Source organism: Poecilia mexicana, unplaced genomic scaffold, assembly GCF_051168715.1.
Source record: "Poecilia mexicana isolate PSO_F unplaced genomic scaffold, ASM5116871v1 scaffold_16, whole genome shotgun sequence".
Classification (NCBI taxonomy): Eukaryota; Metazoa; Chordata; class Actinopteri; order Cyprinodontiformes; family Poeciliidae; genus Poecilia; species Poecilia mexicana.
Genome location: NW_028263385.1, coordinates 22,588,913 through 22,733,091, shown reverse-complemented (window position 1 = coordinate 22,733,091; position 144,179 = coordinate 22,588,913). Strand labels below are relative to the sequence as shown.

Genomic DNA, 144,179 nt, shown 5'->3' with positions numbered 1-144,179 from the left:
GAGAACTTCACATCCATCTTTATTCATTAGCACCCCCAGTTACTCCATTGGACATTTTCTTTGATGGCATTGGGAAATTATCTGCCTACTGAATAAATGATCTATTGGGTAAATGAAGCTGCAGCATCGCACTTTTGTAAATCTGAAGCTATACGCAGCATCATCACCAGGCTGCCACACGTATAAAAAGAAAGAAGAGATCCTGTACATTCTGCACATATATTAAACAAGTGTCACTCAAATCCTGCTGCATTAATTCAATAATGACACAGCCGCATCTCAAGCTACACTATGCAGACACTCTGTCAGCACTGATGAAGATTTGCTGACATCAACAAGCTGAATAATTCAGACGGTTTCACAACTTAGGGGGGAAACCCCTGGACTTTAGACGGAGTATTTAACTTTCATTTGTAGAAATAAATTAAATGCTGGAATTATGGCTAAGGTAATGTACCATGACACAATACGCCAACTATTACACCGTTCATCCAAAGTATAGGAAACAATAAACTTTGTCATATAATAACTAGTTTCATTCATAAGTCGTGCACTGTTCTGCTAACCTTTAGAAGCAACCAATTTCCTGATGCACTCTGATACTGTAAAACGCATGAAATGAGTAAAATGGGAGTGTGATGCATTCACCTATTACGAATGCCTGCAGTATGTCACTCGGGCTTAATTCCCATTTAATCACTGGCGAGAGATGCCAACGTGTGCTTGATGTCCAGCTGGCATACATAAACTGAATTTTTCACCGAGACTCAGAAGGGCTCTTCCAGAGCTCTACATTTTTGTAGATGTGTTTAAACCCACCAGTCTCCAAGCTGCAGTTCAAAACATGCAGTTCAAGACTCCCGGATCACTAATTTGATGAAAATGTTTAGTTTGCTTTATTTTAACGTGGTTTTGCCTGATATTTACCTCTAATCTGCTACGTGGTTTTTTATTGTTATTAAGTAATTAACAGAACATAATGAACCTTGTACTAGAGCCGTTTTCTTTCTGTAATGAGGCTTACGTAATGAGGTGTGCAACAGACAGAAGTTTGTTGCTTTGCCTTCTAATGATTGCCTCACGTGCATTCCTTCCACCTACCTGTCGAGGCTTTCGGTCTTGTACAGGAATCTGCTGTACTCATCCAGCAGAGAGGCATGTGTTTGTAGAATAATAATGTTGTAGATCACCACTGCGGTCAACATTATAATCATCTTCAGCTCATAGTTTATCCTCAGAAACACCGAGCAAGAGATCAGGCCCAGGATGCAGCTGTAAATTAAATACTGAGCAGCACAGAGGGTTTGACAGACGGAGATGGAGATTAATTCCAGCATAATGAAAATAATGAAAGCAAGAAATAGAGAAACAATGACCATTATTCTCATAAAAATTGATTTGCACACACTTACGGGGAGGTAATAATTGTTTTTGCCCGAGAAGTTTATAAGCTGCCCAGTAGGGTAAAGCAGCGTTTCGTTAGAGGAGTTGTAAAGCAGAACCGGAGGGGATATGTCGTCTTCCAAAAAGAACTAGATGAAAATCAAACATTAAAACGTATTATTGCTTCCTTACAAAAGTAAAGAAAACAAAACAAAAAAACAGACAATAAAACAGTTCATCTGTGTGCTTTTCTCATCGGTATATGTGTATAAAGAACAAGCCAGAATTAAGACTCGCAGGACAAAAATACAATCTTGTTAGAGGCCAATTGTGACAACCATTCAATAATGTCCATTAATGGGAACCTGCAGGATAAAACAAGGATTGCTGTCCCACTGAGCACAGGGTAGATAATTTGGTTCACCCGCCCTGAGCGTCTGACCCGTGTCGGACGCAAAACATGATTATAATCTCTGGAATCGATTTGTGTGAAGGTCTAACCCAGGGGTCCTGACACCGTGTTTTATCACACACCCAGCCCCGTCTCACGCCTCAGGCTACTGCTCCCCCCCCTTCGTTGGAGCCTTTATGTATTCGTCTTTAGTCTCCAAAAAAGTAAAACTCAATCAGACACACCTATAAATTGATGAGTAATGAGCAATAAACATGCTATATATTGTCTTCTTATCAGTGTTGGGAAATAAGGTCGACATGGATGTGAGCAGTGAAGATATAGTACTCATGAATATACGTATATACCATTTTTTTTAAAGGGAAATGTGCTTATTTTTCTTTAAAAGCCATAACAACAAAATCTGTTTATTTAAATCACGCATAAAACATTAACTCCATTCCGCTCTAATATTACTTGAGTCGCACAAAAACTAGGGCGACGTTTTTAAGACTGATACTTCATAGGGTGTGAAGTCGACAAGGTGTAACTTCTTTCTTAGAGCAGTACCTGCACATAAAAGCTTACCATGTTGATGACAGCCATTATGAGTATTAGAGCAGTGGTTGTCATGGTGAGAGTGATGCGGGGCCAAGGCTTGTTGGCAATAATAACTGATGACCTCAGCAGCCACATCCAAGAAGTAGATGCACTTTTATTGCAGTGCTGTAGACACAAACACAAGACGGGATCAAGCTTGGCACGCCACAGGATTTTACAGCCACAGAACAGAAAGACCCCACAGATCAAACACAACTTGTAGTTTTAAAAGTTAAATAGTGCAAGTTATATATGTGGATGAGGAAAACCAACACACTACTATTTACTGGTTCAAGGGTGAAATATATTACACTGAATCTGATTTAAATGCTTCAGCAGCACCGATCCAAACATTTTAAGAGACCCACAGCTTCAGATGGCTTTTCAAGTAATTCTACCCTGCATCGTTTTTCAAGACGAGTGGAAACCGTGGCACAAAATTAGCACATGCGATTACACTTTGAAACAAAATCAAAATCAGCAAATAGTTATTCGAATATCAACAGAATTCCCTCCTCTTTTTTTTTTTTCTTTTTTTTTTTTTTTTTTTTTGACCGGACTGTTTGTATGTAAGAATGTTTTTGTGGGAGAAATTTCAACACTTCTTACTGCTTCATAGCTTTCACTGAACAGGGTTTTATTGTGTCTATATAATGTTTATTGCTAAGCCTTTTACCCATGGAATGAAACCACGTGTCAATCAATTGATTTACTTTCTTTTTTCTTTTCTTTTTTTTTACAACACTGTGAACTGCAGCTTAGTGTGATTTATTGTGGAACAGTGAGTAAGTTTGAGTAGCTCATGGATGTACATCACGTTCCAACATGCTAATAATTCCACAATGCATTATGTACCAGACTAGTAATAACTTAAAATGTAGACCAGGTAGATGGCTTTTTGATTTCAGTGCTAAATAACACAAAATGCATCAACTACACACCAAGGAGCCATGACATTAAACCCATGTCCACAACAGTGTGTTGGTCCCTCTTTTGCTGCTGAAATAGCCCTGAAGTGTTGAGGCCTTAGTCCTCTAGATCAAATGTTTCCTGTGGTTTCTGGTACAGGGCCGTCAGCACAAGATCCCTTATGTCCTGTAAATTACAAGCTGGAGCCTCGATGGGCTGAACTTGTTTACCCAAATCATCCCAGACAATGTTGACTGAACTATGTTCTGAACATTTTGGAGGCGAAGTCAACACTTCCACAGCTTGTTGATGTGCTCTTCAAACCGTTTCTGAACAGCCACAACCATCAGAGAATACAGCTCCAAATAAAAGAAAGGCCTAAAGAAGAGTGATCAAGAAGTATATCAAAATAACATACACATTAAATAAGAAAAGCCAAGGTTTCCCAGCAGAACATTGTCCAAAGAATCACACCATCCACAAGGATGGAAAAAAATCCAGATTTATCCAGCAAAATAACTGAATCGTAGCGTCTACCAGCTGAACTTTCTGCCAGTCACACCATGTGAAAGAAATACGACTCACTTTCTCCCATTGCTCTTTGATCCAGTTCTGATGCCCAGTCGTGCATGACCCCCCTTCCACCCTCCCCAAACCCCCACTGCAGGTTTAAATGCAACAACCTGAAATGCACTGTATATTCTGGCACCTTTCTACCAGCATTAAACCTTTTCACAACTTTATCTTTTTTGAACCACCTTTGATTGCCGCTGATGACTACAAATAAAATAATAGAATAACCCCATGGAGATATTCCAACCCCACAATCTGCTAATCACAGTTTGGGCCTGTCAAACTTTCTCAGTTCTTCGGCTCGTACAATTTTAACTACTTAGAGACAAACAATGCACTTCACCTTACCTTTCATTAATAACAGTACTGTGGCTGCTCACTTTAAGAATTGCAGCTTTTCCTTTTAATGGTCAACCTATGACTGTGTTCAATAAAGAAGAAAACCAGCAGGCGAGCACCCTGTCAGTGTAAATTAGCTGCACTTAAAAAGATATGAAAACCAGAATTCTGAACTTAAAAAAGCATTTACACCAACCATTCTGCAGATCTGGTACAAAGCACAATACACTTGTAAACTAAAATATGATTTATTTTTTTTAAATATGCAAATACATGCAATGTTGGATTAATAGAATTAGCCTATTCAAAAGTTTACGACTGAACTTAACACATTTTATATGTGAAAGAAAACGTATCCTGAAACGTGCCCACTATTAAGCGACGCATTGCTAACCACATGCAGTGAAGGGCAGCTTCTATTTGGCATCTCTTGAGAAACGGGTGCTAAAAACCTAAACATACAATCCTACAAAGACCTTAAATAACCTTTCAAAAGCATATGGGTGTTCCACAAAAACAGATATCCCAGAGGGAAACTTTGCAAAGTAAAACATAACTGAAAAATAATAATAAAAAAACAAACAAATGTTGCAAGGTTTAACTTTTGATACTGAGAGCTGCTGTGTTAGTTTTCAGGGAACATTCAGAGAGACCAGAGTTCAGAGCTAAAGAACAAAACATTCAGAAAACAGGGGGAACAACAACATGTGTAAGTCTGGAGTTGTTTAAATTTTACATTACCTTTTCATTTTTTAAAACCTTTTTTTTTTTTTTCTTTTTTGTCCCTGCATTTGCATCCTGGTCTTTCAGAAGTTTTTGCAGTATCAGTAAAAAAATGTCGAGCGGATTTCTATCGTACTAAATTGTCTCCTCGGCTTGTTCAATCTCATCTTCTTGTACCTTTGCCCTGCCCTGACAAAAAAATAAAAAGAATATTTGATTCTGCTGCATCATCTTAGACACAGCATGCAGACGTGCCACATCTTACAAAATATTTTTGCTTGGCCTATTAATTCAACCCTCTGGAAATACCCTCACTGCCACCACCGTCAAAGAATGCGTCATGATTTTTCATAATGCTGCAATACTTTTAACAGACTGACATTATTCATTTTATTATTTATGCATCTCCCACGAGAGAACTTTTGCCTAATTCTCCAAACTAAGATTTATTCAGCTGCTGGGGATCATAAGCAAAAGTGCTGACTGTTCATAGTCAATGCGCATAACCCTACTGCAATGGCTAAAACTTGTTTCCTATCATTATTTTGATGATACTAGGAGGAGAAAAAAAATCCAAGGACAGTCATGCAAGAACAATGGCTCATACAAATCCACAAAATGCATCAACACTGGTTTTGAACCTGAGCAACAACTCACTGTTTTCTCCAGCTCAACTAAGTAAAGACAACAATGTTTGGCTACAAGATTGTTAGTACTGCTACTGATGTCCAAAAACCATTTACACCTCAAAGACCGAAACGGCCAGTAACTGAACCGGATAATAAAGAATGATGACTGGAAACCATTCAAGAATAGTCACTTCCTGGCACTAATAAAAACCAGGGAGTAGCACATTTTTATTGACTATTTCAAGAGTGATTAAAGATCAACTCTATTAGTGGATATGACTCTTCTTCTAACAAGCAGCTCTTTTTCCTCTACAGCACTTTGTAGGCTTGTCAAAGCATACATGTTTGTTTTAACTGAACACAGGAAAAATGACGTCACTCACCAATAGGTGTCCAACGAAACATATGAAGATTATCAAGGAGAGGGTGAGGAAGGCCATCCCAAATGATATTCCCAAAACGGCCGTTCTGAAAAAAAAAAACAAATGCAGAAATTAGCTCTGCAACGACATGGACTAATAAACGTTATACATAACGAATTAAAGGTCACTCACTTTGGCAGGACCAAGACCTGCACGACAAAAATGCAGAAAAAGATCAAACAAGCGCAGGTGACGTAGTATTTAAAGGCAGGCAAGGTTGTTGCTCTGTACTAAAAAGGACAAAAGAAAACAAAAAGAAAAACTCATTATGTCAACAATTGTTTATCTTTTTAAGCAGCTTTGCAACTGTACTCAGACAGCATTTTTACGATGACATCTTAGACTGAATGCAGGCAAATGTAGCGAAAAGGGACCATTTTTGATGCATTATGTAATTGATTTCACCCAGATAGCGGCTGATCCCCGTTTACCTCTTTCTCCAAGGATCTGTTGTGAAAAAACAGCGATATTCTTTGAATGTCCTCAGACTTGAGCCACTGTCTAGGAAAAAAAAGTCACACAAAATACAGTCAAGCATAAAAAAAAATAAATAAATAACTGGACAAAATAGAAAAGACCCTAAAAGTAAATGGTCATATAACTGATACTTAAAATAATTACTGCATATGTTAAAACATTTGCCTTGAAAGTATGCAGGATCCATTATCTGTACAAGTACACCTAATAAAATTTTAGTATGTAAAAAATGTTCAATATTTTTTGTCTCTCATTTCAGAATCAGGGAGAAATGAAGCACAGCACCACTACTTTGGCAGAGCAGTCAGGTGCCAAGTCCTTTCTTTGGCACTACAGTGGTCTCTGTACACCTGCTCTGCCACTGAGCCACCTGGTGCCACAGGGCAGCCGCTAAGTCCTGCTGGAAAATAAAATCAGTGTCTCTATAAAGGCTGTCTGGAGAAGAAAGTTTCCTGGTAGATGACTGCATTGACTGTGAACTTCAGGGAAAACAGAGAATATAAGCGAGAGTGGATGACATAGCCAAATGTCAAACTAAAGCTCAGATATGGGAAATCAAAAGCAGAGGATGTCACTTAAAAACAATACACGTGACTAAAAAGGATACTTAGCAAGACCTATAATATGATATAATCAAAGTTCAGACTTTTCTGGAAGGTGTAGAAACCCTGGATATAACACGGACAAGAACGTTTTATGATTATAATGCGTTCGATGAAAATAGGGTTTTCAAAAACACTTACTTTTGCGAATTTATTCCATCAAACGTCCTTATCATCCGTTCATTGAATTCCTCTTCAAACCGTTTCTTCTGAGACTTTGTCCTTTACAGGGAAAGAAAAAGTTCCAGGGAGAAAACATGTTCTGTGACAACGAGGCCTTTAGTGAAAATGTAGTCAACGGGCAACTTAGCATAAATATTTATCTGATAAAAGCAGAGCTTATACCGTTCCGATCTCCTCTGGAAATGATACTGTCCCTTCGGCACGTCCTTAAAACAAAGCAAGAGAGGGAGAGGATAGGTTGGCATCAACAAATGTACCGCTGATCATAATAGCATTGGTTTAGAATGGAAAAACATAAAAATAAAAAATACACACAGAGGTGCTAATTTTGCCATTCTCGTTTGTCATGCTGTCTCTGTGGTGCAGGTTAGCAAAGGGCTTGGCTGCTCCCCACGACTCCAGGTAGCGGGTCATCCTGACTGAGGCTCTCATTTTAGCTCCATCCAGAGTGTGTCGGGGCCGATAATAATGCTGCGGGCTCCGACGCTCCACCTGAATGGAAGTAATGGGACTTTAAAGCATTTTCTCAACCGCCTCGCATTACGTTCGTTCAGTGGAAGTCCTGTACCTTTGGGTTGATAACAAGATAAGTGACGACACCATGTTCCTTTAGGTAAGGGTCTCTCTCCTGTCCATCTCCATCCTCAACCTTATAAGCACCATTAAGGTGCTCCAGCGTCACTGATGTGATGTGAACGCGCCTAGCAATGAATTGACGAGTCATTTATTGATTGGTAATATTTAATAATAGTAGGAATATTGCAACCGAGAGAATTTGACCTAGTAGATGAATCAAACTGTAAAGCCATCAGTTTATGGAACATTTACGACAGCAAGGTTTCTTTTTTTTTTTACTCACCCTGGTACACCTCCTGCCTCCATATGATTGGCCAGTGTAACGTCATGTGACCAAACATCATACTGCCATTTTTGAAGTCCAATAACGCCACACAGGACATTTCCTGAATGCACGCCCACACGCATGTTGATGTCGACACCTGTAGCATCTCGTACTTTTCTGTAATGCATCAGAAGTTTGTATTTAATTAGGTAAATCAGAATCGATGCCTTCTTTCGCTGTTCAAAAATATTTTCCTCATAAACACATTTCTTTAACAAAAGTGTAGAAAACACAACTTCCCACGCACATGTGCACACAAAAGGAGAAATCTACATGCAAGTAGTAAAAACCAAATTTATACAGACTCAATAAAATGCACTGAGTTTTCCGAATAGTTTATATTTTTGCTAAAATTGAGAGAATTCAATATAACTTATTGTGTCTATAAAAGTTAAACTCTTATAGTTCATTTTGTTACCGGGTGTGTAATAACATGAACTAAAACAAAAACAGAAAATTCTTTAAAATACTCCTTTATAATACAGTTATTACAAAAGGCCATTTTCATATCAGTTGCCTCGCAAGTTCCCATCGCTGGGAAACAAAACTGCTACTGCTGGACGTTTAAAACTCCTGAAATACGGGCTGTGCTGTGGTGGCGCAGGGGTTAAGCACAGCCCACATATGGAGGCCTCAGTCCTCGACATGGCCGTCGCAGGTTCGATTCCCGGCCTGGCAACCTTTGCCACATGTCTTCCCTCTCTCTCATGACCCACCTTCCTGTCAACTAACTATCAAATAAAGGCCACTAGAGCTGATAAAACCTTTAAAAAGAAAAAAAACTTCTGACGAGCCTTTACAACCATTCCACCATCAGCTGAAAAGGCAAAAAAAGACAAAAAAATAGTGCCCTCTATGAGGAAGATGAACAGGAAAAGGCCAAGCATACCAATAACCCCTGATGCTAACTGTGGTAGCGCTATAACCTTGCTGAAACCTAAAAAAACTTTGAAAGATGCAAAGGTAGACAAACATTACAGTAAAAGAGAGAATAAACAAGGTGGTAAATGTTACTGTTGTATATCTGCCACTTACTTGATGGCTTCACACATGTCCAGACCCATTTTCACACAGTTTTTAGCGTGGTTTGGCAAAGACTCCGGGAGCCCAGAGACACAGTAGTAACAGTCGCCAAGAATTTTGATTCGCATACATTCATTTTCCTGCACAGAGAAACCCACAGAAAAGTTACTGAAAGACCTTCCAAGTGGCCTTTTAAATGTAATCTGACCAAATCACTTTTTAAAGACCTTTCTGAGCTCATCACATTTTCTTCACCGTTAAGTACACGATAGGTGAAAATAAAATTTAGTCATGTTAACCACAGCAAATTGAATCACTAGGTGTAACTCTATATGAAATAATAGCCAGGGTAACGGTAAAAGACATTTGGATATGTGAGAGCAGCTGCCCAATCAGCGATGGTTAAGACCAATAAAAATATTGACCAGGATCTAAGAAAGGCTTTTTACCTTTGCAATTTGATCAAATTTGCCAAACAGCTCATTCAGCATGTGCACCAGTTCTCCCGGTGAGCAGTCACTGGCCAGGCGTGTGAATCCAACTATATCTGCATAAAGGATGCTAAAACGGCAAAAGAAATAATTCATTTTAGTCCATTTATGTTTCCCAGGAGGCAACATTGTTTTTTGTCATGAGCTAATTCAGATCCCCATTTGGCCAAACACTGTCACAACAACTATTTAATCTACTACAGATTTCTTCTGTTTTTTCCTTATTGAGACAATTAAATGTTTCTGATTAAGCTAGTGCCAATAATAGGCTTAATAATATCTAAGTAAATACAAAAAAAAAAAAAAAAACAGCTGTTAAATATTTCATTTATTGAAAGAAGAACCTATATTTAGTCAGGTTATCGTTGTATGATAAAACTTGCTTGATCATTTGAAACATACTGTCAAAGAAAAACAAAAAAAGCACTTTTTTTTTGACAGCACCATGCAAATAGTAAGAACATCTACATGCCTGACGTTGGTGTGCCTCTGGACGTAGAGGTTGTGAAAGTTGTTTGTGTTCTCAATCTGGCCAAAGTTCGGTCCCTTCAGCCTCTGAATGATCTCAGCTTTCATTACACGAGCAATGTGAGCTGGCAGTAGAGACAAAAGAAGACGTTCCTGAAGAGAGTAACACAAAGAAATGCACAGAATGCACGAGTGTCATTATAAAGTCAAAACAAAAACTAATGGAAACATACTATTACAACCACTGGCATGCCAAACACCTACTTCAGCATTACAAATTTCTTTCTCTGTTTTGACTGAACCTACAAGAACTTCAGAAAACTCCAGCTTTTCGCCGGCTCCTTTCAAAGACTCTTCTGGACATAGAAGATTTGTAAAGCAAAGCTAAAAGGCATCAAAGCTAATACAACCCAGCTGACTGATGCTAATCTTTCCTCTGCACTATTTATAAGGCTCTGGTGGTTGTACTGGCAAACGTTGCAGAGGGTTTCGGGTTTATGAGGAATTCACACAGCGTCGCCTGAAATTTTCAGACAAAATGCATGCACTTACTATACTGCAATGCACTTTGGTTAAAAGCCTCCTGTAAGCGGAATATATTATGAGTGCAGCAAGCGCTTTAAAAAAAAAAAAAAAAAAACTGCCTCTACACAAATACTACCATCTGTCATAAACAAAGCTGCGGCCAGCACTCCAGGGCCACTGCAAAACGCTTTAGCTATGGCCGTCGTGCCCAAAGTCGGTCCTCGAAGGGCTGGTGTCCCGCATATTTTAGTACTTTTCCTGGTTCAGCACAGCTAAATGATGGGACAACAACAGGCCTCTGCAGAACTCTGACATGCTGATTCCTCGCTAATCAAGGAGCATTAATTACCTGTTGTCTCTTTTCAAACTCCAGTTTAATGGGGGACTTGATGCAGTTGCAGGTGTCTTGGTAGGTCTGCTTCAGCGCCAACTCCATCAGATGCTTGTGGTACGCCCCAGCCATGTTCCCACAAATAAAAATAATAACATTGGCTAAAATCTGAGGAGATATGCAGACAGAAAGACAAAGCTAAATCTCAAGTTCTCAAAACCATGCTTAATTCAACAAGTCTAAAAAAGTCTGGTGTTGCAAAATTTTGGAAAACTGAAAGTTTTGGATTTGTTGAAGAAGTTATAGTTCATTTTTAAAGATGGATAAATTCACTGATAAGGACAAACAATAAGGTTCAACATGGTAGCTGATATAATATAAAACAGAGTTGAATAACTTGGATGTTCTTCGGCGGTGAGGGGACGAAGAAAAGAAATTGGGCCTGGGCATGTCCAGAATTATAATCACTGGACACAAATAAGCTGGAGGTAGTGCTGGAGATCAGGCGAAACCAACAAAACCAAGATGGAGTCATTGCTGAGGGTGAAAAGGGAACAAGTGGATGTGGAGATTAACAATCCACAGTCTGACAGCTTCAGAGTTAAGAGTTCTCTGCTGGGGAAAAACAAGAAAAAAAATGAATAAAAAAGGAACAAAAAAAAAAAGAAAATCACACTTCATTATGAAATAGGTGTACCACTTCTTGTACACCAATTACAAGAAGAAGTACAATTCTATGGCTACGTTGCACGCGATAGATTGCAAATAAATGATATTTTCATCTCGGTTGGTATTAAATAATGCTCTCATAAAACCAGCTTAAAAACACCTGTAATAATCTCTTCCAGAAGAGAATTTGGATGGAATAAAGTTTTAATGCAATCTTTTATTACACCTTGTATTAAAATCAAACAAATAAAAGCAAAACAACAATGCTGAAGAGAATGTGGTCACATTAATGTCCATCACATTAATGTCCTTTGGTCACGTGATAAATGACCCAATCGTGACTGACAAGCTGTTAATTATGAACAAAAACTAAGAAGAAAAACGAACAAATAAAAACGGCAAATGTTGGCATTTTATTTTACAGAAGCTCGACTCTGGGAAGAAGGGCAACTTCTCAATTCCTGAAGATAGTTAATGTCATTAGAGAAAGTGATTAGGACGCCTCTCTTTGAAGGTCTGCTGGCCATATTTGATTGGAAAGAGACTCCGAATCACTAAAGGGACTACATTAAAAGCATTTGCCTTACTAAATTCTTCCGATTTACCTTTTCTTCCAGATCTAAATATTTCAAATCATTACACAAACTAGCATTAGAATGATGCATTGAGTAAAAACAGAGGAGAATGGGGGATTTTTTTATTTTACATTTTAAATGATTTTCCTAATAAAGGGGGGAAAAATAACTATGCAAACTAATCTGGCTCTATGGTTTGGGATGACATCTTTTGAAACATGAAATGCACCGTTTTGGAAGGTGCTCAGCCTGTTACATCCTGTGTAAAGCTAACACAATATTGGAAAAAAAAAACAAAACAAAAAAACCTAAATTGAAATGTGATGAAGGTACGCTGATGGTTTTGTGGTCGCTTTACTGATTCAGAACCTTGGCACCTTGCTATAAATAAGGAGACAATGAATTCTGCTCTCTAGCAGACAAAAAAAGAAGAGCAGAGCAACCAGTTATTAGGTATGGATTGTGGATTATTCATTTTGTCACATATGGCCTGGTTGGTTCAGTGAGTGTTTTTCCCTTAACATATGAAATCCTAATTTAAAACTATTTTTTTGTATGTGCTCTGGCTAGCTTAGTCTAATATTAAAATTTGTTTGATGGTAAACTAGACCTTTCCTTTTCGATACCAACTTTTTTTTTTTTTTTTTTGCAGCTGATTATGTAAAAAATCCAAAAGAAATCTATCCTGGTTGTACTTACAAAATGTGAAACAAAGAATGAACAATTTAAGAAATAAAATCCAATACATGTGAAATCAGATTACTTAATCTTTAGTTCTGTAGTTAGAAAAAAAATAAAGAAAAGTATGTGAGCGTAACACCAATAATTAAAACATGTTCAGTTTCCACAAGATCACAGTAGAAGATGTGCATTCCAATTACCGCCCAATCTCCCACCTCCCTTTTCTGTCAAAAGTGCTGGAAAAGGCTGTTACCGCTCAGCTGCAGCTCCATCTACAACAACAATCTCTGTACGAGAAATTTCAGTCTGGGTTCCGTTCTGCTCACAGTACTGAGACCGCTTTGCTGAGAGTTACTAATGATGTCCTCATGGCAGCTGATACTGATTCTACTTCTCTCCTTGTCCTCCTTGACCTTAGTGCAGCCTTTGACACTGTGGACCATAATATCCTCCTACACCGTCTTCATGTGGAGGTCGGTCTCTGTGACACTGTTCTGGACTGGTTTAAATCTTTCCTCTCCAATCGGCTGGAATGCGTTAGCCTTGGCAAGGCCAAGTCCCAGGCTGTCTCTGTCTCCTGTGGGGTCCCACAAGGGTCAGTCCTAGGGCCCCTGCTATTTTCCCTTTACATTCTGCCCTTGGGTCAAATCATTAATCGACACAACATCTCCTTTCATTGCTATGCTGACGATATACAACTTTACAGTAGAACTGGAGCATCATCACCACCATTTTCACTCACTGCTTCACCACTTGCCTGGAAGAGATAAGGACGTGGATGAATCTGAATTTTCTTCAGTTAAACTGCTCCAAAACTGAGGCCATATTGATTGGCACACCTCACCAGGTTCAATCTTCAACTTTGACGACTATTTTCTTCTCTGGACAAGACACCCCCCTTTCCACCACTGTTACAAATCTTGGAGTTAGAATGGATTCTCATCTTACATTTGAAAATCACATTAAGCATCTGTTTAAAATCTGTTTCTTTCATCTTCGTAATATCTCCAAAATTCGTCCATCTCTCTCTTTCTCTGATGCCGAGTCTCTCGTCCATGGCTTTGTCTCCTCCAGCCTCGACTACTGCAACTCTCTGTTTGTTGGAATCCATAAAAAACATCTTCAATACATTCAAAACAGCGCAGCCAGGATTCTATTGAGAGCCCGTAAATCTGACCATATTACACTTATTCTGCATGACCTTCATTGGCTTCCTGTCGCCAACAGAATTCAGTACAAAATCGCTCTCATTACCCATCAATGTTTAAATGGAACCTCACTGGATTATCTGAAGGACCATTCATCCAAAAACCAGATTTCTACGATCACAAGACTGCAACTTCCACCACATTCCTCGATCCAGATTAAGGACCATGGGTGATCGGGCATTCGCTGTGGCTGCCCCCCGTCTCTTCACGGGGGGCAGCCACAGCGAATGCCTGATATTATGCCCGATATTATTATTTATTATTATCTTGGAAAGAGTTTAATGTAAACTTTCAGTACATTATTATGAATAATGATGGAGGTTTAGTCATACTGTTAAGTATTATGTTATTGTAATGCAAGTTGTGCAATAGATTTATCTTTGTTAGCACTTAGTGCCTTAGGAAGCTGGTGCAATTTCAGTTTTGAAAAGATGGGCCATTTAACGTTGTACATCCTCAATCAAATAGTAAATGTAAGAGTACTTAAATTTACTGGAGGAACACTGGGCCATTAACAGTGGCACACTATCATATCTTCAGATCTGCTGTTGGTTGACATTAGGGAAAAGGGATCAGTATAATAGTGTTTCAACCTTAATGGCTCCTGGTCAGTAGAGAATTGTGCTGGATCATGAAAAGTAGCTGCTCATGATACACAGACAGGATTCTTATTGTACTTAATTTATTTCTTCCCTAAAACCTCAACATTTAGGGATCAATCAATCCATCCATCCATCCACTGCAGATTGAGTTAATCTCTCAGCAGTACAATGACCGCATCAAAAGGTTAGCCTCTGGAAAAATCTGTAGGAACAGAACATCTCTGGCTTAAATTATTGATGTACCATTCTGTCTCTGTATAGCAATATTTGAATGAACTGTACGCCACTATTTTCCACCAAGTCAAGAGACCCGGCATCCGTAATGACCCGGCAACCTCACAAACATCCTATTGCAACATCACCCAACACCAAGCAAGAGAGATCCTCCCAGAGCTGCAGCACACTGGGTAAGTACCTGCTTGCCGCAGTCGCAGGAACTCAGAAGGATCAAAGAAACAAGGGCACATCACCATCCCGCCTGGTGAGCACCCACCAGGCAGTTAGGAACGCCATGTACTGGATGACTGAGAATCATCACTCTATAGGTTACCATTAAAACAAACTTCAAACACATTTTATCAGCTGCTTGCTTCTGAAGCACAGCATATGAGAGGAGAACAAGCTGGGCATGCATCCCAGGCTTCTACAATCAGAACTTTGCACACACCGCTCTGAAATGGGATTCATCTACGACAAAACGCACAGAAAGATTTTAAAACTCTCAGATTTGAAATGGATTCAGCACAACACACGAGGGAGTTGGTGCATCACGTTGCTCATGGATCTCTGTGTTCTGCATTCACTTTAAAGACCCGATCTGAAAGACACTCATTAAAGCAATGGTTTAATATGGAAATCATTGCAAGTAAAACTAATTTTTATTCACACATGCTCTGTAACAGGTAAAACATAAAATATTCAATAGCCTTTACCACTAAAGTGTCTGTCAGATACAGTTTAAACGGTAAACGTTGTAATGAATTATTGATGGTTTTGCCACTCAGTGTTTAGCACAATATGCAAATGAAACATTTTTTTTGTTCAACAACAGGAGTTTATGACATTAAAAGGAAAATTAAATGAACTTTAATACCAGCAGCAACCATACTAGAAATTTTAGGAAGTCTTTTACACCATGTTGTTTTAATCAGTTTGAATAAAATTCTGATTTTGTTATGTTATCATATACAGTACACTCTGTCTGTGTCTATATATTTGCCTCAGCCATCTCTTCTGAACGGTGATGTTTTAAATTAGTCTGGGTCAGAATTCAATTCAGCAGTCAAAATGATCAAAACTCTGGTCTTGCATAAGGTCTTCCAAAGTTGTTCTACGAGCTTTTCCTGTTTTGTCATCAATTACGAGCAATGGCCATGCCTGGCCGTAAGAGCGTATCATACAGTGAACCCTTAAAAATGAGGAAAGTGAACAAGAGCAGAACACAAGCATAAGTGTGTGGCCATTCTAAAAAAAAAAAAAAAAAAACATTTATTAGATGATTTCCTGAAAGTCATGTCCATAAGCAACCGGATAAAATAAAATCCACAAAGACCCGAGAGACCTTCAGCTCTACAAGTAAATGTTAACCAGGCTTCTGGTAAACAAATACAAAACATTCTACTCAAAATTGATTCTTTCTTAAGCTGTCTGTTGTGAATAAACAACATTCATGTGCAGAATGTATCAAGAGTTTTTTTTTTGTTCCCCCTCCTTCATCTAGGCACAAGCAGCACAATAATAGAATGACTACTGAAGTGATTATTTTCTTTATGATCATATTTGGGATCAAATCTATATTTTTAAAAGGGGATCACATGAACATAATTAAAGAAAAACTAAATGAATAAACAGTGCTTCACATCATAAATGAATTAGTTGTACATTTAAGTTTCAGGCACAAGGACTTAACTGAGAGACATTCACCTCTGTATTAAATCCCCTGGTTCATCAAGTCTCCAATTAGTTTGAGTGTAAAGTTTAATGGAGCTGACAAAGAGGAAATGTCAGCATGATTTTTTTTTTTTTTTTTTTTTACCTAATGGGTCTTTGGAAGTTTATTTGCAGACTACTACAACATTTAAAATGTGGACATTTAATTAAAAACTTCTAGTGTATCAATTTTGAAATTTTACAAAATTTATTTTATTTTATCCCAGAGACTCACAAAAAAAAAAACAACCCAACACATCAGACAGTTAAATTATCTGCACCTCTAAACTATCCACAAAGCAGTAGCAAAATAAAAAAGATGTGCAATTAAAAGATCCCTAGTCATTCACTCATTTCAGTTCCCACAAATTTCAGTGTACACTAAAAAAAACCAACAAAAAAAAAAAACAAAAAAACCCACATGTTCCTGCTTCCATCGCTTTAGTTATCTACTTATCTGGAAATCTGGATTTACACTATTTCTTTGACTCAAATCCTTGATTTATACACACACCTTCTTGCAGTTTCTGTGTTTCATAGAAATGTTGTAATTCACAGAAAATTATAACGTCTTTGTTCTGCATTAGCAAGCTTAAATTACTTGAGATGTGGTATGCACTGCCCTGGCAAATCCTTTCCTTGTCTGATCATTTTCCACTATCCACCAGTACATCCATAAGCTTCCCGAATATCGAACACATGAAGCAATACTGCGTGGAAGAAGTTGACCTTTAAATTGAGCTAAAAAAGTAGATTTTTTTTTTCTGTTATCTACAATACTAAATTTAGCTTAAAGGTCTCATACCCTTGTTAAAATATAAGCTAGAAATGTGGAACAAATTGTAAAATAGAAATACAAATTTTGAGACCTGGATCAAGAGTCTAAAACTCATATTTTAATCTATGTGCAATTGTAATGAGTTAGGTGATGGTTTGTATGATGCCCAGTTAGAGGTGTATAGGTTCCTGTATTTCTGCAGAAAATATCCAGTGTTATGCAAAAGTTTCAAATAAATATCACACCATTTTATACCTCAACATATTTGACCAAGTACCCAGAATACCACTTTATTTTCTCAGATTATATATCAAGTACAGATCTTTAGCAATTCACAAAGTAGACCAAGAACAGTTTCTAGCATCTTGCCAAAATACTATTACATTTTGCTAAATTAAAAGAAGTCCTATAAAATTATTATCCTAATCGCCACATTAAGCTGCATAGTTGCAAATGCAGGCGTTTACACTGTCAGGCAATGATTATTTATTTCAACCCATGTCATCATGTTTGTTTTAATTCAGCTATTCAATACATTAATCCAAAAATGTATACATTTTGTTGTTACTTCTACTATTAAACCAGTTATATTAGCTTATTAAATGGAAACTTCTACGTTCTTTTAATCAATACCTGGTGGTGAGCAGCTCACCTGCCAAACTACTGCCTCCATGTGATCAACTGTTGTGGACAAGCAGACGCTCAGCACAATGGTGTGAGAGGCGGAGGTCAGGATGCTGGCGATGATGGCTTCCCGCATGGAGAACGGCAGCATGGTGTAAACCACAAACACAATGAACAGGAAGAAGGATACCTGCAGAGAGAAAGGAAAAGAAACTTGCTTATATCACCTTAGAGCAGTGGAAATAAAATAGAAAAGAGGAAAATGAGAGACTGCTAAGGAGTACCATAATGATTCAGGGATATGAATATATAAATATGTAAAACGGAGGCATTCTGCACCTGTAACGTAACACTTTCTACTGCAGAGTTAAAGTTGCGGTGCTGCATGACAAGAAAGAGGCCAGTGTTCTCACAGGCTGCAGCTTGTCATCTCTTAACCTTTCATGGCTTATTTGCCAGGCCAGTGGAAAAGCAGCAATGCAAAGTGGGGGTCAGCGACATGCAGAGTTCAGCAAAAGAAGAAAAGCACTGAGGAGAGAGGTTGAGAAAGCACCTAAAGGGGACTAACATGGTCTCTTAAATTTGATACAGCAAAAACTGGAAATAAGGATGATTGCATAATTAACCAAAATACATATTTAAGTATGCTTACAGCTTTGAAGGGCGTAATATATTCTCAGAAAGTGCATGCAGTCATAGCCTGCTGCTGTTGATTATTTGTTTAAATAGGTGCTACTGCCAACTTCTAAGGTGGACAGACAAAGACCATTACTATAATGAGAGGAGCAGTAATGCATTTCCCTCTTTGAAAGTCAACTTTCTTTTTGTTAAATAACTGCACAAAACTGTTTTACTAGCACATCTTTCTGGACAATAATCAATCACACAATTACAAAAATAGGGGGAGCAATTTTAAGATCAACACAACAAATGTGAACTGCTTTCATGTTAGCCAGATGACTAACAGTAAATGCACAATGACTCTGGTCAAACATAGACAATGTTTCTACCTAAAGCAAGTTAGGTTTTTCAAAAGCTAACAAACAGGCACATAATGCCTGTATATATGCTATATATATATATATATATATATATATATATATATATATATATATAGCATATATATTTGTTTTACCTATATTCTGATAAATAAAACATGTAGAGAACACAACGGCAGAGAAACAAGCCAAGTGATTAAAAACAGCTGGGAAAACACATTTTTATGCTGGTCTGCTTGTGCATATGTGTAAAATACACAAATAAAAACACATTTCAAGTTTACGGAGCCTGGAAAATAAACAATACGGCAGCTTTGTTTCTCAGTTATTCTCTACAAAATTGTGCAAATACTGAAGCCAGCAGAAGCCATTATCTCGTATTTTACCATTCACTGTTTTTACAGATGCAGTAGGAAAAAAAAGCTAATTTAAATATGTTGTAAATTGGTGGATGAGTCGGGGCGCAATTACATTCTCCATGAGAAAAAACGTTCTTCTTAAACCACCACTTAAGATTGTTGTGCATTTTTGGAACAGAGAGGATTATATGAGCAATTTGATGTTTCAAATGTTGAATCTTGATAACTTTATATGAAAGCTACAATGTGCAATTTCTATGGTTTTCTATGAGGAAGAGGTTAAAAAAAATAAATAAAAAATCCATCCACACTAGATAACAAATGTTGGTGCATAAATTTTGACACAACCAATTCGCTTAGCTCTTATAGCCACATGAAGTTCATTAAACAGATTTTTAGTCAAATAAAGGTGTAATAATTTAAATCCCAAAAACAGAGGGGAAACTATCAACTCACTCAGGAACACAATTTGCTTTGAGTCCAAAAACGCCTTTTGCTGAATGTTGTTAAAACCAATGCTGCTAACTCAATCATGAAAAGTGTACCAAGAATAATTGAGAGGTAATGACGTCAAATATTCAGTTATGCAGACTTGCTACATAATGTCTTATTTAAACCATAACAGCTGCAGGACGGCTAGGAGACCCAGAGCACATAGTGACCTTCTCCTGGGATAATTACGTGAATAAGAAATCTTGTGGTCTATCATAGTACAGTCAACTCTGGGCTTACCCCGTGAATCATTTCCTTCCTAATGACACTGAAGACAGTCAATAAAACTAATTATGGAGACAGAGTGTCTTACATCTGGCTTTTAGTCTACACCGCAGCTGTGATTAGTTTACAAGTGAGATTATAAATCTAACCTGTAACCTCTGAGTGTGTGAGCCTGTGAGATCAGGTGCTGACTCCTTGCCTGCTGTTTAATACCAAAGCAGACAGATGCTCATTTCATCGCCAACCACTCTCACATAGCCAGGGTAAAAAGACAGATCTGCTGATTTACACTGAAGATGTGGAAATAAATGGAGTGGATGAAAAACAATCTGCCAGATTGGCTGGTTTGTAATTTCCGCCATCAGTCTTTGCATGGTAATCACCAAAATAAATTAGGCATAGAAACAAAATTAGTCTCCATCTTTTACGTTAAATCGCATATTTACACTGCGTCTCAGTTGCTCTCGTTTGATTCGTCCCCAAGCCCCCTTGCCTCCTCAGCTGTCTTTCCCATCACCGGGTCGTCTCCTTCTGTTGCCTGCCCACTTCTTTGCTGCTCAAATCTGACAGGGACTTTCCAAGACCAAAACCTCTGTCTGTTAAATCTTAATGAGACTGGCTGTATACCAAGTGTGTGTGTGTGTGTGTGTGTGTGTGGGGGTGTGTGTGTGTGTGTGCGTGTGTGTGTGTGTGTGTGTGTGTGTGTGTATCTGGCACATGTATCAAAGAGAGACAGAGGAGAAAAGGCAAGTGATGAGGCAGGATCTAGACATGTCTCAGAGAGGGGTAGAGGCTGGACCACACAGATAAGCTCTTCTCTCCTCACCATTAGGGGATAGAAAAGCTTTGTAGAGCGAGAAGAAGTAACCGATTGATTTCAGGTTCGAAGACGGAAAGTGGCCTACACAAAGTAACTTTTGGAGGGGAAGCATGAGCAGAACACCACTAAGGACATATCTGGTTGTCCACTCCTGTAGTATCTGTTCTTCTTTAGTGGCCACTGGCCTCAATGATTCTCCAATTCTCATGCTAACATCTGGTTGTTTTTACATGACAATAAGCTGAGCTAAGCCACTGATGCTTCTATTTATATGTATGAACATCTAATAAGTGCTGGATGTTTCCTAAGGTGAAAACATCCTGGTGTCATGGTTATTTTGGGGGCAATACTACAATGAGGATCCTTGCACTATAAAACGAAGTCACTAATATTTTGTTGTAAAAAACATTTAACTTTGATTAAGGCAAGCAAATGATTTTGGTATTGCTTTGATAAGCTTCACATTTATTTGTGTGCATAATTACAATAATGACCTTTATGTCCTTAGTGAAGGACATAAAGGCAGATCAAATAGACAGTAAACAACAAACATTGGCAACAGCACATTTCTTCTACAAAACGATGGTTCTCCACATCTTTTAACAATGCGTTGGATAGTTTATTCTGAAACGCTCAGCATTTTCCTTATTTGTTTTCTTTGCTTGATACATGCCAATAATGTAACTTGTCTTTTTGACAACTACAGGATGAGTCTTCCCTTGTGGTTATCTAAAAAATGAGAAGCTACTCACCAAATCAGTTAGATAACTTATTGCCAGCTGAAATACAATTATGCTTACAGCAGTTAAGCAATGAGAGATTTCTAGCCTTTGGTTTTGATAAATCCATATGGTGACTTTATGTTACATTTCATATTGAAAACTACTACTAGTACTCCTACTACTGTGTTGAATTTATTGCTAAATTTATAGTCTCCTTTCCTGTGTGGTCAAACCACATAACAGAGTAAGGATTATTCTGAATACTTGTCAACTAACATATTTTTCACCACCTGTTAGCATTAGGGGTTAGAAGTGCAATGTTTTTTCCCATATTCAAACAGTTTTTCACTCCTCAATGGAGTCTCAGCTGAGCAGATGTGACAGTGACAATCTGTTTGATTTTTTTTAAATAAAGATAGAAATCTAAATAAAAAAGGGAAAACTGCAGAGATGAAAAGGCCTTAAAATAAGACCTCAAAGATGGCCCAGTCCTTTCACTTCTACATAGATACATGACAAATGATTTGTTTTATTATACTGACTAGGACACCTTAAGGGGAGGCCTGGAGCTCCTCTTCAGCTATTGGCAAAGTGCATGTATGTATTATTTAAATCTTTTTCATTACAGGCCGAATGAACAGATGTGACGCACATTATTTTCAACGATACATGAATAAGGTCTTCTGGTCTCATCTGTGGATAATTGCAATAATGAATACTGCGTACTGAGATGGACTGGCATGAAAAGGCTAATGAGTCATTTCCCTTAACCTATGCAGTTTCAACAACTGAGTAAAAGAAGAAGAAGAAAAAAAAGACTGCAGTCCCTACAAAAACATTCTGTCTATTGAGAAAGTGGTAATTAACACTTAAAGAAGCTGCAGAGGAGAGCAGAAGAAGCATAATGGCTTAACATCTGAGGTGAGCACAAGGAAGTAATGAATGGAGAGGTGTGTGAATCAGAGCATCTTTAGCTGCCTCTTTGTGATCAATGAGTCCACATCAGACATCTGTCTTGCTAAGTACTGCTAAGCGAGTACAGCTTTCACATGACGAAGACCTAATGTGTAGTGTTTTTTTTTTGTTTTTTGTTTTTTCCATTGACCTCTGAATGAGTGTGGTTGCAGGGTCTGATGAACCTGGTATATTGCCATATTTAATTCCTAATAGCCTCCAAATTCAATGGAAAGAATAGTGCACATTGCACTTAGGTACAGTATATACACTGTCTATGCCGTACAAAACTCAAGGAAATTGCAACTAAATTACTATATTAAGAGGAAGAAAAGATGCTCTGCAACATTTCTTTGGTTAAAAACGAGCATTTACTCTGCACACAGACATATTTGTGTGCCACACTGTTGATTTTGTATGTTTAGTGTAAAATTCCTTCTACAAAATAAACGGTGCACACTGAGGACATATACACACTAATAAACTTAATTTCCATATAAACAGATCTTGTGGAATTTCATGATACCAAGAGGCCATTGTGCAACATCGCCTAGACACTTCAACAAAGAACTTATCAAAGGGTTAAAGTGTGTAATTTTATTGCATGTGTTCATTCTGATTTAACTGTTTTAATCTGTGCACTTTTCATTTGAAATATGTTTGTAAGTTCTTTGTTTTTCTACACCCTGAGTAAATCACCATGAATTACCAACACATGGCCTCCTAATTGGCCAATGACAGCCAGTTAGAATACAGCCGGTTAACAAAAGACCAATGGGCAGATGGCAAGGCACAGACTCAAGCATGCCAGCTTCAGCAGGCCAGCAACAGCAGAGGACAAGAAACTCCCAGTGCCAGAGCAGAGAGTGCAGCTGCTGCAGCAGCAGGAAGAAAGGTATTTAGCTACAGCAGGAGGAAAATTATCAACTTTTGAAAGAGCTGCACACAGCCTGCAATGCAAACATTTACTTAAATTTGCCAGAAGAGTTACTGGTTGAGCTCTCCCTCCACCAGTGCGCCATGTTGCATATAATGCCAAAGCTGTGACAGGGTGGTCAAAGGTCATGAGGAGTTTTGTAAAAATGTATGTTTGTTTCTATGAGCATTTGGTTTTAACTCCTTTTGGATCAACGTGCTGTAGCAATAAGCCTGAGTTCTGGAAGTCGAGGTTTGACGGCAGCCCTTTTGGTTATCTACGGATTCTGGTGTCTGTACTCTTCTTGTTGACAATACTCCATAAATTCTCTCTGGGGTCAAAGGTCAGGTCCATTGGCTGGCCTATGAAGCATAGTACTTCTATGGTCATTGGTACCAGCTTTTGGTATCATTGGCACTGTGGGCTGGTACCAGGTCCTGCTGGAAAATGAAATCAACATCTTCATAAAACATCTTTGCAGAAGGAAAGTGCCCTAAAATGTCTTGACAGATGGATGCAGTGACTGTGGCCTTCATAAAACACAGTGGACCAACAGATAACATGGCCCCCCAGATTATCACAGACTGTGGAAAATTCACTCTGGACTTCCAGAAACATTTATTCTGTGCCTCTCTGTTCTTCCTCCAGGCTCTAGAACCTTTACTTCCAAATGTCTATGTCTATGTCTGTCTATGCTCCTGTTGCACTCAGGTATTTGCTGACTTTAAATATTGACGGACAAAAGACAGAAAGTGGGGCTGGAAGATGTTACTTGAAACTTGACTGTCAGTATATGTCTATCGATCTATGGAATAATGCCTAATATGAATTTTTAAAAACACTTAATTTGAAATAAAACACAGCCGAAGCACTAGCTCACATAAGCCCAACCCTTCCCCAAGACAACGCCACTCCCTCAGCAGCCTCCTGTCCATGAGCCAAGAATTCACTTATAAGTGTACTGAATATGTCAGTGATGCTGAATCAACTGTTAAGGCGATGAAAACATTTGGTGATGCAGCTGGTTAAAGAAAGATAACGATCCAAAATTAATTTTCTCTCGTGCCCTTGTCATGGGTTTCCTAAGGAACGTCTGTCCATTTCTGGTTTCACCACAAAATGCTTTGCTAACACAACAAACATCAACAATTCAGTTTCTCTTAAAGGCTATAGTTCCTTCATAAACTTACCACTTTTTGCAAGTGGTCCACTCTTTATTAATAACCACGTTAACAAAACAATTCACGAACAACCATTTCTTACCTGATCCCATGGACATACGATTCCACCAGAAAACATGAAAAGGTAGCCCATTGCAACCAAGCAAGCCCAGATGACCAAGGAAAAAACACGCAAAAGCTTCTTGAAGACGGACTCAATGCAGACGAGCACAAACACCGTCAGGAATATAGCGAGTGCTGTGGGCACGGTGATTACAAAGGCCACATGGTCTGCGATGCTCTGAAAAGGAAAGTGTGAAGATAAAAATCAGAAACGGGATCGTAAATGTTTGAACATAAGATTTAGAAGAAGTATATATAATTACTGAATAACTTCAGAAATCCATTCGTGAACGAGCGCTACAAAAAAGTACATTTGGAACAAGTGTACTGCAGTTTGTAGCCAGAAATACAATGTTCACATTTATAAAAGTAGACATATTTTATTTGGAATCTGAAAATAAAATGGGGATGGGAATATAAAATATGTCATTCAAAATAGATTCATATGAGGATTCAGGAAAATTTCTAGCATAATGCAAAGTCAAATAGTACATATTTTCTGTTTTGCTCTCTAAAACAATTGTTAATCACACATGTATGTATGGAACTGTATTTTAAAAAAAGTAAAAAAAAAATGCTTAGCTGAAAGTATAAAAGATAAAAAAAAATAGCCATTCAAAAGAAACAATCCAGTGAAATATAAAGAGAGAAAACCATGCCTGGGTAATATCTTGCATGTTCAGGCTACATTCATAATTTACTGCTGCTGCCTGCCTGCAACACACTTGGATATGGAAAATGTGATAAAAATTTTAGGAATTCCATCCAGTTAAACCTGCAGGAACGGCACGGTGAGATGGGATGCTTGTGCCATGTTTCTGCTATATTTCATCAGTCCTTCACCATTCCTGTCACGGGGGATGGAAAAAGGGTCACGATAAGGTCAAAACACTGGAGTGTCGAGCCTTTTAGGCTATCTCACTTAAACATATGTTGACATTTATTTTAGAAATGCAATTTTCAACGTGTGACTTGAATTTTGAAGAGCTTCAATTTTTTGTTTTGTCAGTTTTTACTTTTGCCCCTGAAGGCTATCGAGACATTTTAAGGCTATTTTAATTTACTTGACTCACTGACACATTTAATTGTTCATTTTTACATTAGAAATGTCCAGTCTGACCATTATCAACAATCCACAATCCTCCTGCTCACATTTCTCTGACCCAGTCTCCACTCCAAGCCATGCTATTTCTTTTACTCATGTACAGTCAAAGCACTGGGACATGAGAGGACGGCTGTGGTTAAAAAGAGAGCCACACAGAGTTTGTCTTGCCCAAAGCGAGCCTTTAAAACAGCAAAGGATTTAGGTCAGCCACCCAGAACGATGGAGGGATGAAGGGATAAAAATGAATGCCACAAAAAGAAATAAGGAGGTGAGAGATGGCATGGGAATCAAAAATAAAAGAGGATAAGAGGGGGAAAAAACATACCAGAGCAGCCATGCTTTTTGCATAGTGATGTACAAACACATAATTTACCCTGAGTTAATAAATCGTATTTGTTTGTGCAAGAATCATGCTTTTAAGAGAAGATCGACGTGTTAACTAGAACAGCAGTTTCTCATCATGTAACAAACCTACAGCTGTTATCAAAAACAAAGTCAGCTTTAATGTGAAAACACACACAAATGATTGACCCTATTAAGGTTGTGCCTAAGGTCAAAAGAACAAGCTATGATTATTATTTAGCCACTGAAATATTAACAGTGAGCAAATCAATTCAAACAATGATTTTCAGTGTTAATCTTTTCAGAATGGAGTAGCAGTTTTAATTAGCAAGTTACTTCTTGTCACTGTGTACCACTGAGTTATAAAGTTAAAAATGGCAAAAGACTGGCTTGTACTGAACGACATTTTATGTTGCCAGAAGTGGAATACAATCTTTCTGCTTCAGCTCATATGGGGTTAGAGATGCAGGTATTTTGAGATGTAATCAATAACATAATTTTTTGTTGTTTGTTTTCTTCGCCACACCACAGGAAGTGTCCTATTGGTGCAGTTTCTTCAGAGTTAAGTCAAAGCTTTCATTTCAGAGGTAGATTAATAATAATAATAATAATAATAATAATAATAATAATAATAATAATAATAATAATAATAACAACAATTATTATTATTATTATTATAAAAGACTCCTGTTAAATTGATTAAATTTTGCATGGTTAGCCAGAATATTCAGTAGTTCCCATACAAATTATTGTGCTTCAGTAGATTTAGCACCATACAATCCAAGAGTCGGTTCCCTCTTTGTTTACCTCGGTATTTAACAATACATCAAATCCTTTCTTAACAGTAAAATCAATCAAAAATGGGGTGGTTTTAAAAAGCAAGTGCTGAAATCCACAAACAAAGTTCACAGGAAAGGAAATTTAATCAGTTCAAAAGAAAAAAATATATATAATGATTTTGCTACCGTAATCCGACACATTATGTAGATGTCTTGGCTGCCACTGCCTTGAATTTTAAAGTGCTTTTGACTGAGGGAGGAAAAAGGGGGACAGAGCAAAACGGATCACTTTGTAGTTGAGTCAACCATAGGCTTATACAATGACTAAGCCCCTTATCCTCTCCTTTCACTTCACATTAGTGCTGCGATGAAGAGAACATGCTGTGAGAGTCTGATTGCGGATGGGTACAGGTACTGAACCAGCATGTGCACATTTGTAGGCTCCAGCTTTGGCTGTCTGATTCCAGTCAACTTTGAATTGTACCATTTGGGTTTTTCGGGACATTTGTGCACTTATTGTTTTTAAAGAACTGTTAGTATTGTTTGCATCATCACATCCTGCTAAAATGTCTTACCGAGACCAAAATCTCAGAGAACTATCCGTTCACATTCGACAAAGATGAATCTAATAACATTTAACATCAAACTAAAAAGAAAAATGCCACATAAGCTGCGAAACCTGTGTGTGGTCCCAGGTTGTTGCTCATTTCTAAGTGTTTCACTTGCATAATATATGTGCATGTGTATATCAATGTGTGTGTTTTGTGAGCGAGCAGCTTACCAGCCCTGAAGCAAAAAACACAGTCAGCAGAGCCAGGCAGGCTCCCATCACTATGAGAAGTAAAAACACAATGAGAGGATGCTGCTGGCTCATACAGTAGTAGGATTCATATAACCAGTCCGGGGACCTGTTCCTCTTCTCCTCACTGCCTCCTCCTTTATCCACTTCACCAGACACCCCTGCGCGGTCCAGCAAATACTGTTTCCTCTTCATCGCCTCCTGCCACATAGATCTCGGAGCCGAGAGAGTTGAAAAAGAGGCAGGGAAACCCGAGGAAGAGGAGGTGGTCACTGCTGAGGTGTTAGTAGTGTCCACCACAGAGGAGGAGCAGTTTCTGTTCCGCTCTTGTCTCATGCCGTTTTCTCGGTCCGGGAACCTGTAGTGAGAACTCCTGAGCTCCAGTTTGTTGCTCGCTTCTCTCTCCACCTCCTCTCTCAAGTCCTTTAGTCGGAGACAGGTGAAAGATGAGGGTGAGTCTGAGTCAGAGGCAGTGTGTGCTGGCCGGAAAGGTGGCAAGAATGCACCAAGGGTAAAGCGCAGCATCTTCCTCCTTCTCCCCTTTCCAACATGTTGGGGTGGAAAATGAAGTGAAGCGCAGCCAGAGAGTGCTCTTTAGATAGAGAGAGAGAGAGAGGGGAAAGAGAAAAGTGGGAGGGGAGGGAGAGAAGACTAAGGGGGAAGGGAGGGAAAAAATAAGATACATCATTATAGAGAAGTCAGCCAGTGAAAGTGATGAAAGGAAACAAAGCATCCAAACAATAAAACTTCAAAACAGCACACCATGTAGCATTATTTTTTGTTCGTGTCTGAAGGGAAAAAAAAACAAAAAAAAAAAAAAAAAAACAAATCTAAGCTTTGTGCTAAATCCCAAATGACAGTTTGCACTCAAAGTTAGAAACCAAACAGAATGTTTGGGAGAGAAAAAAAATAACCTGCAATGTTTCATCCTGTGTTTTTCAGTGAAACCAATCCCCCTCTGAGTTAGGCTTGACTATATGCCAAGTATGTCAAAAACATCTCTCGTGAGTGAAACTGGGGTTGACAGCAGACAAACAAAAACACAATCTCAACATCCTTTTGTGGTTTAGTATCTATGGAGATAAGCAGCAGAGAGCAGAAGTAAAAAAAAAAAAAGATAAAATTAGAAATACATCCCATGACATTTGTTCAAATACTGTTCATCTGTGAAGACAAAAAAATATGAGAACACAGCATCCACAGGGGGAAATCAAATCATGAAAGGACTGTCAGCTTAATGTGGGCTTTTATAAATGGTGTTCAAGGAAGTAATTTTGATTTATCTTGTCCTCTAAAACAGAAATAAAAAAAATGCTCTGCTTGTATGCCTAATGACAACCCTATGCCTTTTTCTGCATAGGGTGAGAAACCACAGTCATTTTTAAAGTAAGTGCAAACAAGGAGAAGCAGTATATGCAGAAATATTAATACCAATCAAAATGTGACAAACCTAAAAAAAAAAAGTATTATTCTATCCACTAACATAGAAGATAATAATGTAATGGCTAAACAGCAGTTCATGAAGTGGTAGAACATCTGTGCTGTTTATATGAACAGATATTTGATAAGAAACTTAGACAAAGCATAAGCTATAGCAAATACATTTTTGGATGGATTAATAAAAAAAAATATCTTAAAAAGAGATACTCCTTTGCCATAGGATAATTACAAATTGTATATGATAAGAAAAAAAATTCTGCTCTTTATTTCCCCCATTACAGGGTGAGTATATATATATATATATTTTTTTTTTTTTTTTCGGTTCTAGACTTAGTCATGCAGTATCTTTAGACACATGCATACCTTACCTCTTGTGTATTCCAACCCCCACAAGAAAACCTTTTTCATAAGAAAGCTCTTAGGTTCATTTTCCTCAATATTTCTCTCGGAGCTAGCTGACAACAGGTGGCACATAGACAACATAAAATGTGTTCCTATTCATATAAATCTAACTCAATAAAACCAGTAGTCAGTTTGATAAAATGGCTCAGGACTAAACATGTTCTTCCAATACATAAAAGCTTAATGCTTAATGATGCAACAATAATAAAAAAGTTAAAAGACCAGTTAAAATTTTTTTGTGGTCAAAATAGTAAAATTACTGGCTGTTCATATTTAACGTAACAAAAACTTCAAAAGATCACCAGCAAAAAAAAAAAAAAAAAAGGAGTGATATGATATGACTATCATGTTGTAGTCATAAAAAAAAAGAAATAAAATCTGATGGTTCAGGTAAATTCATAAGGAAATTTACTTGAAAAGATCTAACATAGTCCCGAGTGAACATGAAATATTTTGTTTACACAGACAGGAAAGTGAGATAACAGGGATTAGATATGTGGAGACAACAGAAAGTCCTGTGGAAGCAAACCAAGTAAGTGAAGCAAATGGAGTAAAACAAGAACTACAGTATATAAAAGAGTAGTAAATAGAACGTAGTAAAATTACCACAAAACCATTAAGTCTGTTTTGTGAATCTGAGCATAATGCATGTGTGCATGCAAAAAAAAAAAAAAAGAAAAGAACAAATTGTTCGGTCAGCACACTCCATCTATTACTGCCACTTATGCAATCATCTTCCTCCTGGCAATACACAAAGTAATATGCATATGGTAACTTTTTACAGTGTTTCTCAGCTGAACTCCCACAGTGCGCCATTGTCCTCTTCTACTTTTGTTGCTAACTTCGAGGTAATTTCCACATGCATGCTCTCTCTCATTTCCTCGCTATGCATCTCTCTTCTCACCTTCCCTCCACTGACTTTCAGTGTCATTGTTACCCCCTGGCCTCCTCCTTTTTCTAATTTTCACTTATGTGGCCTCCTTTGGTCACAGCCGGATGGCTGATGCGGGCGCATCCACCTTCTTGCCAGAAAATGAGCCTCACACAAGGCGACTGCAGTGGTGTTGTAATGAAAATCCTTGACTGGCAGGACATCATCCTGTTTTAATCAAGCTCGACAAAGGAGCACAGGCAAAAATGTTACTGGGAAATCTCTAATTAAAGCCACTTTTTTCCAAAAATACTGCCCATTTTCTGTAAACAGCAGGAAGAGGCAATGTGGCAGCTGGAACTTTCCCCAGAATCTAATGTCTTTTGGAGGCTTTTGTTTGTACCCAGATTCATGCGAAGGAAAAAGTGGTGGTCTGTCTACTCCGATCAGCATTCCTTCACATTTTATTGTATTAAAGCAGTGATCATTAACTAGTATTCCCCTGGCTACACTGGCCCTGTAAAAACATCACATTTTAAACTGATGATAAATCACAAATAATCCAATGCAGGGGACAGATAAGCATCTTCAGAGAGGAGTTAATGGCATTAGTCCCTTAGCTAATTAGACTGCTCCCACACAGTCAACGGGTCTGGCTACGAGTGGCAGTCAGTAATGAACGACAGGCACAGAAGCAAAAGACGTGCTGATGGTAAGCCTCACTTGTTCATGTACATTGGAGGCGTAAATATGTAATATATGTCGATGTGCACTGCAAAAACTAACACTGTGCATCACCCTGAACACACTGTCCCACTGCTGTGGGTGGAGTATCCTGCAGCGGGGAAAGCAAAGCCAGTCGGAGTCGTTGGGAAGATGGATGGAACTAAATACGGAGCGATCCCAGGGGACGCAAAAGAGAAGAGACTGGAACTGATGTTCGATTTCAAGCATAACAACAACCTGAAAACTAGAACCAGAGCTGCAACGGGATGGTTCAGGTCAGGAGTGTCAAAGTCATTTTCATTTTGGGCTATCTTAAGATCACAAAGGGTCTGTGATCTTAAGATAGTCCAAAATGAAAATGAAAAAGATTACAGGCCCTTTAATGTAGCTCAAAAATCAAAGCTTTATCAATGCATCAATTTATCTATGGCATTGATAAAGCTACCAATTAAACTGCTAAAATATTCATCTTTTTTTTTAATCTATAATTATATAGATAAAACTGCTTTGATTTGACTGATAAAATAATATTTAAGAACACAACTGTTGTCATGAAAGTCCTGTTTATTTGGCACTCTTGAGTCCAGAGGGCCACATAATGATAAGATAATGATTGCATTTCCTTCTCGGACCTTGAGCTTGACACATGTGGATTAGATCAAAACATATTCATGGACCTGAATGGCCTAGTTAAAGTTCCAACCTAGAACTGTTGCAACTGATATTCACAGATGCTTTCCATCCAGGCTGACTGTGGTGAGGTTTTACTGCATTTAACAGAAGCAGTCCATTTAATGGACAACTTTGAACCGACAAGAGAGTCATGCGCAATCACGTCTCCGTTGTCTGATCAGACAGACAACAGAGACGAGGTTAATACTTGTCTGGACAAATATGGGGTTTGAACACAGTGTATCGCAGTTTGATGTGTATCGGACTGTACAGCCACGAACCAGTCGAGGTTCCCATGCTGGTCACAATGTTATGTATAACGACATGCTCAAGGGCAATTTGTGGGTCTGGGATGTTATTTTAACGAATTACTGTATAATAAAGCCATATTTAAATTTCGACATGAAAAGCGTTGGAGTGGAATAAAAAGATGTTCATTGGTAATATTTTTCTACTCTAGCATCTCGTTCCAAAGGCACAATAATGACTTTAGAGTAAATTTTAGTTTGATTTGAAATTCATGAAGTAGGTGTTATGTTAATGAATGTCTCCACTTGTCCCGCTATAAAGAAATCCTGTAAATTTCATGGAGCACTGACTGATGTCTGTTTTATATATATATATATATATATATATATATATATATATATATATATATATATATATATATATATATATATATATATATTTATTTATTTATTTATTTATTTTTTTTTTTTTGGAAGGGATAGGAGGTAAAGTGCAACAAGTAACATCCATTATGTCATTACAAAGATTGTAAAAGGAAAAAAAAAAAAACATTCAGTTGCAGAATAATGTTTTTAGCTCCAGGCACAAATCTAAAACAACGTTCTCTCTTCTTCCTGACTCAACCTGATCTCCTCCAACTCCATGAAAGCGTAACTGGCTGTGAAGTTTGGTCGTGTGACCTTAGAGGCTGAGCGACGGCAGCATGCAGTGAAGTTAACAAGGCGCTTTTCCCGGGGGAGCAACAGGCAGGTGTGAGAAACAGTGATGAGGTTCACGGTTCTAAAAAGCGCTGCTCACACAGGTAGATTCACTCACCATCCTCTGGCAGTCTTCTCTGACTTGATCGAAATCACAAAGTTTATATGCATCGCAAAAAAGCTACAGTGTTGTTAAATATAAACGCTTGTGTGAGTTAATATGCCTCAAGTCTTTTCTTGAAAATACAATTTTTATTCACACCTAGCGCAAGAAATGAGTGATACATTACAGCGTAAAAAGCATTTGTTTTAGGAAGCGTGATAACAGCTGGAGGTTTCTAACAATAGTAATCATATCAGATTTTTTTTTTCCTCTTCCAAAGTCGCAGCAGCAGCAGCAGCAGCAGCAGCAGCAGCTGGCACTTGGAAATCACAAAGTTTAGCATAAAAAATGTAACCGAACAAGTATTTTTTTTTCTCCTATCTTTTCTAAACCACACACAGAAAATGACCTCCAATGCTGAACAGATACAAACCAACAAAAGACACAATTCTTGGCACAGTTATCTTGTTAAGCTCTTGAGCTCCATTTTCCACATGTCCTCTGTACCGAGAATAAACTTGAATGAAAATAAATTAGCAGGCAAGTGCAGATGGGGTTCAGCTGTATGGGATTTGCGTCTTTTGTGTGTGTGTGTGTGTGTGTGTGTGTGTGTGTGTGTGTGTGTGTGTGTGTGTGTGTGTGTGTGTGTGTGTGTGTGAGCCTTCATCTTACCGGCCTTTTGTAGGGGACGTTGTTCTGACGAACGCTGTCAAACAAAAGAAACCGTTATCCTGTCAGTCCGACCATAGACCGGTGAACTAGTGCAATGCTGGGAGCTTTGTCTGTCTTTCATGGTTGAGTGATGTTCTGTGCAGGCATTAGATAATGCCAAGGGTGAGCTGCACAGCTGAATGTTTTGTTGCCTATAGCTAATGCAGCCAGAAGAGGACACTGGATCTGTGAAGTGTTGTGAATTGAAGCACCGGTCTTAAGTTTGTACATTAGAATATGGGAGTGAAATGAATACTTGAAGTGAATACATTTTTGCCTGAAACAAGAGAAGGTCTTCATATGCCTTGAAATTTGCATCAAGTCAGAACCACAAATTTCAAAAAATATATTTGACAGAGATTTTGTGTTATAGGCCAAGTGACTAAGACGAGAAGGGTGTGAATACTTTTGCGTGTGCACTGTGAAGCCAGTTTATGATTTGACTATACAGGTGAGCATTAGAAATCTGTGCAGAATCTTTGTGAGTCAACAGGTTTTCTATGTTGAAGGCCAACTTGTATGAAGAAAGGGATTTTCATACAACTTGAATCAAACATAAAAACTACATAAAAACTATTATATCTGCAGATCAATTATTTTTTAAAAAGACTATATCGAATTTTTTTTTAAATAATACCTACGTATTGAACCTTTTATTGTGAAGGTGACCCTTTTTTGTTTCCATGAAACATTTTCAGCAGACTCACGCCAAGCAAATACTATTTTTTTTCCTTCAGAGAAAACAGACTAATTACTAAAAGCAGTACATAAAGGTCCATCTACGGCATTTCTAAAAGCAGCTGCAGATTAAACGTGGAATCGTCTCCATCAAACAGCTTTTCATACTCCGTGGCTAGCAGCTATATACTAAGTGTGACAGAGAGCTGACACATGCACTCGCTGTATGACATATCCTCAAATAGCCCACATCACACTGCTGAGTGTCTAGCATGTAAAACAGGATGTGTTAATGAACAAGATCAGTAATTAAAGTCTTGGCAACGTTTAAGGGGGACAGCTGCTTGGGGTGTGAGACACATGTCAGCCAAACTGAGACGTCATGAGATGTTCGGGAGAGAGAAACCAAGCAACACTTCCTGACTGCTTTAAAAAGGAGTAGAGTCATGAAGTAAAAGGAGATCAGGTGAGTCGTGCTGTGACTTAAATGTATTTTTTTTTTTTTTTTGCCACTTGAAACATTTTTCTCATTTTATCGAGCTGAAAGAAACAGCCGCAAATGTGTTTGATTGTGATTTTGTATTATATCTTTGCCATCCCACTAAACTGACAGGTTGTGCAAATGGGATAATTAATTAGAGAAGCGGCCAAGATACACATGGTAATTCTAGTGGAGCTGCAGAGATCCAGTGCGGACAACAGATCCACAAGACTGGCCTTAATGGAGGCATGATAAGAGGAATGCCGCTGGTGACAGAAAGCCAGAGGAAGTCAGTTTTGAAGACCAGCCCAGTCCAGTTTGTACTGTAGTAAAGTAATTTAAACAATAAGCAAGACTACTGGTGTGACAATAGAAAGATTTGTTTACGCAGAGTCTCTAAACCCACCTAAGTAAAAAAAATAAATAAATAAATTGCATTAGGTCATTGATTTATCATTGTGTGACAAATTCATGGTCATCACTATCAATAGAAAACCGATAACGGAAACTTTGAGACAGGTGATGCAAGAAACTTGATGTCTCACCCAAGTGCAGACACTCAAAATGTTGCCCTCCCTTATCGCCGAGGGTCAGAAATTTGATGGGTTTATCTTATCTTCTGATCCATTACGCCTCAAACCCGTTCATAAGAAAATTAGGCAATTAAAAGGCATCAGCCGCTGTCATGAAGCTGTTTTCCCAGTGACATTTGAGAATGATCTGAATCTTTGCCAAGAAAAATTTATCATCCAACACATAATTTACCTGTCACTCATCTTGGAGGCTATTTCTTAACTCAGTAGTGGAACTAGAACATTGCCACAACTTTCTCCGTTTCACATTACGTCACGCTTAATCCGATATATGGAGCATATTGTTGCTAAATGCAGTAAAAATGTCTTTACCTTCAACTTATTTGCTGCTGTTTTGGTGCTCCGAGACTGATCTGCATGTTGCGAAGAACCAGTTGGATTTATTTCTTCTTCTTTCCACTCAGAGTGGATAAAAACCTAAATTTTGTCATGTGGCGTCAACAGATGACATATTAATAGAAAAAAAAAACAACTCAGAGTTAACAGCCTGCAAACATAAACAAACAAGCTGTAAGCATATTTTAAACTTTCAGCAGATACCGTAATCCACAATGATTGGGCAACATATTTCCAGCTTGTTGAAAATGCTTTTGATCTATAAACTCCCTTAGGGAAATGTTAATCAGAGGTACTGCAGAAAGCTCTGCAATGTTTACCAGCTTGAAATGAAGACAGATGCTTCCTGCTATCAATGTGTTTATTTTCCTGCCATAAAACAAATATTAAAAACAATATTTATTTGAATTTCAAGCAACAGCATTTTTTTTAATCAAAGAAGTTAGCAAAAAATCTTTTACAACATTGTAAAAGACCCAATCTCCTCTGGCCGTCAGGCCTACATTAAATTATGTCCATGGCATTAAAGTGAATTGTTAATGTGAACTATATGTTTTTTTTAATCTTCTATAGTATTATTACTTCACACACACACACACACATATACTAGAGTTTACAAAAAATATGTTTCTCTCCACATATTATTCCTATATTTATACAGTTGTGTTGTTTTGCACACAGGTCAGTAAAACAAAAAAAAAATGTTGTCTTTCATTTGCAATGACAATAGAGACAATCTCTGACTTTTACATGCAGTTAATGAAAAACAATTGCTACAACCCATACAATGGCAAAGTAATTAATTACTTATTCTGAATAATAAGTAATCATTATTTATGCTGCTCTTTGTATCTTTGTTTTAATTTCTACTTTTTGAGGGTCTTAAATTAAAATAATATCCTGTTTCACTACCTAAAAACAGAGGGTAAGGAAATCACAGACACGTCAAATGAAGAAACAAAATCTCAGTGTCACAGTGACCCCTTTTTTATTATTATTCTGTACTATACTGCAAATGTATTCCTGTTACAACTCAGATGTTGCACAGTTTATGAATGTAAAATCTTATCCATTTTCTTTCTTCAAAATGCTTCTAATCATGGGCGTAGGTTTGGGTAGGGACGGTAGGGACATGTCCCGACCAATATTCACGGGATATGAAAAAGTCCCGACCAATTTTTGCCATATTGGCTCAAAGAACGTGGATCTACGATCTTTGATTAGCAGCAACAGGCGGTGCGCGGAACGGAAGCTTCTTAGTTTGACATTTATTATGAGCCTCCGAGACCGTGTCGGAACGGTGCTGTCGGGGGGGTGGGGGGAGGGGGAGTCAGTTGAATCGTCGGACGTTCTTTGATTAGCTGCAAAAGGCGGTGGCTAGCTGGGCACACGCGTCTCCTTCTGAGTCTCCGAGACCATGTCTCCACCAAAAAAGAAAAGGACAGACATTAGAAGTTATTTCGCTACGTCGGCTGTAAGTACAGTGAGTGGACCCATAAGTTAGATATCTATCACGCAACGCATTTGTTGTTTATTTTCCATAATGTCATGATAAAAATTAAATTGTCATATATTTTAGATTCATTGCACACCAACTGAAATATTTCAGGTCTTTTATTGTTTTAATTTTGATGATTTTGGCAAACAGCTCATGAAAACCCAAAATCCCTGTCTCAAAAAATTAGAATATTATGAAAAGGTTCTCTGAACGAGCAATAAAAATAATCATCTGAATCAACAAAGTAACTCTAAACACCTGAAAAAGATTCCTGAGGCCTTTAAAAACTCCCAGCCTGGTTCATTACTCAAAACTGCAGTCATGGGTCAGATTGCTGACCTGACTGCTGTCCAGAAGGCCATCACTGACATCCTCAAGCAAGAGGGTGAGAAACGGAAAGAAATTTCTGAACGAATCGGCTGTTTGCAGAGTGTTATATCAAGGCACCTCAGTGGGAAGTCAGTAGGAAGGAAAAAGTGTGGCAGAAAACGCTGCACAACGAGAAGAGGTGACCGGACCCTGAGGAAGATTGTGGAGAAGGGCCGATTCCAGACCTTGGGGGAAGCAGTGGACTGAGTCTGGAGTAGAAACATCCAGAGCCACTGTGCACAGGCGTGTGCAGGAAATGGGCTACAGGTGCCGCATTCCCCAGGTCAAAGGTCAAGCCACTTTTGAACCAGAAACAGCGGCAGAAGCGCCTGACCTGGGCTACAGAGAAGCAGCACTTTGGACCACTGTTGTTCAGTGGTCCAAAGTACTTTTTTCGGATGAAAGCAAACTTTGCATGTCATTCGGAAATCAAAGTGCCAGACTCTGGAGGAAGACTGGGGAGAAGGAAATGCCAAAATGCCAGAAGTCCAGTGTCAAGTACCCACAGTCAGTGATGGTCTGGGTGCCATGTCAGCTGCTGGTGTTGGTCCACTGGGTTTTATCAAGGGCAGGATCAATGCAGCAGCTATCAGAAGATTTTGGAGCACTTCATGCTTCCATCTGCTGAAAAGTTTTATGGAGATGAAAATTTAATTAGGTCTGGAATCGGCCCTTCTCCACAATCTTCCTCAGGGTCCGGTCACCTCTTCTCGTTGTGCAGCGTTTTCTGCCACACTTTTTCCTTCCTACTGACTTCCCACTGAGGTGCCTTGATATAACACTCTGCAAACAGCCGATTCGTTCAGAAATTTCTTTCCGTTTCTCACCCTCTTGCTTGAGGATGTCAGTGATGGCCTTCTGGACAGCAGTCAGGTCAGCAATCTGACCCATGATTGCGGTTTTGAGTAACGAACCAGGCTGGGAGTTTTTAAAGGCCTCAGGAATCTTTTTCAGGTGTTTAGAGTTACTTTGTTGATTCAGATGATTATTTTTATTGCTCGTTCAGAGAACCTTTTCATAATATTCTAATTTTTTGAGACAGGGATTTTGGGTTTTCATGAGCTGTTTGCCAAAATCATCAAAATTAAAACAATAAAAGACCTGAAATATTTCAGTTGGTGTGCAATGAATCTAAAATATATGACAATTTAATTTTTATCATGACATTATGGAAAATAATGAACTTTATCACAATATTCTAATTTTATGACCAGCACCTGTATGATATGGTTATGGTTGGGGGGAGGGGGTTATTAAGCCAATGTGGTTTCCCCCCCCTTGGGGGGGGGGTGTCAAGGTCCCCACCAAAACTTAGACCGAACCTACGCCCTTGCTTCTAATACAGGAAATAATGGCTTTGCACAGAAAACCATCTGCAGCAGTTCTGTGTCCTGCTGCAAACACATGGGTCGTAAATTCTATGTGTGAAAGTACCGCATTTTCCAGACTATAGAGTGCCGTACGTTCACACCGAGCTTACCTGCAGCGACTCTATTTCCCTTCTGTACTGCCAGATCGACAGCCCTCAACTTAAAGATGCATCATATGAGTTTGAAGAAATTTCTCCGTCCGGAAGTCGAGGTCTAAATGGCCATCCCGGCGTGGAGTCTCTCTTCTTCTCTGTGCGTCAGCGCTCGGTATGAAGCCATGTAGCGATAGCTAGCAAAACTACTACTAACCCTGCACACACCACGAACTCTAACTAACACACTTATAGTCTAAAAAACCCATCGAAACACTCTTAGTAAAATCCACAGCATCACTGTGCCCTAGCCTCTTGCCGTATCCAAATCCCCCAGCCCCCTCGTCTCTTTCCGCGTTCTACATTCTACCTAGCAACAGACCGTCAACACATTTTTATTGGTTGTTTCGAAATGTGGTACATTTAGACCCCACAAAATAAGGCGGAAATAATCGATCTTATTTCTGGCTTTATTTTGAAGTAAATAACCACAAAACCAATATAAAAACACCACTTTTATAAAGTTTGAAGTCCGTGCTGTCCAACAGAGTCGAAATGAAAACTCTGTATGCGTCCATGTTATTACGAAGCCTTATTAATGCGTCACATGCTTGTACGCCGCACGGCGGGCAGCGACTCCATAGCACACTCTTCTTTGACTTCCAATGATTCACTTCCTGCTAAGGAGCCCCCTGGTGGTTGAAGAAACATCCACAGAAAAGCCGCACCGGGCTGTAAGCCTCATGGTTCAAAACGTAGGAGAAAAAGTAGCGGCTTATAGTCCAAAAAATACGGTAATTATTCACCTACATAACTCTATTCAATCCCCCCAAAATCACTGGGATATATTTTTATTTATTAAAAGTCGCAGAAAACATAGTTTCTGTTATGAGGCTGTACAGTTGCTAGAACAGCTACAGTAGCAAACAAGTCCTGGGTTTGAATCCTGGCCTGTACATTTCCACACAGTTTGTACGTACTCTGGCTTTCTCTCACAGTTTAAACACATGCATGTTAGATTACTGTGTGTGTGCGCGTGTGTGTGTGGTTTTGTCCCATGTGTCACTGTGATAATGTGTGAACCAGCTGCCTCTTAGCTAATGACTACTGCAGACACGAATGAACCTTTTTCATGGCCCTGATTTAAACTGTTTAAGTAATTATTATTTATGAGGCTCTTTGTATCTTTATCTGGATGGCAGGTACAATTATACGTAATTATTTGACTCTTGCAAACTGTTAACTCCTCAATGTACAGACACTCAAATACAACACTGAAATGTTTGCTAAGCTTCACCAAAGCACAGTGATGAAGTGTGATTTAGACGCATTGTCATCACTGACATTACCAGGTTTGTTCTGTAGCATTTGTCAAAATGTACAAGATAAAAGAATATCAAAGTAATTATGAGAAATCAACCCTATGCAATTGTACTGTGTAAACTAGACAACTATGTAAAAAAAAAAAAAAAAAAAAAAGTCAGACAAAAAGTAAGGTATCATGGAAGAATACGGCAGCTACAATTCTTGCAGAGGAATGTGAAGATTAGTAACAGGTATTGAAATTATATCGCTGGCTCCTAGTCCAATTAAAAATCAGAATCAAAACCTACTTATAGTCAACAAAGCGTGGACGAATTTCCTTACCCAGGCCAATTAGGACAGTCTGTGAAGCGATCCAGTCTGTCAGGTTATACGGTGCAGACCTTTTGGCTGTTCCCAAAATGAAATCCTGCTGGCTTGTATCCGACTAGAATTGTGCGTTAATTGTCGCGACCCCTCCAGGACCTTTTATGGTTAGGCTAGTCATTTACCTTTCAGATGCAACACTAATTACTGATAGGGGACAGATACTGGAGGATGTGGTAAGGCCCTCAGGTTTCTAACTTGATTCCCAACTGACTTGTCTCTGCTGTCCTCCACAGGCGTACTGTTCCTTTTTGTCTCAGAGATTTTCTTCATTGCACATTACAACGTGCTCACATACTTCCTCTATTACTGTTTTCACTGACTTTCATACTTGAAATATTTTTATTTTAACCATGTGAATGTGCCGACATATGTGCATGCCATGCGGGTGTATACAGGTCTTAGCTGCACACGTGGACCTTGCTAGTTCTGTGCACACAAAATGACACCTGAGTTCAGAGCTTGATATATTTAGCCTCCTACCGTCAGAAAATCTGTGACAAACATCTTTCAGCTAACGCACTGGTTCACAAAGGTCACGTCTCAGAAACGAATTTCTGACACATCACAGGAGGGAAGAAAACCTGAAGAAATGAACACGGTCCACAGGCTACAAAAGGAGATGTCAAAAAATAAGAGAAACATTCTGCAAACACAGATGCAACTATGGCCTTATTCACTAGGTTCATCCAACCTTAGGCTGCAGAAAAATAGTGCCGCTATTAGGAGTATAATAGACTTTTTGTAAAACTGGCTGAATACTTGTATCTGTGGTTCGTTTTGGGATTTTTATCCTACCATGAATGGATCTATTTTGACAAACCGATACAGAAATCCATCAGGGCTCTTTGAGAAACAAGAAAGAACCGCATGGCCACATTGAACAATTCCCTCTAATGTGCTCACCAAGCCAAACACACTGAACTAACATCAGAGAATCACTGAAAAATATAAATATCTGGGGTTACAAGCAATACATTACAGAAAAGAAAATAAAGATCAAAACATTGAAGCCAATAAAAGAGAACATGCTGTAAAAAACACGAAATGGAAATAAGAATAAATGTGAATGGCTTCATTAGTGCATGACTGTAAAGACTATGGGTCGTATTTATGCAGCAATAGAGAAAAATTAAGATAATTTAGATATCAAAGTAACGGCTTCACTAGACAAAGTCATCCTTCACATTGTGCCATGCGCTCTGCGTTAGTCAACGCTGTTTGGGAGACTCTGGGATCATCGTTTCCACGCTGTTGGCCCTCATGCTGTAAATAACATAATTGGAAAAATGTCCCTTCCATATGTCTTGAGTGCACAACAGATGGAATCAGCCAGAAGAACCTTTGATCACATTTCCTTTTGTATCCCCTGAAAATACAAAGGAAGAGTAGCAGACAGAGGTAGACTTAAAGAGTAATTGGGAGGAAAAACAAAGCAACGGAAAAAAAACAAAAAAAAAACAAAACTGTCGTCACCATTCCCTGTGTAAGCAAGGGGAGAGCTAATTGTTGACAAATCAAGTGTGTGGGATATGAAATGAACCATAGGAGCTAATGTCCAAATAAACACATTTTAGACTTGATCCTTTAATTATTGGAGTCTGGAGCTTAATGGGGTGTTTGAAGAATATGTTTTCTGTCTCTCATGTTGCAGTAAAACAGCAGACCTTTTGGTCATTATCTCACTCTATCTCAAATAACCCTCAGTATTGTAAATATATTGTCATAAAGCACAGAGATCAGACTTCTTTTTCTTTTTTTCCCCCCTACAAGATAGCTCTAATTTCAGAGCTCTGGTGTGAAGCACTTAAAGAAAATATAAGCAAATCCCATTAAATTAAAGCTCACAAAAACACACACCCCAAACATAATGGCTGTATTTAGGTATCAGCTGCATGTTTTGGTTTATTTCACTGCATCAATCTTGTTTTGTTTTTTTCCTAGTAGCGATTATCTTTGCCTTAGCAACAGACCTGAGACATTCCAGCAAATAGGCTTCGCTCCTGATTAGAGCTCGAGATAAGAGCAAAGCTACTCTTTTCATTCTGTGACAATAGGCATCAGTTGTCAGCACTAAGCTTTTAGCATTTATGGGAAAGAAAAAAGTAGGCTACAAAACAACAAAAAAGTGATTATGTTGCAAGCTTTCTGTGCAATATCTGTGGCCAAGTGACAGTAGTTCATGTCAGGACTGTGACGTCACATTTTACATCCTTATCTTAGGTAAGGGCTTGTGCTTGAAAGAGTGGCTTCCAATTTTAGATTCAATGGCAAGCTAATATAATTTGAGATGCTAATGCAAATGTTTCCTCAGAACTGCGAGTGTTGCTGGTGTCTTTACCTCACTAGATCTTTGACCCTTTCTATGCACCCTATATGTGAGAAAAGTTCTGCCAGAAACTTTTAGATCTCTGTGAACCAACAGTCCTAAAAACTTTTAATAACATTACAAAAAAATTAAATATTAACGAGGTGTAGCATTTCGACATGATGCCAAATGGTGTGTTTGTCCCCATTTTGGTTCCACATAAGCCCTGACCTGTTGAGGCATGAACAGGTGAACAATGGCAAGACGTTTTGCCATTGCATCTAGCAGTAAGACACTGGCAGCAGATCTTTTACATCCTTTAAGTTGAACGGTGGGGGCATTTTTGCCAAGATGCTTGATTGGACTGAGATCTGGGGGATCACGGTGTAGTTTTTTCCCCATAAAAGGTTGCGAACATGGTCTTCAACACTGCTTGGTTAGAGTCTAAACATCACTCACAGAGTCAGCTTGACTTCTTCCCCCAGCTGATCTATTCACATGCAACAAGCCAACTACGTGATGTGAAAGACGATACAAGTCTGCTGCCTTCTGCTGCTCCGTGGTCCAGGTCTGACGTTAACATGGACACAGTAGGAGCTTTCAACATGCAGGAGCCAGCGTGAGCAACAATAATCTTTTGTACAGCGACTCCAGCCTCATCTGAGAATCTCAAGTAAACCAGCCTGACCATTTCACCAGTTGGTTTAGTGGGTTGCAGGTTGCCAAATCATCACACCAAAGAAAAAAAAAAAAGAAATAATAATAATAATAATAATAATAATAATAATAATAATAATAATAATAATAATAATAATAATAATAATAATAATAAAAACGACTCAATAAAAGCTCTGTAAAATAATTTAATCAGTTCTGCTGAATTTGGAAATGGAACAACTTCAATAGACAGTTCCTTCCTGCACACATGGACTCTGTTATTTTTTTTTACTTTTTTTTTTAACTTAGCTTGAATCAAACACTCTCCCTAGGTATTTATTCAGTGGTTTTTCCCATTAATTATGGTTGACTCTGGGGTATTGACCATGTCCTTTCTTCTTTAGGTGTTGATTTCACGACTGAACCTTGCCGGCACCTATTGCCATGGAGCTAACTTACAATTATGGTGGTGAGCATACTTAATAATCAAGCGGTCTTTGAAATTGCTCTCGCACATATTGGTATTCAGAGTTAACAACAGGGGTGAGAGCGCACAGCCTTGTGGTGAGCCAGTTGAACAGAACTCAGACAAAAGCTGTCAACTCTGATTCTGTGTCCCCTGTTGGTTGAAAAATCTAAAATGCAGCCCCCCCAAAAAATTTAAACTTTGACTAAACCACAAAAGCTATTACATTCAGATGTGTGGAAAAGTCAAGAGCTGAACGTGACACCCATTTTCTTTCACGTGTTTAGGAATCTTCTTCAGTAGAGTCAGGATTGTGTCCTCCTCTCCTCCTGTGGGCACGCGAGGCAAGCCGTGTTTGATCGAGAGCCAGTGCTGTGTTCTTTAAAATCTCTAAGCACATCAGCTTTTCAAAGGCTTTCATTCTCATAGAGGTCAAAGCCACTGCTCTGAAATTGTAAAAGATAGAAGGATGAGGGACTTTTAAAATTAGGACAACCACAGCATCGGATGCCAGGTTTTGGGGACGTCTTGGAATTCTATGAACAATTAAAAATAAAATGAAAAATTAGGAACAGTCCCTTCGAGCAGAATCTTAATAGCTGTCCATGTACATTCTCTGCTCCTTGGCTTTTATTGGCCCTTGTGTTGGGAAACGTTTTTGCTTTTGATATCCTGTAAGCTTTCAGGAAAAGGCTATCACTCACTTTTCTACTCACCTTTTGTATTTCTAAGATGAAAACTATTATGAAGACAGTTTATATATATATATAAGCCATTTATTATACGCACTGCTTTTTTTCTATGTTTTGAAGGGCAGACATCATTGTCATGTTGAACCAGGTTGAGGTCAGGTTATTGGAAGCCATTGTTTTCCCCAGTGCAGCTTCACACCTCTATTTTATTTTGCAGCTGTTTGCGTTCAGCTCTTTTGTGGGCATTGCATGAATTGTTTGCTTAGTTCTGTTCTGTAATGGAAAAGACTGAATGGAGTTTGTAACGATTTGATAATTTTTGGAGTGCATTTTAACCCTCAGTGGGCATAACCTCGTCTGGGGGGAAAGCAGCATGTGAACGCAGTCTGTTAAATCATCCAAGGCCTCATAAGATGCTTAACATTGCTGCAAGGCTTCACTATAAAGTCAAGAAATGCACTCACTCAAATATTTTATTAGCATGCCAGTTGACCCACCTCTTTTTTTTTTTTTTTTTTGTATTATTGTAACTTGTGCAATATTATTTGCAAAATCAAATTACTTTAACAACCTAATCATGAGCTCATTGCTGAGGACCAGTGGGTTCGCTTTTATTGTAGTGACATGCAAATCAGTTTTAACTGTCAGCAACAAAGACGCTAAAAGCTGCAAAGAGTCCAAAACTATTGATCTGCACTTGTGGGAACTTTATTTTTAATGCCTGTGGGATGTGGAAGACATAACTTTTGAGATTGTTTCAGTATGATGGGTTTTAGCACGTTCGTGTTGTATTGATTTGGGAGTAAAAGTCACAAAGAGCTTACATTTTGTTCTCCCAAAGCTAGGTCAAAAGGAAGAGCTAAGGACAGAACCTTTTCTGACTTCTTTATATAATGAATTTAGCACAGTGAAAATATGTTGCTTTAATGTTGTTATTCTGTGACGCAATAAAAATTATGTTAAATGACTACAAATCTCAGCAGCAGGTCTAGAGCTGCTGGCTACTCCACCATCCACCCCCTCAAAGGACTCGACGTCATCGATTTTTTTTTTTTTTGACAACGTGCATTTAGATGGAGACAGAAACCCTGTTCCAACTTTAGCTGCACGGGTAAACACGATTTACGGAGGAGACTAAATTTCTCAGAGATGCATCATCTTAGCTGGGTGTGGAGATTTTTCTTTGCAGATATCCCGTATTATTAGGTTTCGGTACTGTCCTGAGCTCATCTAATCAGGATAATATATCCATCAAGACAGCGAGCTGGCTTTTAACAATATTACGAGCTGTAGCGGTGCCAAAATAAATGTAATCATCTGGGCAGATATTAAAAGAAAGTGGATTTATTGTTCAGTTTGCTGGTGGTATTGTCAACAAGTCTGAACCTAGAGATTTTAAAGAGTCCCCCCGCCCAAAAAAAAAAAAAAAAAAAAAAAAAAAAGGATTTCAGACATCAAGCCACTCTGGGTTTTTTTAGTGAATGCGTTCTGCGCAGAATATTTCCTTTTTGTCATATTTGCTGGATCCTGGCGTCGATTTGATTCCGTTGCAGCAGACCACGCTCCACTAGTGCCCCCCTCAGTAATAACGAGGTATTACAATTGAAAGCGCAGCTTCTCAGGACCCATGACAATGCAGATTTTCAAAGATATAAGTAGATAAAAACTGGAATTATTGAAATTATTTTTAAGAATATTGTTTCGCATTATTTGTTCTTCTAATAACACTATTTGGAAATGTGTAGTTTGCTACATATACCTACAAAGTTTTATAATAACCTACTTTTATGCTTTCTTCTACTTTATTAGAAATTTCAACCAAAAACACCAAGTTGAACACAAATTGGCATCATGCATTTGTCAGTTGTGAAATCTGGCACCTGCACATTGCAACAATGTTTTCAACTTTATCCAGAAAGTCAAGTGCAGTAAGACAAAGTTCATACATACTCACACAAACAACCCTGCACTTCTATCAGTCTTAAGGACTTTGCATAAACTTCCATTCAGTTTACCAACTGGAAATGGTTTACTGCAGCTGTCCCAGTGAAAAAAAATAAAAAAAAAAATAAAAAAAATCAATTACTGCTACACATTGGATATTTGTATATAAATAGTACCAGTCAAATACACCCAGCTTTCATTTTGACATGTTAGTCTAATGCAATGATGTAAACTCAACAGCAAATCATTGCTGCTCCTTAAATGTAAAATTAAGCAATGAACACTGGTCAGATAAAAAGAAATTCTAACTTCACTCAAATTATAGCTTTTTTAAAAAATGTTTATTAAAAAAATAGAAAACTTGCATTTAAAAAAAAAGGTATGCAAAATGTTTACACATTATAACCATCATACAGAGATCTGGGGATTTGGTGTGATGCAATGTGGTAATAGCCCAGATAATGGTTTGAAAAGCAGCGTTGAAAACCAAGGAATAATATTAAGAAAAGCATGTTGGTTTGATACACAGGAGGCACATATGACTTTCTAAACAAGTTCTCAAATTTCACTAAAAAACTTCCTTATTTCAGTAAACAATGTGTAAACTGTAAAATATAAAATATTAAGACCTACAACTACTTTGCAAATTTACTTACCAGGGGAAAAAAAAAAAAAAAAAAAAAAACCCATGATGGCAATACTGACATTTACCAACAGCAATAGTAGTCTGCTCACTGAGCTTGCACCTCGATAACCCTGGCAGTGCTTAATGAAACGTATACAAAAAGCTCTGGCTTCACGGGGGGGGTGGGGGGGGAGAAAAAAAACATTTGGTCAGTTAAGAAGGCAGTTAACCTGCTGCTTTAACAGAATCAGAGCATTCATAAGGCAGAAAACAAGCACTTTGCTGGTATAAAATAGCACCAACTACTTCTGAAATGTCATGAGACAAACATGGCTGAAGATGGTTTTGAGCTCTGCTAAATAGTACTGGGGCTTAAAATAAAAAAAAAAAAAAAAAAACATTTTTGGACAGGCAGTTGGCAAAATTCAAGTGATAATGTGGAAAAATTCAAGAGGGTAAATGTTGAGTCAAGGGTTTTTGGCACATGTCTAACGTTATACCGTACCATCTCCTTTTACAGGAAGATCTCTCATACACACAAACACACTTGCTTTGTCTAGGCCCTTGAATCAATCTATTGCACACATCAACGAAGGTTAAAAAAAACTGAAATAAAATCTCGTAAATATTGCACATTGTTGCAACAAAAACATAAGGTGGCAAAGTCTGCAGTATTGATGGTACCAATGTGAAAACAAAAAACACTTTAAAAATCCAGGTGGGTCTAAAAAAAAAAAAAAAAAAAAAGTTTATGACTAACATACCCACTCACAAAAAGTGTACATTCAAACCAGTCTTCACAGTGTATAAGCACTTGAGACAATGTCCGTTTTGTGCCATCGCGTCAAAAACATTGTCAGCATTGCGCTGCATAGGTAGAAGGAAAGTGTAGTGCTTTGCTTCGGTCCAGAGTACAATTTCTAGAAGAGAGGCCAAACTTCTAAGAGCTCCGAATAAGCATTAGAGCTAAAGAGGGAGACGCATTCAGAAGACCAAAACCTAATGATAAAAAAAAGGCTCAATAAAAACCAAAAAGTTCAAGGAGTGTCAGGCTTAAATGAACCACAACAGCACTATGGCACATGATGTTCAAATTGCATGGACACTAAATACTTAACAGCTCTGTAATCTGGAGATGAGGCCAGTGAGGCAGGCCCAGTAGGCTGATCACCAATTCATTAACTGAGTTTATGCTGGTGGGAGGACCACTGTGTTCAGACTGATAGATCAACATGAGCATGGTTAAGACCTTAAGGGTTTTTTTCTGTTCTTCTGCATCGTCCTAGCAAGCAATGGGGTACACGCCTCATACCAATTTCTGAATTGTAGGCCAAGTGCAGATGCGCTTTTGGAGACCCTTCAACAGCAGAATATGTGCTACGACTGACTTCCATCATTGGCTCTGATTCAGAGCAGGGAGCATGTCTTTCTTCCTGCGTCGCCACGTGTTGCGGTTGTACTGGTGCTGGTTCCTGAAGCATGACGCCACGTTGTGAGCTTGGTGAACCAGCCTGTGCTGCAGACTGAAGTTGCCTTGAGAGATATTATGGCATTGGATGTTGCCAGTTTGGTTGTGCTTTGAGCCAAACTTGTGAGGCTCTATTGAGCCTTGGGAGTAGGATCTCTGGGAGTACGGGTGGCGCAGCGGCCCACCCATCTGAGAGTGGTGGAGGTGGGCAAGGAGAGGGCTTGGTGGCTTAGTCTGTTGGGGGAATTGTGCGGCGTGCGTCGTGTGACGGTGCACAACGCCAATGGAAGGAGGGTTCTCGTGGTAGAACTGGCAATTGGAAGGAGGGATGGTGAGGTTTTCCGGGAAAGGCATTTGAATATGAGTTGCGGGGTGAGAAGAATGCAAAAAGCTCACTGGATGTGTGGCCCCCAGGTCAGCAGCCACCTGGATCACTGAATGGATTGAAGCCAAGGTCAGAGGGTGGAGCTGGATAGAACTGTTGCTACTTTTTGGAGAGTCAGACTCCTAATGAAAGACAGAAAAACAGAAAGCGTCGAGGCTCAAAAAAGGTGAAATAGAAGGCACCATTTATGAGTGTTTCTCTCAATCTATTTGAACAACATTATTAGTAACCCAATTTAAAAAGTGAAACTCAGATTTCTTATAGTTACTCAGTTTTAAGCACACATTTCTGTTCAGTTTGATGATTATGGCTTAAAACTCATGAAAACCTATTGTCCTCTGAAAATCGGGATATTATTTTAGAAAATAAAGTGGGGTTTTAAACAGAAGTGTTACTGCCTTTGTATAACCTCCAGACTCCAAGATTATCTGTGGGGGAGTTCAAAAGTTTGGAAAAGATTCCCAATGTGTGAACTGTGGCAGGTCTCAGTACTTCAATAGCTACCACAAACCGATGTACCCAACTTATAGGCTACAACTTCTCTACAGTAGTCTTTTTATTGAGTCATTTCTGAAGTAGAGAGATGTCTAACTTGGGTCAAGGAGAAAAATGTACAGACAAACCCATCGCTCAGTGGCTCAATGTCCTCTTTTCAGGTGCAGGTATATTGTGCATTTTATTGGGAGATCAATAAGTGCAATCACATAAGTGTTTTCTAAAGGTTAAACTGGAACCAAGAGGTAGTGCCAACAAGAAAGGCCCTACCTGATCACCTTCATGCCAAACTGCTTTGCAGCAGAAGTTTGTGCAAAAAGGAGTCTGGACCAAGCACCCACTGAAAATACTGTTCACTACATGAATGTAGTTTTGCATCTCAGGATTAAAACTATTATTTTAAGAATTAACATTTCAGCTTTTACCTGACTTGCATGTTTTCATTAGATGTAAGCTTTAATCACTTTACAGAAATGAGCATTTGAAATAAATCCGAGTTTCAATTTCTGTATTGAATTACTAAACCATGTCAACTTAGTGACAATATTCCAATATATAAAAAGTGGTGCTAGCATTACATTTCTTCAAATAACATAAATGGATACTGCGGCCTTACAATGTCGCTTCCAGAGGAAGAAGATGAAAGTGAGCACGCTGAGGAAGACGAAGAATGGTGTTGAGGGCTGGGAGGAAACACGGGAGAAGGTGAAAGGGAGTCTGAGCTCAGAGGAGAGGGGGAGTCTCTTTGATCCTCAATCAGCATCATTCTGGCCAGCTCCTGCTCACAGGTCTCCAAATCTTAAAAAAAAAAAAAGAAAAAAAAAAGAAGAAGCAGCACAAAATCATCTAGTTAAGAGACGTTCGTTCGTTATGACCAGGCAACTTGTGCAGTCCAACAAAAATGTCATCTTACAATAATAACATTAAATTTTCCAAACAGAACATAAAAGCAATCCAAAGTAGAACACATACTTACCATTGTTTTGCAGCGTGGCACTTTGTTTGACTCCCCACTTCTGGATTATCCATTCCCTGTAGGACAGCACCTCTGGGCTAACTTTAACAATCCGTCCTAAGGTGCTGCAGCAACCCCAAAAATATAAGAAAGGGCAGGTTACCCCCACACACTAAACCATGTAGATGCACAGGTGTCAAAGTCCAGTCCTGCAGTATTTTAGATGTGCCACAGATACAAAACACTGGAATGAAATGGCTTAATTACTTCCTTGTGTAGAAAAGTTTCCAGAGTCATTCTATTCAGGTGTGGTGCAGCAGAGGCACATCTAAAAGTTGCAGGACACCGGGCCTTGAGGACTGGAGTTCGACACCCCCGATGTAGAGACATTGGTATTCAAATGCAGTTCACCAACCTGTCGTACTCTTTGTTTGGGTAGGCATACAGAGGAGAAACACCGTGGCTCAAGGCCATGTATGCAAAATCAAAGACCTGCTTGACTTGCAGGACTCCGTATGAACTCCTGCCAACGTCGTTCCCTGTGACGATCGGAACAGAGAGGTCAGCTATGCATCAGTAAGACAACATAAATCTGAATACAAGTAGGATTTAAGTGAAGGCCATTCATTTAACGGCTGTCACTTGAATAAAGGCCATTAAACACTTTTAAGCAGCTTAAAAAGTGTCCAAGCAGCACTTTTTAAATAAAGGATTCAATCAGAAGGATTTCAAAAAGAAACTAAATGGTTAAAATAAGTTCAGAATCAAAATGGTAAGCTGCAAATGTTCAACTCCGCCTCAAACCCCAATACTCTAAAGATGAATCTCAAATACTTAATTTTCAGCTTTTTGTAACTGAATCAGCCTGCAAATGATCACAGAACTGATGTTCATTTAGTTGCGGATATTAATTCCACCTTCAATCTGATTGCACTGATAACACTTTCACAGGGTTGATTCTGTCCAACTATAAGTCTAATTTCAACACTGCAGTTAATTACACTTTTTCTGTCCAATTCTGACCTGGCTGCACAGGATCTTCTATGCAGAGCATGGAAGGCCGGTTTCCGTGGTCCATTGTTTTCTGCATCTCTTCCTTGGACAGGTAAGCTCCTCCATTCTTCACTCGGATGCCCGTTTTCATGTAGTTGAAGTCACGACCATAGAGCTCAAAGAACTCAATCAGCAGGATGCCCAGGTTAATGTTGGTGCGCCGCGTGTCAATCCGAGGATGTAACTAGTTGACAGGATAACAATAACAGTTAAAAGTAGAAAAGAAACCTCACAAATTTGAGCTCATGTGCTTGGGGGAGGGGGGGGGATCTTTTCTTTTTGTTGCAATTTTCATTATCCCTGCTGAACAACTTTGATTCAGGAAATCATATCATGAAATGTATTTTAACTTAATTACATGAAAAAAATGAAAGCTTATATTTAAGCTGCCTCTGCCTTTCACAAATTAACTTGACTGGGGCACACCAGTGCGAGCCTACACAGTGACGCCGAGAAGGCGGCATCTGATGCTTCAGCTGAGAAGTTTCTTCCAAGAGCCTTAAATTTCTCCAGCATAATCTCTCAAAATAATAAAATAAATATCATCAAAATGTATGTGTAATCCAAAGAAACTACATGCATTTGAGTATTCAACTAATTATTCAGCTAGTCTGCCCTGAAAACATCTCTATAATACTAAAAGCGACCGTCGACTCTTGCCAAGAAAGTGCTCTGTTGACACATTTGGTTTAAATGCTGCCACGTCTCCTTCCAATGCTGGTCAGAACTTGAGCGGAAATTAGCCCAGCTGGGTTATGTTTGCAAATTAATATGTCATTTTTATTAGGAGCTTTGTCACAACAGATCATTTTCCACTGTGGCAATTTTCAAGCAAACTGGAATCTCAAAGGAGCATTTTTTTTTTTAAATCACTAGGTAAGGTACTGGGCTGATCAGTGTCCAAAGTAGGCAACATTTATCCTTACTTACTCAACCTTACCGGACACAGACCATATAAAAACCACTCTGTGTAGGCCACAGCATTCACAATAGGGCACCCCCATCACCATCTTTTTGGGTGGTTATTGAGATAAACGACTCCGGAGCTTAATCTTCTATATGCCATGGAGCCTTGAGCTCACTTTCTTTGACATCTTTTTTTTTATATTACATTTTTAATAGTATGACATTTTCCCCTCAACAGATTATACAACTTCACAAAAACAGCGAGTCATTATTGGCATGTCACAATGGAAAGGCACATTTTTGCATCATGAATACTGCATGTGTGTTTGCGCACCTGCAAGAAGCTGATGGCCATTAGTATAAGGCTGTATGAGCTGATGCCTCCAGTAAAGACTTCGTTCAGATCCCTTTGCAAGAGAAACTGCTTCAGAACGAAGATCAATGGTGGAAGAACTGTGTATTTCTACAAAACCAAAAGGAAGCGTTACAAATCCAAACATTTATAATGGCCCCTTTAAAAATACAAAGTACCTGAAACTGACCTTAAGGTAGCTTTTGATCAACTGTGCTGCTTTCACTGCAGTCTCCACATTAAAGCTGATGTCCACTTTGACCTTGGTCTCATGATCAGTGAGTTTAATAATTGGAACCTGAGATCAAGAATTACACAATGAAATCATTAAAAAAAAAATCTGAATAAACTCACTTAAAGGTTTTTTAATAAAATATGTTAAAAGAAAATCTTTTAGACTACTCACCGTAGCTTTGTCAAGGACTTTGATAGGATAATTGCCGGCCACATTGTGTTTTTTAAGAGCTTGTTCGAGATCCTGAAGCGGGGGATGATCCCACTTCCCAAACACCACAAGGTCAATGTCACTGAGGAGATAAAACATGCAAACATCAATTACCTAAAGGTTTATCTATACCTGAGGTAGATATTGATACACAGACCTTATGGTGCTGCAAAGCAAACAACTGCACAAAATGCATATCATCTGTCTCATTTCATATCTCCACCACCACTGTGGAAAACTATATTGTATAACAAATATCAAAAGTCAACTTTCTGCTTCCATGCAGACTAAAGTGAAACCAGCAAAAACAAACACCACTACTTTTGGTACATCAGGATTTTGTGATGTCCCACTTCCAAAAAAATAAAAATAAAATTGAAAACACAAAAACAATTTATTCAGAGATGCAGAGACCAACAAAAAAAAAATACCTTGTAGGAAGATATAGACCTGTGCTGAAGCTGCCAAAAATTTGCACCTGCAGAGAGATGAAACCATACAAACCGGGTTTAAATTCTAATACATTTAAATCATTTTCAATATAGACAAAGCTGTCAAAACTTGATGTTTTTTCATGCAAAGGCTTCCAGGCAGTAGGCAGGTGCATCACTTTAATAAAATATGCCAGTCTTGAAACCTATCAATTTCTGAGCACTTAAACAAGACTAGAGTGTGGAGAATATTCAGGCTTATAAGAATGGCTGGAAATCCAGACAGTGCTAGAGAAAAGATAATTCAGTGGCAATGGTTTTAAAATCATTTGAGACTTGTGGATAAATGAGGTTTCCCCCCCCCCCCCCCCAACAAAATTGACTTGTGATTTGCAAAGTTACATTTGTACAAAGCTCTCCAAAATGAACTCCTGCTAATGCTCAAGAAGTCTTACATTAGTGTTATGATGACACTGTAATTGTAGAGTGTTGCAGGTGAACGCTTAGAAAACGTTGAAGAGAACAGGTTAAAAATGGGAGCCATGTCATTTGCTTAGGATGTGAACAGCACTACTTTTTGGTGATTAAGCAGATAATTTTGTAGAACATTTCAGCGTGATATGCCTCCCAAACGGACGAATCAAAGCAGGATTCACCAGAGAAACTTCCAGTATTCAACTGTGCTACACTCTCCCGTCCCACTCACCCGAGCTGTAGGCCACAAATCCTTGATGACACTTTCTATTCTGTTCACTACATCCCTTCTCATGGCCTCCTCCTCGGGTCTTGGGGACATGAAGTTGAAGAAGTCCATTATTTCCTCGTGTAAACTGAAAAAAAGGGGACAAAACTCAATTTAAACACTTTAAAATGCTCACATGAAAAAGGAGACAACGTGTTCCGTATTCATTAATACGGCAGCTGATGATGATGATGAACCATTATGTTCTCTCACCCATTAATGCCCGGGCTGTAGCGCCGGGTTTTCCACAGGCTATAGGAAGAGTCTACGTAGGGGCCATTGAAGCCGTAGGAGAGGAGCGGGTTGAAGTCGTGGAAAGTGTTGGCCCTGTTCAGCTGCCTCCTGCGGCCGGGTGGATGTGATTGATAGTGGTGCTGCTTGCTCCCTGGATGGTTCTTCATCCCTGTGGGGGTGTGGCCGCCGGGCTGTTGCATGCTGCGACAATGTTGCTGAAAAGCGTGAAAAGGCTGTCGGAGGCTGTTCTCGTTCACCTTCCGCTCACCGTAGTGCAAAAACTGCTCGGCCTCGTCCGCCGCGCTCAGACAGTCAATCTGAAGCGAGGAGCCGTGGGGAGAGGAGCTGTCGGCCTCCGAGTCCAGAGAGGAGGAGGACGGTGACAAGGAGCCCTTCCTCCGGACACTTCCCCTCTCTCCGCCGCCGCCGTTTGCCCGCGGCAGTTTACCAAACACAGTCCCGGGTGTCGGCACTACATGCCTGCAGCTCTCGACGTAAGAGTCCAAGTTTGCATTTTGTACCGCAAAGTTGCGCTGGTGGTGAGGTTGGTTGTCGAGGCCGGAATTTGCTCCGAATGCCTGCGAGGTCTCCCAAATCTGCATCCACAGGGAATTGGCCGGTCCCTTCTGCTCCGGTTGAATCCAAAAGGTCCTGGGATCCATTGGACTCGAGCTTACCGAGAGCCGTCCACACAGAAACAGAGAAATAACCAATGCAAGCAACTTCGCAATTTGACACTTAACACTCTAGGACACGAAAAAAATCATGCGGTACCGTTTTACAAGATTTTTCCAAAAAGCTTCATGTCTGGAGACTGGTTTGGTTTGCCAAGCGGCTCGGCCAAACTCCTCTCCCCTTAAAAGGCAGGCAATATGGCGCAAGCAACACCACTACGGTTCGCCAACCGCTCATCTGTGAGGGATTTAAATCTTTGAACACACCCCCTCTACGCTGGAGGAAGTGTCAAGTTAGGCACATGAAACCGGAAATACCGGAAGTTAGACTATTAAAGCTTCTCTTTACAAAGGCGCACATTGTTGTACCACTAAAATAACATTGATAATAATAATACATAACAGTAAACTACAAAAATGCATAAGAAAATACATTAATAATAAGGTTACTTCTAAGCAATTTATTTATTTATTTATTTAGTACTTATTTTGGCAGTCAAAACCGGAAACAAACCCGTTTTCTATGTGACAAATACAGGCGGTTGCATGAGTTTAGTGTGTTAACATAGACTTATAAAACCTAGATACAAGTCTGAAAGCAACATACCGAATGTGCAGCCGACTTCGCAGTCCTACCCTTTATCAAAGCTCAATCATAATAATTCACAATAGGCACATTTTTAAATGTTATTTCATTGATAAGAGTTTTGTCCAAAACTCACCAGATGACATCGCAACTGCTTTTCAGAAGTGTATTTAGAACTCTTTGCTTTGCAGCTGCTTTAGTGGGACCTGGAGAGCAAGTTTCGTTTTTCTGTAAATGTTAAGCGTCAAATTCAGAGTTTACATCCACAACATAAACCTCCAATAAACAACGAAGGAAAGCCACATTTCATACTGGACAGTTTCCAACTGCTCATTAAAAAACTTTTAGGCAGAATTATCTGCACTGTTATCTACATCTATGGTTTGATCATATTTAAAATTAGAGTACCACCACAAAATTCATTTAATTGCTGTATCGGACAAAAATAAATAGTAAGAAATGAAACATCACACGGGCAGGGGTTTTATCTATTTTGTCAAATAATTTTTCCATATTTCTACTTCTTGAGTGGTGCAGTCAGTCTATGGGCCTCTAAAAAGGTTTGTTAGGATTGTTGGTTCTCTATCCTCCATTGGTTCTTTAAAACAACATGTAGCTTGTTACTTAATTCTTAAAGTCATAAAACACCAAAATCCTTGCAAAATACAAAACTGTATTTTTCCTCCCATTATTTGAGGGCATGGCTGGAGGGGTCAAACATAAAAAGTACATCAAGAACATACTAATTAGAAACTACAGCAAAAACATCAATTTATACAAGATGTGTTCATTTTAATAAGAAAAAAATAAAAGCATTTGAAGAAAACTGTACAAAACATTTACTTTGGCAAAACAAGACATTCAATATTTCTAATTAATATACACCAACTTCACAGATTAGCACACTGTACATATTATAAAGTTTTATACCATTACTTTGTTACCTGAAAATTGTGCAATGTCAAATAGTTCTACTATGTGTAGTTCTAGTGTGTTTTGCAGGATGTAAGACTAAACTTTAGGAAATAAAATTTTTTAGACTCCCCATAAAAGAAAATATTTACTCCAAAGACTTACAAATTTAAATGGAATTTAAAAATAGACAACATTTCTAAAGTCTGAAATTATTTGAAACAATCTTCTTTAAATGTGGACAAAAGTATTAAGATGGAGTTCAATAAACCCTGTAGCTTTACAAAGAACACACACCTTTTAGTCGCCACTCCTGCTTACATGGTAAACAGCTATATTAAGGATGCAGGTTGTAAATCAATATTGAGGTATTTGTCTTGTCTTAAAAATAGTTACATACAGAATTGATGGTCGATGTGGTTTAGTACATTTTCAGCTCCTGACATTTCTACAAATATATGCTATTTGATTAATGCAACTTGTGACAGCAGGAGGGACGTTCTGTGGAGCCTCGCCTCTCCACTCAGCCAAAGCATCCAGGGCTTGTTTGGGATTGCAGGGAGACAGCTCATAGATGCAGTAAATAGCTGCTAACTGGACCGTCCAAGGCACCCCTGCAGGAAAATGATATTGCGTGATTAGAACACTTCTGAGAATCTTTCGTAAACCGTTTCTCTTAATGTTTTTGGTCTGTCTGGCTATGCTACTACAGCTGAACAAAATTTGATAGTTTTCGCTGAAGCCCCATACCTTCAGCTTGTCCATGCCTTCCAAATGTGTTGATGATATTGGCAACAGTGACCAAAGAGGAAACAGAACCTTCTTTAAGGCCCAGCTGACCGAGCCGTCCTGTTTAAACACAAATGTAATCAGACTCTCCTCTGTCTAGTCATAATCCATTTTAAACATTAGGTCAAGTTGACATTAATATACAAGCAAAGAAGCAAACCACAGACCTATGAGTCGAAGTACGGTAGCAACAGTCTCATCTCGAACTGGTTCTTGCTGATCTCTTGGCTGTAGAACCCAGGCGTTCATTAACGGCCACAACTCTTTGCTGACAGAATAAAATGAACAACAGCACCCATAAATAAGAATATCTTGAAAAATGTATTCTTATGTCAAGTATTTATTTACTTTTGTGATTTTTGTCAACAACTAAAGAAACCCAATATTTTCAAAAACAATGTAACTAGATTAAATGCTTTGGGGCTTTTCTACTCATAGCACCCACTCCTAGCGCTTTACGCTAGTCATATTCACCAAACTGCATTCACAACACTTACATATTCATATACTGATACAAAGAAACACATCTTTGGTTTACATACCTCACCCAAGAGCATACTGACATGTGGTGGGGGTAGCCCAATCGTCCATGATTTTGTATGCCATAACATTACAACATAACTGTCCCCTATTAAAATTCTAATTTCAATGTTTGTTTTTTTTTGTTGGAAAATTGTAATATTCAGAGAAATGAAACTTGAAGTTTTAATTAGCCGTCAGCCATCTATCTATCTATCTATCTATCTCTCTCTCTCTCTATATATATATATATATATATATATATATATATATATATTCATTTAGCCACTGAAATAAACAAATTTTAAAAGTAAATTCTAATTCTAAGAGCATACCCCAGGATGTGTTCATAGGTCCATTTCCACTTTTTGTGTGAACACAGGAGGTACAGTGTGAAGATTTGTTCCCAGGCTCCAGCTCCAAGGTCTTCTCCATGGTGCACATGCTTCGTAAAAGACTGATTGTTTCCTGAACGGAGTTCTGTCAGAGTTCTAAGGATCAGCTGGTCAAGGTCACAAGGAGGATTCTGTGTTGATGACAGAAGGGGAGATATGGTTTCATTAAATCACAGAAGATTCGTATTCTCTAACATCAGACAACTAATGATGCCATCGCTGAGCCTCATAACTGATGTTTTTAACAGAAATGTAGTCGAATAAAGAGTGAGGCTCCTGTACTAATTGAAGCCACTAAAAACCCTCTTATTGAGGTTTGCCTTTGATTAATAATAAATGGAGCACGGGTTAATTCTAAAATAATTGGTTACTGTGTTTTTATTTGATCACGTACAGGATTTTAAACTTGTTTGCAAAAGAACCCAATTGCATAAAGTAATTTTAGCAGTATACCTTTTCCCAACCGAGGAAGGCTGACAGGCAGCCAAGAAGCCCTTCTGGTGCTTTCAGTTGGGTAACAGCATGAATGGCCTGGCACAGTAAGCTGCTGTGTGTCAGAACATTGGGCCATGTCGTCACCATAAACAAGACCAGTTTTGCCGAATCTGGGAAATCTGAAAAGGTAAAACAGCATAAAATAAATCATCACAAAATTTGAAAGTTAGATATAAGAAGACAAGGAAAAAAGATTTTAGGACTCATTTATATGTTAGATAATTTAAACCTAATTGTGTTTTAAAGTGGAAGTAAACAAATATGAATATTAGGTGTCTGTAAGGGGGAAAAAAAAAACAACTGCCCACCTTCAACAAGAATGCTGTAGGCTAGAATACGAGCCTTCTCCCAGTACTTCTTCTGTCTACAGATGCCTATGTAGACTCGACAGAGGGCTTGTAAGTAGTTTAGACAAAGGGCATTCTTTTCAGTCTTTAGTTTGGTCAATATGGCCACAATCATTTCATCTACCTGGAGCTGGTGAGAGGAAAGACGACATTTAAAATTAGCAAAATACCAACAAAATGGAAATAGACATTATTAATATCATCCAAGGAGAGTTTAAATTTGCTCTACATGAAACAGTGTAAACTCACTGCATGTTGCAGCTTGTTTGCTATGAACCCTAATTTAATTTTGTTGATTAATCAAGGATTTCCTAAAACTGTGGCACCTCTTTGGTCAAAAATGAACAGGAACAGAGCATTTAAGAAATAGTCTGCATCCCAGGCGTAGCCAAAGTCAGCCAATTAACGGGTATACTCACCAAGCTACATCTGCATACGTCAGAGATGACCTCTTTCTCCTCGTCTCTCAGGATAGGCTTTTTGGGCAGATTACCAACATAAAGGTGACTCTGGACAACTGGCAGCAAATCGAAGCATTGTTTTTTAATTTTGTTTAAATAGTCAACAATAAGATCCTGCTCAGCTGGTTCTTCAAATTCTATGCATGGAGATGCGGTATTGCTTTTCTTCTGATCTTTTGCCACAGTACTGGAAGAGGTTGCCTCACTGCCACCGTGTAAAGAGAAGGAAGTCTCCTGTTTGTCAGTAACATCAGCAGAACTGCTGTCAAGCTTTGGGAATTTACTGTTTTTGGACTGGGACGAATCGCCGGCAGGTCTTTTTTCTCCCCTGGTCTCTGTTTTTGTGAAGGCTGTGGAAGCGGAGCTGATGGTTTTGAAGCCTGATCTCTGATTGTCTGTTGTTTTGGGTAATACTCCATTCTCTGATGAACACATGCTAAGATTGACATTACCTTTCAAAATGTTAAGAGTCCAGGTACAGGCAGAGGAACCGAGGTCCATGGTATTTAGAATGCTCATGGAGTTTTCTTGAAGTGGACTGGTCGAAGACGAAGGGGAAGAATTAACTGCTTTGGCAGGCAAGCGACCAGGAACTGGCAACGCATGTTTTGGAGTGGCTGAGCTAAACTGGAGCGGTGACGAGGGGACTCCATTTGGATGGGTTGGACTGGTCAAGGAAGAAGAACAGCTGAGCTGCTGACTGTTGGGTGTTGAAAGGAATTTCACTGGAGTGGTAGAAGCAGAGCTATCCATCGGTGAAGGGAATGAAAGTTTTCCAATTGCATGGCTTGGGTTGATTGGCTTTACTGCTTTAGGAGGTGTTGTTACAGGGGTCAGGACAGGGGGAAGTGGAGGACCCATTTCCAAGAGAAGATGGCTGATGGACTCTGGTGTTTGAGTTGCTGTTGGACTGCCCACTGGAGTAACATTTTCCTCAGCATTTGCATCTAAATCTGGCTGTTCATGGACTGGTGTAAACGTCTCCAAGATCTGGTTTTGTTCTTTTGTGGCAGAAGAAATCTCATGGCATGAAGTAGTAGGATCAGAGTGAAGTTGGTTGACAATTTCCTTTTCTGAGGTGAGTAGATTGTTCTTTGCAACTTCCTCTTTGGCCTTAGCTTTTTCCGTGATTGGGTCAGTTTCCACAGGAAGCAGTTTTACTTGAGAAAACCGACATGAAGGACTTAACTGTCTACAAACAGAATGCCTTTTGTCTTCCAAGGATTTACAGTCAACAGTTATTTTTTCTGGGGACAATGAAGAGTCAGTATCAGGTGAACTGGGTCTTTTTGCTTCCTCTTTGTCAAAATCCTTTGGCGACAGAGCTGTAGAATTTGCTTCTTCGTGTTCCGGGTCAGGACAGTACCCCTCAACTTCTCTGTTCAAAACCGGAGACTCTTTAGGAGACAAAGGTTTGTCACAGGTATTCAGGTCTGAGGGTGAAGCTGTCACATCAACGTCTCTAGGAACTTGCACTGCATTCCCTTCGTTCTCCCCAGAGCAGTGGACTCCAGCATCTACTTCCATTCCCTCTTCAAGGATTTTATTCATGCCACAACTCATGCTGTCACTGCTGCTTGGTGGGGATTCCTCTGGCATTTCTGAGTCTTTGCAGAGAGCCCCTGAGGCAGTGAGATTTGCACTGTCCTGACAAGAATCCACATGACCTTTTTGGTCGTCTGTGACACTGGTGTCTTCCAAAGATTCTTTGCTTTTAAATTGGGCAACACATTGTTCATTTTCTGCTTCTCCAGAGTTTGCAGTTGCATCTCTTTCCCCATAAGAAGCAACTGTTGTGACATCAGGAATGTCACCTGGACTCACAGCTACATCCATCTTTGTAGCAGTATCCGACTTGTCTTCTTTTGCCCTTTCAAAAGCCGTTCCAGTATCACAGATATCTGCACTTTGATTGTTGGGATTTTCATTATGGGAATGCTCCATATCTTCATCTGGTAATGGGAGAGCTTCTTCTGAAACATTACTATGTAATAATAAAGACCGTAGCAGTTCGGGTGGGGACATGTTTTTTAGATAACTGTTGTTCTTATGAGGTTTATCTGCGCTTTCATTCAGTTCAGCACCACCCCCCAACCCACAGTGTCCATTGCCTTTTTTATCTGAAATGTGTTCCTGGATATCCACGTTATCTTTTTTGTAAAGTGACAGAGATTTTGGACTGTTGAGATGTAGTGGTGATGCTTTAGAGCTTGAAGGCTGATCTTGTTTAGGAAGTTGAACATCCTCAGAAAGTTCAGGGCTGTCAGTCTTTTCCTCACCATCCATCTCAGCATCTTCTACACTGGTGTCCTGAAAGATGGAAGCAAAAGTATAGCAGTTAAATAAACTTTATGTGTATAAAAATATTATTGTTTAATAGGTGACTGCATACAAAAAGGGTGACTTCAGTTAGTAGAAGAAGCTTCACATAGCTCAACCCCCCCCCCCCAAAAAAAAACAACAACAACAACAAAAAAAAAACAACAACTTCTCACCGATTCTGAAAGCGGAGATATGCAGGGTGGCAGTGGTTTAAAAAAATCCCTTATTTCATCAATAGATACACAAAGGTTGCCTTTGATGGGAGACGACTCATTATGTTTATTTTTCTTGGGTGACTCGTTGCTCTTTTTCAGTGTGTTGTCTTGATTCGAGTGGTGGGTAGAGGCTTGGTGCCTGCACGTGTCCTGCACCCGAGCACAAGGTCTCAACTTTGTGAGAGCAGATTTGGTCTCGACATGAAGAACGGTCGATTCCCTGATGGTCTCAGAAGCAGAGGCTGACATTCGCCTTTCATTCGCCTGCAGTTTGGTTTGTGGCGAAGGAGGAAGGGTCCGCCTGTGACCAAACTCTAACATAAAAGGCAAACATGACTGTGAGAACATAAAAAGATGTGCATTTCTCTTTTATCATGCAAGTGCAAAAGAGGTGTTAATGATGACCTCACCTGGTGACATGGATATGTTTGACAATTGTTCGTGCTCTGGATCCACACATTCCCATACACTCTGCAGCAGCAGCCGCAACTTTCCTGTAAGGTACGTAGAGAGATTTTTTACAAAGACAAATTAATTTTGGTTTTAGGCTTACTCGTGGTGCAAATCAAATGAATCATCATAAAAAGAGCCGTCATCATACCTTTGTCAACTTTTGGTGCTGCTCTTGTTTGAGTTGTAGAGCTCCTATAATCTGTTTTTTTTTAAAGACACAATTAGATTATTCGCAATGTTTTTGTTTGATATTTATTTACTTTATAAGTGAACATTAAGCAAACACTATGATACATTTGTTTTGCTTCTTAATTCTCAATAAACAGTAAAAATGAAACACCACCACAAATTAAGAATTAAAAAAAAAGGTTATGCATTCTGTACCTTTACATCTTTCTCTTTCCAGTTTTATCAGTCTCACCTGCAAAAAATGTTTAAAGACAAACACTCAGTTTGACTACTTGCCCCCGCCCCCACTCGTCCCCAAGTCTGCAGTTTCCTTTAGTGCTTTCACTGTACCTGGAGGTCACTAATGTTCCTTTCGAGCAGAATCTTCTCATTGGTCAGTTGAGATATTTGATAGTTCTGTTTGCAAATCGAGTCTGAAAATAAGTTTAGAAGAAGTAGAATTAAGAACCCGCCCAAGAAAACACACACACACACACACAAAAACAAGCTGTCTCAAACCAACAGACTCAGCAGATAAAGTTTCAGCTCATGTCAGAAAATACTAATGTCTAAAACTCACCTTCGAGCACTCTAACTTTGTTTTCCATTCTATCCTTCCTGTTGATCAGAAAAGAACATTGCATAACCATTACCCATGACAACAAAAATACACACCAAGTGTGAGTAGCATGGAAATAGTTGTTCTTCAGTAACAAAACAAACTGAACTCTTACATGTTTGTCATGATGGCATTCTCCTTTGTCAATTTATCAACCTTATTTGCTTGTTCCTGAGATTCCTTTAAAGATGCCTGATTTGAAAAAAACAAACAAAAAAAAACAAACAAAAGTTTACAAAGATATTGAGGAGATTAATGTTTTGGTCAATAAAATAACCATGAATTTTTGATGTTTGTTTATGTTTTACCTGAGTTTTTAATAAATCATTTTCAACAGCTGCTTTCTCTCTTTTCACACGTGCATTTTCAAGTCTCTGTGTTTCTGTTAAATCTAAGAGTTCAACACACACACACACAAAAATACTTAGCATAGTGTTAAAATCTTAGAAAAGTTTACTGAAAATAACAGCAATTTACCTTTCAAACATTTCAGCTCATCTCTAAGCGTTTCATTCCTAAGAAATAAAAAGAGTTACAGTGAGTTTTTCCACCATAATCCACTTAGCGCTGCAAATCTTTTGGGGTATATCTCTCCCAAATTTACAAATTACAAGTCTGACATATTGCACCCAAATGAATGGAAGCAAATACTACTTTGTGATCAATCAGATACAACCCCAGTTAAATACAATCCAGTTTGTGTATGCCACATGACACAATATGGAAAATTTCAAAGGGCAGGAGAATTGGAACTGCACTCAAAGCGGTTACTTACTCTGCCAACGTGTTGCTCTTTTCCTGCTTTAATTTGTCCATCTCTTCAGACAGCTGTTCATAGGCCTTAAGTGCACCCTATAAAAATAAAAAAATATAAGTGAGTTAAGTTTTGTACATTAGAAGCAAAAGGCAGATTAATTTAAGGAAAACTATTTTCTTAATTTTTTTGAGGAGAGATAAGATCTACCGTCTTCTCTTCCAGTTCGGCCTGTACGGATTCATAATCTGCTGTCTTTTTCTCCAGTGTAAACAACCGCATCTGCAGTTCCTCCAGTTGCTTTCGAAGCCTGATGGAGTCACTGCAAACATTAATACGTAATGAAAAAAAAGGAAGCTTTTATAAAATTTAAGGAAACAATGAAATAAGTTATAGTGAAAGCTGCTTTTTACTATTATTTCTTTTGAATGCTTTCATTCTACATTTTGTTTTTAAAAGTTTTGATTTTTGTCTGCTTTTAAGTTCATACTTGTTTATTTTACTTCTGAGATGTTAGGTAACACTATTGTATTTATTCATTGTTGTTTAAACTTTATTGGTCTTAATTGTTTAATTCAACTTAATATTTTCTTTCTGTGGTTTATTCACATTTCATTTCGGGTTTTGTTGTTGTTTTTTTAAATTACATTTATAGCTTTGGTAAGACTGTCTTTTCCGTAAATGCTATGGATTCAATGAGAGTGTGTGTATGTTGTTTGTGTGCAATCAGGTGGTGAAGTGTGCTGGTTTGTTTTAATTCTTGTATTATCTTAGGCTTCTCCAAAGCAGTTTGTGCCACATTTTCTTATGAGTAGTGCTGCTGGTAGACTGGCAAAGTAAAACTATCTGCATTAGCTGAGTGAAATAACAAAATGGAATCTTTTTCCCCCCTTAAGTCTATTTTATGGCTATAATTATGAAAGCAATGAAACATATGTAATAACAAGAACAACAACAATAACAATAGATAGATAGATACAATTTAGTCACGATAAGCTTAGTCTATCTTTTAAAACTTTTAACTCGGCTCCTGTAGCAAGCGAATTTATCTGCATTTGGCTGTGTTAGGAAGTGTCACCATGACAACTCATCTTGAAGCAGATACTCACTCGGTAGCTGCTATTTTCTGTTTCAGAGCAAGAAATGATGCGACGTACTCCGTTAGGCTCTGCTCAACAAAATAAGGGACACACAAAAAATAGAGGTGTAAGTATGTGTAATCATCAACATGCTAAATTCAGATTTGAGACTGTTAACGTGGTTAATCTAGAGAGTCTTTCCTGTCTAAGAAACCAAGACTAACCTGGTGCAAAACAGAGCAGTTCTGACAACTTCCAACTGTCGCATCCGCGGCTATTGCTGCCGTGTTGGACTGACTTTCTCCTGGCATCATGACAGGACCATTAATTCCACTACGTCGCACAATATACTTAATAAAGAGACTTCCAATCAAAGAGTCAACGCTCGGCGTCACATATTCCAAACGGCATCAAAACAACTTCACGTTTTCGCGTATCCCACGTTGATCAAGGCCCCAGTTCGGACCCTGCAAGGAAGAGGAGCTTCGGAAAACGCCTGTAAAATTTGTGGCTTAATTTTCCTCTCTATGAGGTATATTCTTCCTTTATATTGTATAAAAACAACAATAGCATCCGTAAACAGGTTTAACGTTTTTTGTGTTAGTTCTAAGTTTAATATTTGTTTTATGCCATAGTATTTTGATTCAGGCAGTTTGTTGTGGCGAAAGACTCTACAAGATACGATTGCGACTCAACATGTACCCTGTAGGGGTCGCATTAAAGTTTCGTTTTACCGTGTGATTTATAATTTGCTGCGCTTAAACTTGACATAGTGATTAAAAAAGTGATTCACTGTTTATATTGAAACAGCGGAGAGTATGTTGGTATCAAACGGTATTCTTCAGTGAAATAATACATCTCTCTGTGGCGCTGGTATACATTCGAAAAACATGTCAGCTAATGCTTTATTTATTATTGTTTTACTGGAATGAGAAAATATGAGAGCGAAATAAAGAACATGTAGTTGCGGGTTGTGTTAACTATGCAGTATTCGACAATGATGGTTGACTGTTTTCATGTCAGGCCGACTTGAAAGAGATGCTACCGAATAATATTCTACAAAGCACAAGTTGTGCCAGACGCGATTTAGATCCCTGGTGGTCTAGTGGTTAGGATTCGGCGCTCTCACCGCCGCGGCCCGGGTTCGATTCCCGGTCAGGGAATAATTTTATTCTTTCCACACTGTGTTTGCGTTTACGACATTAGATAAAATAAAACGAGCTAAAATATGGTCCAGGATAGCAAAGAGTACTGATAAAATTGAAAAACAGACATTTTTATGCTCCTTCACAAGTTCTGTGAGAACGTTCTCAATGTGTTCTAAGGTCTGTACTAGAACATGCATAAATAACTGTTTTACCCTGTGATTACAGCAGATTGTTTTTTTTAGTTCAAATTTCATTTTGAAGGTGACTCTGGGACAAAAAAGTTTTGGACTATTGTGACATTAAGCATCCACCAGAGGGATACATGCTGAAAATATTGTGAGCATGGTAGAAAAAATGTGGCATGTCTTCTACAGGCAGCAGACTTATAAGACAACTCTTTGTTCAGTCTTGTTCTTTGTCTATAGAGCTGCTACCAAATCCCAAAAGGATGCTCTGGTTGAGGAAACTGTGGTGGAGCGATGACAGAAGAACAACAGTTTTACTCAAAGATTGGCACTCCTTAGTCTTCTCAGAAAATACAGCCTTCTGTGTTCCCCCAACCTTACGCTTCATAAAAATTAGAATCAAGCCACCTTTATGTTGCCTTCTGGTTTATATGCAAACTCTAGTCTACATGATCATTTCTAAATACCAGTCATATTTTGTTCCATGTATTGTTCCTTTGATTTGAAATGTGTTGTTTTGCCATTAGAGGGTGATATTGCATCACTTACGCCCTTCTCCAACTCTCAGCCTCTCTTTTTAAACACACAGGATCTATTATTGCATGGAAGTATAATGAAAGACTAACACTTTGTGTTTAGATGTGCAAACAAGCCTAGCTGAAGGTAATTTCCAGTTACTAAACAACTATAATATAAGGTCTATGGCATTCTTATTTTGCATAATTTTTCCTTCCCACAAAGACAAAAGGCACTTTGATTCATGATCCCTAGTCTTCTTCTTTTTTTTTTTTTTTTGGTTTTTAAAATCCAGTCCAGACATTTCCCACAGTATTTGATTTAGATGTACTCTACAGCAGCAAACTGTCTGGGAGACATGTTCTTAATGTTATAAATACTGCAGAGTGGTACCTTAGGGAAGAACAGATGGGAGACGTTGCATGAAGAAAACAAAAGACACCTCAATTTCTGTTCTGGTAACAGTTTTCAAAGGACAGTACAAAAGGCTGATTTTATCAACATCTGTCCCTGGGGTTTTGATATCAGCTTCTCATAATGCCAATATTAAAATTAGAGCATATTGCTAAGCCTAAAGCAGACTAGCCAGATTAAGTGAATCTAACATTTTTGTTTCCACGTGCAACTCACGTAGGTAATGTGGAGAAAATTTCAAGACCTGCATTGTCTGTGAAAGTGAGTCATGTCTTTGTAACCTGGCCATATGGAGCGATGTGTTGTTTTTCATTGACACTATGCAATCACTGTAGGGGCATTAGCATGGAAAAATCCCAAACTTTCTGGATAGGGTAGTGACCTATTGCAAAAAGAAATTGGTATTAGCGCAGTTTTGCCTTTGAGACTAAGATTTTCCAATACTTCACAAAATCGTTTAGGATGTGAGTTAATCGTGTTTTAGAAATATAGGGACACATTGTCTTTTCTACCTGCTGTAGCTTTTTCCACTAAAAGTTTTGAGTAGAAGGTTTGTCAGGTTTGCTGTAGGTGCATCCTGATGGAATGATAATAAGCCTGTAACTTCAGATGAACCTTCTGAGTGTAGCCTGAAGGCTAAAGAGCCACCTCTCTCTCCAAACAGATGCTGTTAGAGATAGTCCGGCTTCTTTCAAGTGGAAAGGTGAGTGCTGTGTAAGCTTCCTATCTTCCCGTCTGTCTCTCACAGATAATCTGTTGTGCTGCCTGACATGAGTGGGGTAACATTTTGAATGTGGCCTGATTGGTATCTGTCAGCTTTGTTACCTACAGGAAGCCTTTATCTGACTACTATCTCTTAGTAAACACACATGCTTCAGCCTTATCATCTCTTTCTTTTTTGGGTGATGTGGTTTTTATTTTTCTTACTTTTGGCTGACTATGAAAATAACAGTTTCTGCATAAGAAGAGTCACAAGAAATACTTTCAAAAAGGAATTACAGAAGTGATATTTAACTAAGGGTGAAAAGGTACGTAGTTCTCCTACAAATTACCTGCTGAAAGAATTGGACGACTCAGGTAAAATCGGCACTTTTCCGATCAGTGAGCGCACGATGGAAACAACAGTGTGATAACCCCACCAGCTAAACCTCAAAGTTAGCTGCTTTCAGAACCAATAAGGTGTTTAAAGATGAAGCCGGTGGAAGCAGCACAGAGCTAATTAAACGATACCGCTTTTTCTATGACACGTCCACACACGTCTGTGTTTCCTTCAGGTTACAGTATAGAGGAGACTTGTTTTAGCAGATAACAGAAAGGCTAAACATAATAATCCAGAGATGCTCTGTTTTGTCCCTTTAAGCTTTCAATATATCTGACATGGAATATGATGAATTTAGGACTTTTGGCCTTTTGAAAGTCTGAGGTTGTTCAATTAATCTATATTTTCTAGGACGGAGATGATTGCATTAACATGACCAATTTATTCAAAGTAAAAATGGTCAAGCAAATAAACATTTTAAACATGTGGGAACAGGACAACCATAGCTACAACTGAGCATCCCTAGGGAATGCATTTGGAGATAACCGTTTTAATAGCGATAGCCATGCAACACAACTCTCCAACGCTTTGGAGAGTTGTGTTGCTCTGTCAGCAAATTTTAAATAAAACCGTTCTTTTTTCACTAAAGACAATTTAGCAGATGAACACATGAAAATGTCTCTTTTAGTGCATAGGTTGCCTCCTCCTGGTTAATTCATCTTCATCTATGACATCACCATCTACCCCTTCCACTGTTTCTTTCTACATTCTGTCATCTCCTACTTCTCTTCCTCCCTCGCTCTTCATCTAAACGCCTTAGGACTGTGCCTGCAGGCTGATGACAATGGCTATTTTGTTTTAACTGTCTGCGTTTCTCTGACTAGAGCTGAAATGAGGAAAGAGCAGGGTCCACTCCAGGCACAATATGTCATAGGTGCTGAAATTCCCAAAACCACACTGGCATCACTGCTAGTCAGAGTCCTGGCATGGACGTCTGCAAGCCTCCACGCTGAAAACTAGATCTAAGCATTAGGACTGTCCTGGTTTCGGGGTTTGCTGGAGAACACAAACTCTGGTATGGAAGTTTCTTCCCCAGCATCACATTGTTTGAGTCCCATCAAGAGGCTTAGACCAGTGCAACCAGAAAATATATTTTTAAAATAAAAATGTCACAGAACCAATGGCATTGTATTTCTAAAGCTTTGTATGATTTTGGAAGATCCCAATCAGTCAGCGCACTGTGTCTCACACTGTCAGCCTAAAGCAATAGCAGGATGTATTATATTAAACATACACTGCTGATTAAAATCTCAAGAGACAAAAATCAGAGTAGGAAAATGACTCAAAACTGCATTTAAAGTCAAGTATGCTGTTCATCAGCTGATCAAAAAAAGAAGACCATGGAGAAAAAAATATCAACTGAACGTGTGCATGTAATTTATGTATTTCAAAGCAAAACGAGATAACACAGGGGGTTTTAATGTGTTCAACATGCGCCGCAGAGAACAAATACAGTGAATTGCAGGAATTCAAAATTAAAGAGACAAAGAGAGAGTTAGAACATGTTTATTTATTTATTTCTTCACAAACTTAAAATACAATTGTCGAAACCAACTGGTAAAAGCAGAGTATTAAACTATGAAGTACAAAACAACAGTCTAGCCCCCTGGGACGAAGATAAAAACAGACAAAAACTTCAACCCATTATGAGGGCAAGGTGACAGCACCCTGCTGTGTTTAAAACATAAGCCAAAGAAATATAACTAAAAGCTCACATTTCTCTCCTGAGTTTTTCTCCACATTGCATCTATCCACTTAGAGATTCAAAGTTTATACTCCCTGTAGGAATACATTCAATCCCACTTTCAGCTAAACAGGATGACATCAGATCTCATGTTATGGCACACAACTGTTGATGTTATTTCGTTTTAAATGCACAAGGTCAGACAGCCAGATCATCAACTATTGCCTAATTGCTAGTAGACCATAGTGACATGTAATGCATTGCTGTGCCATATTTAAGACATATCAAATGTCGCAAGACAGTTTAAATAATATGCCAACAAAGCTACCGTTGAAGTTTGAACTTAGTTGTTTATGTTAAGCACAAGTTAGGATATAATGAAAGGCTAAAAGTTGTTGTTTGGTCAGTATGTGACAAAACGCATGAAAGCACACGGCTTTAGGTATTGTGAAAGAGTGTGTATAGAGCTTAATAATACAGTCTTTCAGCAACGCTGTATTGTAAAGCAAATAAATAAAACAAACAATACTGTACACATGTAACACAATTCTTTCCTGAATCCTAAGGATATCACTGTTTCTGTGAAATCAAAGTGACAACTTGTAGCACCACTAAGTATGAAGGCCAGTTCACACAGATATGTCTTCTTTCAAAGTAGCTCTCTAATGTATGACGTTTGGTACTTGACTCCAGAAATTCTAACTTTTCACCGGATATTTTTTTTATGTCAGTATTTGGGTACATTTTTAATTGTAAATGCATCTTTGAAGCATCCTTTTTTTCCCCCTCATAAGACCATGTGCATTTTCCAAGTCAATAAAGAAAGACTCCATAACACTTGTTGACGCCTTGCAGTGTTTAAAACCTCATCTTGTCGCTTTTTGTCCAGGGGATGGTGACTCTGCTAGGTAGGAACCATCTCTCCTGTTAGCTTGCATCTTAATATTTCCTGCTCAGAATTCTGTTCTCCAATGCATCCCAGTCTTTCTGTCAGAATCAGGTCATTCAGATGTCCGGCATCACAGACAGAACCAAAGCCACAACATCTCTTTTGCGTGTTTAAACCTTTTTTCAGTGCTCGCCACATGCTTCTGACAAAAACGTATCTTTTCATGCATGGGCATCAATATAGTCAGTTGACTATTCAGCTACATATGTACCACCGACAGTCGCTTTGAATGGTTATAGGTTGGAATTTGAACAGGAGTAGCAGCACTGCTTGCCATAGAACTTGTGGTTACAGACTCCGTGTTGAGGCACCAGGTAGCACCAGTTGAAGTAATCCCTACAAGCCAGATCTGTGGAAAAGCACAAAACAAGAAAACAAATTGTTCAATGTTTCTGTCACATTTTAGGGAAGATTAATAAATTAAGGCTTCAGTACCTTTCTTCTCTGGTTGTGGGCAGAAGTTCGTGTTGCAGGCCTGAGACGATGAGGGTCGGAGATGGTGGACACAGCCAACAGCAGGCTTTTCCTGGATCTGACACTGCACTGTCCTGACTTGAACGCCTCCTCCACATGTTACTGAGCACTGTGCAAGAAAAGAAGTACCTTAAAATGAACACAGTGAAGTAAACTTTTGCACCAAGTACAAGTTCCTTTACTGTCTTGTCTCTTGTTAATCCTCAACTGCTCATTTGGGAAGCATATTTATACTAGAGATTTACCCAATTGGATTCCGATTAAGTCAGTCCCGATTAATGACCAACTGATCATAAGATTTCAAAGAAAATTCAGAACTTTTTAAAATCAGTGAACATCAATATGCAAACAATGTCAAACCCCGCTTTTCAGAGTGGGACCTGTTACTGACTGAAGGAGACTTGCGGTTAGTTAAGCTAAGGCAATAATCCATATAAGCAAATCAAAATTAGGATACCAAACTCTGATCAGTCCGTTTCTAATCTTTATGTCATCTTACCTGAGACCAAGGAGATGAGTCCCACTCTGGTGACGGTGCAGCTTGAGGGAGAGGCTGAGGTGGGTAGAGGTGATGAGGCGTCCTCCATCGGTAGAGCGGTGGAGTAGTGCGGGTTGGACACTCGGCCAGGAGGCAGGGCCTTTGGAGCTCCACTTTGGGCTTGGGGACATGGTGGCACTTTTTGGCAGTAAGTTCTCTGTACTTTCCTGCAGTGTCCTTCGTTAAGAAAAGTGATATCCAAGTAGGGTCACTTTCAATAATGTTCATGGCGAGTGAACTTAAACATGGCACTGACTATTTTGTTGCTCACTAGACTAAACGCATACAATACACACCTTTTCAGCACACTTGATGAAGCGTGCCTGATAACCCCGGCCACATGTTGCCGAACACTGAACGTCCGCAACAAATCACAGAGAGGAACAACAGACCACGTCAGCACAAAATCAACAAAGCTTGCGAACAAATACAACAATCTAAAGAATGTTCTAAAATCATCGCCACTGTACCTCTTGCCATGTGGAGACAAACCACTGGGTCTTACGTTGTTTCTGACAGCGTTTGATGAAGCAGGATTCTTGAGTGGCAGGTTTCTGCAGGCCTGCACACTCGCTGTCAGGCAGCGTGCGCGTCTGAGCACCTGGGTTGCTGCTCGTGCACAGCACGCTCCTCTTCTTCAGACCGTGGCCACACTTGCGTGAGCACTGCCGAACGCAAAAGCAGCGTGAACATGCTGTGTGTGCTATTTAAGATCATGTGGCAATAAATGGAAAACTTTATCAGATATAGATTTTATTCGTGACCAAAAGATGGGAGGTCTGAGTTTGTCGTCATCACAAATGTAAGAAAGTAGGTTTGTCAAACAACAGTCGTGTTATTTTTATTAGGGTTGCACAGGAGTACTAGGTGCAGACATTATATGTTCCTTAAATGTGGACTAAAGCTTTATGCTACAAGAAAACTTCTTTATATTCACAGACGTCTGTCAAAAAAAAAAAAAGAAGAAAGAAATGTCTTTCTCAGTGAATGTTATATTTCACATACTCACCTGAGACCATGGCCCAGTGCTCCACACCGGCGGGCAGCTATGTGTGTTGCAGGTTTGCCTCGTTGCCGGGGCCGAGTGTGGACACTGAGAATCTGCCAGGGTGTCTGCGTTGGTTTGACTGGTTTTCTGGACACACTGAACCTGCCGTGTCTGCTCCCCTCCTCCGCAGCTCCGGCTGCATGCCCCCCACTCCCCTGCAGACCAGCTGGAACAACACAACACAAGTCCACTGAGTAAACATGCGCAGCTCCTCAATCACTTACTCAAGACAAGCCTGAAGGGCTCCATGAATGAGAGCATGATCGCTGTACGGCAGCAGTTGCTGAAGACCACCTGGGGTGCTTCAAATACTTATTTTCCATTTTGAGAGAATAACTCAGAGGAAGAATGACTGTAAATCTTACATGTGGTGGTTTATGCTTCTTGCAAAGCATATTTAGTACTTTGGTAGCAGTTTATAGACATGTGCAAGTCCAAATTTTACTCCGGAGGGTATAAAAAGAAATATATATAGCAGTGTATGTCAAAACAGCATCCTAAATCCTAATTCAAAAACTTTGACCCCCTACTTGCCCAAAGCCAGCCTGCGCTACTGCTGAAACTTAAACATCAGCTAATATTGCTGTTGTTATAACCTCCATTTGTGCTGAGCACTTTTAAGCAAATGTACACAAGACTGAAAAACATTTTCTGGCTTTAAATAAACTGTTTATTTAGCTCCCTTCAGTCTACTGTTCCTCAGTTTCCAACAGTGCAGTTCATGCTCAAGTCGGAAGAAATAAATTGCACAATCCCTAAGTGCTCTCTCAAAGTTTTTTGCACCTCCCGCTGACCCAAGATGCATGGTTCAAACAGCTCAATCGCTGACCTCATCCGAATGTACCCGTACTGTTTCATACCTTTCACGCATGCTTAACCACGTATTTGACAGTCTGTTGAAATACACGGTTAAGCATGCAGGCATAAAACAAGCATGTAAATTCTGTAATTTGTAATGTTTATTGGGTTGCAATCAGGCTTTTGTGGAGGTTAAATACATCAAGAATTTGATTTGATTTTGTTAAAGCTTCTTTTGAACTGGCTGCACTAAGATCTCTCTCTATATATGTTATGGCCTTTACTAACTGTCCACTTTCATCCCCTTTGGCCTTCAGAATTGCACTGATGGCAAATATTCCACAAGGCGCAGGAAATATTCCTCAGAGTCCATGTTGATGTGAGACCATCATGCAGTTGGCTACACATTTATCACTGCACTGAATCTCAAAGGCACTCCACTGGAAAGAGATCTGGTAACTGTGGATTGGAGTACACTGTTCATGTTCAAGAAAGCAATCTGAGACAGTTTGAGCTTTGTGATACATTAAGAAACTGGGCACACTCTGGTTATCAAGTGATGGATATGGTTAGCAACGACACTGAGATTGACTGAGGTGCATAACCGATGTCTGATTGCTTCAACTGAGCATAATATCTTCCAAGAGGCAAAAGCATTAGATTGCTATCATGTGATTGGCTGGGTTAACCATTTGAACAGGTGTACCTAATAAACTGGGCAGTTAGAGTATATCGTAAGCTCTCTCACTGAGATAACATTTTGCAAATCAGTTTAAATTGTGGCTGCCTTTCAAAAGGAATGCCATTCATTTCATAACATTTCAAATACCGTGGGACGTGCAAGTTCCAGAACTGGAGTGAAAAACATGAAATTTGAGCTGAAGTATTATCATTGGAATACATGTAGGGCATAAAGTAGTAAAAAAAAACCTGCAAATCATTTCATTTGAATTATTTAAGTGTTTGTAACTTTTTTTATGTTAATAAAATAAAAATCAACTATTTAATTGCCAATTAGCTGGTGATCTAAAAGTTCAAACATACCAGAATATTGAAACCTAATCACAGAACTTAAATATTCATTGAAGTAATTTTTCTTATTTTAGTCTCAGCAGCAGTCTGTAAGCGTGATCTAACCATGAGTAAGGGTCAAACTCTCTAGACAGAACCACAAGGGTCAGATGTCCAGTCGAGAGCGTGTCAGGTGCCTCTGAGGAGACGGACCGTAGTGGCATTAATAACTGCTAACAAGTGTTTATAGCTCTCCTGCTGTGTGTGTGTGTGCGTGTGTGTGGTTGGGGGTATGTGTTGGTCAACGAGGCTCAACTTTCACGAGTGGATATCAGTGTGTGTTTTTTTTTTTTTACCTGTGGTAGTCCAAATGCACAACCACAATAAGAAATAGTATGATATCATGTCATAATTATAAGTGGGCATCGAGACCCATTCCCCATGATGTAATGCACTCTGTGTACAAATCACTGGGAGCAGACAGCAAAATTAAATAGCTACAATGTCTCAAAATAGCATTACATGTAGAGATGACCACAGCTGGCTTGTTTTACCCAGCATGTTATGGTCAGCACAACATATGTTTAATCTTTGCTCTCAGTTCATCCAGGAAGGGGTCCAATAAATAAGAAAAAGAAATATCACATTGCAAAAGCTGTCCAAATGTTGGCTGCTCAAAATGAAAGTTATTCACTTTTATAAAAACAATTGAAATTTAATTGCCTTGCAATGCATCTTTTCTACTTAATCTTTTTCAGTTGGGCTAATGTGATGCCATAAACTTGCAGTGCGGGGAGTTTCTAAAAAAAATGTAACAAAAAACAAACAATCAGAAAAGTGTGACATGTTCAGTCAGTGGAACTGTATTCAGTTCATGGGGAAACGCATGGACTTAAATATCAGGTAATGCCGGAAAAAAACCCAAACTGCTCAAATAACTTAAAAACACAGGGGAATTTTACTTCCTATCATGACAGCAACAGCAAACATACAACCAGAGCCACAATGGAATGATTTAGAGCAGACAAAGATTGTTTATACAACTGAAAAGGGATTAACGTGAGAACTGTTGTTCACAGATGCTCCACATCCAATCTGACTAAGCTTGAGTTATTTCCTAAAAAAAGGGGGTGGGGGGGACTTTGCCTTCAGATGTGCAAAGTTGGTACAGAGACCTACTTGAAAAGACTTGCAGCTGTAATTATTGTTCTACAAAATGCTGAGTCAGGAGGGTTGATATGAATTTGTAATTTTTTTTTTCTTTTCTGTCACAGTTACCAATTATTTTTTGTGCCATTTCATTACATAAAATCCCAAAGAAAATATAAAGGATTTTGTGATTGTAGCGTGACAAATCCTGTAAAAGTTCAAGGGCTATAAACACTTTTGCAAGATCTTGTCAGTTCAACAACCGAGGATAAAAGATTTATCCTGATTTAGGAGGACTCTTATATAGTATTATGTTACAGTAGTACATGAAATAAGCACAAAATATTAGGGTTGAGAAATTGACATGTACAGAATTACAATTCATCTATTTTACTAGAGCAAAAGTTATGTCACGATATGTGAACTTTGGCTTATAATATTCATTATTGACTCTTCACTTTGATTTTATTTTGACACATTTTAATACAATAGTTAAAGAATATGGGTGTCATTAAAATAATGCTCTAACAAATTATATGAAAAAAAACATTTCTGAATGCAAAAAGTCATTAACCAACAATTAATTGTCTGTAATTGTCTTAATAATCCCTGGTTTTACTACTGTTTACATTCACACAAACACTATATAAATAGAGATGCATGTGCAAGCACACCTAAGTAGCAAATGGTGGAGATAATGAAGCAGAAATAGCCCAAGAAGATGACTGTAAACAGTTGTGGGATTACTTTACAGGCACTATCACTGCTTCCCAAAGCCAGTGTAAACACACCGATCCATTAGTGGGTAAATCCTGATCGGAGCTGTGAGCGTCTAATGGCGGGGATGTGCCTAAAGAGAAAGTAGACGGCAGAAAGGAAAATAAAGTGGAAAGAAATGTGAGAGAGGAACATCCACATCTAAGATAAACACCAGTAAAAAGGAAGAGAAGGGGTGTTGGTAGATGTAGGTGGGCGGAGGGGGGTGGAGGTGAAGCTGTACATAGTTACGGGTGACTAAAACAATCCAGACAGTGGGGACAAGCACAGCAGCCCGAATGTCAAAAAGCTGCAACACCACTGGGAGATTAAAAGTGTAGCGACGTGATCGCGACTAAAACTGAATGACAGTTATCCTTGGCTGAGCGCCAGCTGGTATAAGTCTGTGTACGCAGCTGGACAAGGCTGGACAGGTCATAAAGGAAGAAGAAGAAAAAAAAAAGACAACATCAAAGGGCCCAGGCCATTAGACTTATGTTTACAGCCGAGCCTAAAACCACCAAGATAATGGACACAGCAGCGGGGGTCGTACAACAGATTGTGTGTGTGTGTGTGTGTGTGTGTGTGGATGAATGAAGGTGGTTAAGTTCCTCATACAGATCTTTGAAAGTTTCTCGGTGGGAGAATCACAAACTCAAGCTGGCGTTTTCTTTTCCAAACACATTTAGTTTCAATGCTTCACAGTGATTCATTTACGAGTAAGAGCCTAATTCAATGTTCCACTTTCACTGTGGCACTGTAATATAATCCAGAATATGAACTTGCTCCGTGTGCACACGGCATTCTTACGCATCAACATGTCAGTTTGCATTATCTGATCTCCTCAAGGACGTAATCTAACAACATAGCTAAAATAATTCAGTCTGTTTTCACAGAGTTCTTTTAAGGATGTAATATATGAGCAGCTTAAGCTTAGATAACACCAAACTAAATAGCAAGTATCAAAAGCTTTGCTGTGAAATTCTTTTTTAATTACCCTCTGACTCTTGTCTGCTGTGGAGTTCAATAGAGTTTTAAAGAAAATCTACAAAATATAATTCAATATACCTACATTATACCTATAGATACAGGGAACCAACAGATAAATCACTTAGAGTACAGTGAGCTCATTATGATGTTCGAAAAACACACTCATTGCATTTTATTCCAGGCTAATAGCAAGTAAATATAGCTCATCTTGCTGTATGGAAAGCCTTTTATCCTTCCACAAGGATAAAGTGCTTTTTGACATTGGAAAAATCTTCGGTAATAGAAATCTCCCAAATACAGTCCTGCAGTTAATTATGTAGACAGCAGAAAGTGGTAGCCACCCTCGCAGATCATTCTATAAGCATTTTCACCCACAGTGCCTGACAACGCTGACGTTTGTCATCCTGCTGGAAATCATCTGTGCAGTTGGCACATGTGGGTAATGCTTAAAGTGTCTTTTTTTTCCTCCCTTGAATTAGCAATGAAAACAAGCTGGTCATGACTACATGACATACAGCATATTACTGCACATGATGCAGTTAACCACAAACCTGCCACCTTTGCTTAAGGTCTGACAAAAGCTCCGGGGAACACGTGCCACAGTTCTGAGTAACCAATATAGTGAAATCAATAATTCATAGGTCATTTGTTTCTGTCGCAGAGAATGACAGAACTCTGTGACTACGCTTCATTTTCCTAGGATACCTTTTCCAAAATGGAGATATACAACACTAAGGATGATGGAAAAATCCAGCCAGTCTCACAGCTATGCAGAGGGGGAAGAAAAAAAAATCCCCTTTGAAAAGCTGTTTGTTACTATAAAATATGCTATAAATTTTAATGTAACAAGATTCCATGATTTCATGGGTAATTACATAATATTGGTATGCCAAATAATACCACACGTATCACTGAGAAAAAAAAGCAGTGGACCTACTGGTGCATTCAGGAAAATGATTTCTCTATTGGAATGCCTTTTAAAAGGAAAGTGACAATTCATACATTGAGACTAAAAAATTGCTGCGGTTGCAGTCTGCTGTGATTTGGAAGCGGGGACCTGTTAAAAAATGACAAGAGAGAGACAGATGAGGGAATCAGAGTAACTGAACACCACTGCCATATCTTCACAATGTTGGTCTCTTTCCACTTGTATGTATGTGTCAGAAAGGAATTTTGATTTTGGGAGCAGCAGCAGCAGTGTCACACATTATGTGCATTACACAGGCATCCGAGCACAGACCAAACTGTTGTATTTCTGGCACTTGTTTCAATTTTGTGGTCATGTATGTCTCCTTGCATCATTTAATGCATCACACAGTTCAAATGCTTTTTCCCATTTTACTTCATTAAGGGCATCAATACAGAAAACAAGACATGATGGATTATGCACGAGTCACACTCTTCCGCCAGCTAAGATGCACCAAAGCCTTTTCGTACCTGGTGCTTGGCTTTTTTTTTTTTTTTGAAATGAGAAAGATTTTCACACAAGAGCAAAGATCACTTTTCACTGATATGGCAGGCTACCTAAAGTGAGAATCTGAACAAGGAGAGCCAAAGACCGGGCAATTGTAGTAAGGAAGGACAATCTAAACGACAACTATTAGTAATTCACTCCACAAATCTGGCTTTTTTAAAGAGTGCTAAGAAGAAAGTCATTGTTAAAAGACATAGGCATTACCTATGCAAGAAATGCACACCATACTATTGGTATTTATATGCAAATAAATAGATAGAGCACAATCATGCCCCACATTAGGTTAATTTGTCTTTTGAAATCAGAAGAAATACACCCAAGACTTTGGTTGCAATGTAATAAAATCTCAGGATTGCGAATACTTTTACAAGATGCTGTATCTCGGGATCCAGCGCAGTTTTAAAAGCAGGAAGACAAAGCCCCATTTGGACAAACGTTTTTTTCTGGACATGCTGCTCTGACTCGAAATTACGTCAGCGTCTCAACTCGAATCCCTCTAGGAAATCAAGACAAAACTTGTGACGATTGTCCCTTTCATTTAAATGAAGCTGACTGACATTTCATACCGCTTCTAAGACATGATATTTAGAAACGAGACATGTACGAACTCTAGTTTCAACAACAACTGCCAAATGTTTTTTTTTTTTTTTTAGATAAATTCCCAGTCCATGAACACTAGAATCTACATTGCATCTCTAAGATACACTAAGCGGTGACTTTGGCAGAAAGTACACATTTCTCCAACAAAGAAACTTTCAGCTGGAATCAGTCAACTGTGTATTGAATTGTTTTGAATTGTGGTGCAAAACAATTCAACACTTCCTTGTAATATAAAACAACAAAATACAACAAAATTAGTATAATGTGGAATAGATGTCCTACCAAATACAGACTATTGCAACAACGCATATTGCAGAGTGGTTTTTGTTTATATGTGGAACCTCACTAGAAAGGGGCTCAAATCTTGCAGTTGGCCTTTCTGTCTAGAGTTTACATTGGTATTTCTCTATACAGCACAATTTCCCCAACACACCACTGCATGACATACATGCTAGACTGATTAGAAATTCCAAATGGATTGACAGAGTTAAAGAGTGTCGCACATTTTATTGGACCGCTGACCTGTCCAGGTCAAACCCCACCTTTTATCCCGTAACAGCTAAGTCAGGTTCCAGTCTCCTGCAGTCCAGGCCATGATACAGTGTGTATACTTTAGAAAATTAATGAATGATACATTATATGCCTAAGAGAGTTCCACATCACTCACCTTCCCCATATGTTGAACTGGTTAAGCTCTTACACGAGTTCCAAAGGTTCATGATATAGGGTCTGAGTCGTATCTTGGGGATGCAATACTCTGAGAGCAACAGCTGCTTTACAAATGACATTCTATATCTCAACTGGTTCCTGCACAGATTTAACTGGGACGGTGCCAATAACCTGATACGAGTGTTATATATGCAATTGTCCAACCTCAGTGCTCTGTATGAGGTATTTTGGCTTTAAGAGCAAAATAGAAATGATCATTACCAAAAAAAAAACAACAAAAAAAACATCTCAAATTTGCTCTCTGTTTTCCACTGTTTTCCCAAATGCCTCTTTCATTCATGTTTTCTGCCCTTTATGCTTCCCTTCTTGACAGTGTCCAGAGTGGTGTAGACAAGGGAGGAACATTCTTCTTGTGTGCGCATGACTTCACTTGTGACCTGTTTGTCATTGGGAGAACCACTCCCTATGATGTCCACAACATCAGAACCCATTGACTGACCAACTGTCTCATCCCTGACTATTAGGAGTGTACGTCCCGTGACCAAAGCAATAGTTTATTTTGCCAAGATCCGACATAACCCCACCCTTAGACCTGAGGAGTTCTTGCGCCGTACTTTTGCTCTGTCAGGCATTGTTGTTTATCAAAGAAACTCAGACTGACACATACCAGTGACAGTTTACAACGTAGAGGAACACCTGCTTCCCCACAGCCATTTCAACAGAAACCTCAACATGTCTGATCGCCAGCGTTTAGAAGTGAATCAACATGTCCCATCAGATAAACTGGCTGTGAGCACATTTCTAAAAGAGCGAGTTCACAGAACGAGTGTTTCCGAAGGAGCTTGCAAACTAATGTGAATTTAGACATACGAGTCCTTAGTAGGTAGATTTTGAAAAGCCACAGGAAAAAACAAGGACGACTTAATTAGGGCTGAAGAATAATTAGATAGCTGTAACAATCAAGTAAATAGAGCAACTCAAAAGCTGCAAATTGAAAGGATGAATACACTACTAAAATTGCAACAGGACTAGCAAAGCACAAACTGAGATATAATGGATGAGTGTTCAATAAAAGGGGAACATGCAAACCAAAAATCAATACCACTATTACTACAAAAACTTTTACAGGAATTAGAATATGGGTTAAATGAATCGATAATGTAAATACAATACATCTAATGCAAATCACAGTAAAATAGTAAAGCCGATGCTGATGAAATAAAAATCTTGAGCTAAAACCCGATGACAACTCTTCAAATGGATATTTACCTGACTGCCGTCATGCTAATTATGTACCTTCTTAACTTAGAAGGCAAGTATAAACAAAACATAAAATAATATGGCTGCCAGACTTTAAATTAAACCGCAAATGTAATGGTCAATCTTAAAAATCTAGAGGGACCACTGGATCTGTTTAAGTATATCAAGAAGATTAGAAAAATATCAACACGAATCATATAATGTTTTAAGCATGTTTTGATAGATGGAAGAAGTTGGTTAAAATTTCAGTTTTTCTACAAAGATTAAGACAGTGTTTAGAAACTTTGTACGTTGCAGATTAGCAAAGATGAATTAGTGTAACGATGTGGGATATCTTGATCGCATAATGCTGTAATGTTTTGGAGGTGATTTAATAAGTTATGTCCTGTTATTATCTAAGGATGTCTTATTCTTGAGCACTTATGATAGCTTTCCTTCTCCCAGAACGATTATCAGATTGTTATCAATGATGCAATTTCCCCATTTGTAACATAGTTACCGCATATTATACTCTTCATTAGTGTATTCCCTGTGTTCCTTGAGTTAGTTTCTGCCTCTTGTCTATTGGTTTCCCTCCCTGAGATGGTGCCACGAAGACTCAGAGTACGCTCTGAAATGGTATTTAGCGGTAATTACTTAATTTTTGTGTCACCTGATGAATTTGTAGATGACCCGAATGGGACCCTGGTTTTGACTTCATGACCAGAGGTAGGAATCTGGAGCAGTTATGTCCCTAAATATATTTTATCTCTTCATCCATCAATACATAGCAGACAGTGATTTTGGATATTTTCACCTATCAGCTATAATATCAGCTATAATATTAAAATATTAAATATTAAATTATATTAAAAATCTTCAGTAGTTCCACCTTTTGCCAACAAAACATTTCAAGGCTTCCATAACAACTTATAGAAAATCTCGCGGTGCTTGCTACTCTGACTTTAGCAGTAGATTATTTTGAACATAAAATTATGTCATCTTTCCAGAAATGCCATCAGAATCCATGAGACTGTAATTGCAAAAGTTTGGAGGTTGAATGATGTGCTCTTTGGTACCTTCCTGATCGATTTTGATTGGGACTTTGAGCTAGTTTAGTTGGAACAGTGGCCAATGGGTAACCATTCTGGAAAGTGTTCATGTATGTATATCTATCTGTGCATGGTCTGTACCCATTTAGTATTTTTGTGAGTTGCAGGGGGCTGATGCCTATTGTATGCCTGTATAGCATTGTCAAAGTAACTACACATTAATCTCAAAAAGGAGTGTATTAGAGTGATCAGTATTTTCTTTACCAAAATTTGGAGCCTGCTAGCATCTCTCCTGCTCGACTTGTTGTTGATCCATACCCTGTAGACCATCCATCCATCTGCCCTTCCTGAACCTGCCAGGTGCCCTATCGCTCAGGTTTCCAACCTTCTGTGAGGTGAGCTTGCAGTCATGACATCCAGTGCCTATTTTTTCACTTCACCACTAGCCTTTTGTTCTGCGAGTGCAAAGGTTCTGCTTTGAACAATGATGTCTGGTCTGACTGTGCCTGAAGGCTTTACTTGATGCATTGGCATTTTCTGCCTGTTTACTTCTTCTATTCGTTAAATATACTACACTGACCTTACAGGTGGGGAAACGTATATGCAGGGTTAAGATGGAAAATGGCAATAGTTTTGTTGCTATTTATTTAAAAAAAAAACAGATCTTCATACGCGTCATTAAGACCACTGCATCCATAAGATCGCTGTAATACTGATGTGATGCAGTGTTATTTTACTGCAACAGTTTTCAAACATTCACATGCCATTAATATGAACTTCACTTCACTGCAAAATTGGGACTTGGCATCAGCAAATCCTTGATCTTAAATTCTTACAAGGCATACAATTATTTAACAAAACAATCACAGCTTATGAAACAACAACTGTATTAACATAACATGAATTGTATACCACGCAAGCACTGAACACAACACTGACCTGGCAGGACATGGATGGGTATTGCAGGGCATCATTCCAGTTCCTGGTCTAGTTCTGGGACTGCAGTACGTCACATTAACCTGCACTCTCAAGTCTTTGTAGCATGCTGCCTTGGTGTTCATATGTCCTGTTTGGAGGCATAGATCATTAAGTACACATCTCTTGAATAACAAAATTAATGTTTTCACAGATAGAATGAACTAACATTGAAGCAAAACTGTAATGTAGAACCTTACTGTACATTGCTCAAGCTTGGCCATCAATGTATGTTCATGAAATATTCAATTATAATATAAACTGCACAAATGTATGCAAGTGAACATGCCACATGATTGTAATACAGAGAAAACAATGTTTCTATTTGACAAGCTAACAGTGTTGGGATAGGAGAAAAGAACTCATTTCCCATATCTCGCTTTGCACATATGCCATAAGAAATTATTTTATTAGACGTTGGTCATTTTTTTTCCATTGTAAATGTCTCTCTTCTTTATTGAAGTTAAACTACACAACATTTGTAAATGCTGTGCCCTTTGCTTTAGTAACTTTTGTTAAAGGTACAATCCTGGTGTTAAGTGTCCATGTACTCTAGTGTTGAGATGTTATTCACCCTAAGGCAAGGTCACTCTGCACATCTTTACTCAAAAAGGCCAGTTAGTCAGTCACACCCTTTAATAAAGCAGCCCGCCATCCACCCAACCCATCACAGCCTTCAATCAGGACATAAAGAGGTGGAGATGGTTAGGAGTGGACTGCAACAGACAAGAATGGGAACTCTAACCTTCAGGGTCAGCCAAGTAGGAACGCTACACTGGGGGCTTTGTTCACACTTATTGAGCTAAGTAAGTGCACGTGCACATATATATGCACGTGTCTAAGGAACAAGTGTATTTGAGCAAACACGCATGACCACGCAAAAACGCTCACCAATGTCCCTTAACCTTTGCTCACATATTATTTGCCTAGGCAACAACATCTACTTGCATTCATGTGCATGTGTGTGTATGGATAATTGTGTACAATACAAGACCTTGATGGGACTAACTGTAGTAAAGATAGAGATACAAACATGTGCATGCTTGCTTTGAGAGTGTGTCTAATAGATGGTCTCTAGTAGAGGAGCTCTCTGCCTCTAATGTCTTATCAATAATGATGGGGATACTCTCCTCTCCATTTAACCTGCAGCTAGAGGCCTTATTACAGGTTGGCCAGGCCAGACTTTTTATAAGCTCATCTGTTAATCCTCAAACTGTTTTTTTTTTTTTGAGCAAGCAAAGATAAAAATTAGAATTAAAGTGCCTTTGAAATCTGAACTTTATCAAACTCAGCGTTCAAAAAGTTAAACATACCTCCAGCGCAAGTTGCTGAGCAGTGGGAGCGTACGATGGCCCATGTATAGCTGTGTTTAATGTGGTTCTTAGCCGTTTTTTCATCTATTTTGTTTAGAGAATATTCCCAATGTATTCCAGGATTCCAGCCCTGCAGCAATACCTAAAAGTGGAATCATTTGTTGACAATCAGATTAAATATGTGCAATCAAAACAAAATGTCCTTGTTCGCTTATCTGCTTACCTCAACCACAAGTGTCTCATTTGTAGGTCCTGCTGATACGAGACTCTCTGGTCTGTTATATGGTCTCTTGTACTCAAAAGTTGTTCCAGCAATGGGGTGGCGACCTGGCCAGTCCACTGTCCAGTGGCCATTGAGATAGTATTGTCTCTGGGTGTTTCTTATAGCTAGGTAGGAGCTGGAAGTATTCATTTCCATGACACGGATACTCCGAGCTCCTGCTGGGATGGTGACGACTCCGTAGTACTCTACAAAAAAAAAAAAAAAGCACTCTTTAAGCAGATTCGCTGGAAACAAATTAAGGCTCCCATGCACAAAAAAAAAAAAGCCGAGAAATGGAAACAAATCCACCACTAGAAAACAGTTCATATAATTGCCCATTCCGTTAGATGCCTAATGGAAATCTATTGGCTTCAAAAGTAATGGGATGGATTCTTAGTCAACCAATTGGCCAACAGTGTTTGCAAAACACATGTGAAGTGTGTGAAGTTTTAAGGGAGCATCTGCTATCGATTTCTGCAAGCAAAGTATTTTCTGTTAGCATTTATTTGTTAAACATTGTTGCCGAATTAGTTTACAACCAACCCTGAGCCTGGATTTTATAATCCTTGCAATATTAAGCGTATTCCAGTCAAAACTGATGCTTGCTTTTAACGCGACAGAATTCCTTGAAATCCTATTATCACGTGTAGCTTAGCAGGGCAAAAATGCCCAGAAGAGTCCGACATAAAAAAAATATCTATCTATCTATCTATCTATCTATCTATCTATCTATATATATATATATATATATATATATATATATATATATATATATATATATATATGTAAATACATCTAACTTAAAAAATAAAAGCTGCTGCACTAGCACAGTACGAGTACAACTGAAATTAAAAGAGTAGTAGTGACCTTTTTAAAAATCAAAACATCAAATGTAGTCATTGGGACAGTTTATTGGGTCAACCTACGGTTAGTATAATGCTGCTTTGTGTACTGTCCGTTATAGATCTTGCAGGTGGAGTTGTCTCCTTTACACACACCACAAGCATCAGGCACAGCTGCTGAGCCCAAGACACGGTCACACCCCACTCTCTGTGGAAAAAAAAAAGACATACATATATATTTTTTAAGGCTAGGGAGATTAAGTACATAAACTGTCACGTTACATGACAGATGAAAATTGTCTAAAATGACAAAATGTATTCCGGAGCTGGTGACAGGTCAACATTTCATGTACATGAACATGAAAGTAGCTGTGAGACAGGGACACCGCCTACGTCTTAATCCTTTCGTAAAATTTACAGCTCAATCTAAAAGACCTCACTGTTGAGCTCACTCTTTCAGTAAGAAGTACTAAACCAAGTGTAAAAACTGAAACCTGAATTTCTGCCTTAACCTTAAAACAGCATTACCTCACACAGCCCGTCGATACAGACATCGGAACTATCCTTAGAGCAAAGCGTCCCATCCCTAACTTTGCTGGCCAGGGCAAAGAAGAAATCAAAGCCCTCAGCAAGGCAGTAAAGCTTGCATATGTCTTGGTCTAGAAGAAAATAGATAGAATAACCACAGGAGGACAAAAATTGTGTTTTTGTTGGTACATCTAATATTTCCTTGAGTTCTGAAACAAAAATGGGGAAACGTAAGAGTCTCACCATCCACTCTAGTGTACGGTCTCCAGGTGTAGTACCATCCTCTGAACTGCTTGCTGTTAAATTCAGCACACTGTTTTGCTCTGTAATCAGCAGCGTTGGTTGGACAATCCACAGTGTTGCAAAGTTTGTATGATCTAGTGGAGCCATCGCAGAACTTCCCACCATTGGTAGGTCTGCAAAGACAAGTGAAAACACATGGTATGTAGCCAAGGTTTCCATCGCTTGTAAATTATTTCTGATCACACGTTTGGCATAGTCCTGAAGAGGAAAATCCTTAAGATGCTTCTGACGTGCACAGTAAGCAAATATCTAAACTTAGGAATTTCACAAACCACACTGGATTTCATTGTCCTGTAGCGACTAGTACATGAGAGTATATCTCCATCTGCGCATGAGTGTCTGTGAGAGTGCCTTTGTTGAGGTTTCTATCACAGGTGTATATCCTGGGGCTGCATTTCCAAAAATCCCTTCCAAGGTACAATTACACTCTCTATGTGTCTTTCAGTTCACATTTTTGCTTATCTATAACTCAATCGCAAACTCTATTATTTCATAGCTTAACATTACTTCCTTTATTTTCTTAATCCTCTCTCTGTAGACGTACCTCTTGTTGCCTGTCTGGCTTATTCTTGAGGCCTGTCTTTGTGCATCTTTCATCGGCTTTCGGTCCTTTGAATGTCTTTCTTCCCATCATTCTCAGTCAAAATTAGCTTACCGCTTGTCAGGATCTGGGCCTGATAAAGACTGGGTCGTGACATTTGTGAGTGGGCTCACTGACTGACTGCCAGTGCAATTAATTATGTAGTTGATGGATAAGTAAGGGGACGGGTGAACCAATAAGCAATGAAATGCTTGTGAATGAGCTTTACTATTTTAATAACATACACCAATACGCTCTTGGTCCTAAAGTGTGGATATTGAGTCATCAATATGCAGGAAACCAAAACAATGCTAAGCCTTACAAGTAAGGAACATCACAGAAAAGGTTAATGTTGAGATGATGTTCTTTTATTCCCGTGATAAAGCTGTTCAATCAATTTTACGTCTCTGTAATACGGTGAGGTAAGATTAGCTTAGTTTATCACATTTTTTGCCATGACATCAACTTCAGTCATTTATACACTCTCTGTTAGTGCCCCAAGTGGCCAAATGGGTTTTAGTTAAATTACTTAAAAGAAAGGGGTGTGTTGAAAGATGTTTCAGCAACTTGTAACAGCCTTTTGAGTTGAATGACTCTTTAATGATGCAGACCGTGCATCTGTAGATAATTATTATTACATTGCATTTCTTTTGGAGTTATTACTATGCCATTTCCTTTGGACTGTAGCATTAAACTTCTATTAGATGTGACACCTTTGGCTTCCAGTTTTCTCCCCAGGCAAATTCTGACAGTCAGTCTCTAATTCCAGTTTATGGGGATGTTTAGTTACACTCACACACAGAGTCTAGACTTTGAATTCATAAAGCAAATAAATTGTTCTATAAATGGAATTTTCTTTCTCTTTATAATCATATTCCATATCTTGATAATCAAATAATTTTCTCATTTTATGACTGACGAAGACTAAACATGACGTCAAAACAAACAAAAAGATGAGAAGACATCGAAAAACCTCCTGAACATTTGAGATAGCTGAGGCGGATAAATCAGATAAATTAAATGGTCAAATGTTTTTGTCTTTTAAAAAGTTACACGTATTCTCATAAGTCTTAGAAATTCAATTATTCATTTGGCACTCAAAAGTGTGACAAAGAGAGTGAGGATACAATACTGTCTCAAATTAGAGACCAAAACCTGGGATTTGCTTTACCTGGGGTTGTTACACTGCCTCTCTCGATAGGTCACACCACTTTCGCAGCTTCGAGAGCATGTAGACCATGATGACCACTCGGACCAATGCCCATGCTGAGGTCTGGGGCCTTCATCGCCCTGCTTTACACAGTGACCTCTACGACACCACTGAAGACGACAGACACACAGAAACAAAAAACAGAAGTTAGGGAATCTCAAAGTTTCTTATGGTGATGGAACATACAACTTGGAAGGCTGTGTAATGCCCCTATAAAATTGTTGTACAATATGCAAATAATTACCAAAGAGTTAGGTTATAAAACTTGCAGAGCTTCTCTTTAAATGTCCTAAAAGATGAACACGCATGCACGCACACACACACACACACACGCAGACAAGCCTCTGAAAATATTCTCATGGTTCCACTAATCACTAGAACAGCTGATTTTCCCCCCACAGGTTTTTCCCTACAGCTAAGTGCCATGGATTCCTATGCAAGACTGTCATTGTTTGTGTTCGCTTAATTGCATTGTGAGGGGAAAGAGCAGGATTAAAATTTCAAGTCTAAAACTATGAGCAAACACAGATGATGGGCTGTCAGGACAGGGACTCTTGGGCTTCACTTAGTCATGAAAGAAAGAGGCACAATTAAGGCATATGTAAGGAACCCAGTGGCATATGACTCCAGCAGCAGCTACAAACCAGCTGCTCCTTCAGATAAAGAAAAATACGGGTGGTTTTTTCTGTTCGAAGCAATGATTTAATCTTTCGTCACCGTCAAAGCGAATTAAAAAGTTCACCCTAGAATATAAGTGCGGTGTCACTAGGTTCAGGGCTTTTGTCTCTAAATGTCAAGACTCTGTGGAGGTATTAGCACCATATAACAGTAAAACACTCAATAAATTTAGACTTTTATTATAGTATAGATGCAGGCTGTCCACATCGTAAATTATTGTTGCTTTTTGTCTCCTGCAATTTACTGACTCAGGGGTCTGCGGTATCCTTTGGAGAAGGAATGTGTTTGTCTCTGTATGAGAAATCACTTTTTACAAGCTTTACCCCCAACTGAACGCAGCACAGTTCATAACAAAAGAAAAAAAAATAGTCTTGTCACAAAAGGAACATTTACTCCTGAATCAGCTCAGTCTATTATTTCTGAGTGGAGAACTTTAAAACCGTCACTTTTTATGTTCTCGTTTAATTGGTGTTTTGCTATTGTACAATTTTTTTTTTTTTTTAACCCAAACCACAACGCAATGTGTCTTACAGGCTCTTGTTTGGTGCCTTTTGTTTGCCGATTTATTTAGTAAGATGTTGCCATGGAGCGATGGATTGACCCCAACAAAGAAAAAAAAGTAAATGAAAAAGAAAAAAGCTGACCTGATTTGATAAAAATGGAGTTTTCCCAAACATATGTCAAATGCAAGTTCGTTTTGGGTCAACACAAAGAAAAAGGCATTTACTTTTCTTTTGGTATTTAAAAAAAAAAAAAAACTTGATAGCTGTGCTCTGTGTCTTTTCAAGATGAATGAATCAAAACTGTTTTCTATTGTGGTCATGTGATGTGTTTTTTTTTAATAGTGAAAAGACCTTTACAAGTATGACTGAATTCCCCCTTACGCTCATGCAAACACACTAAGGATTCTCAGTCACCATATTGGGGCCGCAGGCAGAGCCTTCAGCAGCTGGCATGAATTTGGTTTCACATTTCCTCCCAACGCGATGGCACCAGAGAGCCTTGCAGATATCCTGAAACAACATTACAGAAAAAGAACAGACATGGGATGTCCGGGATTCTCCATCCAACAGCGTTAAACAAAGCTAGCACCTGGAGGAACGATAATTCATTACTATGATATTTTCCCCCCCGGGTGCTTTTAAAGCATGTTGATAAATGCTCGCTAAAATAGAGATTGTGTGAATATATTATCATTTGGCAAGCTGTGGCTCTGCTGCAATCATGTATCTTCTAAATATTTATGCTTCTGTAGCAACGATAGCAGCAGGGTAGTGCATGTGAACACTTCAGAACTGACCTTTCACCCACAAGAACACGTTTTTCTTTCGGCTAGAACTCTAGGAACAAAATGTCCCCACAGTACCCTTAGATATAGTCATACCTTGTTATTCCACACAAGTACTATCTCAGAAACTCTAAAATGTTTTTTTTATGACGCCAAAGAGTTATGCTCCAGAGTAGTTTGAACAAATTCAGAAAGTATTGAAAATAATCAAAATTATTTATAACTTTGAATATTGTTGAACTGTGAAATGTGATGCTGTCTTAGAGTCTTAGACTCTCTTGTTCGTATGAGTGTATTAAACTTATTAAAAATTGACTTGTGAATAGATGTAAGCTAGATTTATAATGCTTTTATTTATCTTATTAATGTCCAAATCCTGGTGATTTTCTGAGCCTCTTTCTGTTTAACTTGATGTGCAAAAATTCAGGGACTGATCCTGAATCAATCCTAACCTTGAGAAATTCATAAAAATCTTCTGATCTTTAATGTGTAACAGAAACTGCTTAATGCAGAAAGAAATTGATTTTAAAAGAGTATGAGACTGACTACTTTTTGCTGACTAAGGTTTAGCAAGCTTATACACAGTAGGTGAGTATTGTCCCTCCCAGCCAAAAAAATGCAGTACAAAATCTAAAACAAAATCTCCACAGAACATAAAAAAAACAGAGTTGCGCTCCGACAAAACCTTCATGATGTCATGGCTCAAGGTCCAGATGGGATCAACAGGTGGCTTTTCCTTGCTAATATTGCCTGAGAAATCAAGCCTGCTACTTTTTAACACGTCCACTTTGTTACTGTCTGAATGACTATATCAAATTTTGACAACTTTCTGCAGATGTTGACAAGCACCTTGGCCTTAGCTTGTTGCTGCCAAGAGCCACCATGGAATTCATCCCAAGGCATATTAGTCCAGCTGTTTTGCTTGCTCGGGATTTTTCAGGCCATAAAAACTTACAGACAGGTCCAGTGATTGAATGAGGACACAGACAGAGACAGGGGTAGATGATAGATTAAGTCTGACAGAACCTGAGAAAGAAAGACATAACAACTAAAGGGAGTCCGTTTTTCTTTTCTTTTTCTTTTCTTTTTTCTGCTTTTTGTTTGGGGAACCGTTCAATATTTACCCACATACACCATGGAAGGTATTATTTATCTCCTCCTGATGCGCCATAAAAGGTCCAGGAGCATATATTACAAATAAATCCCATCAATCATCAAAAGACCCAACAATGGGCATCGTATCACAGTAGTAGAAGGTTGCCTAGTCTGATGAAAACTAAGTGTCATGTATATTATGATATGTGGACACTGATTACCTGAGAAACACATGACACAGTGATGTGACATGGGAAGAACACAGACTAATGGAGGTGAAATGCTAATCTGGGTGATGGTTTACTGGAAAACCTTTGATTCTCGTCATCCACGTGGAGAATACTCTGACATGTACCTCTTGCCTAAACATTGTTGAAGACCATTTACACCCGTCTGTATTCCCTGACGGCCGGGACCTCTTCCAGGAAGATAATGCACCCTGGCACAGAACAAAGATTGCTTCGGAAGGATTTGAGGAAGGTTGGCTAGACTTCCATCATCCACAGCTCTTAATTCAATTAAGAGCTCGTGGAAATTGGTACATAGTTTTATAAAAAGGTCCAACATACAGCTTTCAGGCCACTCCAAAACATTACTATGTTCAGAGTTCGAGTTGCTGGGGTGCGTCAGATTATTATGCTGCCCAGCTCATGTGTGCTTGAGCTTAAGGTGTCAAACCAATGGCCAGACATCCGTTGGTGTTTTCTGTGTGTCTAGAGAGCAAAAAACTGGAAGTTGCATTACTTACAACACTACACATTGCAACAACCATTTGACTCTTTGGGTAGAGTAGCCATCTTGCAATTGGAAAGTTGCACCTTTCATATGTTATTGATCCTTGGTTGAAAGCCAGTTAACCCTGATTTGCCTATCAATCTGATTATCAGCATAAGAATGAGGGCAGGTTTACGGCTCTGTGTAACTGCAGAAGTGCTTTATGACTGTTCCATTTATCATTTTTGATGGTCAATATGATGATCTTTTTCTTAAATGTGTAAGTTTTCTTGCAAGATTTAGTATGATGATGCACACTTTCTAAAACAATATATTTTTTTCTTATTTTACCAAAGAATATTTTCCAAAATGTCGTGGGAATCATCAAAATGTTTTTGGCAAATGTGAAATGGGCCTGTGTGTTCTTTTCGTTCAGCAGTGATTTTTACCTCTTCTGTGAAAAACTTTTTTTTTTGTTCCCCAGACTCATTTCTCATTGCTGAAACATGAACTCTTATTTTAACAGAGGCAAGTAAGGTCTGCAGTGCTTTAGATGTTGTACTTGTTTGAGCCATGGATGAGTCATTGATGCACTTTTGAAGTCATTTGCGTAGAAACCAGCCACTCCTGAAAAAAGCTCATCCCTATTTCATGTTTTCCATCGCTGTGTGATGGATTGCAAAAGCATTAAAACAGCTTTGTAACCACTTCAAGACTGCTATATAGTTAAAACTCGTCTCTCATCCATTGAATTCTTATTAAAGCAGGGCATGGTGTGTGTTGGCTTCCCCCCAAAAAATGCATATAGGTGATTTGCTAATTCTAAAGGTCACAATGGGATTTATGGCAAACTTTCGTCATTATTCCGCACTCAGTTACTAAATAAGAATAATGCTGCTGTTTAGGGAGTAGCAAGTGTCCACCTACACCTTTCCCTCAACAGAGAAAGGTGAAAACTGTCTAAGACCAGCTTTCTGTTGAGAAATCTGGTTTTAAACAGATACAGAAAATAGCACAACTGACTATTTCATAGTTTATTAACTATATAATAAAATCAAAAATGGTCATTTATTGAATATGTACCAAGGTCAGTTAAATAGCAACATCAGCAGAAGTGGTACAATGGGAGCGCAATGAAAAGAGATTCCCACTGGCAATGTTCCAGAGTACATTTAGTCATCTTTCCCACTGAGTAAGGGGAGCATCTTACTGTTTGCATTGTGAGTGTGTGTGTATATGTGCGCATGTGTGTGTGTGATTGCCTGTGTGTTAGAGATATTAAAGTCAAAGCGTAAGTGTTTATAGACATGAGGACGTGTAATCCTAACCAGTTATTTCTTGTCTTTCATCTCCTTTTTACCTCTTCTTCGTCTGCCTAATTCATCCCATCTCCCCCTCAACTTCTATGTGTTTCCTGAAACGCGCTACATAAAACCTTTTTTTCTTTTTTATGCGCCTGAGGTGCGTTGCCAAAAACGTACTGAGGAATCACGGATTAGGCAATGACGTCAAGCACATTAGGTGTACACAAGTTAGATTTTACCTTCTTGAAATCCAGGGTGCAGAGTTTGGCCTTCTCTCCAAACTGCCATTTGCACTGTGTGTCTGCGTCGTACAGTTCGCCTGGCAACTTTTCTGGGTACCGGTATTCCTTGACCGCTTTGGGTTCGTCTGACAGGCAGAAAGCCTGGGCGGTGCTAGTTGTTGGAAAACGGGAAAACACAGAGAAAGTAAGTCAGGGTATAGGAGATAAGAGAGAGCGGAAGAAACTAAGAAGAAAAAGGTGACCAAGAAGTGAAAACAAGAGTGTGGTAAGATGAGACAAGAAGAAAAAAAAAACAAAAAAAAAAAACAAATGTAGGACAAGATACAAATTACAACCCACAAAATGCTTTCATGTCCATGCGGACACATGACGGTAAAGCAGTTTTAAAGAAGAGACACTAAATCAAGCACCAAATTGTTCAACTCCTCCTAACATCAGGGGTAACTGTAAAAATGTTGCCATCGTAACATAACATGCTGCCAAACCTGGGAGACCATTTTAATGCATCAGACACTCAATTATGAGAGACATACAAACCCTTTGCTTAATATCACTCATATTCTTCCATGACCAGACTGGTTTCCAATGTTAACTGATATCAATGGTTTCTATAAAGAGATGTTTTACAACTCAAACACAGCTGTCAGGGGAAGTTGATGCAAAAATATGGTGGAAAGAGGTTGAAAAGGCAAAAATATGTTGGAATATTGTTAGTGAGTGGTCCTGATTGCTTTAACAGTCATTGTGTGTGTGTGTGTGTGTGTGTGCGTGTGTGTGTGTGTGTGTGTGTGTCTGTGTGTGTGTCCACATGAGGTTATTCCAGGGCTTTATGAGTCCTATGTGTCTGCAGAGAACAATGACTGGTCCGCACATTTGATATTCCGATATTCTGTGATGTTCAATTAAAAGAGATCATGAAAAATAGATTACACAATAACCACGGACAGACATGAATGAATTCATTTATACAGACAAAATATCCCACAAAAATGTTATTTTGAAAGGACCTTATGACAAAAATCACATTTTCATATTCACCAATGGCTCCACATGATCCTCAAAATAAAATGTTTGCCCCAAACTTTCATATTTAAGAACACTGCAACACATTATGTGGAACATAGAGAAGAATACTGAAAAAGATCCTTTCTTTTTTCACATTCTCCACAGATCTTTCGACTCATCTCTGCCTGAGGGAATTGACTGGGCCTCTCTCACTCGGCACAATTTGCTGGCGCAGTAAGCAATATCTCGTTAAATGGCAAATCAAAGAGCCTGAAAGGTCTCGACAACAACTTCCAACCACAAAACCACCTTAGGGAAGAACACTGGCAAACACTGGTGCATTAGCTCTGTGGAGCCTAATGCAGCCAAATGATGTTTGTTTGAACATCAATTACTTAGCTGAGTCAGTAACTGATTAGCAATTTAGTAGCTTCACCTGGAAGTTGTAATTAATACAGTGATTTCGTTCAAAGCGTATTTATGTGATTTGAACGGACCAATCACAATCCGGGCCTAAATCTAATTGAAAATCTATGAGATCTTTAAAAAAAAATGTTGCTTTTTAACATTTACATGATTTGAAGAAGAGAAAAACAAATTTACATTTCTGTATGTGCGAAACTGGTATCGACACGCTCTAAAAGTCTTCCAGGTAAACATAGCTCCAGTGAAATTTGGAAATAAAACTATTATGCAGAGGATCAAAAATAAGTGCACCAAGCAAATACTTTTGACAAACATTTTCCCTTCATTTGGCACATATGCACATACGCACTACCTTTACTGTGCATGAATGTAAGTTAAAGGCAAATAAATACCTTTACGAGATGCTGTACTTATATTGAAACCTATGTTGGATTGAACACCTGTTTCTTAGCGAAACAGGAATTTCTACAGCATTAACGTCTGAAGGAACATGTAGGTTTTCATATTATCCTGTGACAATTCACGACATGACAGACTTTAATTAAGTCTCCACTCTTGCTCAGACCTCCATAGCAGCAGACTAATGAAACTTAGATTTAAGATGACACTATGGTTCCTTCCATAGCACAAGAGGAAAAAAAAAATAAAATAAAACAAAACTGAAAGAGACACATACATATTTATATGTCACAACTTTCTGTGGATTGCAAAAAGGAAAATGTTGAGAAACTCAGGAGTTATACAGGAAGAAGATCCTAAGCGTTCGGTGATGTTCGGGGTCATTTCCACGTGGCTTGAACGGGCAATGGGAGTTTAATATAAGGCTGACAGGCCTAACAAGGTTGAGGTCACCCCAGCTCTAATAACTCAGCAAGGAAATACACTGTCTCCACCACTCAGAGAGGGGAGACCTGACAGTTCAGTTAACGCACTGGTAAATTTAGTGCGGGGCACTGCCTCAGAGCTATCTAGTTTCAAGCACACACAAACATTCACACACGAACACGCTCACGCGCACACACGCGCTCACGCACACACCGACAGACGCAGAAACACCGCCAGACATATGGACGCTATGTCAGTGGTGCTTGTTTTCCTGCTTTGGTGAGCACAGCCCGTTTGCCTGGAAATGCAGTCACTGCACAAAAACACACATAGCTCAACACATAATAAATATTCTTTGTGTAAAACATCACAAGCGAAGACCGTCAACGCATTAGTTCATATAGTTGCTATGCCAGCTTAATTGTGTACTTGAGCTGGATCAGATGCAACGATCCGGCTCGTCTCATAGCTATTAGATGAGTGCACGTCTTCACATGGCCACACTGCATTCCAGTTGGAGGATTGACAATATTTCTTTTTCTTTACAAAATGTACTCAATCAATGATGCATAATCCAAATGAGTGTTTATTCCCAGTTTAATATGACCTGAGACCAATGCAGTGCTGTGCATGTGCCACGTCGACACAAAACGTCTTGTTACACTTCCACTACAATGTTTTGGAAAACTACAAAGCCTCTAACAAAGAAACATACCTTTAAGTGTACATTTTAATGTTAAGAACTTCTTACATAGATCGGTAGCATTAAAGAGTAGAGCTACTTACTTTAGAAAGCGACTGAGATACTGGCGACTGCAAGGAGACCAAGAGAAGATACCATTGTGACCGGCTAATGTTGGAGACATAATGTTGCCCTCTGACTTTTTACAAACGTTGCCCTCACCGTCATGGACCATTCCAAAGCTGGAGAAATGACAAGTGCACAAAATATTTCCTTACAGGAACATCTGTGCTCTATACTAGAACAATGTGGAACAGAAAAAACGCCACAGTTGTTGGTCAGTAGAAGATATTTGTATTGTTGCAACAGCAAAGACCTAACAAAAAAAAAAAAAATAAGCTTTTTGTTTTTTTGATGCAAATCGTAGAGGGATGTAGAACAATAAGAATTTACTATGCGTGAGGAAGCACAAGTACAGCAATTTTGAGTAAGTGAGAAATGTCATAAACGTCAAATATTTGTTAATATATTCCATGTTTTATTCATTTTCAGTGTTTTTCAAATGACTTATTTACATTACCACCAGTACTTTCCTTTCCATTGTATTCAAAATAAGAATAAACACAATGAGGTAATTTTACTTCAGCTATTGACGTATGCATTTTTCCAGTTTTTGAAATAATTTAATCTCCGGAGATAATGGCAGTTCTTACTTGTGTCCTGATTCATGTGCAATGGTGAAGGCCAGACCCAGGCCAGTGTCCTCATTAACGGTACAACTGCGGTACTTGCTGCACATCCCACTGATTGGAGCAAAGCCTGCAAAAGAATTAAAGCAGTTTTTTTTTTTTTATCCACTTTATGTTCTTATGATATAATGTAATCTTTAAATACAATAGCGTTTGACAATAGGAATGTCTTCATCTGATCCTAAGTGTCAGAGTATCAGAAAATGATTCCAGTTGAGCGAAGGAGTTCCTGACTAAGTTCAATTTACAAAGTCTTTAGCAAACTGCTCCAAATAATAATAATAATAAAAAAAGTATGCTTGAGCAATATCTGATTATTTTTGGAGGATTTGATCTGAACGTGCCTATGGATACATCTTAAACAGCTTTGATCGGTCTTTATGGACAAATTAAAAAAAACATGCAGATCCGAACATCCCTCATTGACAAACTGTGTTTCCTTAGCTCAATTCACGAAGAAACATGACTTCCAAAATTGTAAAAAGAAATCTTGCACTAACTTCTACTGTCTATGAACTGTATGTGTAAGAAAATCAAACAAGGGCATTGCTTAGCAACAATCCCTCCCATATGCTGCTTTTTATTCCACTTAAAAAGACATCCCAACCTCTTTCTTCTATCTCTCATTCTCTATTAAACTGCCTTTGTGCTCGTCTCTGTCCACTCTCCCTCCGTCTCTGCTTTCCTGGCAGACACATATATGCCTGGCTGTGAATCAAACAGGATAATGCATATGGGGGCCCCCTAGCTGTTTTTGTCTCAGTGTTTCTTGGAGATATAGCCTCATGTTTTACTTAATTTATGACTTAGAGCCATTTGCCATAAAGTGCAAAACCCCAAAAGTAATGTCCTCATGTATATATCTACTGTGAGTAATGGTATTAAACATAACTAGGCACACTGACTGTGTGAACTATGAATTAGTCTATGTCAATGTCAGGAAAGGAGTAGGTCATGTATTATATACTGCTTTTGAAATATGGCTGAAAACATTGAGGGAAAGTGATGTATTTTCAACACAAACAAACTTTGTTATATGACGACTGCTTTTATTAGGGGCCATGTTATCTTGCACCCTTGAGAATCAGTCAGCACTAACCTTTTCTTGATTGACAAAAAAACAGACACCTACACACACAATCACATGTATAAAACCTTCAAAGCAAAAACCGAAGCAAAAGGTAAACATAGGGGCGTAAAGTTTGAGGAGCTGTTTGCTGCACTGTCAGAATCAAGCTTAAAATAGGCGACAGAAGTCTCCCTTTGCTAATAATAATGGACAAACTCAGTCCAGCTATCTTTTAATTGCCCGAGGAAATTCTGTAGACTTAAATTGTATCTCTTCTCCTTACTCTTCCAGTCGAAAAGGATTTTTGGGGCTTGTTTACGCTTTTAAATCCTGCAGCTGGTTGTTCACAAAATCCTACATAATCTCCATGCCACTCCTTCAGTCTGCAAAGCTGAAATGCACTTCTACAAGCCAGCCGGTGTGGGGCTGTGACGACCTGAGTAAGTGGTGTAGCAAAGGTTGACTTCTACTTTGCTCATTGCTTTGGTCCAACACTGCAAAGACGCCCCTTAGTCCTGTCTCAAGGTTTTATAAAAAGGATTTCAACACTAAGATTACATTTTCTTTTCTTTTTTTTGTCTGACAGCAAGGAAGACTAACAGTTCCCCCTTTCATATCATCCGTTCATTTCTCTATCTATTATGTCTTTCTATCAGCTGTAAGGTCCCAACTTGAAATGGGGGTCAAAACTGATCCAACAATGTTACTCTAATGATCCGCCTCTGGGGACTGTAATAAACATGTAATCACTACCAAATGCACGGGGTGAGATGCAGTTGCAGAACAAGCTGGAATCATTGCAAAGATGCCGGCATCAGCTGTTCGGTCTCTGGGTACAGAGGAGACATCCTCCAGTTTCCATCTGATCTGAGAAAAATGTTGATCTGCTCATTGATTTTAAGACTAATTATGTCCTCAATGTTATTTTTGTGGTTATTGTGGAACTTTGGTGTGAAAGGTGCCTCTAATTGAGACGGTCCCAAGCACATTTTTGGATGTTGTGATTAGCATAATATCTTTCATTATGTCTAGTGGAAAACCTCACATTTATCCCCTGCAAGCCTGCAAATTGTTACCATCTGGTTTGGAAAGTGCCATGCCAGGTCACAGATTGAGAGGTAACAGGAGCATCCTGGCAGAACACATCAGAGCAGATTTGTAATAGTAGGCTGGTGTGACACCATACTATGCTGTGTATGTTTGTGATTATTTTAAGAGTACACTCAGCTAGTATATAGCCCTAGACTTTTTTTTTTCACTTTAGCTTCACATTAAAATCTAAAACTCTAATTATTTTATTACAATAAGATGATTTTTGATTGGATTTAGGTCAAATGTAGCTTCTTCTGGCTTTGTATAAACAGCGGCTTTCTTCCTGCCACTTTTTCATGGAGACTAGGTTTGTGCATGACTAATAGTTGTCCTACCTGGCTGAATTTTGGATCTTTGCAACTCCTCGAGTGTTACTATTGCCACCTTAGCTCCTTTTCTGATCATTGCTTTCCTTACCTGGCTTCTCAGATTAGCAGGGAATGTTTAAAAAAATATTTCCAGTGGGCCCATACCCTTTGCATTTTCAGTTTATAGATTGACCAGTGATTTAAGGCCTGGGATCTTGACTCATAACCTAACCCTGCTTTAAACTGCTATGCTACTTAAACTCAGATCTCTTTGCTTTGTTTTAGTCCTCACTAGTATTCTCTTACAAACCTCTGTGGCCATCAGCTGGATTTATATTTAAGATGAAGCTACACACAGATGAGGTCTAATAACTAAGTAGTTGACTTATGAAGACATTCCCTTGCACTGTTTTGTTTGGGAGTAACACAGTGAAGAGGGCTAATACAATTGCAGGCTACACTTTTTTTTAGCTCAAAGTGCTAAAAAGCTAGAGGGGTACGACTACTTTTGCAAGGCATTGTACCTTTGCCTTGTTGTACAGTGGCCTCTGTGCAGCACACTGCCTGGCTGCCAGACCTCTCAATGTGGACAGCACATGTTTCCATTACACACACACACACACACACAAAAAAAAAGGCTGTCAGAGCATTTCTTTGACTTGAGAAAAACTTGTGAGTTGAAGTACCGATGTTTGTGTTAAGAGTGCATATTACGTCCTCCAGAGTTCATCGCCACACTACAATCATTACAATCACTACTCATCAAAATTTTAAAGTAAGCGTTCACTATTTTTCAAATTTTGAGCACTCCAGCTGCAATCAGGGCAATGAAGTCATACCAAGGGTATCGCAGGGCTCATTCTTCCAAGAGCAGATGTCGAGTCCCGTGAGAAGGATGGCATGATCGTGGTGTCGGCCTTCTCTGCCCCCGAGAGTCGACTGCCAGTGGCAGAAGCTGTTTAAAGTGTGGTCAGCATGGTGATTGATTACCAAGCCATCCTGAGAGAGATGGTAGATAAGAAAGAAGAACATAAGACTGTATAGTCTTCACTGTTTTATTGCAACACTCCCTAATTCCACCAATATGATCTTTGGATGGATAATAAGGTTCCATCCTTCTATTTTCAAGGAAGGATGTAAAACGCTATTCTCCCTACAAATACGACTAAAGCATGCGTTCCTATGCATCTTGATGTTTATTTCTACTCCTGCCCTCACTTTTCCCTCATAAAACTTACAGCAATCCAATGAAAATAATCCTAATATTTACCCTTTTAGATTAAGAGACCTGACACATGCAGTCTTTTTCTTTCCAAGGCTCCATGCTACTTTTACGTGGCTCAGTTTTGGTGATGTGCGGTCATTTTACTTGGCATGTATATCCTCACCTGCTCTTCATCCAAGAGAACGAGGCCCACTATAACTATGTTTATATTGCCTCCTATGGTGCCATCTTTGAATAGACTGGAAACCTACAAGGAGCACACAAAGAAGACAACATCTATCGACACACATTGTTCGTGCTTTCTTTTATCTATGACTTGCTTTTCAGTGACACATTATGGTAGAGCCGCGGCGTTTGACAGAGATTTAGATTTGCACATCCTACTCTGATCAAAAGAGTCCCGGTGATTCAGCATGTTTTGGCTGCCACCTGAAGGAAACAGTTTCCATGGAGCCTCTGTGTTTTCAGGTACACAACATAAAGTACAGTTATTTTAAATTAGTAATTATAAAACACATTTGCCTTTTCATTCTGCCTCAGGAAAAAAACAGAAACCTATGTGATTACTTGAGTGATGTATTTAATTACCTTTTCAACAAATACCAAATGTTCTTCTTAACACTCCAGAGAGCTGGCAGGTAGAGTTAAGGATTTGGGTGTTTTCTGTGGATCTTCACTCTGTATTTAGGTGACTCCTCCGTGGCGGGCCTACTAGACAGAACTATGTTTTGCAAATAGAGGGATTATCTTTGGATTTGTCAGTCAGTCATTAAGTAGCAAAACGAGCGTGATAGACGTCGCTTGCAGATGAGCTAAGATCAGCAGAGGGACACTGAAAGCCGTTCCGATGACCTCACTCCGGATCAGTTTCATGTTTGTAGATGTGTGCTTTCTGATAGCTGCCTGTGTCTTTCAGGCTTTATAAAAGACATGGATATCCAGTTACTAAACCCTAAGCCTTCACACTTCAAATCAACTGCATGTTCAGCTAAAGTTACAATCTGTACATTGACAACACATGAAAGGACTCTTGAATAAATATACCCAAAAAAGAAAACAAACCACTGCCAGCTCACAGCCTCGTATTTTAAAACTAGTCGACTGTCTTGATCGTTTGGAATATGATAGGCTTCCATGACTACGTTTAAAAAAAAAAGTATGACGGAATGGTCTCCATTTGAAGGTTAAATATTTCCCATATTACAGTGCTGTGATTATGTTACTTAGTATTGATTTAATACATCAGTTTTAGTTTTAAGCTACCAGAATAGCATAGTAATTTCTCTCACCATGTTGAGCACAGTAAGAACATATGTAGTGATGTTCGAATGGCCGTGGTTGTCCATCATCTTTTTGTCAACTACAACCAGCATCTCCACATTGAGCTTCTGACTGGGTTGATCCTTCATCAGCACTGCCCGCTTGTTCCTGGGGACAATCTTATACTCATCTGGAAGGATAAAAACGTTCTCCTCTGGCGGTTTAGGCATATCTGTGAAAAATAATTACAAGACAAAAAAAAAAAAATATATATATATATATATATATGAGTAATTAAAATTAAATAACACTCATTCCAATTTTTCATTTTGTCTCAGCTGATCATATATGTTGGATAATGTTAAGTAATTTGACTTAAGAGTCCTTATTCAACATTTACTTTGGTGAGCTATCGCAAATAGCTGCTTACTGATCTTCATACGCAAGAGTGGGTTTTGCATGCCAGGTAAATCCTCCCTAATTCCACATGCAAAACCCTCACACTGACTGTTTATGTGTGTGTGTGGTTAAATTCTGGGCCTTTGTATAACAGAAGTTGAGGGTTTGTTGCGTCTCGTGTTTGTTTGGTGGTAGAAGACCCTGGTTCATGTCTGTTCATGTGGATGACATGATGAATATTGAGTAACTAAACCTTAAGTCCTTAACGCCTCAAACAAGCGTCATGTTCAGGTAAAAACTACAATCACCATGGAATGTATGAACACTTAAATCAAATCTTTAAATAATGATCCTGGAAAATGAAAGCAAAACACTTCCAGTGCAGAACCTCGTATTTTGAAACGTTTACCGTCCTGATAATTTTGAATGTTATAGTCTACCATGGCTATGTTTTTAAATTTGTGAATGGAATTGACCAGTACAGAAATGCAAACAACTTAAACGTGGGGAAAAAAGTTACATATTTTGACCTAGTAATAAATTTACTTGCATCATAAGTGAAAAAAATAAAAGAAATGTTAATGTGGTATTTCTGCAGTACTTTCTTTCAAGTCATTTGTATAACATGTGGAAACAAAGCGATTGTAGAAATTCTAAATATTTCTAAACACAAAGAGGAAGATGAATGTTGCTGGTTTGGAAAATAAGTGAGAAATTGCCCTTACATACATTTCTTCCTTCTACCACAGAAGTGTTGCCTCTGCCTCTCCCCGTGTCTGTAATCTCTGTGGTGACGGCTGCTTTCTCGATGCCTCAGTTGGTCTCCGTGACTCGTGCCGTTAATTTTCTCGCCCAGGTTTCCGTGGATGTGACTGTTTTGCTTTACGGGTGGTCTGTATTGATCTCTTTTATATGCCGTGTAGGTGGGTTCTGTTGAGGAGAGGAAGCTTCTGCGTGGTTTGTGATGTGATGCGTCAGTGGATCTCCTCTGCAGCTTGTGATAGCTCTGCTTTGACCAGGAGTTTCCATCGCTCCTGTAGAGGATGTGTGGCTGGTGGCTGACAGGAGCGGTGAAGTTTTCCTTCTCTGCCAGGCTACGTGACACCGGTCTTAGAAAGTAGTCTGCGTCCTGCGTTCGGATCAAACCTGACTAGAGACAAAACAAAAAGTTGACTCAGCTTACTCCATTACTCCTGGGCAGACAGTGACTTTTCAAAGAATCCATCAGCAGTGAATAAATATGTCAGGCTTTGGTGTTTTTTATTATCAAAAAAATAGTTAAAAATGATAACAATGGGGGGAAGTTATCCTGCACACTTGGGAGGTAGATTTTTTTTTTCTTCTAACGAACACAGCCTAAGGGCTGAACTCACTTAATAGCTACAGCATGTTACCTCGCTTCTGCTGTTGGTTGAGCTCCTCAACTTGTCTTGGTCAGCAATTAGACAGAATGTGACCTTTGGTCACTCCAGACCTGAACCCATTAAACTTCTGTGCAGCTCAATTATTAGCCTAGGCTCTTCACCCCTAACATCTGTTTTCTTGTTTTAGGTCAGTTGCTACTTATCAGCAAGATCTGCGTAGTGCAAGAAACATTCACTCATTCTCAACTCACACTCTTGTTTACATCTCAGCTTAGACATGTTTACTGCTTTGACCGTGTTAAATGTTCCAAATTAAGTTTCAGAATACATATTTTAAATAACTTGGCAAATCTTTGAAAGCAGCATGGTTGTTGGAGCCAGACATGCTAGTCTGAGTATTACAAAAAAAAAAACAAGCTACTGCGATTTCTATGATTTACAGAAAATGGTCTGAAGAAAAGAGGATGTCCAGTTATGTGTGGATGAAAATGCATTGTTGATGTCAAAGGGAAAAGGAGAATAAGTACCACTTGCTATAACCAGGATATGCAGAACACCCTCTCTGAGTGCACCGCATGCTGAACTTTTAAGCAGACGGCTTACAACAGCAACAGCCCGTATTGGGTCCTCTGTCAGCTAAGAACATTAAAACTATAATTCCCGCCAGCTCACTAAAATTGGACACTAACAGATCGGAAGAATTTTCCCTGGTGTGATGAATTTTAATTTCCGATGTGACATTTCAATGGTAGAATTTTGTCGTAAAACATGAAAGCATGCCTTGTATTCATGGCTCACTCTTGTGGTGGGGTAATGCTGTGGTGGATATGCTTGGCTGTAGGCCTTTTACTACTAACTAAGCATTGTCTAAACATCATAGCCTAACTGAGCATGGCTGCTGGCCATGTTTATTCCTTCATGACCACAATGTACCAGTCTTCTAATGGTTACTTCCAGCAGTATAATGTGCTACGTCACATAGCTCAAGTCTTCTCAAACTGGTTTCTTGAACATGACAATGAGATCATGGTACTTAACTGGCCTCCAGATCTCGATCCAACTGAGAACAATTAAGATGTGGTGGCACAAGGGATTTGTGTCAGTGGTGTGTGGCAAAAAAAAAAAAAAACAACTGTTTGGCAATTAGCTCATTGTTTTATCGAGGTGGCAAAACATTTTAACACCCTATTTCGTACATCTGTGATTACAAGTTTCCTTATTTTAGGATTGGATAAGGAGGAAATTTTTAAATTTTAATTTTTGAGATTAAATTCAAATTCTTAATCTACTGGCAAATTTAATGTTTGTCTTTTTCTGAAAAAAAAAAAAAAAAAGAAGAAGAAGAAATCCTCTAAAGTCTACCGCAGATTCAGTGACTTGGATGCACTTTTCTCTCCTCTTTCATGTTTGTCTCTTTCAATCTCTCCAAAGATGCAGCATATCTGTGCTGACAGTCAGTTGGCTTTGGAGCATTAGACTTAACGCATTTGGCAAATTCTGCCATTTCTTTGAAACACATTTAATTGACTGCAGTCCCTTTTTTTTATTTTCCTTTTGCTGAGTGGAGTGTGAGATCTTTTTGTCACTACAGACAGAAAAATGGGCTGGAACAGATAATAAAAGCTGTCTGATGAAAAAGAGTGTTTGGAGAAAAAGAGTGTTTGTGTAAGTATGAAAGTCTGAACACAGCATAACATGTATGCGCATATGCGGAAAAAAAGAGGCAAAAACATTGTTACAATTAGATGAATGGTTGTGAGTATAAATATAAGTGAATACTTTTTGAAATATGTCAATTTTTATGCCCTCAGAACAGACTCATGGAAAGCAGTTCCTGTGTGCAGGTGTTTCTTTGTCAGCTGCAAAAGCAACCATAAAGTTACTGTTGTTTCCTGACAAACATAATCAGCATGACAGAAGAACGCATTTAGAGAGACGCTCAGAGCTGGAGACAATCTTGGACTGAAGCCCTGTAAAAAAAAAAAAAAAAAGACCTGTGGATGGTAACTTCTCTTTAGCATCTTAAGTTTTATTTATTTATTTATTTATTTTTTAACATTTCCTTGTCGCTACATGAAAATGTTGAAAAAAAAAAAAGTCTTTCAAAATGAATAATACCCTTATGCATCAATTTTCATTGTCTTGCCTCAAAAAGCCGAGAGCCACCTCAGCTTTCTCAATGGCTTAATAGTTTGCACAAAGGTGACTTTTTGTCTATCTCGGGTCACACTGGTCCCAGTTCTACATTGCCAGAGTCATCAGATTACATACCGTCTTCCACTAGGTGCAAATAGCTGTCATAAAATGCTGAAACACTACTTGGGAGGGCGCAAACAGCTGGGCTCTCCAGAGTCAAGACTCACGTAGACAAGCAGCAACAGGAATGGGGGGTGGGCGGGTGAGAAAACTATAACGGAAAGGAAGGAGGGGTGGGGGGCATTCAGTGCATTACAAGGTGCACCTGAATGTGCATTATGTGTCTCTCTTATTTAGTTCTCCAAATTAATTGGGGATTTCCACCAGGACACGACTCTGATCCACCTGAAATCTACTTTACTTGACTAGGGAAACAATGATTGATATTCACACATGATAAAACAGGTACAACAGTTTTTTTTTTTTCTTTCCAGACTTGTTCATGAATGGTATGCAACACATTGGATATAGCAACATGTCAAGACCACACTATTCTCTTTTCAAAGCTCTATCAGATCAGTAGAGCATCCCTCATATAATCCTGGAAATCCCAGAGGAGGGACAAGAGTGCAGCATGAAATTATCACTGCTTCTGCTGGCCTCAGGGCAAAAATAATACACCAGCACTTTTGCAGAAGAAAGAAAAAAAGAGGTTTGTGGTAGAAGTGGGAGAGAATAACTTTGTAGAAAGTCATACAGAAGAATTTGAAGGGAGAATATTAAAGAGAATTTGAAAAAAAATTCCTTAAATGCTAAAATTTTCTTTAGAAAAATGTCTTAAAAAATATCCAAATGTTATTTTTCCACATCCAACTACTACTTTCCACTATACAAATTAAATCCAATTTGGAAAAAAAAAATGTTGTACATCAACTATTGATTCATATAAGGGTTTTATTCCCAAAAATATTCCAATACTAGACTGATATCCGAGTTACAATATTTCTTTGTCATAACCAGTGTCAGATTTAATTATTCCAGTCTGTCACTGGTATTTTTCCAGTTAAAAATGATAACAAAGGGGGAAAATTATTCCAGCTGTTAACCATTTAGGGTTTTGTAAAATAACTACTTTTAAAATTAAAACATTTATGTAATTTACAGTCTGTAAATATACGTAAACCAGATAAAAAAAAAAGTATTTAGAAACTTCACCACACATAGGAACATAACATATACTGTCACAGCTGCTCTTCCCTCCTCGCATTCAGTTAAATGCAAAATAGTTTTTTTTTCACTTTTCATTAAAGACGTAAAGAGTTTCCCTGTCTTCTATCTTTGAATATGGCCAAACTCCACGCAGAGGGACTATATGATAAAAACTAAACAAAAAAGATGAATGTTGCTAAAGTGAAACAATGTCTGCAGAGCACTTTGCTGACCCTGTAATCCCCACCCCAATAAAAGCCAGACAAGACGCAGCATCATAAAGCCGACACAAAGGAGGAACAGAAATATGACGTTTCCTTTCACATGTGTGCGACCATCCAGAGTATGAAAATATTTGGCAGGTGGATTGTGAGCTTAGTGAGACTGACATGTTACTTTTCTTCCACCAATGAATCGGTTGTGAGAAAAGGGACTTTCATGGTTGATCTCTCTACTGTCATCAAAGCTGGAATAACCACTATCTGGGCTGCCAGAAGGGGAAAGTTGAAAAGGCGTCTTTTACTTTACTCCCATCACTCGTCCTTGTAGGGATTTATTGTTGTAAAGACCCTTAAAACCTTCATCTCTTGATCTTTTTTTTTAAAACTATGATTTCTTATGCTTTCTTTTTTACATTTACCAACCAGACACATCTGCGCTCCGTACGGGCTTTGAACCAACAATATTTTTTTTTTAGGACAAAAGACCCAACAATGGTTAACAAAAAGCAGATCGAAGTTGTAACATGGTAAATTGAGGATCACTATGGAGAGTCTGTTGCCAGTATTTGGTTGTTGCCAAACTTGGCCTACATAGGTGCATCCATAATGAAATAGAATATTGCTAAAAAAGATAATTTATTCTGGTAATTAAATTTAAAAAGAAGATTCAGATAGACTGTGACAATGCTAAGGTTTTAAGGAAGCCTCAGTTGCTTTAACAATGGCATTTGGCTCGTTGTTTTTTTATAGGTCTAGTGTCCCATAAATTTCATCACTGCAAAGATATTTGATGGGGTTTTATGCCAGTCCAACAAGCATGATAATCTTGTTGTCATTGATTAATTCTGATATTTGAATCCTTGGCAGTTTGAATATTTCCCAGGTCCTGTTGTAAAATACAAACAGCATCTGGACACAGTTTGTCAGCAGAGGGAAACAATAAGTGGTCTAAGATTTGCTGGTTGATAGCTACTTTGACCTTGGACTTAAAAAAAGCCCCACGGCGAACCAACACTTGCAGATGAAATGTGGACGCACCACACTAGACATCAAGCACCTGGTCCCAGTACTATGAGAACTTGATTTTGACATGAAATAGAAAATGTACAATCATGTCAGTCCACCAAGTGTAGGGGCTGGCACAGTTAGAGCAGGAAAAAGTAATCACTTTCCAAATAAAATCTTTGCATTTCCATGTCATAGGGGAGTGCATGGCCCCTTGTCATGGGCACAGTGTTGCAGTACCAGACAATTTGCCTGCAATGGCTGATGGTACTTAAGTCAGTCTCTGATCCAATTTCAAGACTGGAAGGACATTAGACTACCAGCTTCTTTACGAACAAACATTTAAGACTAATTCCTCCAAACGAAGAGGAATAAATGATTGAAAAAGCATTACTTTGTGTGTAATGAATTGATGTTAGTGTGACATTTTGACTTGAGTTGCTAGACTAAAATTACTCTTGTGATTATGTTCTTATTTGCTGAGATGTACTTGTACATCAAGGAGCAACAAAGGACCAGAAAAACCCCAAAACTTAACTAATGACTCTCTTAAGGACTATTGTAAAGTCAGCAGTCTTCTCATTGCTTGTGCAGGCCGTGGCATAGTATCTCTCCAATAAATGATGAGTAATGAATTAAAAATGTATTCACTGCTTAGTTATTGATGCTGATGTATAAGACATGCATCTATGCATTAAGACATGCTAAGATTATTTCCTTCTAAAACTAGCCAAATCTTCTCGACACAAAAAAACCCCTAAAAATAAAAATAAATAAAACTTGTGTTATAGGTACTTCTTTGGGGGAGTTTAATTTAATGGCTAAATTCATGTTAATACTTATCTTACAATCAGTTGCTTTTGGTGAGATAATGTTGTGAAAATACGTGTTTATAAAAACAAAACAAACATGGTTCGGAGCCTGGTATGAGACATGTGGATATTTTGGGAACTTTATCTTTTCCCTGAAGCTTTAATATCTTTGATTGCAGACAAATAATTGCAGTTCCCCAACTTGCACCAGAAAAATTCCAATTCCCTTTGGATGCGTTGGCCCACTTTGTCCTGGCCAACATCCACCGTGAGAACCACATTTATGGGCACTGCGGCTCTTCATGGCTACATTTTTTTTTTTATTTGGAACTCCTCTGAGCGGATACACATGTACAGATGAACAAGTGTCCCTTGAGATGTGCCATTCGAAACCTCTAGTTTCAGAGGGCAATTCTCAGACACAGCGGTGGTTTCTACAAATCTAAACATTACCAGTATGACTCAGGCTTTTAATACAGTTAAAGACAGAAAAGCGGCAGACTGTGGTTAAAGTGAGTCATGTTATTATGTTAAGAAATGTTCCTTTTGAAAACCGAGAAAGTGATAGGATTTTAAGACTAAGAGGATTATACCTATGTCCATAAAAGTTTATTTTTTTTTATTTTTAATTTTTTTTTATTGAGATGGGCTAAGAGGGCTCAAATAATACTAGAGGTCAGCACTCTGACTTACCAAATGTCATTATTATTTTTTGTATTATATCACATTTGTGTCAGACAGAGACCAGGGTGGTCACTGTTGAAATTAGGCCATTCTTCTGCACAAACTAACAGCATAAGTATAAAATTCTCTTCAGCGATGCAATACCTGAATGAAATTACTTTTATTAAGCTGAGGAGGGGTGCCTCACATAAACTAAATTGTCTCATTAAACCACCAGAAATAAACAGAAACAAAACATGCAGGTGGTGCTTTTACAACCTTAGATGGGATTAAACGCAGTTTATGGTTTCTGAATGTACATTGTTTTTTGTTCTGAAAAGTTTGCCTGGACAAGTGTCACTTCTATAAGGTGCTTTGATACATTTCCACTAATATTACCTCGCGTAAAATGCTATTTGGGGAAAACCGACGTTTCCACTGAGCATCAAGTAATCCAGTGCCTAGTGTCTATTAAGCATTTCTGGGTTAAAATGCAAATTTTCTTCTCTCAATTTACAAACATAACTATAATCTGACCCTGTTGTCTGATTTAATTTGATTAAATCTTAGTCTCTCATTTTTCAGATGATAACTGAAATGGGTGGCTAACTTCTTTGTTTCTTGATGTGTGGGCTTCAGTGTGTTTATATTGTCACACTATTTGGCTCCCAAACTCCTGATTTTTTTTGTAGTTCGGGGAGTGTGATTAAAGCATTCCATGACGAATGTAAATGCTGCCAAAACCTAAACTAAATCAAGATTGTCCCAGAGATGCACTTTCAGTTCAACTGACCTCTTGACAGATTAAAAAAAACAAAACAAACAAAAAAAAAATTAAGTTTGCTTTGGAGCTGTTTTGTTACCTATTCTGCCATATTGCAACTTCAAACATTTATGTATTTATGGTATTTTATTTGATATTGCAGCACAAAATATCGCATAATTGTGAGGTCGATTGATAGATTTTCAAACTAGTTTACAAAACCAAAAATGTGTAGCCAATTGCTTAGAGAACACACTAATTAGTAAATAGAGTCCACCTGTGTGTCATTTAAGCAGCCTAAACCCAGATGTTCTCTGAAGGTTTCACAGTTTACCTAACGAACACGAGAGAACAAACAGCACAGCGATCCCAACTAAATACATCACAGTGAGCGGTAGTAAGGTGAAAAAGTTAAATAAAAGTTCTTGCATAGTTCTGCTAGGCAGTGCATATTCTCGCTTCTATCCAGCCGGCGTAGGCTGCAACCTGATTCTGTGCGTGTTCAGACTCACCATTCCCAGGCATGTGGACAGTGCCACTGAGGAGTTGACCCTTGACCTCAGCGACCCCTGGTAAAAGCAGTGGTCGTCTTGGTGGTAGGCCCTCAGGCTCTTTGTGCCGTTTCTTCCCAGGACCTGAACAGTGAAGCCAGGTGCCATCAGGCTCTCCGAAGCCTCCCTCAGCTCCAAGTGGAAATCCTGGCCCAAGCCCCTGAGCTGGAAGTGGACTGCTTCGCGGCTGCCGCCGGTTTCTGGATGTTCCGCATCTGGAGTCAGGGATCGACGTCGTCTTCTGCGCTTATGATGGGCGATTTCGTGAGAGATGTACACACCTTGGTGGTTAACCTCATATGGGGTTACTATTTCATATTCTGGGTGGAAAATAAGAGAGGACAAGAAGAAATGGGAAAAAGAAAATTATTTATGCAAAATTGTATAAATACTGAAGTCTTTGAATTAGAATGCAGTCTAAGCAACTATATAAGTATCCCAGTCATTTAATGACAGTGTTTACTCTTTGGACATAGAGAAAGTGTGGAAAATGGTTTTTGTCTGACTATCATCCAAAACTTCAGACTTCTAAGGAAGCCTTGAACCTAAACAAGTAAAACACAATTTGAGAAATATGTGGCAATATAAAGCTTGGTCTTTTACTCAGTGAGAGAGGCAAAAATAAGCCCAAATATCTTGGATGCTGCCACAATGGATTCAAAAGGTGTATTATGCTGTAAAGAGAATCTAGGCATGAAAAACACAATAATGATCGAGTCCGCTTAAAAACAACAAAAATAATTTCCTACTAATTTATGCTATACAATCCTCTAAATTGCAATGTTGGTTAATGTTGGTGAAATTCCTTATATGCACAGCAGATTGTTGCAAACCAATGCCATTTGATTCAAGTTTAAAATATCATAATATTTTCACAGCATTGTGTGTTTGAATACATTTTGTCTGTCTAGTTCTACATTTATTTTAGAATTGTATGGATACAAGAACTTAACTTAAAATCCCTGCGGCAGCAATGCTGATAAATCATTCAGTGTGTGAACCTACCACCTCCATGTTTCACCATGGACGGTTAGCATGCGAGTATCGATGTTTTGATTTCCAAACATACCTCTGCTTCTTTAACTCGTTATAGACACAAGTATATTTAGTAACCTGAAAACATCCAGTAATGAGAGAAGTAATTTTTCTGTAATGATGGGGTATTTGTGTGTAGATGTTTTATGAGAGAGATTAATACAATTTGGAATAAGGCTGTAACACAACAGAATGTGGAAAAAGTGAAGCGCTCTGAATACTTTCCCGATGCACTGTAAGTAGGCCGTAACTGAAACAACCCTAGGTCTTAACAATACTACCAGTCTTATATGGCAGGCTCTGGTATATAATTTCACACAATATCCTTTTTCACATATAGATCTACTTTGTTTTCACACTTGGTCTGTTTAAACTCATAGGACCCGACTGCCTACCTAGCTACTAGAATATTTCCTTTTACATAATCCTGAGTCAAAATCATTGAATATAAATTCTGACCAATTAAGTTCAATGTTAGTAGCTTTGATAACGACTGGAATGCAAGAAAAAAACAAACACTTTTTAAAAAAATTCCTTGGCAAGAATGAAACACTTTTCTCCTAAGTCTGTGCTGATTACCACAAAGTGAACATTGTTCTCCTCGCTGTATTCCATCTAGAATAAAAAGTATAACATATTTTTTCCCATTTCTTTTTTATGTTCTCCTTGACCTTACTCGTATATTTCTGCTGGCAGGGTCAAGACATAATTACAAGTAAAGCAGGCTTTTCCGAGACAGACCCTTCTGCAGAATGTGAGTTATGTTAGATTTAGTGTTTTACTACATTTCAGACTGCATAACTGCAGGTCATACAGGAGCATGGTAGGGGGTCACAAGCCTGCCCCGTCAAACTTTTATACACCTTCGGTAAGAGAAACTAATGGACAGTTCCCCAAAATTTGATAATCACTCAGTAACTCCCTTAAAAGCACAAAAAACCCAAAATAACAGCAGTTATGTTATGAATTGTAACAGAAAGTTGCAATTTAAATTGCCTGGTAAAAGTATTCCTGCTCTGTAGTTGTAATGTTGCATCTACAAAGTTCAGAGTAGTTAAGCGTTTTATGTGGTTGACCAATAAAAAATGAAGCATGATTTTGTTTTGAGAGGTAAAAGATTTTTGGTTTTGAAATACAAATCAATTTCTAAAGCGCGCTGCTCATTTGAACAGTGCAGTTTTAAGTCTTCTCTGTGATACACCCTCATCATGAAGGTCGTGTTGTTGCAGTGAAATTTAATACAGGGTTACGTCATGAAACAACGTTCCAAGTTCTGGATGTATAATAGAGTGATGATCATTGGGGGCAATGCAAACATAGGACAGAAGATACTGTTAAACTAGACCAAACTTAAAATGTTTGCCTTACATGCAAAGTGGGACAGTAAGCGAACTTGGCAAATCACTCTGAAATGCCTCCGCCATGTCAAGAGTTTTCTTCAGCAAGGACAGGCTAGCTGGTCAGAGTAAATGGTTACAGAGATGGATCTAACCACAGAGAATACTGGAAGAAAAGCTGCTAGAGAATGGAGTGGAGGTTCACCTTCCAGTTGGACAATAATAACGACTAGCAGCTAAAATGTAAAGGTTTAGATCAAAGTTTCACATTTGAGCTAGACCTCTTATATAAAATGTAGTCAAGACCACCTTGACTACATTTGAGTAGTCAAATGTACTACTCAACTACAACAGGTAGATGACTACAGGTCAAGACCTCTTGTACGCAAACATGTTGAAGTTTGTAGTTACAATATGACAAATACAACTGTTAATGTTCCAAGATGTTAAAACTTCTGAAAGATATTAAACACATTATTACAGTGTAGCACTGACGGAGTCATGGGTCATTTTGTCAGGTTAAAAGGCAATTTAATAATAGTAATCTTGAATGTATTGTGAGTTAGTCATTTTTTTTTTGGTCATGTGCAGTGTGAGCTGCTTTAATAATAAGTAAATATAGTCCAGACACATGGTTTGGCTCTGCAGGCTGGTAGACAGTGTGTCATCACAAGCAGTGCGACTGACTGGGCATTTGAACTTTGTTGTGCAGTCCATCTTCAGGCAGTCATAAAGATCTTGCCCACAGAATGACATACATCCACTCTCATTAACACATACATATATTTTAAGCACCTTGCTTTGCGTAGACTACACCAGTTTCTAGCTACAGCGGAAGGCAACCATCGAGTCTTTAAGTATGAGCCATTGCTCTGTTTGAATGAGTAGAAATGCAGCGATTAGGTGTAAGGTAAGCAAAAATGGATCCTCTCTCACAACTTTGTCCTGCATCATCAGCACAGGCGCACATACACAGACATATGCAGACACCCCCCTCTTCTAGTTAGCAGTCCCACTCCAAGTAAAAAAAAAAAAAAAAAAAAAACAGCTGCACTGACCCGTGTCTGACAATACTCAAACAAAGAGTCTGCGGGAAAAGTGCACACAGACACACAAAGTTTGTCTGCTGACGTCTGCTGAACTGAGACAAGATCTTGCAGTTTGTTAGTGTGTTGGTTTAGTGAGTCCTGACGGCCATTAGCACTGATAAAACAGTGAGAAGTCTGACTTAAAGTCAACACCGGTGTGAGCAGTGGATTTATATCCTCCATTATTTCCATCATGTCAGTGTCAAATATGTTGTGAATGTTTGATGTAGATGAACATCTGACATACCAATGGAAGCATAATGAGGAAGTGGAGTATCACACATAGAAGTGACAATATAATAAGCGAAGTATATTTCTTCAAAAACAAGTAGACTCAGCCTTGAAACCCAAACTCAAAAAGCAGACGAATATGTTTGCTTACACTAAAATTAGCTAATAGCTAATTAGCTAACCAGTGCATTTTCTCAGATCTTTGGTACGGCTTAGAAGTCTTTGGGTAGTCTATTCTATAGTTTTAGTTAACATGTCTCGTACTATTAACTTCATTCATACAGAAGGTAAATCATTTTAATCATTAAAACAATAAGGCGGATAACAGGGACCAGCTGCTGCAGCTGCAGCAGCAGCAGCAGACACTGGCTATTTTCTGCCAGGTTGTGTGTCGCCTCCCCGTGGTGAAGAGAGGAAACGCGCCGCACAGGTGAGCGCTGACTCAGAGATGCACGGAGCAGCGGAAAGACTTTCTTGGATTCGGAGACTGCAGAAAAGCTCGCTATGATAAAAGTACGCTTGCACACGCACGTCACAACACGAAAACTAACATTTGGGATTTAATCAGTCAGATATTTATTAGCTTTTAACACCTGACGTACCTGTGTGGAGAGGCAAATTAAGCGACCGAAGAACCGCCGAGGCACCTTGATACCCGGCACGGTCTGCACCATTATTCAGAAGCACGCTCTGCGAAGAAAAGGGAGAGTGAGCGTGTCTCCCGGAAACCTACTGGTATGCTTTCAACAATTACATTATAATGTGATGACTTAATAGGATCTGCAGACATGTGCGTGCGTGCGCAAAGGAGATAATTAATCCAGTGCAGCAGACTTACTTTGCTCGATGTGACAAAGCAGATGAAGCACAAAATCAACCACCGCGTCAGGCTTATATCTACTCCATGAAAAAGGCGCAACAAAGCCATCTCTTTGGATCACCTTTTTTTATGTATGCAATATATATTATATAAAAAAAAAAAAATAAAAATAAAAAAAAAAAGACTCGGGAGATCTTCCAGCAGCTTGAGTTGAGAAGTCAAACAGCGGCTGCCGCAGTTCGGTGAACAAAGCATCAACCAGTTTTAGATGTAGTCTTCCTTAGATGAACCACTTTGGTATCCATTCCTCTCCAAGCGCAGAGTCCAGATGGAAGAAGAAAGTGCATGAACTCAGGTCCTCTCCCCTGTTAAGTCATGTTTCCTTTTCTCCCAACAACAATCATCCCCACCTTTCCCCCCAGTCTCCCTCAGCACTCACTCCCTCTGGCGCGGTCTGCGTCTCTCGCTGCCCAGTGTCCCCCTGCGGACCACTTGGACTCCCAGTGAAATCATGTGATTGTCATAAATAGGCCGTGATTCTTATTGCCAATAGTAGACTTCTGTGAGAGTCGCACTGAGCCCTTTCCTCAGTGGAGTCTGCCGAGGCAGCACTGTACGTAACAGTGTGTGTGCAGAGGAGTGAGCGCAGGGGGTGGCGATAACTAGACTCCGGCTTGCAGCCAATCACGTTTGGCACCTGCGTTTGTATCGATCGCTCCCGCAACTCATTCATAACACACTGCAGTGATAGACTGGGGGGGAAATGTCCTTGTATCCCATCAAATGAGTTGGCATTAAATATGGTTAAAACTTGTCATGATTACTTGGTGATATGCATGACCAATCACCAATAGCCTACCATTTTACTCATAAAAGAAGCTGTTGTTACACAATGTTCCCAAGATGTTTGTTTTGAACTTCCCGAGACCATGTGCAGATGTGTTAATTTGCTTTCTATTAGCAATTAAGTGATTCGTCAATATTGCACTGAGCTCAAATCAATGACATTCACTTACCATACTTAATTGCAAGTGAATATGTTTTAACTGTTAATTTATTTCAGTACAGTGCGTTTATCTAGCGGCAATTCACAACTAATATAATTTTAAGACATTTTACTAGACAAACAGATAAAATTTATTTGCAGAAATAAGTCATCTGATCAGGTCAGTCATCCAGAGAGATTCAAATTCTATTGCAATTTTGGTTACAATACAGTGCAGTCAAATTTCATTTAATGCCAATTTACACACAGACACACAAGAAATGAAACACAAGAAGCAGCGTGAGTTCACTTTCTATGTTAACAAAAATCTACTTTGCAGCGGTAGCTCCATGTAGTGGCAGCTAAACAAACTACATGTAGTTTGTGGCTAGGGTAATTCCTTCAATTGCTTTGTCCACAATAGAGACAGAGCTACAAAGGAAATGACAAGGCCAGGTGCACCATTTGCATGGTCTGATATCAGCAACACATTTCAACAAAGAAATAATGTGTAACGCTTAAATGCAAAAACAGGAAAATGACTTCAGGAACATTTCACAGATAGCAAAGTTTTCATTTGTATGAGAAAAGAAGTAGCATCTCTTGTAACAACATACATTTAGACAAAATGCATGACGTTTTGTCAGTCTCCTCAGATGAGGGAACATGCGATTCGAAATGGGCGGCACATAATTATAAAGTACTGCACTACTCACATTGTGTTCAGAATATAAGCTCAGGTCCTGCCTTTGCCTGAGTGAGCGAGTGAACATTTCAAACTCAGCAACTCTCACCATAGACTTTCTCATTTTGACTCCGACTGGCACAGTCTCCTGCCTTTGGTGTAAACGAGTAACTACAGTAGCAGAGGCACACTTTAAAAGTCCTATTCATTACCACTGTAAGGCCAAGTTTACAAGATCTCGCAACAAAAAAGACGACAGCATGGTCCCTGCCAGGAAGAGTGACATTTTGTCTTGTTGTGCACATACTGATTTTTTTTAAAACCTTTTATTTTTTCCCACATTCAAGGTGAAAACTAAGAAAATCTGCTTGAGAACAAAACAAAAAGTAAAATGTAATTTCATAGAATTTAATTTCCACCCCTTAGTATCTATTATAGTGAATCTGATTGTGCAGAAATAAGAGTTCAGTAGTTCTAACAGAATCCTTCTGGTGAGATTTCAAAAGGTCCAACTGGTTTTATTATACAAATACGGTATATTCTATTAAAAATGAGTCGTAAATAATTTTAGAAAATACAGAATACCAGAGACAAAAAGTGAAGCTTTTGCCAGCATGGACAAAATGACAAGACAAAAAAAAAAAAAAACTCACCAAAACTTTGAATGATCTAAAACTTTACACAGAATGCTTGAGATGAAGATTGATTTTTATGTTCCAGCATCGCAGTGAGTCCAAGTATATGTCCACTTCAACAAAAGAATGACTTCATAAGAGGAAAATGTGTTTCTTCAAAAGATTTGAATTGGCTTAGCCGGAGTCCAGAACTAAATTCAGCAGAAAATCTGTGGTTATCAAAAGACTGCTGTGGACAAGACGTGTCCTCACAATGTGTTGAAGAACTTTTGCCAGTTTGAGTGGGCAGATATTTTCAACTCAAGAGATGGTACGCTACCAGGCTGTAACCAACAATGATAGAATGAAGGACTCAAATAAAAAGCTGCTTCAATAAAGTTAATGGGTTCTGCTGCAGGGGGGTCAAACTTGTTTTCATTTCGGACCACATCCAGATCACCAATGTCCTCAAAGGGCTGGTTGTGGCAGAATGTGAAGGTAAAACTACCCTTTAACAAACTTTTAAAATGTTGTAGCTTTCTCTGTATTCAATTTGCATTATTTTTAAGACTAAATAATAACAAATTAACAATATTAATGAACGATTTCATTGCACTTCCTATATGATTTGATTTGAGTGATAAAATATTATTTAAGGACACCCCGTCATCTTGAATTTCCATTCCTGTGGGCCTCTGAAGTCTTGAGGGCCACAGAAATAGCTGGTGTTCCCTGGTTGTTGCATGTTTTCTTTTTAACTTTTCTTTGACACGTCACATCATAGTTTCTGATCAATCAGAGCACCCAGTGTTTTCCCCACTCAACTACTTAAGACTGACTGAGCTCATCATGCAAACTACTTCTCACTTCAACCCTTCTTCTAAGAATGGTTGTAAACAGCATAATGGAAATATATGGTTCTTAAAGAGACAGAAGCCGATCTTACGTTGTCAAATTGCAAAGTCAAATTTCTTTTAAGTCATGTTTCATATACACAGCATTTTTTATAACAACTGATTGTGCTATAAAATGTCACTACATGCCTGGAAAACACAATAGCGTTGCAGTTGAATTAATTTATTACTTTTGTTCCACTAGATCACTTGGAAACAATTCTTTTCAAAGCTTACAAGAACATATCTGAACTTGAACTTGGTGATCTGGAACTTGTAACCCAAAATTGATGTGGAAGTTACACCCTGAAGCAGGTAATTAGTAATTTGCAAGGGTTTAAAGCCTAAAATGTAACATTTGACCCCGTTTAATCTTCTCGTCATTCTCCTCGTCTCAGCTGTGCTCCACAGCTGCACTGATAGGCAGCATGCCAACGTCTCCTAACTCCCTACAATCATTCATAGAAGTGCTCAGAGTGTGGGAGCCAAAGGACCGTAGAATGATTCTTGAGCATTTTACTCTCTATAAAAGAAAACCAGATGATATTCTCTGCTGCGTGGCAGCAGAAATAAATGTGGATTAGGTTTTGGTGATGAGTTGCTTTTAGCTGTAAATCTGAATATGTGCATCAAGGTGGAAGGAATCTGGCTCTGCTATAAACACCAAGTCAGCAGAGTTTAACTCCATTTTGACTCTGTCGCTAATAGTTTATTTATGAAATGGACTTTTGTCATTGAATATGGACCAAGATTTCATCATGTTGTTTTATTAATGAGGACTTTAACATTTTCTCGCCGTTTCTTTATTTTGTGTCTGTCAGATCTCCTGCTTAGGCTTGGAGAGGATTTAGATTTTATCCCATTAGTCATTGGAAATAAAAGTTGGATACACTCTGCACAGGCTACCAGTCCATCACAGAACCAGCTTATCACCGAACCAACAGGCTGACTCAGTCCCACAGTCAATTTAAAACCAGTAGCTTGACAAAATATTAAAGGGAACTCATAAAGCCCACACAGCTGTAAGAGCAATAAAAGAAATGCTGACAACCACAAATATATAGCGCCTTCCAAAGGAAAGCTTTTAGGAAATAGACCTGGAAAATGGCTTATTAATGAAAAGAGTTTGGAAAGTTTTACTTGGTTTAAAAAGAAAAAAAAAATCAAGTACTGAAATTCTACAAAATAGCATAGTATACATTTTAAAATAAAAATACAATAAATAAAGTACATAGCGATCAACTGTGTTCCGAAGCAACCTGTTTGTTAAAAAACGCTGCTTATCTGTGATCATTTGTGAATATACGGACAAATGCAGATGATGGAGGAGCTGAGTAGGTATAGAAGAATTTTAATGAAAATATAACAAAATCTACAAAATACACACTTAGGAAACCAGCAAGGAAACACGCGGTAGAACGAGGAAGGGACGGAAATACACAAAAGGATCTGGTGAGCAGTGTCTGAAAATGAGAAGCTTAAATACTGACGAGGTTGAACACTGAACAAAAGAGCTAGGCTGATGAGCTAACTGATTGTACGTGCAAGTGGAGGGAGCAGGAGGCAGCCTGATGACAGTGGCACAGGGGACGAGACAGAGTACACCGGGGATCAGGAAATAATAAAGAATAACCAAACTAAATAATAACCAGACTAAAGAAACCTAATAAAACTAAAGTAACAAAGAATAACTATAAGAAATATACGGAACAAGACAGATCTAACCAAAATAACACAGAGATAAACAAAACCCAAAACCAAGTCAGGCAACTGCAGATATGACAAAGACAGCAACTGCTTCCTGTTTGTAAAGAGATTATTTATGCTAAAGACAACCAACTACCAATCAAATATTTAATTCCACTGAACCTCAAATATGTATAAAAAAATAAAGTAGTCAACTACAAGTTGACTTTGAATCTCAACCTAGTGATTGTAAAATATACGACCAATTGCAACATGGCACAATGAAGAATTCACATAGTAAGGAGATGAATGAATATGATTGAGATATCAAAGCCAAACAGCTAGCCTTTTTATTACTAAAACTTTTCTAAAATAAGTGAAACAATAAGTAAATATGAAAGCATTGACATCCTCAGAATGATATGTTCTAAGCCTGTAAAACTGATATGTATGAAGAAAAAAAAAAAAACATCGCCTAAGTTTGCCAAATACTGGATTTAATCAGTGATAAAATACCACAATAAAAAAAAACAAAAAACAAATTTTAACCATATGTTTGGAGGCTCAGGAAATTTGGGCTTTCACAGTGTCAGCAGCGGCTCACACTGTAAAGCATCCCTTCTTCTCCGACATAGCACACGCCAGGCACACATGTGCGCTAGCTGTAGTGCAACACTTACTATGTATCTATGGAGCAACTGGTGTGACATGACGTCGTGAAGCAATACCCTCAGCGCTCTGCATGAGCCAGTTTTTCCTATTTGTTTTGCAAATCCAAGACAGCTGATTGGACCGCAGCCAACCATTTGAACTTTTTAACTGTCTCAGAACTTTGCTTTGGGGCGTACAGAAGTTTATGGGGTTGTTTGGGTTAGATCAAATCGCAAGATAAAGAAATAAATAAAAGATGCTGAAGCAAGCGCAGCACATCCAGTAGATTGAACTCCTCTAGCAGCTGGGAGTGTTATTTGACCTTTGAGCCGGACAGCTCCTGTAAAAGCCCCTCCTTCTGTCGGTCTGACTGCTTATTCTTCTGGCCACTTGTCTCTATCAGCTTGGCTATTTGCCAGAATGTCTGTCTTCAATATCATCTGGGATGTACACAGGCGAGGCACTGATTCAGAAAGGAAGTTCATTCAAGAGCATGAATGTTCTGGTGGGTCAGGTACATAGTAAGAAAAGTTAGGGTTTGGGTTTTGAGATCCGGTGACATGTTTTCAAATTGTTTATACTAAATTATGACTCTAGTATCCAAATGTTTCAGGTGAAATTATTTGTAGTTATTTGGACCATACATTGTTTTCCCCAATCTATTCTGGGCAGTCCATCGGAGTTCTCAGTGGCACCTGGTAGGGTCTCCTTCTCATCTATTGTAATATTTGACATGTTGTGCATTTAAAAATAGTAGTCCCCATATCTTAGTTGTAGCAAATGGTTCTTCGAACTACTCTTACCTTTTTTTTTTTTAACAGAATTTTGAACCAGTCTGGAAATTGACCGCTTTCCTTTTTGGACACAGAAGTGGGACACACTGCTGGGTATTTTCTCCTTTTTGGATCATTCTCTATAAAACGTGAAAGATGGTTGTGAGTTTAGTCAGATCCGCTCACCTGGCAGCAGCAACCATGTTATTTTCAACAAAGCCTAAATCCACTTTCTGATCCTCACTTCAGCAAATTGTCTTCTTCTCGTTTAGATGACTGAATGCATGGTGTTGCTGCTGCATGATTGGCTGATTTGGTGTTTCCCCATAATCAGTAGAGGTGTTTGGTTGGGGACACTTAAACTGAAGATGTTGGACATCAGTATGACTGACTGCATAAATTACAATTTGCTGTATATAAATACGCTTTTAGAAACAATTTATGTAGTTTTATTACTTTCCTGTTTTGGCTTCTTCCAGGTATTCAAACATGAATACTATCATCAAGAGAACTTGTGTGTGCATACATGAGTGCATACACCCTCAGTTAATGCACTCTTGTGATTTGCGTGTGTGTGTGTGCGTGTGTGTGTGCGTGTGTGTGTGTGTGTGAGTTTGACAGACAGTCTGTTCATGTGTGTATTTTTATGCTTAAGAGTTTTGGTCTTTAAATGTGTCTGTGTGCAGCTGACAGCAGCTCTGAAATTCCTTTCTGAGCATCACAGAGGGGAGGCTAATGGGAGCTGACAAGGAGCAAACATGAAGGGAGGCAAGGAAGGAATATGAAGGTGAGAGTGAAACGAGAGGAGGTGGTGGCTTCCAGCTTTGCTCATGACTGTGGGCTTAGTTAGTCTTTGAAAAACTCAGCAGCCTGTTAAAAAACACCGACATGTTTAGAGATTTTATCTTAACCTTATCTAGTTTAACCTATACACATTGGACATATCGACTCTTAGTAAATCAGTCCCCACCTAAATACTTGCAGATGCTCAAGTTTGACTATGTTTTTTTTTTTTTTTTTTCAGAAGACAAACACTGATTTCATTCAATTCCAAATTATGCAAAAACACAACAATGGAAATTAAAGTCCAGAAGAAGAGACAGGAAAAGGTCAAATAGCAAGAGTACAATACTTTTACAAATGTATATCTATTTTTGAGTTGTTTGGATTCCCTGGTCCTTGAGTTTAATTTATTGTTTTGATTTTTTATTGTTCAGATTATCAGCAACCTCCATAGGTTCTCATAATTTGTTTTTTTTATTACCCTCTTGTTTTCTATGTGTTGTCAGTCACCACCTGCTCCCCGTTTCCTTCAGGAACACCTGCATCCATTTACCTTATTACCCTTCATCAAATTTAAACTCCAGTTTTCCATAAGCTGCTTCCAGCTCCTCTGGTCAATTTCCAGTTCAGCTCAGTGGTCCCATAAGCCAGCTGTGCTTATACCTACTTTGCTTTTAGAGCCTCTTTCATTAATTCCCCTTTTCTCATTTTAATGTATATTTTCTTTTCCCAGCACACATAAAATTATCTTAATGTATTTGCCATGGCACCAATTATTCCATCATGAACACAATTACTTCAGTTATCTGAGAGCTTGGATTGACAAGTGGATGACTACTGTAACAACAACGGGTTCAAAAGATTATCTGACAATAAAGGACTGGGGTTCATACACCATCACTTGCATGGTAGTTCAACTGATGTATGCACAAACAAATCCAGAGGTATGAAACTGTGGGTACCCATGTATCAGTAGTTTATCAACTTTAAAATTCTAAGCATAAAAATAACGTCACAAAGAGATTGTCCTTTCATTTCTCAGAAGGCTTTTAAGACCTGACATTTGCAGATTTCCTTTAAATCCGGGATTTACAATCCCAACACTGACACCTTGTCTTGTGAGGGATCTGGGATGTTTTTTCTTCTTTTGCTACTCTAGTTTTCCATCATGTTGCCATAATCATGTGCACATTCTATTATGTTTGTATATCCACAGTATATCTAGTGCTATTGGGCACAAATGTGTTAGGCTTTCAGGAATGATCGGGGCAATTAGAGAAATAAATAAAGAAAACATTGCATTGTGCACGACAGAGTCTATAGTCTTTGCAAACCTTGAATCTGTTTGGACCTCTCAACACCTCAGTGACAACTGGGAATTGAGACGTGTTGCTGTTGTATTAACATTAGACAACATTCGGGACACTCGGACTCAGGATTTAGATGACTGATTAGTGAAACTATTGTGCTGATGTCAGCGCTCAACATTGGTTGGTTCGCAAAGTGTTGCAATGTGGGAGGTCTTGTCATGACCCCGCTTGACCCCAATAAGTAGTTATAGTTCAAACTGGGATGCAAGTTGACGTTTGTCCTGATTAATCTGATTAATAGCAGCAATCATCGTGGTGCTCTTTCTCTTTCCAAGTAGCGCTTTAGGTAATTAGTCCCAATTATCTGTCTGTTTATTTTTAGCAACAGTTTTATAAGGAAAACACTGGCTTCGCTGTAAGCATGTGACATGTGGTGTGTATATGGCTGAAGACAAATTCCTTCATGAAGATGCGAGCTATCAAATGAAACGGATATATTTCCTTTACTTTCGTCATAATAAACGAGAAGACATAAAGTTGCTTACATGTAAATAGAAACCTTTTTGCTCAAAAGCTGCCTGTGAAAACCCTGCTACCTACTCAGGCTTTTCTTTGTAGATTTGCCCAAAATATAAAATGAAGGCCAGAGGAATTGTGCTAATTATTGGGAGTCAGCTGTATGTGTGATCAGTGGGGCAGAAAGAGCATCTCTGGAGGGGTGGATCATGAAAACAAAGTGGCTAGTCTTATGACACTCTGCAGGGGTGAAAGCTTGCTAAAGTTCACCACCTCTCTGTTTTGTAAGCAGCCCTGTTATATGAAGCTGCTTTTATCTTGGGCAGGCAAAAAGTGCAAATATTTGATCAAAGATGGCAGTCTAGGCAAAGCTTTTTTTTTCCTCCCAAATTGGGGATCATCAGCATCTTTACTTGAAGCGATACTGAGTGTGCAGGCATCAAGAAGTATTTGCATTAGTCTGCAACTCCGGAAGCTTTGCCCAGACCATGCAAAAATGCAGGCTAACTGCGGTGTCTGTTCACCGGGGATGCAAATGCCAGTCTCTCCTCCTGTGCTGTACAGTGGGTCTATTTTACTGTGCCAGAACCGAAGGAAAGTATTCGTCTCTGCACTCGAACTTTTGCATGTGTACAAACCAGCAGGAGATTTCTGCCACGTGGGAATTAATATTTTGGACAAGAACCTTGGTACCGAACAGTCCACTAGTGTCCAAGGGACGTGTGGAGCGGGATCTGATGGAGGACAGATGAGGGAAAGCACAAACCTCCTCATTTAGTTCAAACCTCATGCATTTAAAATGCCCTGCTGAGAAGGATGGCAATTGCAAAATGTGTGTCTTGTTGCAAAACCCACAGTCGCTTTTTGAATAAGTTATGTTTTAATGTTATATGTATTAGCTAATAGACTCTTTATGGGATAAAATCTATATTTACACAGCTTTTTCTTAAGGACCAAATATATTGTTAATTATTCATTAATTCATTCACTATGTCCCCTGCATTGCAGAAAGGGTTGTAGGGAGGCCTCAATTCTTTATTGGCGTCTTTCAAAACTGACCCAGTGAGATACACAATAATTTAAACTTTAAAGTTTCAACACCATTTCAAATCTGGCAAACACTTGCGTTGTACCGATATTTTGCTCCTTCTACAAATGACTGATTGGTAAATTCAGGGACATGTACAATAGATGCATTAAAATTTTGTAGCTTTGAGAAGCAGTAGAATAACACAGTATCTTTCACCAATATTACATGGTCGACCTTCGCTCACTCGCTCACCAACGTGTGTCCTGGTAGTTGCCATGTTTTGCCCCCAAATGGCAGCCCTGATCCGAATCTCTTGTTTCACTACGTCACAAACGTGCTCTATTCTACTGCATTGGGATCTGGTGAATTTGGAGACCTGTGTGGACAACAGTGAACACATAAATGAACGCCTTTAAACACTTTGCTTTGAAAGTTTTAACTATCTTTTCTCTCCCCAGTGATTTGAACAGGTCAAATGACAAAGACTGGCTTAAAGCACTAAGTATGTTTTTTCATGTCAGTGACAGTGGAAAAAGGAGAAAAGTTAGATTGTTAGGGACCTATCTAAGTTAAGTGAAGAAAACAGTGTTAATGGTCTAGCAAGTCATTAACATAGAAATACAGTATGATTAAAAGTTAAGAAAATGAGACCATATGGTCCAGCTGATAAAATCCAACATAGTACTTGGGTGGTGTTGGGAGTTACGTTTAGTCAGGCGTTCTATCACTGATCATTGATAAATACCTTGTTTGGGGCCATGATTCAATACCTATCATTGGATTAGGACATCTTAGCTGATCACTGTCAAAATGGGAATGGTAATGGCCTGTAACAATTGCTCCCTTTCATTAGGAGAACACATTCAGAGTACATGAGGACTAATGAGTCACACCACCAGACTATTCAAAGCTGCACTGTATTTGCTCAAATGGATTAAAATTTTGTTGGCACATAATACTGACAGACATCAATTCGCCACCAGTCACCAAACCAGCAATCCACCTCTGCCACCAGTGGAAATCAAAGAACACAGCATTTTCAGACCACCCAGGAAGACACTCAGCCACACACAGAGACACACCATCACTATGTGACTCAGAAGTAATTGTCTTTCTAAATGTGAAGTTTGTGTTTACCTGCAGGTCTTTAAAAAAGAAAAAAGAAAAAAAAAAAGCTGAATTCAGGACTATCAAAGAAATGTTTTGGGAGTTATAGACGAACAATCCCATTGTTTCGCTCTGACTCACACCGAACTGGCACAAAAGTTCTGCTCTGCTACACGGTGGCATAGCTCTCAAGGAAAATATCCTGCAACTGAATGATGATTCCTTTGAGCCTCCCTGCTTGTTAAATATCCACAACCGTTTATTTGTTTCTAAAGTCAAAGGATTGTGTTTTGATCACACAGAATTTGTTAAAAGTGCTTGTTTTTTTGTTTTTGTTTTAGTTAGAATACGCTTTACTTTCAGGCAATCAAGCAAATATTTCACAGTGAGGAACTGTCAACGAATAAGAGACCTAGAAGCACAGTACAGAGCCATGAAAACGAAATTATGTTGGAAATACATTGCATAGCTGGATGATGTTTGATTTTAACCTGTAACCTTGAAAGTGTTTTGTCAAGTCTCTCTGTAAAAAATGATGTCTCTAAGTTTTACTGAATGACTAATGTGGAAGAAGGGCAAGAAGATGATCTGATCAGATGAGATCTTGGGTCAATGTGCAAACTCTAAATCACCATGAACGCTGCACAAACCTGATGGTGGCTGCATCGTGCTGTAGGAATGCTTTTCGATGGAAAGAAGTGTAAACCTATAAGTTCTGGGTAGTCCTGGAAGAAAACTTGTTGAAAGGTGAGGATGATTTTAGACTTGGGAGGTGGTTCACCTGCATAAATATAGAACCACATTTAATGTAGAATGTATACTAAGACTTGGATTCTCTCTGTTGAATCTGAGTTTTAGCTATTTAGCAAAAAAAAAGAAAAAAAAAGAATGCAGTCTCTAGATTAGCAAATGTATAGACTTGCCACTGGCATTACAGCAAAAGTTAAGAAATCAAAGTGTTGACTCAGGGGGATTAATATAAACCAGATGCAGGTAATTATTTGTAAAACATTTTCACTACATGTCCTTTTTCCTCCCACTTCATCATTAGGTAATTTGTGCTAGACTAACATAAAATCTCCACAAAATACATCAAGGCTTGTGTGACTGAATGGACCCCAACAGGTCCCTCGGAAATATTTGCGAGAGAATATGTTACGACTGTCGCTTTGCACTTTAACCTGCAAAACCCTCCACAGTGGAAAAGCTCAAAGTTGAACGTACTTCCTTCGCAGTTGCCCATCCAGACTCTACAAACAATCTCTTTTGGGTCACTCATCTGTCACAGCCAGCCAGACACACACACACGCACAACACACGCACACACACACACACACACACGCACAAAGAGAAAACACCAACACTCTCTGTGCAACGGACAATCATCACAGGTCACCACCTCTGTCAGCATGTGTTCTCATCAGTGACAGAATAGGTGACCATTTGTTGCAGGAGGGAAGTTCTATTTTGGTTGCAATGTTCAAAGATACTGAGACGCAAGTCGGCAGACACTGCAATGGCTGCCAGGTCGGTGAACCAGAAAATATCTATGTCGGGTTACTATCCGCTAACAGAAACCCGTTGGTGGGAAAACGTGTCTCTGAAGTAAAAGGAAACACTTCTGCTTGCTTTTACTTTAGAGTAAAAGCAAGTACTTTCTTCTGTCAAGAATGTACTTGACAGAAGTACTTTCTGTCAAAGTACTTCTGTCAAGTACTTTGACAGAAATCTGTCAAAGTACTTATATTCTATCAGAGAAGCTAAAAATTTGATGTACCAACTCTGATGGGTGCTTGTGTTTATAATTTTTCTTAGGATCTTTCTCAAAAAGGAGAAGTCCGCTTTTATAAGTGTTTGAGGTTTGAAATATGACAATGGACGATAAAAAAAAAAAAAAAAAAAAAATAACTATCTCCCATAAATCCACCGTGAATATATTTCTGCTTTCAATATTAGGGGGTTCCTTTGGAATGCGGTTTGCCCTGTGACCCCACAGTGCAGGGAGTTTACATATCCATGTCTACACTAGTTAAAACCACATTCCGTCCTCTGATCTGGGTCAAAGATAAAAGATGACAGGTCTGATGCTGGCAAGCGAAACAGATCTGACATTCAGATGGTTTTTCGGAGGGTGGGGGGCTGGGGGGATGGTTTAGGAGGGAAAACGCTTACATACAGATGTCATGTAATTTATTGCTTAAGCTTTTGATCTGTGTTTCCTTTAACCAGTTCTTGGAGCGTTTTAGTTTAGTTTTTCATCGCACATCCTTCCTCTTAATCACAGCTTCTACGTGGAACCTTCAAACATATTGTTAACACTTGCTGTTGCTCTTAGACCCAGTCCTACTATATGTATACTGTCTGGATAAAACGGGAAGCGCCTAGATCTGCTTTTGCTTAGGGAGGCATGCATAGGGGAAAAAAAATGCTTGAGGCATCTTTTGCACTGCTCCTAGACGGCTACAAAGCTTAGAGCTGCCAGTCACTTTTGGTTTGTAGTGGCGTTATTTAATAGAGTCCTGGAGATGAATATGGAGACTGTTTGGCTGAATCAGATCATAATTGGCATCTGACGTGTGCAGCTAAACGTCCCATTTACTGTGCTGAAGCTACAGAATCATTGTCACACTCCTGTAAAAAAGTGAAGTCATTCCGCGGTAGCCATGTCTCCACTAATCAAAGTCTACCGCTTTGTTATAAGAACAATTATATTAATGATCTTATTATAAACGTCTGAGTCCAGAATTTCGTACCGTACAATGGAGAAAGTAACACAACCTTTCTGACTGGAGACAAAATGGGTAATGCTGGCTGCTTATCCACATGAAATTAAATTTAATGCCTACAATCACTCAGTTATAATTAGATAATGTGCCCAAATTAAACAAATGTTTTACCAGGCAGACTGACAAAGTCTTTTATCCCAGATGATGGCTTAAAAAAAAGCCATGTCGCATGTTGATCCTCTTCATTCACTGTACATATCGATCCAAACTGTGTGAAGACGGCAAATGCGCCCGTTCAGTGATCACAGACTACAGGATTAATCAAACCAAAGACAGCCAACTAAAAGCATCACTATTGGCTTTATTCTAAATTATTCTATTCTATATTATTTCTATATCCATAGCCTGGCTATTGCTATTCTGTGCAATGCCGCTCAGAAAGAAATTCTCGCTTACATCACAGTCTGGGCTTTCTCACCCCGACTTGGATTGTCTCTGGTAGATTCTCTACCAATCAGCAAACAGAAGGAGAACATATGACACTGATTTTCTGTGTAGTTTTAGAGTTATAGTCTGACTGTAGTTTTAGCAACGATGGTGGAAGAGGTGAACAAAGCCACTCGGTCCATGTTGGTCACGCTTCTAAATATTGAATTAACAATAAAAGCCGCCTTGTTCGGATTGGTCCGTCTTTCTTTCAGTGGAGGAGACAATTTCCAGTAAGATTCTTGGCATCAAACTGGCACGTAACATATGAAATGGGCAAAAGTTAGAGATTGGGTAAAATGTAAAACCTCAACACAGTGCACGCCTCCAGAAAGCAGCCGTCTCAACAGCTGAGAGTCCAGAACCTCTGGATGAAGCAAACAGCATAAAACAAGGGCCTGTTTTTTTTTTCCTTTTTTTTACCAGCATCAATAAATCAGGATAAGCTTCATCATGCAACTAGACAGACCTGCTGTGAAAGAAGCAAAGAAGCATAAAATGATTTGAACGTTTACGGCACTTGGTGTCAGCGCAGACACAAAGGATTTCAGTCTCAGATTCTTCATTGACGATACGCAGACGTTTAATGTCACTAAGTACTGTTCTTAAGTAGGTCAAAAGGAGAAACGCAACCATTACATTATTGCATTATTGTATAATACTATGAACTTTATTCCTGAATGCAACACAGGTGAGTAAATCAGCAGATGGAAAACGGGTGTCAAGAGGCAGGAATCACAAGATGGACCAAAATAGTCAAAATAACTAAACTGAGCTCAAAGTCCAACAGATCATGACAGATTAAGAAAATTAGCTTTTGAAAATGTGTGTCAGTTTTGTTTTGTTGTTCTTCAAAACTGCGACTACTTTACACATGAAGTCACGTCGGGCTATTAACTGGACCCACAAACTGTTGCCTAGATCCGATTGCTTGGAAAACAATTGGTAAACAAGGGGAAATAAAAACGACCTCATTCTTTTCCTCATTCTTTTGTGCTGGTTATTTGTCATAACCAACACAAAAGGAGGAAAAAATATTTACTTGAGCCTTAGGTTATCAGGCAGTAAACTGAATCTGCTTTCCAAAAAGTCTGTTTGTGTAAAAAGTGGGCAATTCCCGAAGTTGTCAACTTTTTCCACGTTACCAGGGGAAATAAAGAACCATTATCTGTAAATGTCAAGCATTTTGTCTCCTGGTGCGATTATCCTTCTACAGCAGACTCCACATTAAAGAACTTTTCAGATTCAGTAGGAATCTGCAGAGTTCCTACTGGGGGAAAAAAAATGGGACCTTTTAATACAGTCTGAAATAAAGAGGAAGGGCGCTGCTGGGAAGACAGGTTATAAATCTGTCTTCCGTAAATGTCTAGAAAATAGAGAGTGCCCTGTGCTTCAAAATCTGTGGATTTTCAAGTGTTTATGTAAAAATCAATTGATCAAAAACCATCCATTACAGAGAGATTTTAATAGTTTCACATCTGTAGTTAAATACAGAAGTGGGCATTGTTTTTTTTTTTTTTGTTTTTTTGCAATGGCAAACGTATACAGAGCAATGCGCTGATGTAAAATATTTTCACTTGCACTATTATCATATCAAGAGAGAACTGGGCTGCCAATTCATAATTCAAGGCTACTTTGTACGCATGTATGTTTTTTTTTTTTTTTTTTTGTTCCCATGACTCATTTTCCACTGACAACTGGTTTTCTCTAATCTCTGCCACTTGAAACAGACTCCTTAGGTAGCAGCTGGTCCGGCTATGAGTTTGCAAGAACATGTCAGTCAATTAAATAGGAATAAGAACTGCTTTGTCATGGTTTTTAATTCGCCACTATGGAGACAATATAAACCCTGCAGTTGCCAGTAACCAAAGAAGACAATGGCACTTGGTGCGTATGTTTTTTTTAGGGAAGCTGCGTAATGTGTATATCATCAGCTGTGGGTCTGAATGTTTCAGGTATTTTGAGTACACCTGGGTATTTACCCTGCTTTATTGTATCACAAGCAAAAGTATTATCTTTTAGCTTATGCTAGCTTAATTTTTTTATGTGAAGACATATGACATCGACCAAAAATATTTTTAAAGCAAAAGTGTACTTTGTATGTCACTAAAGTAGAGGCTTCTTAGTGGTGCAGTTGGTAGCTCTTTTGCCCTAGGGCAAGATTATAAACAAGATTACACCGGTAAGCTCAGTAAATACTGAAAATTATGTTATTGTAGCTAAGGTTAAGAAGGCAGGGCATTTTTAAGTAAGTCTACTGAATCCTATCATCCAATGTGGTGGATGGTAGCATCACCACATTTAGAACTGAGTCACTCTCCATGGCATAATATCACTTTATCATTCGGTAAATAATGAACTTTTAGCTTATCTTTTTTGCTTATGTACACAGAGCACATAAAAGGAAATGAGTAAATAGTCAGTGAAGTCAGAAGTATTGGACATGTTGGTATGTTTGGGTATGCTATAATCATATGTGGGTAGGGTTGTGTTTATGTTTTTGTTGTTGTTTTGGAGACTTTTTTCTTTTCTTTTCTGACAAAGAGAAATAAGCAACAGAAAATAATGTGTTTTGTTTGTTTGTTTGTTTGTTTTTTTTAAACAGTTGGATACTGGCTGAAGATCCTAGGGCCAGTGGCAAAAATCCAAATATGTTCATAATTTCCACATCACTGTTGGGGTGTAATGAGACAATCAGTTCACGAGATTAAATTATACACTGCATTGGATTTCAGAGAATGAGATGGCAATTCTCCAATATTTGCCAACTTCAAAGGTGAAACATGTGACTGAGAAAAAAAAAATGTTTTCTTAAGAAGTCATGGGGGCTTTGCCACAAAATGCAGCTGGTTGGCATGTCTGCATGAATCTATCCACAGAACGACAATTTCTCATTAAAGATGTACATAACCTGTCCTAAAATATACCAATCAAAGGTAAGTGAAAGATGTAAACATTCCTCATTCTTACCATAAAAAGGGCAAGAATGGAATATAACTGCAATGGTCTCGTCAACGTTTAATGGCCACAGAGATTGAATATATTTTTTATAGATAAGTCAAACTAAGAGATGGTTGCACCTCAAACTGCTGTTTGAACTGATCACGATCCTTATCAAGAATTTCATTATGTCCACCTTCACTCAAACAGCCAGTTTCAAGATCAAGACCTCCTTCATACGTGTGTCCTCCCCAGTGCAGGCTGTGGAGTGCTGCAAGCAAAGACCTGAGTTTTGCAGCTCCGTGACATCATGGGGATTCCAGCTGTGACTCCTCCTTTTTGGAAGCTGTCATGAAAATAGGTTAATACTGTTTGGGTTAATTTGGGGATTCAGAGTTTTTACAAGGCTCTTTTGTTCTCTGTGTGAAGTTCTGTTGTGGTCTCTGCCCATGGCTAGGCCTAACAAATTAAATGCAGTTTTCAAATGATCATTTGATTTCTTCAGGGGGAAAATAAAATAGTTGCTCTTGGCAGTAACACCCAAGAGTTCGAGATAACTTGCAATGAGTTTATTTGTTTTTTATTCTTTTATATGTATCTCTGTGGAAGAATTCTTGGTCACTTGTCCTTGCAAAACTGTTTTAGTTTAGCTACACTGGAGGCTTTTAGAGCAAAAATAGCCTGGTTATGGTCATATCAAAGCATCTAAGTGAAGGCACCAGTTCAAGTTTTGGTCTTTGGTCTTGTTTGTGTGGAGCTCACACTTTCTCCTTGTGCATGCATGTGTTTCTTTTCTGGCACTTTGACTTTCTTTCTCCATCCAAAACCAAGCAGTCTGAAACAACCCTTTAGCATGAACTTGATATGGATGGTTGTTAGTCCGATGTGTTTGTGATGCGTTGTGATGACATGGTTATCTGACCAGGGTGTGCCCTGTCACCTGCATCTCTACACTAGACCAGTGAAGGGCAGCACCAGGCCTTATGCAAACTTTCAAGGATCAATTAGTTATAGAATATATAGAATATGCTTGGATGGATGTTCAAATGGTGGCTAGAGAATCAAAGACTAAAAGAGGCAAGCCTGTATTTTTTTTTCTCTCTCTCTTTACAGCCAAGTACATTTACACATCATAGGAAGGCAATACGACTGGGAACATTGGGAGAGTATTGTAAAAACACAATAAATGATCACATTGTCTCACTTTGAAAACAAAAAGCTGATGTCTTATTTGTGCATTGTTCTGCAACAAAATCCCAGGATACATACATTTCAGAATTAGATAAAGTTGAACAGAGATGGTAAACATTTTTAATGGCAACAATTTTTACTTCAATGACCAAAACAATATAAAAAAGTGCCTCATCTCACCCACCTCCAAAAATTATTTGCATGCCTTTTTATTAATAAGGAAAAATATAGAAGAGCCTCTGATCTTTCAGATCTGCAGATTCCTTTACTACAAAAACATTTATTTGTTTCATTAAACATCCAGTGTTTATTTATGAGCAGATAAAAAAGTAAAGAAAAATAAAATAAATAAAAATCTTTGCGTAGGATAAATCCTTTTTATTGTTTTCTTATGGGAGACAACTAAGTCCCCACCAAATGTTTAAATGAGTGTGTGGAACAAAAGATTTCTAAGGAGGAGGTTGGATAATAAACTATAGGAAACCAAATAATAATGCTTTATTTATTCTTTATTTCGTGATGTTCGTGACACACAAAAAACAAAACAAATATTCAAGATATCAGATTTGATTCATTTTAAATTTGAAAAGCAAACATGAACAGTCTTGTACATGAACGTCTGCTGTCGTTTACTTCCTGGGTTTACTCAGTAAAGGACAATTTCAAAGCTTTCAGCCATTTAAGCTTTTTGAGCAACATTAAACCTGTATGATGAGTACATTACACATGTTGTTTAGTATGTTGTAAAGCTACGCTGTTCATCAATAGACCATTTAAAATGTAGTCAGAATGGATGGAAACTACAACAGAACAGTGGAATAAATGCCTTTTTTCCTCCTGGACAAACAGCCTTTGTGCAACAAGTGGAAACCTTTACGTGATAATCCAAGGCTGCATTTCAATTGGTCTAATTAGGATGCTAACACATCTTGGGCCTGTGCCAAATGTTTGAAGACTGACATCGTTTTGTTCTGTGTCAGGATTTAAAGTAAAAGCCATGGACACAGGCACATCTATGTTCATGCACGCACACTCACACACAGTCGCAGAAACACACCGACTTCTAGAGCCAAGGCCACATTCCACATTGACTGAAAATGTCGGGGAGGGGGGGAGTGTGGGCTCTGTAATTTTGTTTTCAAAGGAGAAAATTTGATGATTCTCTGATTGTAGGATAATAGGAGCTGCTGTACTTACAAAAAAAAAAAAAAAAAAAAACTTGACAAGACGAATGACCAACACCTGACGTTGGGCAAGCCTGCACAGAAAATGCATTCTGTTTGTTCATACAATTTAGAGATCAGTGATAATGCATGATCTGCCTGTGGTGTAAACTTGAAACACTTAGAATAATTCCACTTTGGCATTAAATTACATTGTTGTTCATGCATAACTGATAAGATTTCAGTGTCTGAGCTAATTTCAGAGCAGGTTGCGACCTGCCACTGACTGCCGATCAGTTAAATCATTTTTATATATTTTCCTTTGCACAGCGTCCCATGCAGTTTGAAATCACTTTGTAAATGCACGCTCTGTGGCCACTAGAGGGTGCAAACACTTTGGAAAAATTATAAGCTTTACATATCCCATTTTAGAATGTCTTCTTATAACATTTGCAGTGCGTCAATAACACTAATAGTACTTTAGTGATAACCTAATGATATATACAGATAAAATAATAATAATAAGATTGTATGAAATATACCAAATTTAGCAGGGCATTAATAAATACCCCACCCTGTTTACATGCAATGAGCAGGGAAAGAAAAAAAAAAAGAGCCCAGATTACTACTCAAGCTTGATATGAGGAATGTCTGCACTTTACTCTCTGGGTGTGACATGTGCTCCGTCCATGGGGTGAAAATGACTGAGAAAAATGCCTTCCATTTCTGCTACAGATCCTGTGAACAGCTGGTTAGGGTTTGTTCTTACACTCAGAGACCCCTAGAGTCATATAAGGATCCTCACAGATATGCTCAAAGCTGCACCACCAGAAACGTAAGCCTCGGTAAGGATATCAGCCCAGCCTTTCACAGGCCATTAAAGTGAAAATAAGTAGACAGTTGTTCTGCCATCTTTTTTTAGGAAGGTTTGCTTACAGTTCAACCAGAAAGTGTCCTGTGGTGGATTTGGGAGTGGACAATTTTTTTTCTAATCAGTGTTGTAAAGATCTTGCTGGACTGTATCCTAATGAATTAATCCAGACTGCAAAAGACAAAAAAACACATTAGCCAGAATTTTATTTCATGAAGGATCACGTCTAACAATGAACGTACCGATGACACACGAGTAAAGCGCTCAGCAAAACCAAAATGAAAGAGCAACAAAAATAATAGCCAAGTGTTTTGAGACTAACTGAAGTTTAGTTTTTCACAAAATGTATTGCTTTCAGGTCTTCAGGTCTTTTTACCAGATAGTTCAATGGTATGCTGGTGTTAGACAATAAACACTGCATACTTTTAAAAGCTTCTATTAAGAAATACACCAAGTTTCTAGAAAGCTCTAATGAAGTCTCAGTTGGATTAAGATTTGGAGAATTTCTTGTCAGTGGCCTCCATATTTAAATGTTTTGACCCCTAAACCACTTAGTTGTCACTTTCAACATGTGACATGATGATCTGCTGTGCTAGAAATAATATTTTTCACCAATAGGTTGACCCAAATCCTTTATTGATGTCAACGAATAAAATATAGATTCACAGTCAACTCTGAGAGAGAGTCAACTCTTGAATGAGAATACCAGACACAAGTGATCTCAGCTGGTACGTATCAAACAATCTGAGCTGGACTTCTACAGCAAAATTACTTTTATCCCAGCTCTCCACGCTGTCTGTTCTTGGAACATTCTGCAGAATTTGCAGGACTTTCTTGAACATATGTTTCGTCATAGCAACACTTTTTGACATCAGGTCAGCATGCTAAGCTTTCCAACCCGCTGTGCAACCAACAGCAATCTCTTCAGCCAGCTGCTGGCGGTCAACGGCTCTTTCTGTGATATTTTGGTTGATTTTCTTTGTGATATGCTACAAGATAACAGTGGATTTTAGGTGCATGTGTACATGACAAATGTTGTGAGTCAGAAGCTTACATCATCATCTGGGCTTTCCTAAATTGCTTAAAGACATTGCAATCTTACTTCGTGTAATCATCTGGATTTAAGGAATGTCGTCAAACATTCTCCAAAAGGTAATTTCATTCAGTATTCTGACATTAAAAAAAACAAACAAACAAAAAACAAAACACTGATCTGGGAATATTTAGTCTGTCCGGACATTTCAAAAATCTTCAATGTCCAAAAAAATCTAACATAACATAAAATTATTTCGTCTTTACATTTTCTCTCTATCAATTTTGATTCCGTTCTTTGAAATTATAAAGCAGTCACACATGAACTGATCAGTGATTTCAAACAAACACTTCTACAAGAAGTAGAAGCCTTCCTACTTTATTAAATGTGAGGGAAAGAACGGCCTTCCTTTTCTTGGAAGTCTTTATTCGTTGCGCCAGGCTCTGCACTGTCTAATGAATCTCACAGCAGGGAACCGTATTATAGCGCTGAGTCTTTCAATTAACAGTGAAAACAACAAAGAGGATTAACACTGTGATGGGTGGGGGGGGGGGGGTTTCTTTTTTCATTCTAAAACTTCACTGAGTCACTTCGATTTTTATTTTCCTCTTTGTGGGTTTATCTGAGTGAGCAGTCGTCCTACTAAATGTAATTGGACTATACTTTGTTGTATAAGCTACCATTGTGTCCGAGTTCAGTTAAACATTTTTCTATGTTCCCGAGACTTGGTTTATGTTACGTGGAATTGTGTGCGCCTATTCACTGCAGCGTTTCCAGTGACAGGAAAAGTAAAGATAGCTAAAAACATAAAGTGCATCTCTTTTCTACACAATGATTGCTGAACGGGTTATAATTCAGATCTTTTGCTGGGTCTACAAATAAAGGTAATGCAAGAAACTACAGTGATTTTACAGCCTAAAAGAGATCATCGAAGATGCGATTTTACTGTAGATACTTGTGAATAGTAAAGAAATAAGATTGTAAAGAATATTCTGAAAAATTCAGCTCTCTTTAACAAATAAATAAATAAATAAATAAATAAATAAATAAATAATGTTTTATTGCTTTTAAATTGTCTTAAAACAATGTATGTCTCCCTACCTGGGGAAGTGTATTGCAAAGTATGTAAGGCTATAAATGTTAGTATTCAGTGTTTGTTTGTACTCATCACTTGTCCCAGTTCAACTAAATAAAGAAATGGTGCACATAGGAACTGTAAAAGGTTCAATCTCTCCCTCTAGTGGACATATTTTGGTAAAGACTTTCCAAATATATGTCTAGACCATCAGTCATGATAGGTTTAGAGCTCTACACACTAAACCTTTCAGACATAGCTTTACTGCTCCTGGTATGAAATAAATTTATTTAAAAAAAAATTCTACAAATTATCGTAATTTATCTTCTTATTTAAATCCACAATTTAAATAAGAAATGCTCAAATAAACAAAATGAGTGAGATGAGGAACACACAACGGATAATAGTAAACAAATTACATACAAAAAACAAACAAAAAAAAGGAACAAGACTCAAAAACAACAAGACATCCATTCTGTCTGGAATATAACATTTGACAGCAGTGGTGGAACACTAAGTGGGCCCTGATGGAGAGAAAGATCTATATAACGCAAACATGAGTAAGAAGGTCTTGTGGGAACCCTTCCTCTTTGACCAGGCTAGTATTTCTCAGTCAATTTGCCTCTCCTACCTTTGACCCAGATCAATAGCCATCATTGGAGGAGAAGTGATAAAAGAGAGGAGTGACATCATTTTAGCTCACCGGGGAAAGTGGGTCTTTTTTGGCTGTTTGCTTTTTATTTCGTCTGCTGGTGCACGTGCATCAGAATACAGCAACAAAATGTAAAAGAAATGACATTAGCATCTTTAACGATGGACTTCAGATCTTAATTTGCATAGTAACAGACTAGCTGCCCACTAAGTTATGGGTATGTTTATGATTTTTTTTTTATTAAACAAAAACAAACATCGATCTCTTTAAGTGTTAAAATATGTGTCTCTACCTCAAGATGAATATTTAATGATGTATAAACCCTGGAAAAAGAAGAAAAAAGAAGAAATTCAAGCAAACTGTCAGCCCGGCAGAGACAGTGTGCAGTAAAAAGAGGGGGATACAAAATGCTTGAGCCCTCTCGTCATTACGATAGCCCCTGGTACCCGGAGCCACCAAGGAATCCCTTAATTCCTGCAGCATTATGCACTTCAGACTCTTTCATGTCCTCCGTAAGGGAGACAGCAAATGTGGATAGGGGGTAGTGGGGTCGCTGGAAAAATTCTAATATGTCTCTTGCTATGAAAAAATATGCACATACATTTAGCATTTAAATTCTCCAAGGGCAGAATAGAGGAGATGGGCACATGTCATAACGTGTGTGTGTGTGTGCGCGTGTGTGTGTGTTTGTGTATGATTCGCCCTTGTGTATATGCACAAATGTTTATGCGATCAGTCCATCCCTTTAAATGGTTCTGTCTTATTGTGTTCGTGGTGCGTGTCTTGGCCCGCTGTGGTTACCATGGTAATATTAATGATTTAGCTCCTCGACAGCGGAAGAAAGAAAGGTCATGTGTGCTCTCCAGCCTTGCTTAATGTATACAGTGCTAAACTGACAGGTGGAGTATTGGTAATACTGATGGAGCAGTTGACTCATCAGGAGAGGTTAACTGGTTTCCTGTGTGGGTGGCTGAGTGACTGACTAGATATCTGAAGTTTAGACTGGCTGCCACTTCAGTGGCTGTGCGGAAGTAAATTAAACGACTGGTTGATGTGCAGGCATGTTTGCTGACTAACCATATGAGTGGCAGGCCTACTGACTGACCCGCTGGCTGTCTTTAGGATGAGGTGAGCATCTAAATGGCTTGTTGTCAGGACAGAGATCTTTATTTTGTGCTTTTCCTTGACAATTGTTGAGATGCTTTGATTGTATCCAAGATAATATGTTTACACATTGGCTTGGTTGCTGATTGACTCACTGACTCACTAATTCAAATACAAGACAAAAAACATGTAATTGGCTTACGGTAGGGTGATTTTTATTGTTGCGTTATTGTTGGAGGTTTTGTGAGTGGAACTAGGTAGGGCATTTTTTTCTTACTTTTGTTGCAGTAGTGACACATCCAGTCGCAGTCAGGATCTTTTTTCTTTCCGTTCCGTCCTTATTTTAAAAATCATCCGATCTTTGGAACTTTTTAAACCAGCGTGCTTTTAATTACTTAGTAATATAATATAATATAATATAATATAATATAATATAATATAATATAATATAATAAAAAGCTGGACAGAATAGACTTTTGTTTCCAGTGCAATCAGAACCACTCTCCATTATGCACTTCTCCAGATTAATGGCATCCAGAGTTGGTGCAATTAGTTGCGGGAAGGGAACTGGGACAGGTAATATTTCACTGGTTTGGCCACAGGAGGGCACAGCAGGCCCATCTCTTGCCCTGCTGTGTTATTAAGATGGAAACGGCACCAAAGGAGAAGTGATCTGTATATCTTCCTCTTCCTCTTCTTCTCCTTCTCATTCTGCACGTATCTCAAGCCTTTGTTAGAAAATCTTTTCTCTATTTAGATATGTTCCTAATTAGTTTGGGATTGCCATTCAAAGATATACAAGTGTGTGCGCACCCAATCGTGTAGTTGTGCACAACTACTCATAATGTAGTTGTGCTACATTATGAGTAGCCTTCATTACTCATAATGAAGGCTGAGGACTTCATTATGAGTAAAAACAGCCTCACATAATTTTAGGGATTGCCTCACTGGAAGTTTTTAGATGCTCATCCTGTGTTTTTTGTTTCTATATTTATCAAAGAACATCTGGAAAATGTTCTAATTCTGTCAAAAGTACAATATTATGAAGCAGTAACAACCAGTTCTGAATTTCAAACATAGCATTGCTGATGCATAATTGTTGGACAACACAAATTCAAAATTTCAGATATTTTCTAGATTTCTGTTGTTCATTTTTCTGAACACTTGAGAAGAGGATCTTCATAGTTGTCATATGTTAATATCTGCATGTTCCACAGATTTTAAAACAAAAATGCTGAAACTGTCTTTAAGTTTTCAAAGTGTGTTGGACCATTATTTTTAATAATAATAATAATAATAATAATAATAATAATATAATTATTATTATTATTATTATTATTATTATTATTATTTATTTATTTATTTATTTATTTATTTATTTATTTATTGCAATCTGAGTCATTAAGTGTTTGGTAATGGATTCAAAATGCAGACAGAAGCTGGGAACATGGATCATCTTGAATGTGTTTAATGACAAAAATGAAAATTTACAAAACTCAGGGAATGGAGGGAGCCAGAGAAGAACAAAAACACAAATCCAGGGGAAATACCAGCGAGGAAACAACAGGAATGACAGAAGGAACCAGCAAGGAGTGAATGAAAAAGGTGCGATTAAAAACTGGGAGTGTGACTGCTGGAACAAAGGACTAAAGGACTCTCAGGTTGCAGGTGTGAGGAGAGAGAGAAAATGGCTCAGGATGTGAGGTAGACTACACAACAGGGGAACTAAGAAAATTAATCTTACAATAAAGAAAAACTAGACTTAAACATAATAAAACCAGAGTAACTAAGAATAACTAAAAACAAGAAATAAACATAACTAGAAACAGTAAGAATGACTGAACTAAAGGAAAACAGAGACAAGAGATATCTAATCAAAGAAAAAGACAAAGGAACACAGAGTGATCAAAAGAGAATGAAATAAAATAAAAATAATTAAAAAAAACACCAAAACAAACCCACACTCCTAACAATCTGAATAAACTTGGAGCACATCTATTTCAAAATATATAACTCTTGAACCCACGTAAGTTTTTAAGTTTCCTGCACTAAATGCAGATTTATTGAAGGACATTTTAAGAGCATTTATACATTTTACATTATTTTCAGGACTTCCAAAAACAAAACATTTCGGTTTTTAGACTGGCGACTTGTCCAGGGTGTACCCTTCCTCTTGCTCAAAGGCTGCTGTAGATACGTGTGTTAACTTGTGAGACATGCAAAGTTACTTGTGCCAGTTGTGCAAAAAAAAACAGAAAGAAAAGTAAGTGGTCACTGGACATACATAAAGATATGCAACAAACAGCTTCCCTTCTTGTTTATGAAGCATGGAAGAGTGAAGTGTTGCAAACTCTTGATAGTTCAGAAAGTTGTCTGCTGTGAATAAAAAATGAACATAAATCTGACAGTCGGGCTTTTAGTCATGACACGTGTCTGTCTCAGCTTGTGGACTAAACTTAATGCGCAGGTTACAGCTGAACACCACAAACTTTGCACACATACATTTACTGGGCCGTCCTTGTAAGCCATCAGCGAAGGGATTTTAAGGTTCCTAATCTAAGAAAGCAGATTTTTATTTGTGGATATGAATAATAGAGCATCTATTAGAATATCCCTCACTCATGCATTGATGGAGGTACACATTAATATTTCAAGATATTAGTGAGACCTGGCCTGACAAGACTTCTGTCTATACCATTTAAAAGTCCATTTTTCCTGACAGCGCTGCCTCGTGTCTCTTTAAAATGTG

The 144,179-nt window shown here is 38.6% G+C and overlaps 4 protein-coding genes and 1 non-coding gene across 7 annotated transcripts in view; 1 reads left to right on the top strand and 4 right to left on the bottom strand.

The window, feature by feature from the left end:
- The window catches only part of adcy2a (adenylate cyclase 2a), a 38,935-nt gene extending 7,491 nt beyond the window's left edge, over nucleotides 1-31,444 (bottom strand). For both annotated transcript variants that reach the window (XM_015002081.2, XM_088013773.1), the window contains exons 1-18: nucleotides 27,813-31,444; nucleotides 24,786-24,983; nucleotides 18,065-18,226; nucleotides 10,989-11,138; nucleotides 10,119-10,267; nucleotides 9,605-9,716; nucleotides 9,168-9,295; nucleotides 8,091-8,249; nucleotides 7,800-7,932; nucleotides 7,547-7,723; nucleotides 7,394-7,437; nucleotides 7,190-7,270; nucleotides 6,401-6,470; nucleotides 6,102-6,199; nucleotides 5,931-6,015; nucleotides 2,363-2,500; nucleotides 1,413-1,532; nucleotides 1,102-1,286 (exon numbers count right to left, since the gene is read on the bottom strand). In XM_015002081.2, the coding sequence (XP_014857567.1) occupies nucleotides 1,102-1,286; nucleotides 1,413-1,532; nucleotides 2,363-2,500; nucleotides 5,931-6,015; nucleotides 6,102-6,199; nucleotides 6,401-6,470; nucleotides 7,190-7,270; nucleotides 7,394-7,437; nucleotides 7,547-7,723; nucleotides 7,800-7,932; nucleotides 8,091-8,249; nucleotides 9,168-9,295; nucleotides 9,605-9,716; nucleotides 10,119-10,267; nucleotides 10,989-11,138; nucleotides 18,065-18,226; nucleotides 24,786-24,983; nucleotides 27,813-28,355 (2,732 nt within the window). In that variant the 5' untranslated portion in view covers nucleotides 28,356-31,444. The remainder of the gene's footprint in view (nucleotides 1-1,101; nucleotides 1,287-1,412; nucleotides 1,533-2,362; nucleotides 2,501-5,930; nucleotides 6,016-6,101; nucleotides 6,200-6,400; nucleotides 6,471-7,189; nucleotides 7,271-7,393; nucleotides 7,438-7,546; nucleotides 7,724-7,799; nucleotides 7,933-8,090; nucleotides 8,250-9,167; nucleotides 9,296-9,604; nucleotides 9,717-10,118; nucleotides 10,268-10,988; nucleotides 11,139-18,064; nucleotides 18,227-24,785; nucleotides 24,984-27,812) is intronic.
- Nucleotides 31,445-47,194: 15,750 nt separating this feature from the next.
- LOC106926900 (terminal nucleotidyltransferase 4A-like) lies at nucleotides 47,195-55,860 on the bottom strand. Of its 2 annotated transcripts, XM_015002088.2 has the most exons (12): nucleotides 54,946-55,860; nucleotides 54,697-54,820; nucleotides 53,991-54,037; nucleotides 53,521-53,641; nucleotides 53,305-53,412; nucleotides 53,097-53,225; nucleotides 51,827-52,040; nucleotides 51,219-51,342; nucleotides 50,825-50,928; nucleotides 50,465-50,646; nucleotides 49,365-49,475; nucleotides 47,195-49,277 (listed from the first exon to the last, which is right to left on the bottom strand). In XM_015002088.2, the coding sequence occupies exons 1-12, from the start codon at nucleotides 55,626-55,628 to the stop codon at nucleotides 48,894-48,896; spliced, it is 2,331 nt and encodes a 776-aa protein (XP_014857574.2). In that variant the 5' UTR covers nucleotides 55,629-55,860; the 3' UTR covers nucleotides 47,195-48,893. The 2 variants fall into 2 exon arrangements, with proteins under 2 accessions (XP_014857574.2, XP_014857573.2); XM_015002087.2 differs by having other exon boundaries at nucleotides 47,195-49,475.
- A 1,137-nt stretch (nucleotides 55,861-56,997) lies between these two features.
- On the bottom strand, nucleotides 56,998-66,197 carry ice1 (KIAA0947-like (H. sapiens)). Its single transcript, XM_015002086.2, has 20 exons — nucleotides 65,979-66,197; nucleotides 65,785-65,843; nucleotides 64,886-64,997; nucleotides 64,697-64,773; nucleotides 64,399-64,436; nucleotides 64,230-64,312; nucleotides 64,037-64,113; nucleotides 63,883-63,920; nucleotides 63,654-63,736; nucleotides 63,519-63,555; nucleotides 63,283-63,333; nucleotides 63,092-63,175; nucleotides 62,640-62,995; nucleotides 60,103-62,454; nucleotides 59,645-59,813; nucleotides 59,295-59,455; nucleotides 58,782-58,972; nucleotides 58,095-58,195; nucleotides 57,889-57,987; nucleotides 56,998-57,752 (listed from the first exon to the last, which is right to left on the bottom strand). The coding sequence occupies exons 1-20, from the start codon at nucleotides 66,066-66,068 to the stop codon at nucleotides 57,571-57,573; spliced, it is 4,440 nt and encodes a 1,479-aa protein (XP_014857572.2). The 5' UTR covers nucleotides 66,069-66,197; the 3' UTR covers nucleotides 56,998-57,570.
- Nucleotides 66,198-66,845: 648 nt separating this feature from the next.
- Nucleotides 66,846-66,917, top strand: trnae-cuc (transfer RNA glutamic acid (anticodon CUC)). Its single transcript has one exon. It is a non-coding gene; the product is annotated as a tRNA-Glu (tRNA).
- A 3,689-nt stretch (nucleotides 66,918-70,606) lies between these two features.
- adamts16 (ADAM metallopeptidase with thrombospondin type 1 motif, 16) lies at nucleotides 70,607-118,074 on the bottom strand. The gene is made up of 24 exons (XM_015002089.2): nucleotides 117,175-118,074; nucleotides 116,939-117,026; nucleotides 112,607-112,965; nucleotides 104,651-105,071; nucleotides 103,552-103,754; nucleotides 102,426-102,509; nucleotides 101,877-102,036; nucleotides 98,533-98,638; nucleotides 97,924-98,061; nucleotides 94,879-95,032; nucleotides 91,156-91,251; nucleotides 89,522-89,670; nucleotides 87,711-87,883; nucleotides 87,468-87,598; nucleotides 87,024-87,147; nucleotides 86,059-86,303; nucleotides 85,836-85,977; nucleotides 84,487-84,613; nucleotides 73,771-73,975; nucleotides 73,232-73,426; nucleotides 73,058-73,114; nucleotides 72,723-72,938; nucleotides 72,185-72,332; nucleotides 70,607-72,098 (listed from the first exon to the last, which is right to left on the bottom strand). Exons 1-24 carry the CDS (start codon nucleotides 117,262-117,264, stop codon nucleotides 71,983-71,985), a joined length of 3,927 nt encoding a protein of 1,308 aa, XP_014857575.2. The 5' UTR covers nucleotides 117,265-118,074; the 3' UTR covers nucleotides 70,607-71,982.
- Between the last annotated feature and the right edge of the window lie 26,105 nt (nucleotides 118,075-144,179).

Excerpts from the sequence above, each read along its gene's own strand:
- ice1 (XM_015002086.2), bottom strand. The coding sequence starts at position 66,068 with ATGATGCCAGGAGAAAGTCAGTCCAACACGGCAGCAATAGCCGCGGAT. Across the intron at positions 64,998-65,784 it reads CAGAAAATAGCAGCTACCGA|TGACTCCATCAGGCTTCGAA; the intron begins GTGAGTATCTGC and ends TAATGTTTGCAG. Across the intron at positions 58,196-58,781 it reads ACCTATGAACACATCCTGGG|CAAAGAGTTGTGGCCGTTAA; the intron begins GTATGCTCTTAG and ends TTATTCTGTCAG.
- adamts16 (XM_015002089.2), bottom strand. The coding sequence starts at position 117,264 with ATGGCTTTGTTGCGCCTTTTTCATGGAGTAGATATAAGCCTGACGCGG. Across the intron at positions 117,027-117,174 it reads GCTTTGTCACATCGAGCAAA|AGCGTGCTTCTGAATAATGG; the intron begins GTAAGTCTGCTG and ends TTTTCTTCGCAG. Across the intron at positions 87,884-89,521 it reads AGGCAGTGTAACAACCCCAG|ACCTACCAATGGTGGGAAGT; the intron begins GTAAAGCAAATC and ends TTGTCTTTGCAG.
- LOC106926900 (XM_015002087.2), bottom strand. The coding sequence starts at position 55,628 with ATGGATCCCAGGACCTTTTGGATTCAACCGGAGCAGAAGGGACCGGCC. Across the intron at positions 53,413-53,520 it reads AAGTCCTTGACAAAGCTACG|GTTCCAATTATTAAACTCAC; the intron begins GTGAGTAGTCTA and ends TCTTGATCTCAG. Across the intron at positions 53,226-53,304 it reads TGATCAAAAGCTACCTTAAG|AAATACACAGTTCTTCCACC; the intron begins GTCAGTTTCAGG and ends TTGGTTTTGTAG.